The following is a 144179-nucleotide window of genomic DNA, read 5'->3' on the forward strand; positions in this document are numbered from 1 at the left end:
ATTTACCACCTGTGTCCATGAAAGAAATCAATCGCCGTTCTTCTGCGATCGTTGGAGTCATTACCGGCATCCACAGCGATAGTTTCAATAATATTACTTTACCAGTATCACCAGCAGGTCTCCACAAAGCATCGCTATCATCACCCTTTCTTGCAAAAACAACCGTGTGTCTAGCTCCAAAAATAACCTTTCTAACATTTCTACAAAAAACAAAATATGCGATAGTGGAATTATACATGAAAAACTTCTATTGGGTCCTAGCAACATATTTTTACGCGTTGCAAATCCCAAGTTGAAATTTATGTTAGCACCATGAACCACTGGCCACACATCAGCATCATTGCTATCGGCAAAATTTCTTGGTCGTCTTAGATTATACTGATCGCTTTCAAGGTGACCAGTGTTATCTTTCACAAACATCATCGTGGGACCTGCTGATCTTGTATAATCATCAGAATATCTTGCTAATCCTATTATTGTTGTAGCAACGTCGACATCTTTCTGAATCGATTCGATATTTTTTCCATCAATCATATAAGTGGCGCTATCAAACAGTGCCATAATACCATTGTTGACAAAACCAACTTTTATTGCATCTGCGTAATTAGCATTAGTTGTTCTTACAATTGTAACTTATACCTTAATAAAAGCCTCAGCGGGTAGAAACTATCTACTTGTGTCATGAACTTGTAGTTCAATTCTTCCACGTTGATCTGGCATTCGTTCGTCATAAGAATAAAACTGATAATCACGTACCGATTCATCTTTAATGACAGGTGCTTCCATATTAAATGCTTCGTCGGATACGCGCTTGAACATTTTATTGTAATTATTTTCGTCTAACACGTTGATTACCGCGTTCGGAAAGTTCCACTTCCTGATATCAAACTTGAGATATTATTTCCCGATTCACCGAGTCCCCGATCTGCTAATGCCGCTAGTTTTTGATTTGCAGCTTGATTAATTATTTTACTGACATATGCGGGCATAATTTCAGTACTTGGTAATTTTACTGGTTGTCGTTTTCGTCTTATTAATCGTGCTAGTCTATCTTTGATCGCCAAGAGCGCCTTACCAGCAACATTGACAATTGCACCAGGAGCTTTTTCACGAACAATATCAATAGCTTTCATCGATAATTGTTTTGCAATAGGCGCTGCTTTTGGGGCTAACCTTGTAAATAATCCCTGAATAACATCACCAAGTCCATCTCCGTAAATTGCTCTATATTTAGTAATCGTGAGTTTACCGCTCTGACCTGTACAGGTCTACGATGATTATTGTGTACGATCATGTTATCTTATTTATCCTTTATCTAACAACTAGTCACTGTAATCATCAACAAGTTCATCGATAAGTTCTCGGTAAACACCGATATCCATGATACCACCCTGAAATAATCGCCGACAAATATCAGCTGCTTCATTGGTTATTTCTGTTGAGTTATTTCCGACACGTTTTCCTCCTATAAGAACTTCTAACCGTGACACATCATTGAGGATATTATCAGGACATAAACCAGAACCTTTTTTAGGTTCATCTTGAGGTGTTTTAAATACTGGTGGTTGCATTACCGGAGAAAATGATTCATTGGTGACCGGGTGTGTGCCAGGTGAATCACTTCGAAATCCACGTGGTGAATCTGTCGGTGTAAATGTCATTACCGGCGCAGAGATTATTTTACGTTGTGAGGGTGAAGGAAGCTGATATGAAGGTTCCTGCTGAGAAAGTTGTTCTTGTTCTAGTTGTTCCAGTCTCTCTCTATAAAGTCTATTTACTTCTTTATCAAGAGTTTTGTATTCTGGACCTCTAGCTTGTTTTTTGTTTCTATATACGCGATATATCCATCTAATAAGATTATCATTACTTACTTTTTTATGACGGGATTTTAAAATATTAGATTTATTAAATATACCAAATAACATTATTTCGAGTAATTTTTCTCTTTTAATATTTCTAATATCTTCAACAAATCCTTCGTTAAATTTTGCAATTAATTCTAAGTTTTTTCAGCTGGTTTAGGTTCAGATGCAAGTTCTTTTCTCACGTCGGTGACTTCAGTACGAAGTTTTCCAATATCTTCACCAGCGGGTGGAGGTTGAGCTGCAGCTATATCAGTTGGAAGATCTCGTAAAATCTATTTTGTTTGTTTGGCTCTTCTTGCTATTTTTTCAGTCTGCGCTGCAGTTTGTTCTAATACTGAAAAAATACCCTTTTTCCTCTTCTCATCATCCTCAGTATCTCCCCATATAATTTTTTCAACAGCCGCTGTAGCTTTCTTAGTAGCTGCAGTGACGGGTTTAAATAACCTTTTAGTCTCTTCTTCGTACTCAGCTTGTGATTGTTGCTGCGCTTGTAGGTTTTCTCTAAATGAATCTCTAACAGGAAGAAAATTTTTGATTGTTTTTAATCGTTCTCGTGCTATCCTTGCAGTATGAGATTCCGGATGTACCATTTTATTATAACATAATGATTTAATTAATAGCAGCAGGGAGGGTGCGACCTCGCGAAGACGTAATTGCGTAAAGCGCGTACATAATAAACTAGAAAAAATCACCAACGACAATGGAGTAATATTAATTGGAAATTCCATAGAGATTTTCTCAGTGTATCAACGCTTTTTTTTAATCTGTCGACGCTTTTTTATATTTCGATCGTTCGTAGGAAGGCTTATTTTCAACATTTGGACGTTCCTACAAAGTGGTCTGTTCGCCCTCCCTGCTGCTGCTGCTGATGATTATTATTATTATTATTATTATTATTATTATTGGTCTCTAGGGGATATCATAAGCTTGGCTAATCAACATTTAACGAGCTGATTAACAATATTCATATAATTATTGTGCCGATCGTTAAAAAACTATTCAAAAAAACTCATCCATATCCGTCAGTTTAGGATGGCCTAAATCTTCCAGTACTTGCTGTAACTTGAGTATGATTATTGACAGTCTGTATTTAAATTGTGGAAAAATATGATGATTTAAAAGAAAGAAAAAAAAGTTTTAGATAATATGATAAACTTTTATCTTGACGATATAACGTTACTAGTGCGTGTTGCTTTGTTGTTGGCCGGACAATCTAGAACTGGCTGAGACAAAAGTCTGCATATTAGGCAGTGCCTTCATGTGTGGTAAACGTCATCATTGCCGTTTGACGTTTTCTTCATAGGCCACGAATCGATATCGTAAATTCTACATGATTGGTGTCTGCTAATAAGCATAGCAACAGTTCTAGGATTATTCGATATGAAAGTTTCATTGTGCCTATGATTTTAATTGCAAATTTATGTAATAAAAAGCATATATTTTACGTCAGACGAAATTACTGCGAGCGAATAGGTTCCGTGATTCTAGGCTGACAAGTTAGAATACTATAAAAAGAGCCAGAATGAAGAAATATGTTGCACTTTGGGGTGCTTTGTTTTTCTGTGTGGTGTTCGTAAGCCTGTATTTGATGATGGAAACTGTCAGCACAAGTCAGCGCCGGTTTCCAGACATCGATACGGTAAAACTTTTTTCTTCTGTATCTTGGAGTCGGTGTCACCGGTTTAACGCTCAGATGACAATTTTTATGCACAAATTTAATGCCGCATTCACCGCATTGTATAAGAAAAATAATTTTACAAATACACAAGTGAGATATTAAAAATTCCACATTTTTTGATAGCAATATTAAAACAAACCACAAGAATATTATTCACATGTCCAGAGAAGTCATCGGCAGTTTATAGCAAAAGAAGTTAATTTTTTGACACCATGGGATGATTACAGAACGAACGCAAGCTCGTTTTCTAGGTGATAATTCTGCAAATTATTGTGTACTAAACAAGTTGATGCAGTTGCCATCCAAACCGTTTTTGAGGTATTATTCTTGCCCTGAACCCACGTTTACTGCAATGAGGGGCCACCCACATGTTTACTGCTATGAAGGGTCACTCACATGTTTACTGTTATGAGGGGGCACCCACATGTTTACTGCTATGAAGGGTCACTCACATGTTTACTGTTATGAGGGGGCACCCACATGTTTACTGCTATGAGGGGGCATCCACATGTTTGCTGCTATGAGGGGGCACCCACATGTTTACTGCTATGAAGGGTCACTCACATGTTTACTGTTATGAGGGGGCACCCACATGTTTACTGCTATGAGGGGGCATCCACATGTTTGCTGCTATGAGGGGGCACCCACATGTTTACTGCTATGAGGGGGCACCCACATGTTTACTGCTATGAGGCGGAACCCACATGTATACTGCTAAAGTGCAAGCTCTTCTTACTAGCCGACAATTGATATGTCACCATCTCCATACAGCAGAGTAATTATGGAACATGTACATGCCTCACATCAGTTTCAAGAACAACACAAGCCTGAAACACCTAGTTCACAAATATATCCACATGTTTAATTATTAAACAATATTAGTTGAAAAAGTCACACTGTTGTCTTAAGTTAAGAAATTTGACAGGACCAGTTTGCAAAACTATCCCTCGCTGCCTTCAGTTTAGTGGGCAGTTTTTATTCATATATTTGATGACACATTACAATTTTGTTTCAAAAAAATAGTGTATAGTATATCCCATTGATGCCAAATGGTCCTTATTTCTGAATAGCATGTATATTCTTAAGCAAAACCGGAATATCATTCATATGATTTGACATTTGCCCCCAGATAGCTAAAGAAGGTTATGAACCCACATCACATGTGTATTTTTCATGTCTACATCATTTTTTACACAAACTGGTACATTGTTGCAATCCAAGGCATTTTTAGCTCTATACTGACTGAACTTCAAGTTTGGCCTGTTGTCCTATCATCTGATTTCTGTATGTTTATTAGCACAGTGCTTCCTAACTACTTGAAGAATAACCATCAAACTTGACATGTACATTTGTCCCCATGTCAAATTTGACCTTATGAAAATGATGCTACCTGGAAATCCAATATTTCTGTGTTGAAGATAATGTTATTGCTACTCCTAGTGGAATTGTTGATTTTGCCTCTCAGCATTTCTAAGTCCTAAAGTCTTTATCACTGTTACCTTTCATTTCTTCTTTTTTAAAGATTTGTTCCTTAAAAGAATGTCTCAATGTAATGATCATGTACAGGCACTTAGTATTAGAACTACATGTTGAAATTGCATCAAAATGAGTATACAATATAATTAATGATGCCAAGCACAAAAGCTGCCCTTTTTTTATATGCCCACCATTTTTGAAAAGTATATTATGCCATGACCCAATCAGTTCATCTAACTCTTTCTGCACAGTCCTACGGTAAACATTTTGGAAAGCTTTTTTAACTAAAAAAGAAACCTATCAATTTGGGGTGCAGAAATGGTTTCTTCATAATAACAATACATCAACATCAGATACCTGGATCAAACATTTTGTAGACCGCATGGACTTTGAAAGAAGAAAGAAGCATATTGATTTTGCTTCAGAAAGTTCAAAGGTGAAGACCAGTGACTAAAAAGATGAAATATGGTTCCTGCATAATAACACAAGTTATACATTGATCAGACTTTATGGACAGATTTCACTTCATGTAATGAAAAAAGCCTGTTCATTTTTTAAGTCAAAAGGTTGGTGTCATTGCCACTGAAATAAATAAGGGATCAACAGGAAAATGTTAGTTTCTGCACGTATATTTAACAAAATTTGTGGATGACATGCATATTGTATAAGAAAGAAGCCTGTTGATTTTCGGGGTCGACAGGTAAAAGGTCATTGGCTGAAGAAAAAAAGCTTTTGGCACAGTAACTTGAATTCTATATGACAAACCTGGATTGAGGATGGCTTTCACTTGGAGTAAGGACGAAACCTATTAATTTTGGAATCCAATAGTCAAGGTCATTGGCTGAAATAAGAAAAGTTGACTTTAAACGATAAGTTTTGCTGTAGATTATGTACCTTGACCAAACTTTGTGGAAGACTTGCACATTAGGTTTTTAAGAGGTTTATTTATTTTATGGTAAAGTGGTCAGATTTAAAATAATGGGTTTTGCTGTGCCTTTGTTTGATATTATAACACAGACTCACAAACCCTGTTTGAATTGAGACAAATATTGTACATATTGATGATCACATTACCCAGAGCTTCAGTGTAGGTCAAACTAATCTTGACCAGATGGCATTTGCATAATGGTAAACATAACCCAAAAGTATCCATTCAGAATTTGTAGCTGAATATTTTCAAAAGTCTTTAGTACATAATACAGATCTATAATTTAATAGGTCTTCCACAATAAGGCAGAGGTCACATAGACTTTCATATATGTTCCAGTGATTTGAAATATGTTACACTAGTTATCTACTATAATTACATTAATTTTCAGTGTGGAAACTTAAGATAACCAGGCTAAAAATGGACTGCATAGTCTATTAGAACATTTTAGTAATAATTGGAACCATCTAATTAATGTTTGTAGTCTCAGTTCCAGGAGCCGCATTGGCTCATTAGTTAACGTGCTTGACTCCCATCCAAAAGGGTTCAGGTTTGAATCTAACCATCCTTTGGAAAGAAGCTTTTTTTCCAATTACCTTGGTACTTAATAACCTACTTGTATTGCTGTGCCATCAAGCACCAAACCAAACAAATAAAGTTTCAGTTCCAAAAATCTGAATAAATACATGCTCCAGTTAAATATATTGCAGATGGAAACTGCTGGATTATAAATGGTTACAAATTCCAGAATGTTTCAATAAATTTAAGCTTTCATTGAATATGGTAGGAATGTGAATTATCTGGTCTTCAGCAGTTCCATACAGTTACAGACTGTTCTCTCATTTGTTAAATGTGTATGGAATGAGACATTCTTGAATGTAACAGTTCTATTCTAATTCAAAATAATTTGATTTAATACCTTTCGCTAAAAATTTATTTCTTCCAGAACATTATGGAACATAGAAAATCTGATTTTTTGAGGTATAAGCTTTGTGTACATGAAGAAAGAATTTTATTTACATTTAGCAAATTAGCAAGTAAATACATATACATTTGTTACAAATATTTATGGTGACACATTTAATACATAATGAGAAACAATCCTAGTGAAATAACAAACATTCAATAAATTCTAAAGATATATACTTATATATACATGATGTGCTTACACTGTGACTTACTCCATTCTGTTATCTAAAGTGAAGGAAACACAAGATATGTGACAGAGATAGCTCAAAGGTCTGGTGTTGCATAATGTGTCCAGTGCATGTATGTACATCAGTCAGCAAAAAAGTTGTTACATGCAATATCATTTCTAGATACAGTATGTACTCAGTGTCCTATAATTTTGTCTAAGACTAGATTCAGGATTCATTTTAGTTTTATAAAAATGGGAACTGTTTTACTATAAAACTTACTCTACGCATTTCAAAGCAGATCAGATAAATCACACTGTGGTAACCATATAATATACATGTGGTCCACACCTTGATGAGAGGCCACTATATCCCACACCAACATAGTGCAGTTTATAAAAAAAAAAAATTCTCTCCATTAAATAAGCTATCCCTTTGATAAGTCCATAGTTTCATTGAAGATGGGCCTGGGAGATTTTGAGGAATATTGGGAAGGAAGGTAACTGAACCCTCCTTTGCAGTCCAAAATCAATACATTTCAGTGGAAAAAAAGATAATAATGACTATTTTAAGTTAAAACAACCATTCCTTGTCAAAGACAAACCCCAGCAGAAAAAAGTCTTGGTCTGCTCTGGGGTTCACCTTATATTAGGAGAATGTGTACTGTCAGTGTACTGTTATTTGCAGCAATATTATCATCAGAAAACTTGTTCGTTATATTTGACTTTGCAATACTTTGAAGTTTCTACTGTACAGAATATAAGGAGCAGTACTATACCATACGTATTTGCTTCCATATTTTTCCAACTGGAAACTGCATAAACCCAGATCTACCATCACATAATGTACTTGCAGATCTGGGTCAATGCAGTTTGTTAGGAATAATTAATTGAAGAAACAATGGTGACTGATCTGCTGGCTGTTGGATAATGTGCTGACAGATTTTAGTCCATGCGTTTCATTAGGAGTAATCAGTAGGTCAAACAGCATAGACCCAGATCTGCCAGTGTATTAATAAATGGTAGATCAGGGTCTGTGTTGTTTGCAGTTGGATTTGGCTTATACATTAGTATATAAAGTTTCTGCTTCATAAATTAAATCACTTGTTCTATTAATATGTTTGTATAATAACATAATTATATGAAAAGAAATGAGTTGAATCAATTTTAGACAGAAACTGAAAAACATTCAATGTTTCTTTTATATATATATAAGGTTAGTTATTAAATGATGAATCTATTATTACTAAGTGTATGAAAGTTGACCTACTGTTACTTATTGCAAAAAAATATGCACAAGCCTACAAATTGCATTGTTCTTGATTCTAAATGTATTATCTGTATTGACTGTTATTTTTGTGCACTTTTATATTATGTTTAGGTGCACATATTATTTTGGGGCCCCAAGCGGTAGAGTGGTTTAAAGCGCTTACCATTGCAGATCACTGCCATCTCACCTCTGTCTCCATGGGTTCAAGTCTTGGGCTCGGCCAATGTGGATATGTGAGAAAGCTTGCTAGTAGCTTCTCGTGGGTTGGTGGTACTTTCCAGGGGTTTTCTGGGTTATTCCTCCACCATTTATACTGACCACATGTATAGACTATCTTGTGCTGAAAAATGGCGTTAAACCCAACAACAACAACAACAAATTATTGTAGGTAACAAGTTAAGAATACTTTTCTTAAGTACCATTGTTTTGCAGAATTGTACTAAGAATATAGTTCTCACTACTGAAGATTTGAGAACAAAGCTTAATTAAAAGTTTTATGGATTGAAAAGTGTGTGAAAATCTGTCTTCCAAAGCAAAATATTTAGGGGCAAATTCACCCACTTCAAAAGATTTTTAGAAAAAAGGAGAGATAGGCTTTGTGAATTTCAGTGCAGTTTCTGTGGATATGGTATATGCTTGAGCTTTCTGATTATGCAAATTTTACAAATTAGTGTCAGTCCCAGAATAACATGTCTTAGAATAGATGCTGGAGAGTTAATCCCAGAATCACATGTCTTGGAATACATCCTGGAAGGTAAACACCAAAATCACATGTCTTAGAATAGACCATGGAAAGTAAACACCAGAATCACGTGTCTTGGAATACTTCCTGGAAAGTAAACACCATAATCACGTCTTAGAATAGCCCATTGACAGTAAACACCAGAATCACATGTCTTAGAGTAGGTCCTCAAAGGTAAACACCAGAATCACATGTCTTAGAATAGACCAGGGAAAGTGAATGCCAGAATCACATGTCTTAGAATAGACCCTGTAAAGTACACAACAGAATCACATGTCTTAGAATAGACCCTGTAAGGTACACAACAGAATCACATGTCTTAGAATAGACCCTGTAAGGTACACAACAGAATCACATGTCTTAGAATAGACCCTGTAAGGTACACAACAGAATCACATGTCTTAGAATAACCCCTGGAATGTGAGTACCAGAATCGCACATCTTGTAATAGATCCTGGAAGGTAAACACCAGACTCGCATCTTTGAATAGACCCTCCCTGGAAAGTGAATGCGTGAATCATGTCTTAGAATAGACCATGCAAAATAAACACCAGAATCATGTGTCTTAGAATAGATCATGAAAAGTAAACACCAGAATCACATGTCTTAGAATAGACCATGGACAGTGAATGCCAGAATCATGTATTAGAATAGACCCTGGAAAGTGAATACCAAAACCACCTGTCTTAGAATAGACCCTGGAAAATTAATCCCAGAATTATGTGTCTTACAATAGACCCGGGAAAATGAACACCAGAATCACGTGTCTTACAATAGATCCTAGAAAGTGAATGCCAGAAATCACATGCCTTAGAATAGTCCCTGCCACTGATATAATGCTAAGTCCAGGAATGAGGATTATTTGGATAGAATGAAAAACAAACTAAACAAAAGTAAATAATATTGACTTTTTGGACCAAAGACATGTTTCTGAAGAACCAATTTTGAAAGTTCCAATGTAATTTCAGACATAGACCATTTAGTCCAGTGAGATTTTTTTTATTGCTCCACTTGTCATGGAACAAAAGATCTTTTGTGATGGTTCTTTGTCATCTGCCATCCATCCATTAGCACAAGTATGTTAAAGCTACTCCTCCAGAACCACTTGGAGGGTTGGCATGAAATTTACACAGCATTCATAAATAAATGTATTGCCACTCGGACATAAAATATTAAAAATGGTGCCAATCTTACCTCCAATATGGCCACCAGATTGGCCATCTTGAAAATCTTGTTATCACTGCTTCTGAATGAAGGAATGATCATATCAGCATGGGGTTTTAACTGATAGACTGCTTATGATGTATAGCTGGTCATGAATGAAAATGGTACCAATCTATACGCCAGTATGGCCATCACAATGGCCATCTTGAAAATCTTTTATCACTACTTCTGATCAATGGCTGGCCATTGTGCTTTCACCAGAAGATGTCCAGTATGGCCAGCGTGAAAGCCTTGTTAAACTTCTTCTTGTTTTTAGTCCTCCAAAATGAAGTCATATCAGCATGGGACTCTCACTAGAAGATTTTTTTTATAATGTTGGTCCTAAATTAAAATGATGCTGATATTACATTAGTGTGACCTTCATAGTGGCCATCTTGAAATTCTTATTATTGCTACTTCTCAGAAATGGAAAGCTATTTTGACACAGGATTTTCATTAGAAAAGTTCTTATGATGACTAGTTGGTCCTAAATAAAAATTATGCAAATTGACCATCAATATACCCACCATGGCAGCCATCTTGACGTTGTTATATCTGCTTCTTCCATATGGATGGTTGTATCAGCATGAGTTTTCACCAACTGACTTCTTATGATATCTAGACACTGCTCCGGTGGCCTAATGGGTAAAGTGTCTGCCTCAGATGTGGGAGGCTGTGGGTTTGAACCCCAGCCGAGTCGTATCAAAGACTTATAAAAATGATACAATACTAACAGCTGCCTCGCTAGGCACTCAGCTTTAAGAGGTTAGTGTTAGGACTGGTCGTTCTGGTGTTGGGATAATGTGACTGGGTGGGACATCATGTTATATGACTGTGGCGTAATGCCCCAGTGCTAGACATCACTTTAAACTGCCACACTGCAGACATCGTAGTAATATGACTGAAAGATTTCAAGCTACATTAAAAATCCAAAACACACACATATTTTGATGGTCATAAATGAAAATTATGCCAATCAAACATCCAGTATGGCTGCCATGATGGTTATCCTGAAAATCTTGTTGTCACAACTAATCCAGAAGGAATGATCACCTTCACACTGGCTTTTCACCAAAAGACTTATAATTCTGTCTACTCATTCCTAAATGAAAATGGTGCAGATGTGACATTCATTATGTCCACCAACAGCAGTTGATTTGGGGCTCTTGTTATTGCTGAATATGAAGATGGTTTAAAACTCTAAAGCTAAAAGGAAGAAGTGTCTTTATCTTGAATTACTATACATTCTTTTTGCCCATTTGAGCACCAGTCCCTTCAAGAGACTCGTTTAAAATAATTGCTATTACATTTAAGGTTGTCATTTACTCTACATCTACATTATGATAGTTATCAGTTAAACATGTATCATTAAATTGTTGATTCTTGCTTGATTTTGCAGAATTCTCTTGATGCCTTTGAACACAAGATAAATGAAATCCAGAAGGATATAATAAAAAACCATGATACAATTAAAAAAATTAAGGAAGCTGTAAGAAAACTTTCCAATGGAGATAAAGAAAGCCTTGAGAAGTTAAAGGTAAAAATATGGATATATTTCCTGGCCATTGCTATATTAATGTCTATTTTGGAAAAAGATCTTAAGATATGTATCCTTGGTAATGACATTAACTATAGGATGATATCATCTATCAACACTTTACAGGGCACAGCCATGAACTTTGCCAGAATTTATTTTAAATGTTTTATTCAGTTAGACCAATTTACAAGGAAAATTAGGTTTATACAGGTTATTCTGAGATACATTGAGATTTCTTAGTCCTGTCAGAAGTGTAATATAATATATGTACTGATGACTGCTCCAGTTGCCTAAGTGGACAGAGCATCTGCCTTGGATGCTGGAGACCACTGATTTGAATCACAACCAAGTCATACCAATGACTTTTAAAAATGGTACCAGCAGCTACCTTGCTTGGCGCTCAGCTTTAAGAGGTTAGTGTTAGGACTGGTCAGCCTGATGTCAGGATAATGTGCCTGGGTGGGACATGATGCTACATGTCTGCGGCATGAAGCCACAGTGCTAGACATCACTATAAACTGCCACACTGCAGACATCATAGTGATATGACTGAAAAATTGTTAAAGCTGCATTAAAATCCAAGTCACACACACACATATGTACTATGTTTTTTTTTCTCAGCCTGATATGGTTTAATTTGATTTACTAAAATAGCATGCAGTCTCCATTGACAAACATTATCCAGAGTGTCAACAGAAGTTGCACCATGTTTTTTTATCAAGCTGCTGACATTTTAATTGAGAATTCACATTGCTAACAAACATTCCATTTATTTGCATAAAAAATCCTGTTCAAATGTTTGTAATTTTTTAATTAATTTGTGTTATTAATATTTACTATCTACCATAAGCCAAAAAACTAATTTTGTGGACATCAGATTTTCAATACAGTATCTTGGTCAGTGTTAATTGCTTTGATAAGCATGAATAGATTAGTTCTGATCATTGAAAATTAAAATGTGTTTAAACCAGTTTCATTTGTATAGGACGTGACAGGGGTCCCCAAGTGGCCGAGTGATCTAAAGCACTCGCCATTACGGATCACTGCCATCTCACCTCTGTCAGCGTGAGTTCGAGTCTCAGCCTCGGCTGACGTTGGTACATGAGAAAGCCTGCCAGTAGCTTCTCGTGGGTCATTGGGTCTTCACAGGGTTTTCCAGGGTTCTTCCTCCACCAATTATACTGGCTGCCATGTATAGCCTATCTTGTGCTGAAAACAACAACAAGGACATGATAGTTTAGACATAGGATTAATATCCGAATAACAGTAATATGAACCATAATGAGAAACCATAATGAGATAAACTCAGATAAACATAAAATATGAATAGCTACTAGAAAGTTGATGAAGAATAGAAAACTGTCCAAAAAAAAAGAAATTGTTCAGTTATCTTGTAATTTGTTATGTTAAAGAAATTAAACAAGTGTCTAAATCATGAAGAAGACTGACAGTGAATTACAACTAGTGTATGTAATATGGACATTTATGTATATGATACAAGTTGTTAAATAATTTTGATTACAGAAATATCTGCTAGCCAAACAGATTTTAAAACCTGGTTTCCCAGGGACAACCATGGATTTTTCAAGATTTTTCTACCCCATCAAAGCAGTATCAAAAGTGTACAACTTGATATTGCCAAGAGTACATTTCAATACCAACATATGTGGGGCCACACAGGTTAAAACACGGGCTTTCTGTTTCAGTGGTTTGAGGTTATGTATGTCATGTATGTAGGTCAGAGGTCACTGATAGATTATTGCCGTTTTGCTGGTTCTTCAGCTACTCTGCATCATATAGCACCTGTGCAGTCAAATTTCTACTCGGGAAATGATATAAATTCTATTAAAATTAATATGAAATAAAATTCATTTTTTCTTATGAGAATTCAACATTTTTTGGTCATTCCAGAGAAACTCTAAGGAGTTGTCTTCTCTGTGTTACAAAACTTTTCTTTTGATGCCATCAATTTGCTGTTGTTCAAAGGGTACCAGTTTTCATAGATTTTATGGTTGTTATGAAGGCATGAATTTAGAAATCTAATGAAAAAAAATTATAATTTTATTTGTTGTGCTAAATAAACACTAATACTTTATGCATTTTGACTACAAATCAGTTCATGTTATATATGAAAGCAATTTACCAAGATGGTTTATCTCTGTTGATTGTACAGGCTTATATGAGTGACATGTTAAATTTTGAGTGCAGGAGGTAAGGGTTTTATAAATAATTGCTCTTAATTTTGTATTATTTGCAGGATCTTTTGAACATTGAGGAAAAAGAACTTAAATGGAAACCAGTAACAAAAGAAAAGCCAGTAAGAGTAGAGTTGGACAAGGACAGCAGGCAGTTTGTGGCCACACAAGTCAAGGATGTTGAAGTTTCCAAGGAAATGTGCAGCTGGTCTGACGCCCCAAAGGCCAGAACTGATGTGCAGGTATGAGGCAGTGGATGTTTTCATCCTCATGTTTGCAGACACTAAAACACATGAAAAGTAATAAGATTTTAAAGCCATATATACCCTTGGTTTTCCTTATTCCTGGAGAGCAAGGGTGGATGCAAATGAGGATATTATTCTCTCTCTGTCTCATGAACTGGCATCCAGAATCTTCTATAATTCCAGATTTTATAATTTCAATTTAAATATCTGTATTCTCAGCCATGTGAACTTCTTGCAGTGTTGCATACATTGTAATCAATCAGTTCTCCAAACATTTACCCTGTTTTGTGCTCGAAGGTCAGTGCATGGTATTTTAATGCCAGTGCTTGGTACTTTAAGGTTAATGTTTGGTACTTGAAGGCCAGTATGTTGTACTTGAAGATTTAAACATTTCAACTCTTAAGAGTAGTCTCTTTTTGTGTAATTTTTTTCTTATCACTCAGTACAAAAGGATAGGAATTGTAAAGCTTGTTTTATTTGCTGTTATTTGATAAATTTGCTTTTAGAGTTTCTTCAGGTTGTTAATTGATGATATCACATTTTGTAATTGAAATTGTATGAACATAATACTGCTGATGCAGTTATGTATGAAAAGCAAAAGTGAATTTTGTTATCTCCTGTCCATAACAGATGTTGGATGTCTTTGACATGCTGCCTTTTGACAACCCAGATGGAGGAGCCTGGAAGCAGGGATGGAATGTGATATATGATCATAATGAATGGAAAAACAAACAACTCAAAGTCTTTGTTGTGCCACATTCTCATAATGACCCAGGTACTACAGCAAGTGTATGACTGCATTAATCACTATTTTGTAACATGGATGTTATATGATATTCTAGTCATCATTAATATTCTGTATGCCCCAGATCAGGATTTTTGTGAAGTCACATACAAATCTTTTGTTACTTTTCCTTTATATATAGAAGCTCTGGGAATATGATTGATGATTTTATTTTCCAGGCAAAATACCCATTACAGTTTCTTTTACATTTTCTTACATCATAGGGATAAAGCTGAACATTTGAAGAAAATTGAACCAGAAGGTTATAAAGCAAGATTTATAAACCTTGCTTTACCTTTTATTTTAGTGTATACTCTCACCAACAATATGACATTGGATACTCTGCATTTAAATTTTTTAAATGACTTAATACTGCCTTGTCCAGTAAATTTAGGCTTGTTTTGTAGGTAGTTGTTAGTATTTAATCAATAAAATGTTACTAGTCTTTCTGAGATTCTACATTCCGATATTTTTAAATATAAAATAGACTTACTAAGCAGAGAGTATTGATTTTGATTGGAAAATATTTGATGTAATGCTTGTCTTTCAGTACTTAAATTCATGATCTCCACATTAAGTTCACTGTTGAGACTCTAACAATGTATCGCATCAAATAGACTCTGACAGTAATTTAATTAATCTTCGAGTTGGCATTTGGACAACTATACAGTTTTCACTTACAATGATCACATGTAGTGGTCACCCACTAAACCATCCATCCCTTCTGCAAGAAGGTTTTTGATAGAAAACTGCAGCCTCACTTAGAGAATAGAATGATAAAATTATGAAAATCATTTACAGAAGTACTCTATATAATTTTTTCAAGTCAAGTCAATCTGCAAACAACAAAGATCCTAATCTGCAATAACATAATTACCTGCAGACCAGTATATATGTTTGTTCAATTGATTACTCTGAAGAAATTACACAGACCCAGATCTGACACCATGTTATATGATGGCAGGTCTGGGTCTGTGCAATTTACAGTTGCACTCGACTTAGAGTATATAAAGTAGATTGGCTTTCATCCGGGTGGCCTGCCTTGAGAAGAGCGTCATAAGAAAGGGAGGCACACACCCCCCCCCCAACGAGCTTAGCTAACCTCAGAATTCTTTATTTATAATTTAGGTTGGGTGAAGACATTTATGGACTACTATAAGCAGCAGACAAGGAATATTTTCAACAGTATGCTCATCAAGTTGAAGGAGGACAGTCGTAGGAAGTTTATTTATGCTGAAATGTCTTTCTTTCATCTTTGGTGGAATGAGCTAAGTGCACATAATCGACAAGAAGTTAAAAAGTAAATATACTGTTTTATTTAATATCATTTTACAAAGAAGTCACGTAGGATTTGAGCAAACATTTAGTAACATTTCTGGCATAGTGTTTAGAGATAATCAAAATAATGTGAAATGCAGAGTCATGGACATCTGAAAATATTTTTTTGCATAAATTAATTGTGACCCATTGTGAAATGATGTAGAATTTATATTTTTTTTTTAACAATCACTCATTTGTACCTGATTTTCATGAATAGCTATGGTGAAGAGGAATGTATGCTTTTTATAGCATGACATTAATCATTACATCCAAGCTATTTTGTTGAATTTTAACCATGAGTTCTCAAGTTTAGTCATTATTTGCCATCTAGATTTTGCCATTTATCCTTTAAACATGTTCCCCAATCTCATTATGTTAGGAATATTTGCCTGTTACCTCATGAATCCAGCCCTAGTTAAAGATAAACATCTTATCCGATGTCAAATAGACAAAGGGCAGTAACTCTTGCACATTATCTCCCCTCGGCACCACCAGGTTTCACTGGCTTCTAGCTTCAGTGCTGTACATAGCACATGTCATACAGTTCATCATCCAACAATCAGCCGCTTTTGTGTTCTTATTGGCCCATCCAACATTTCTTTTGGATTTATTGTGCAGATTTATCAATCTGCTGCCGGTTGAGTGTTTTTGTATATTTTCAGGACTTCATCATTTACGACCCCAGTTCTATCTCGCTGTTATTGACCGTATACAAGAGTAACTTTGACTTTGACTTTGTCCGCTTACTTCATATGTTATGGAGCTCTTAATAGTAAAATTCTTAAGTGCTGCTTGATATTTATGCTGACCTGACCAATACAAATTTTCACATCCCTGTTCACCCATATCCAGCATATTTCTCTGCTGCACTTGCCACAACACCGAATATGAATTTCCTGTTCTTCCCTTTGGCCTCAACATTATCTTCTCGCCTTTTACCCAAATTATGGATTGCATCATCTCCCAGTTCCAAATGACATCATTTACAATGATGCCAGTGTACCTGGATGCAATCCTCCAGAAACACATTTAAGTTCTATCCTGCTCCAAGGCAGCAATGATTTCCTTTCACTTTTTAATAACTGCGATGAGTCAGACCTCTGTCCATCCCAGAACTTCGTCCATCTGAGTTCTTAACTAAACAGAATCTGTTGCAGCTTCCTTGTGTTCGCATAAGAACATTGTCGAACTTGTAGAGGCTGTTTCTAGGATGAGTTGTGCTTCAGCAGGAGAGTTCTCTTTACTTATTCAATGTGGCAGCAAGCCTGATCCTGCTCGGCTGTGTTTTATGTGCCCCTTACAGATGACATTGTTGGCACAGTAGCACCCATTTTCAAATCCCCTTGTTCAAGCAATCAAGTTTTTGCACAAGATTACATCATTACTGCACCATTGGAGCAACTTGAGCTGACTGACCATGGGAATCCCATTGGAGAATCCCCAAGTGGAAATTACGGCATACACTGATGCCAGTGTGTATGGTTGGGGTGCCCACCTGTTGCTTCACTTCACTACAATGACTAGCTTGTGGATGCCAGGGGAATGACCTCTGCACATCTACATCATCAACATGAAGGCTGTCATGAAAGCCTTTCACATCTGGGAAGATTTACTGTTGGGGGAAATGGTTTTCATTATGTCCCACAAATTGGTCATGGTGTCCTGTTGCATCAAGTGGGGGGCACCAAAATCACCAAACCTGTGAGTTCTGATTTGGCAGTTTCTACATTGGTACAACAGTCTCCATATCAATGTACAAATCAGGCACATTCCGAGCAGACTCATTGTCTTGGCTGACACTCTATCCAGAAGAGTCCAAGTCCTTCACACAGAATGGACTTTTAATCAGTCGTCACTCAGATCTGTGCACTCTGGTGACATCTGATGATCAGCCTTTTTTGCAACGAGGTGGAATTGCAGGTTACCCACGTTTGTCTCGCCTGTTCCAGACTCAGAAGCTTGGGCTGTGGGTGGGTTGTCAGTCAATTAAGAGAGGTGGGCCTTTGCCCACCCTCCCACAGTCCTGATACCGAAAATAATCCAGAAGTTGCAGGGTCAGAATTGCACGATGATTCTGATGGGAAGTCCTGGGTCACCGATTTACTAGATGTAATGATAGATCTGCACAGGAATATCCCAAGCAACCAAGATCACAAGTGTCCATCTCTGCTCATACCGTCTTCATCTGTATGCTTGGTTCTTATCATGACAGCCATGCGAGACAAACAGTTTGAACCTTATTTTGTGGGGAAAATCTCAAGAGCAAGAAGGCCCTCTGCACTGGAGGCTTACAAGGGAAAGTGGCACATTTTCATGGACCTTTGAGTGCCTCAATCCTTCATCTGGCTGACTTTTTTCTTTGCTCTTTGAAAAGAAACATTTGGCCCCCATCACCATCAAAGGCTACTGCTCTATGACATTGGACACTTTCCGTCAACCGATACTATCTTCAATTTAGATTAGATGGTTCAGTGGTCATATTTACACAACTTGGCTTTGTAACCATCTGTCAGTAGCCAAAGAGTTATCTTTTGATCTCTTTTTTCCACATACAGGTGGAAAGCAGCAGTTATGCAAGATCCTGTTCGTGCACTCGAGCACTACTTGAAACACAGAGACAAGTTGTGGCAAGTGCCTCTTCCTTCCAGCCTTTGCTTCGTGGCTGAAGTGGGTTATATACTTGGCGTAGTCTGAGGTCTCACAAGACCATGAAGATTACAGCTCATGAGATTCGAGCCATCTCTGTGAGCCTTGCATTTGATCCAAGATATAATGGAAGTTGTTGTCTGACATGTAGCAAATCATCTCGAGTTTCTATCTCAGAGATTTAGCATCACAGAGGCAAACCTTGGATCTGGTCGGGCTGGTGGCAGCAGCACAGATGACCACCAGACCCAACCAAATCAACACAGCCTGTTAGCTTTGCTGGATTTGCCAGTACACAGGTCAAGGGACTCCAGGCTGTGTTGCATATGTAATTAGGAAGACGGGTTATCATTTATGGAGAATTCAGTTATTCTTCCCCAGAAGAATACCCGGGGTAGAGGTCAGATACCCAGCATCCCCTACTCCTATTACTTATTCTTCTAATGTAATATGATTGGGAACATTTGAAGGAGAAGCAAATTTTAAGTAAAACTGTTTCAGTGAGATTACTTACTCAATCTCATTAATTAAAACCCCTCCCAACCACCTCACCATGCGAGCATCCTTGTTAGCATCCCACTCAGCTAAAAACTGGTGACACTTGGCAGTACCAAGGGGAGGTAATGTGCATGAGTTACTGCCCTATAACTATTTGAAATAGACAGGATAAGATGATTTTTGTCTTTTATTAGGACTGGATTTGCAAGGTAGCAGGCTAATATTCCTGACATAATGTGATTGGGTGAGCATTCTTGGAAAAACATTATTTGCTTTTTTTTAAATTTGCAATCAAGGAGTATGGTACTCCTATAGCATTGATATGCATTGTTGTGGATCAGGTATGGTGCTAAACTGTGAGCTACCGTAATCAGGGAACCTAAGTTAATGCCTCTTCTCAGCATAACAGGCAGAGTGCCAGTGGTAAAAATTGTCAGTTATCAAATCATTTGCAAGAAGGTGATTAAAAAACAAAGTACATTTAAATCTATTGGGTAGATAAATTTAAAAAATCACAGTACACTAAGATCTTTGCAAACTTCTCTATAAAGCTAGAATACATTGACTTAAGGTGGATACATGACCTTTGCTTAGCTAAGTGATGCACCTGATTCACCATGAAAATTAAATGATAGATGTTTTTGAAGTCTGTTATAATTCCTAGAATTTTGTTTAGACATGGTTCAATAAACCAATATATGGAATATATCATAACATGTGTGCTTATAGTCCATGATGTACAAGTCAAAGAAGCAAAGTCAGGTCTTGTTGATGTGATATATATTGTTGCCATTACAAACTTTCAACAGATCCATTTGTCAGATTAACAGGAATTAGAATGATCACAGAATTCAAGGTGATATTTTTAATGTAATTACTCCAGAAAATCAGCAGAATTGACACAAATTGTGGATTATTATTTGCCCCTTCCCAGACATATTTAGATGATCTTGTTGTTTAAATGCTGGGAGGAATCCTACCTAACCTCCATTTTCAGCTCCAGTATAGACTAGGACTGAAATTTTGAATGACTGGCAACAAATGGTTCCTACCAATGAATTGCTTAAAAACCATAATCAGATACAACAAATCCAGACCAGCTAGATTAGACTGGTATACAATTTCTGTACTCAATGTGTTGATTATCATAAATAAAACAATACTGTCAAAATGATATTCCTACATTTTTCAGGCTGATAGAGTCAGGCCAGTTGGAAATAGTGACAGGAGGTTGGGTGATGAATGATGAAGCCAACACTCACTACTTTGCCATGCTGGATCAAATGATAGAGGGACACCAGTGGCTGAATGGAACTTTAGGTAGTACTGAATGTGTGTGTGTGTGCGCGCACACGCTTTCTCACAGAGAGAGAGAGAAGGCTAGTCTAAATTATGATGGAAAAGCAAAAGGTCCAGTACAAGGAGTGAAATGTTCAGCTATTACTTAGTAAGTGTGGGACATATAAATGGTCTCCATCCATCTACCTTGTGAATATTTTAACATTCATATTTAAAATTAGACTTAAGTGAAGCTTTCTAGTGAAGCTTTCTTAACAGCACCTCAGATGTGTTTAAGGATGAGGACATTGTTATGACTCTGTGCTCTTCATGTAAGTAACAAAAACAATTGAAAACCAAGAAGTTTTGTAAAATTGAATAAATAGTTTATTTCCCTAAACTACTAAGTGAAAAATTGAAACTAACTTACAGTATGGTGAATAAAATCCTAAATAGTCCTGAAAGTTCTATCACAAGTAAAAAAGTATAGAGTATTCCAAATAAGTTCGATTGGCACTCTGAATGAAGTTGAATCTTATGTGCTGATGTGCCAATAGTCTTGATACATCACAATATTATCCAAAATGTCTTTAATTGAATTTACAGTAATTCCAAAACATTAAAATAATCCATAATTCATGTGCACCCTATAATTCTAATGAATAATTTAAATAAATCCATAAATAAATTCTTTAAACTGAACACAAGAAAATGACTAATTGTCTCAGGTAAATATTCCTTATATGAAAACCTAAGACATTTCTTCAGAACCAGAACAAGGATCAAATAATCATTTCTATAATATTCTATTTGTCAACAGGGTATGATCCTTTAGAAGCTAAACAATCAGAACTTGGGTCACCTGGTTTTTCAAGGGGGAATCCCATCAAATTTGTGATCAAGATTTCTTCCACAGATTCCAAAGACAAAGGCCAAAATAATATGTTTACCAAATATAAACTTCATCCACAAACCCACTATCTTATAGTACAAACTCACAATCATGAACAAAATTAGCTATTTAATGTGTTATTTACTAACTCTTACAGTCTATTATCATGAAAAGTAACAAACAATATAGAAAAACATAACATTCTGTGCATATTTCTTCATGTTATGGCCTCTCATTGTCTTAAAGTGGCGGTCATTATATCTGGTGAACAAAGAATCCAGAGGCAATTAATGAAGCTAGTGGCAAATTTTCTCACATAATCATGGTGGCTGAGTCCAGGTTCAAAGGTCATGGTTATAGGAACTCCACAAAGGAAAAGGCTTTACCCAGAATAATGCAAATAAGATAGAACAAAGTATGACCAAACTTTATGGATGTCTTGCATTTGAGACAAGAAGGGGCCTGTAGGTTGTTGTTGTTGTAGGGTTTAACACTATTTTTCAGCACAAGATAGGCTATACGTGGCGGCCAGTATAAAATGTGGAAGAAAAACCAGGGAAAACTCCGGAAAGAACCACCAACCCACAAGAAGCTACTGACAAGCTTTCTCATATACCCACATTGGCCAAGCCCGAGACTTGAACCCACACAGACAGAGGTGAGATGGCAGTGATCCGTAATTTTGAGCACTTTAGACCACTTTGGGTCTGTGTCTGTATGTCATATTTCAATTCCACCATGACTGTAAAAAGAATAAATGGTTTCTGCAAAATGACATGACATGGCTGGAGTATAATGTACTGTTTTGTTGCATTGTGGACATGACCATGTGACTGTTTTGCAGGGGCCCCGAGTGGTCTTAAGTGCTCACCGTTCCAGATCACTGTCATCTCACCTCTATCTGCTTGGGTTTAAGTCTCAGGTTCAGCCAATGTGGGTATGTGAGAAAGCTTGCCAGTAGCATCTCGTGGGTTGGTGGTTCTTTCCGGGGTTTTCCCAGGTTCTTCCTCCTCCATTGATACTGGCCACCATCTATAGCCTATCTTGTGCTGAAAAATTGCATTAAACCTTTCAGCAACAACTGTTTTGCATCTTGTATACATAATTTTATACCTGGAATCATGTTGGTATGCGGATACTTCTTGATACTTACTTCACCCTCATTATCCATATATCATTGCTTAAATTGTTTGCTTTATCTGTTCATGCTTTAATTAGTAAATTAGATGAGTGTATATATAGTTACTGGTACCAGTCTCATTCAAAAATGTCATTGTGACCTACGTTCACAGCTACAAGAGTTGCTTGCATGCTTTGTGTATTCTATCCTCCCAAGAAGCATTCAACTTTGCAAGGAATAAATCTTGATAAGGACTGCAACTTTACCGCAAAATCAAATCGTTAGGACCATTTTTTCATGCTTCATTGATTTTGTTGAAATTCTGTGTTTAAAGTTCATTTATTTGGTGCTTCTTATGTTTGAATGATGAAACATGACAGTGTGATGCGTCTCTTTCATTACTTCATGCTTGCAGCCAAAGAAGGCTACGGTGACCTACATTTTAACCTTTACTAACATAGTTTATTTTTTGTATTGCTGTTTAACTCATTGACCATATATATTTGTCCATGTTAGATAAAGCCTAGCCTACATAATAATAACTATACATTTAATATTGTCTTGGTTACCCTCAGCAGGTTAACAGATTTGTAAATGTGCACAAGCATAGAAATTATGAGTGGACATAATGGCTGTAATGGCTTATCAAGTTAATGCATGGACTGTGATTCTAACAGTGTTTATGCTGTCTGTCCATCCATGGTTACTTCAAGTCTGTGACTTTTGCCCAGTCAAAATATTACTTCTAGGTGTTGATATTGATGATTCTGAGACAGATTTTAAGAACAATGATTTTTGAGAGAGAAAAATATTTATCTTTGGTTTTATGATCTTATTAAAGTACCTCTACTTTGATATCAGGGAAAAGAATGAGGTTTGTTTTGTTTCACATCTTTTACATACATGGAGTCCACATTTTGATGTTATGAGTTTTTTGTTTGAATTTCTTTTCTGCATGATAATTAAAGTATATAGTCTAAACTTTCTTATCAGCCAGCTGTGTAATAGGTGATTACATTCTGGCTTAACTATTATTTGTATTACCATACATTGTGAATTTCCATGTTAATACATTTTTACCAAGTGACAGTCTTGGAAACAATCCACCTGACACTGTTTTTTTCTTCTTCTTATTTTGGCACTTGATTACACTGCTACCATTGTCATGATGTTTTACTGGATGGCTAATTTCTCAAAATTCACGTGGAAATTTACCCATATGTCTATATCTAATCAACTGTAATGATATTCAAATGCTTTTGTCTCATCTTGATCTTTTTTATGGTTTGGCGGGGGGGGTTTATTACCTATTCCCAGATGCAGTTCTAATTTGTTTATTTTTACCAGGGTTTTCTAAATCTTTAATGAAAGATTATGTTGTAGGATGATGACAAGAATAAAGATTGGGTGGTGTTTTGCATGACAACTAAATTGTGAAAATATTATTCATTCAAAGAGCAAAGTAGTAAAACTATGTATATTCCCAATGAGCAAATTACTAAATATTATTGCTATGTTACATATATACTTAATTCTTTCCACTAAAATATTATGACTAACATTGTTGATTATTTACATTAACAAGGTGTGAAGCCTACAGCTGGATGGGCCATAGACCCATATGGTCACTCACCCACAATGGCCTACTTGTTGCGCAGGATGGGTCTGAACAATATGCTGATTCAGCGAGTTCACTACTCAGTGAAGAAACATCTTGCCAGAGAAAAACAACTGGAGTTTATGTGGAGACAACAGTGGGGTACGTCCAGGTGCTTTTTTCATAGCGGTCTTTGAATAAGTAATATTATTTGATACCAAAGAAAGTGTATGTGAATTATTGGCATGAGTAGTAGCATCTTTATTCTCCACACTTTTTAAGAACAGAACTTCAGTTTTGTGTCTCATACTTTTGATGATTTAAATTAACTCTGGTTAAAATTTGAATAATGGGACTCAAAGATTTTTAAAACTTTTGTTTTTCTTATTCCTGACTGAATTTCAAAGACAAGTATGTACTCCAAGTTTTATATCTTATTTTGGGGGTTTTCACCTTCCATGCAAGCTCACTCATCAGTCTCTGATGGCTTTTCATGTTAAAATCTTTTTAAGTTTTACATTATATTTTAAAAAAGCAAAATGTTATAATTAATTAACCAAGCCCCAGTTATAGGTTGTTAGCATGCTTGAACTGTTGTAATATTTTAATCTTTTATTTTTTTTGTTTCCTGAACACACATTTCAGCTGAATGATACAGATAAGCAAACAGTGTGGTTCTATGGATGTTTTTATTATTTTATAAATAAATTGAGATTTGAAATTACAAGCTATCCATTGGAGGTGTGTAGTATTACAGGCATACCAGTTTGCCACAGTATTTTTCCAATAGTACATGCCATGGTACATTTCTACTGTACCGATATTTCAAAAGTTTCTGTCAGTAAGCAATATACAGAAATTCCTAAGTAATTTTGTTAAGAATGTACTTATATTAGCTGCATATTTTCTTTTTTCATGATAATATGATTCACAAAGTGAAATTTCTGTTTTTACAAAATACTTGCATTTGTCACAAATTAATTTTGAATATTACAAATAAAATTATATTTATGATCATTTATTGATATGTTTGACGTGCATCTCATTGTGACCAAATGGGAAATTGTGAAAGATATTCAGGCAAGTCCAAATTTTGGACAATTTTTTGGGATTGAAAAGGAATATCATTGTTTTAGTTATTTACTATCATATGTTAATGTGTTAACTAAACATATTCCTTTGTAACACTGCAAATCATCTAAGATTTTTAGGAGTTGTTTTCTGTTTGAATTTTGTAATCTCTTTAGTCAAAAAATTATTTTCTTGTTTGTTGAATAAATCTGTTTTGTTTTCTGGCCCATCTTATAACTATCTTGTCTAGTTTTTGGCATCCCACTAAAAGTTTCCCAGCGTATTACATTAATAGCACAGCTTGTAAATTGTAGCTGTCATGTAAACACTTCCCATTTTTATCAGCAAGCTCTCTGATGTCAGCACAATGACTTTTACAGGGTATCAGCTACAGTTTAAGCTTAATCATCCCACTTTATTTACTGTTTTTAGATTACAACTTGTAAAACAATCAGCATACACACAGCAAAGTCAACTATAATGTTGTGACCATTTAATTTTAGTGGAGTGTCTGTGGTTTTCTTTTGAACTGAGATATTTAATTTTCTTTTATATTAACATAATTTAGTTTTTTCTTCAAATAATATAGTCGATGTAATATGGTTTTATTTTGCCATCAATCCTAGCAAGACATTTTTCCAGCTATTGACAGATGGAAATTTAACTATAAAAGTCACAGGCCTTACTTCAGAACATGATGTTTGTTGGCCCCAAATATAATTGCAGTATACTATGGTATGTATTGCAGTATGTTCAGAAATATTGCATTATACCATAGTACCAACTCTTTTGTGGTACCCAGCTGTACTGTCCAGTAGGTGAATATATTAATCACAAAATGCACGTTGAAAAAGTGGACCACAAAATTGCTCAAATTTGACTTGATTTTTCTCTGTCAGATACATTCCCTGATTCCATTAACACTGGGAAATCATCTCAGATTTGTCCTGAATTTAGTACTCCCATAAAGAAAACAAAAATATATTCTCATCTTTAAAGATATAGATCAAGAGAGTAACCTTTACATGTTATCTGACCACTTTTTTTGGCCTAAGGGTTTAGAGCATCTGCCTCGGATGAAAGGGGCCGTGGATTCAAACTCCATTTTAATTATTCCACAGACTTTTAAAAATGATATAGCAGCTGCATCACTTGGTGCTCAGAATTAAGATGTTAAGTGTTAGAAATTGACAGTTTGGGGTCAGGGTAATGTGACTGGGTGGGACATGATGCCAAATGTCAAATGGTGCCAGAGTGCTAGATATATTGTAAACTGCCATACTGCAGACATCGTAGTTACATGACTAAAACTACTCCTTCTGAATGGAAAATCATATTGACATCGGGTTTCACCAGAAGATTTATGTGATGGTTGGTTCTAAGTGAAAATGGTGCTGCCCACACAGCCAGTTTGGCCACAGCAGTAGCCATCTTGAAAATCTTGAGTTGTAGTTCAGGATATGGACTCCCTGGTTTCTTTATTCCATAGTTTAGGGTGGTAAGTAAATGACGACAAAGCAGATCTTGGCTCCACTCAACACTTTGACATGCTAGATATAGAGTTTTTAACTCATTTAAGCCTATTCAGCTTTTGGGTAGAGTGTCCACCTCAGATGCAGGAGGTTGTGGGTTCGAACACAACTGCGTCAAACCATAAACTTATAAAAACAGTACTAACAGCTGCCTTGGTAGGCACTCAACATTAAAAGGTTAGTATTAGGACTGGTCTGCCTGGTGTCAGGATAATGTGACTTGGTAGGACATCATGCTACATGTCTGTGGCACGATGCCCCAGTGCTAGACACTATAAACTGCCACACCACAAACTTCGTAGCAATATGACTAAAAAATCATTAAAGCTACATTAAAAATCCAAATCACGCACACTTAGATTCTACTTCCCCAGCTGAGAGATTCAAGTCAGTGATTATCAGTACATAAATACAGGTGAGGGAATTCATTCAGCTCTGCAGACTACTCACTGCAGCAGCACACTTCATCCAGCTTGGCCATCTCTGCTATCACCCCTTGCAGATGGCCCTGGTGTCTCATTGGCATCCTTTTTCAGGCTTTTTAGCTCAACAGCAAAGGTTATTAACCAAGACTGGTTAGCACTAATACTTCTGGAAAGAACTCAGTTTTCGTTAGACTGGGAGTCCTGCTTGCTGACCACCTTCTCAACAGATACCTGTGAGTGGAGAACACAGGAAAAGGCTCTTCATATCAGTCCCATTGTAGTAAATGTCATTGGCTGTGTTTTCCATGCATGGAGAAAATGAAATCACAGGAACTTTGCATGACGGTGTACTCTATACCAGATCTTGATACAAGTCTAACACATGCATACAGGCTTAATGTACTGGTCGATACATTGTCATTGTCATCCTTCATACTGAGTGGTCACTCCATAATCAGTCTTTCATTGATTTTTGTATCCTGTGGGACAGACCAACAGTACAACATGGTGGAACTATAAAAGTAACAACCTTCATGTCACCATCCACAGACCCATGAGACTGGGCTGTCAGTATCTGTCAATATCCACTCAGAGAGAATGTGGGTGTATGCCTACACCTCATCCCCTTATGATAGGGTCCAGATTCACAGAGTAACTCTTCTCCACAGGACAGATCATGGGTCAACAATTTACTCAGCATTGCCAGGAAAATCATGGCAATCCCAAGTTACTCTAACAGCTGCAGCTGCTGTTATTTCATCTCCGTCTCTTCAAGCTCTGCTTCACCCCTGGCTTTTGTCAACAGAGAATGACATGTAATGCAGTTGGCTGATTAAATCATGGGGAGGATCTCGGCAGCTAGAAGGTCCAGCACTTTAAAGGTGTGCAATGGGAAGTGTCATGGTGAAATGATGAGTCATTAAAACAACCTTGACTCTGCTCAGGTGGTCAAGACTGCCACTAATCCATCCATGACCAACAAACTCTCCACCTTCACTCCTGGCTCCTTTTAGGGATGTCCTGATTGAAAAAGATTTTGGAGCTTTTTATCCTGGAGAGGATCACAACAGATGACTGTTTTGTTGTGTCAGTGATGTCACACCACTCTCAGCACCCTTTTCCCATCAGCAAACTTCTTTCTCTTTCTATTTGCAGATAAGAAGTACACCCAATAACAATCAAAGAATACTGTTCCATGGTCTCAGATGCATTCAGACATCATGGAAGAGATGATTCTGGCTGCAACAAGGAAATCTCAGATTTGTGGTCCAAATCTGACATATCCATGCACACATTCAAACATATCCATGCACACATTCTGACATCCATGCATACTCAGTAAAGCAGCTATCATACATAATACTGCTAACTTCAATATGCAGAGTGAGTTAGGTGCAGATGATATCTGTAGATCCAAACTAATTGCAGTTTTACTCTGATAGTTCAGTAATTCTTGTGATACAACTTGGTTTCTTCCTAAAAAACAGTTTGCTGTCACTAGTCAGCTAACAGTAACTATTTGTTCTCTCTCCTTGATTCATCTGTCAAGAGAAGCAAAAATGCAGGACTTTGTACATACCCGTAGATGTTACTTGAGATGCACAGACAATATCCATGACAACTTTGCAAGATTTCTCCTACCTCTGAAGACAGGAATGTGCGACATAACCCCACATGCATTGGCCAATTGGCTTAAAGGTATTGTTAAATCAGTGTATTCTAAACTCTCACACAATCATGTACACACTGAAGATTTAAGTTAATGAAATATGATCAGCTTCTGTGAGCATTGCCTTGAATGTAGTTCAGGACATAGTGAAGACAGCTGACTGGCATGCCCAGTCTGCATTTTATATTTTCTATTTGCATGGTTTGGCCTTGCTAAGGAGAGGACTGAATCTAGTTGGGTTGGTGGTAGCTGCATATACAGTGACCACTTCCAAACCTTGAAAGCATAACCTTTGACCCAGACATGGATTGCCACATTCAATAGAATCGCATGGTAAACTTTAGATGGTTTGACAATAATCAAGTATGGAATCTCACATGGATCTCCCATGCACATGTATAAACAAATTGTCTCTTGTTGTGATACATTGAAATTAGGAGAAGTTCATCCTTTTAGCAGAGTAACTTTTATGTACTGGGTGACACAGGTAGAGGTAGGATGCTCAGCTCTTTCTTCTCTTCTTACATCTTTTTGTCAAATGTGATCAGGTAATGATGGAGAAAGCAAATATTTTAGTATGTTATAATTCTCCAATAATACCTACCTGATCACATTACAAATAATTCCTTCCATGCTTCTCTGTAATGTGAACATCCTATGGTATCGCTCAAGTAAAAAAAAACCTGGTTTAAATGTGATACAACGGTCAATACCTAGCAGATAGAAAGGGAAGTTAACCTGTAAGAATTGCTTCCCTTTGTCTCTATAATGGATAAAGACAGACTTTTTTCCATCTGTCCAGAGTACCCATTTTGCTCCTGTATGGTGACATTACTAGAGGTCAGATGCTCTTGTGTTCCTTCTTCCTATTTTCTTATCCTAATGTAAGTGTGATGAAAAACTGTTGGAGAAAGGAAATTATTTATTAAGTAATGTTTTCCTGGGAATACTTACCTGATCACATTACTATCAGTCCCTCCCATCTTTCTCCACAATGTGAGTATCCTGTTTTGGGGTTTTGCTCAAGCTTAATCTTGTATACATCTTGGGCATGGTTGGGGCATCTGGAAACAAGAAGAGGTAACCTTTTTGATTTATTTCCCTTCCAATATATAATATACAGACAGAAAGCCAATTTCTTGCATCTTTTTCGGAAGAGCTTAACTTGGGGGTTAGCAGAACTTATCCTACGGTAAATGTAATTGGGTAAGTATTCTTGGAGAAGTATAATCTTGCTGAAATATTTCATTTTTTTGTGGTCTTTATGGTAACTGATCTTTAAGATGCAAGCTGTTTAGACTATATATTTACCATGAAAAAAGTGGGAACTTCTGAAAAATGATTTTACTTCCTGTTACTCAGACAGTGAAGCAACAACAGATATTCTGTGTCATATGATGCCCTTCTACTCTTATGATATTCCACACACCTGCGGTCCTGATCCCAAGATCTGCTGTCAGTTTGACTTCCGTCGGCTCCCTGGCAGCAGGTACAACTGCCCATGGAATGTGCCGCCAGTCCGTATATCTCCAGAGAATGTGGCAGAGAGGTAATACGAAGTGTTCACAGAGATAATAGTGATAACTTTTAATTTTATATTTATTTTAATAATTTTTGTGATCTGCTGCATGTTTTTGCTAGCCTCTTCAATGTTGTGGAGAGTTATTATAATACATTCATGGCTAAATATTGGTATTTAGCTCAGGGGATTTTAACACCTTGACAATTTCTACAACATCATCGTAAAAGTTAGTTCCCGTGATACCTATTGTATGTTTAAGTGACTAGTTAAATTTTGTAATTTAAATTTTTTTCTTGAGTTGTGTTCATGATTGTACTGTTCCCTTACGAAAAGAAGGTCACAATGACCAAAATTTCACATTTTACAGACTTTTTAAATTTGGTTCATAACCACATAGATCTTTTTTAATCCTTATACATACTGTTTTATCGGAAATCATGAAACTCATTTTAGTACTTTGAGATCATAAAAAGGCATTTTCCTTTTAATGTTGTATATCCTTTATGTCTTCACTGTGGCCAATATTCATTATCAATGGTACTTTAGTTTGAATTTATTTTTTGCATGATAAGAAATGTTTGTAATGGCTACTTGATGCTACTAATAGTGACATCAAGGCAAGATTTATAATTGTTGATTACATTCTGGTTCCCACCAAAGGCTTAGTTTTGTTCTTCTTGCACTTAATGTAAAAGTACAATGAAGATTTTCATGATTTTAGGAAATTGCACCTTTTTCCTAGGCAAGGGTCACATTCCGTTTGCAGTTTATTTGCTTTTACATGTTATGTTGTCCATATCGATTTGAGGTTTTGGTGGTGATTTGTATATGTCCATCAAATGGCAGAATGTATTACGTTATGATGTTTTCCATCGAATCCATCTGTTACCAGTTTGTTTCAACTTGAAACTTGACTTCAACAATAACTTGAGTTCTCTTGCATCTACAGACAGCAGTCTTTTAGTCTTTTGTATATGGCTTGCATATGAGGCAAAGAAAAAAATTATGTAGTTTAGGGTCAAAAGGTCAAGATCATAGTGACTGATGTAGATTGGTTTAAATTGATTGGGTGCTTTATGGCACAGCAACACAAGTAGATTATTTGTGGCCAAGGCAGTAGTAGGACCAGCCCATAAGTTACACCTTGAGTAATTTGGATATAAATAAACCTAATATAAAAACCTAATAAACAATTTGAGATCCAGGATAAGGGTCATCTTATTGGAAATTTCTATTAAACTGTAAACAAAATTGTTTCTTGAAACCTCTAAGATCAGAATCAAGGCTTTATCTAAAACTCAAACCTAGTAAACATGTTTACCCTTCTTGATATTAGACATGTGAAGTCCCAACTCCTAACCTCATTTGTAAGTAAAGGTCAGTGACATAATACAAATTAAGTATATATAACATATAATCATGGACAAAAGCCAACACACAATAAACATTAAATATATGTAAAACCATTAATATCAGTCATTTGTCTTGCCTGCTCAGGTGTTACTTTTACATGATTTTCACTTCGTTAACACGGGTAAGAATTTGTATTAGAGTCTGATTTATTCAGTTGCAGGTACCCATGTGACAAAACAGATTTTAGTCACTTTTTCATCTTTTTGCAGGGATGGTTCTTTCCGATATCTCAAAAGCAGTACTGTAACTGTGAATTAATTTAATTATCCTGCATAACTGTTGTTTCAGGATCTTAGAAACTGGATGACAATAAATGTAATACATCCAATCATTTCAAAAGCCTGCACTGGACATGCCCCATGATATTTGTAAGCGTTTCTGTGAGTCCTAACACCCCACCCCCCAAGGCTGGGCAAAAATTTCTTAAGTGATTTGAATATTTGCAAATCTTTTATAATTCTAGTTCTTCCAGCCGCATCTTAAATGATTTAGAAGTTATGCATCATTACTCATGACTGAACACATTATTTGGAGTTAATTTACAGATAAGAAAGATCATATAATCTTTGCATATAAAAAAGGTAAGAGTGATAAATACTTTAAACTGGCTTACAACTCTGTGCACACTTCTGTTAGAACAATTTTTAATTGTAAATGAATTTGTTTGCATAGGGCATTCATGCTGCTGGACCAGTACAGGAAGAAAGCTCAGTTGTACCGCAGTAATGTGCTGTTTGCACCACTTGGAGATGATTTTCGTTATGACACACTGGAAGAATGGGATGCACAGTTCAGTAATTACCAGCAGTTGTTTGATTACATGAACTCTCATCCTGAACTAGGAGTTCATGTGAGTATCTAATACCCTATATTTAAAACCCTGCTGCAGCTATAGAGGGCATGCTTACATAGAAATTTGTGTGTCCATCTGTCCTTCCATCAATACAAAGTCTTTTCAATGCATCTGGTCTTGCATGTTTTTTTTTTATTAATTGCCATGAAGCTTGCTAAATATAATGGTGATCACCAGAAGAAGCTTTTATCGACAAAACACACTGCTGCCATAATTTTGTTTAGTTATTGGCTTTCTTATCTTGCAGCTAAATGCAGTGCATGACAGAATTTTGTGAATGCAACTAGGCTCACAGTTTTTGTTGTATTACCAAAACACCTGGACCATACTGGGGTTTGGGGACACTGCTTGAAAGAGGCGGCAGTACATGGCTAAGTTGTTTGCTTTTTAAATTCAACAATGTAAAGAAATTTAACATACAGCTATGTCTTTCACATACTTGGGTTGACAGTTACTTTTTTTATTACTGTTAGGACAACTTATGGAAAGGACTGCTCATTTATGCTCATGAAATGAACCTGAGATGGTACAAATTACAATTACATTCACTTGGGCCTCCTGTTAGAATATATTTAAAAAAATTTTAGTGCAAGCCTAATCATTGTGTAAAATCATAAGTTACAAAAAAAACTTGAACAGATTATTGGCTAATTTCATTATAATTTCTAGTCATCACATGTAAACTTGGAATGTTGCTTCATTCAGAATTGCTCAAGAACCATTCAACATATTGTGGTGGAATTTGGTAAAAAGATCATCTCTCTGGCTTAGGTGTGCCTTTTATGGATTTTGACTCATCTGGAAAAGTTATATCCCCTGATTTCTCAATTCCTGACTTTTGTTTAACTTTACTGAGAAATGTTGGATTTCAGCTGACTTTATATTGTATTATTACAATGTTGGCACCTTAAATGAATTGGAATCTCAGCATTTCACATCATCATTCAGAGGTGTTATGGCCCCTGAATACCCATTCTCTTCATTTTGGTTTACCAAAGGCAGATCCTCTGTTTCAGGCCAAATTAGTTCAATGGTGGTAAGCTGTGTCCTTTGTGGTACATCCTTTGCTAATAGCTCAAGTCTAGTTTGCATGGATTTACTCCTGACAGATGCATGCCTATATATATCATGTTCATCAACTTCCCTGATGAAATTTCTCTTCTACAGATATGGATTAATGTTAATAAACCTCTTCCTTTTAGTTTCTGTTATATTTATATATGAAGCAGTAACAAATTGTTACTTAATAAATGCTAGTTTTTGTCATTTTTGAATGTTGTAAAAAAAATTTAAAAAGATTTCTTGTTAAACCGTAAACCAGTATTAATTGTCTTAAGTGCATATGGCTAACGGTGCTTGTAAACATGCATCATGCTGCCACCTTGCCAGTCAGCAAAATCAAAGTTTTATCAATTTTATTGTTGAAAATTATGTTTGATCAAAAGTTTTAATTTGTAATCCTAAGTTTTCATATGCTGGATATTAGAAACATCTTCATCAGTTAAAACACCAATTTAATAGTGATTGATTTATTATTTACTTTCAAGAATAATTTTATCTGTGTTCAGTGCTAATTCCATATACTTATGCCTACTAATTCTGTATTAGAGTAACTGTACATGTAACTTGTTAAGGTAGTGTTTCATTACAATGGCATGCAGACTTGAGTTTCAATATTCTTGCTTTTCAGGCCCAGTTTGGCACATTATCAGACTATTTCACTGCTCTATATAAGGAGTATAACGTGAAAGCGGGTCAGAAGCCTGGGGACTATCCTGTCCTGACCGGAGACTTCTTCACCTACTCTGACCGTGATGACCACTACTGGAGTGGCTACTTCACCTCCAGGCCATTCTACAAAAGCCTGGACAGGGTATTAGAGTACCACCTCAGGTATGTCACTAGAGGCAACCCTCTGAAAGAGATTTCATATCTATATGCCACTGAGGCAAGAAAAGGGTATTGATTACAATTTTATTTTAGTTACTGATCAGATATTTATCTGCAAGATGAAAACCACTTGTAACTTATTCAAATTTTAAATTCAAGAATAATATTCTCGGTCTATCAGTTTTAGTAGAGAAATTGTCAATAATATTATTCTGTGACATTGTGCCATGAAGTGTTATGACTGTGTGACTTGAAAGTTTTAATTGAGTAGGGGCCTTGGGTGTCCAAGTGGTCAAAAGCACTTGCCTTTACAGATCACTTGCATATCACCTCTGTCTACATACAGTTGAATCTTGGCTCAGCCAGCATAGATATGTGAAAATGCTTACCAGTAGCTTCCCGTGGGTCGGTAGTTCTTCTTGGACTATGCTTTTTTCCTCCACCAGATATACTGGCTGCCATGTATAGCCTATCTTGTGCTGAAAAGTGGTTTTAAACCCACAAAACTAATCAGATAGATTAATTTACACCAAATCCTGAAATTCATATAGCTCTTCCTAGAAACATTTTTCCAGAAAATGAATGGTGTAACACATATTTATAAATTTAACATAAAAAAAAATTAAAAGGAGATCAAACAAATTATGAAAAAAATATTTAAAAATTGATGTTCCTAATTATTAAATGTGTCAGATTTAATGCTGTGTTAGTATTATCCTTCCATGATTCACTAATCATTTATGAAAAAAATCATTTTTTTCTCTCAAAACATTTTACTGCAGAATTGTAATAAAAGCTGCATTTTATTCAGCTATGCTGTTCCTAAAAATTACTTAATTGAGCACACAGAATTACTACCTTAAAAATACCCAACATGTAATAGATGGGCATTTCTGGTAAAGTCATATGGTCAAGTTTTATTGATCAGGTCCCCAAATAACTCTTGAAAGTTAGTTGTGGTTGCTATTCCTTTTTTTTTCAGGAGGAAAGCTTTCACATCTGTTTTGTTTTGTGCATTGTGGCTGTAGATTGTTTAAACATTTGGGAAATCATTATGACCAAGCAAACATAATTGGTGACATCTCTTTTGTTTGACAAAGAAACTGTAAGCTAGACCCAGTCACCTTTGAATTAAGCATAGTGGTCGATATTGTTATTAATTCTCCAAGAAAGAAACAACCTGTAAACTAGATGTAGTCACCTTTTAATGTTACTTTGTGTGTTTATTTGACATGTCAGTGGATGAACAAATTTAAGACAGTTTGATGTAATGATATTTGAGATATCATTTGAAAACACATTGATTCAGGGCCTCTGAAATATATACCACTGATGTACTATATTTGTGACCATGTAACGAGCATGCAGCTGCAAACAGTATCGATTCGGCCGCTTTGAATGTGGGAGGTCGTGGGTTTGATCCCCAGCCGAGTCATACCAAACACTTATAAAAATGGTACTGACAGCTGCCTCGCTTGGTACTCAGCATTAAGAAGTTAGTGTTAGGACTGGTCGGCCTGGTGTCAGGATAATGTGACTGGGTGGGATATGATGCTACATGTCTGCGGCATGATGCCCCAGTGCTAGACATCACTATAAACTGTCACACTGCAGACATCGTAGCGATATGACTGAAAAATTGTTAAAGCTACGTTAAAAATCCAAATCACACACAACACACACTCGCAAACAGTATCAGCTCTCGCACGTGGCAAGAACAGATCAGTGCCTATTTCAAGATGAACTGGATAAACCCTGATCCATCCATGGCAGACTGTTAAGTCTTACAAGTCTGTGCTCTTAACAGGGTCTGTAGGGGACCTTGAAAAGCCTTGAAAAATGATTTATTCCTTTGTGCCCTTGAAAACACCTTGAAAATTCAAAATATTGTCTGGGTACCTTGAAAAGCCTTGATTTTCTTGAAACCAAAAGAATTTAATAGATAGTTTTCATTTTACAGAATTAAATAAAAATAAAAGGGAAAAATAATCAATCTCTCGCTAAGTTTGTGCTGGAACGGAATTTTTCCACAACTAGCCTCTGTACAGTTGTCCATTTTGAATTTCCTGTTGTACAAAGCCCGGATGTAGCAGTGATTTAAATTTGAATCATTCACTTAGACATGGCTGGCTGCCAATTCCAACTTCGGTGGCTAGATGAAGACAAATATAAAGCTTGGATTATGAGATCTTTCTAAGAGGGCTTTGCAAAATGCAGATTATGCCAGAAGGATATTGATTTGCATGCAGTGGGAGAGAGTGCTCCACGGTCACATCACAGGTGCTTGACGTGAGCTTGATGTTGAGAAAAGAAAACAATAATCTGAAGGGAAAAAATCATACATAATGACAAAAATACCTTAGATTACCCCCATGACCTGTTTTGACATAGGACCCTCTCTATCATACTGTATAAGATAATTATATAATTATATGGGGATGAGTGAAGAAGAATGGAAGGTACTGAAAAATACATTGAGACAATGACAGCTGCTGCTGCTGACTATGCATTGAAAGTAAAAATCCATAGGAAAATTTCTTTTATCATGACATCAAAATAATTTGAGGAAAAATGAAATGAACAAAATCACTGTACTTGGAGCTCTTGAAAAACAGCTTGATGACAAGCTACAAGAACTGAAAAATTCACTCGAAAATATTTTGCACTTTGTAAATAGTGTAGTGTAGACAGATTTAATTGAAAATTTGTTCAATGACTACATTATTCTAATGCCCAGATGTAGGATGTTTAATGTTGTAATGTTGTAATGGGGTTTAACGCCATTTTTCAGCACACGATAGGCTATACATGGTGGCCAGTATTAATGGTGGAGGAAGAACCCGGGAAAACCCCGGAAAGAACCACGGACCCACGAGAAGCTACTGGCAAGCTTTCTCACATACCCACATTGGCTGAATCCGAGACTCGAACCCACACAGACAGAGGTGAGATGGCAGTGATCCGTAACGGAGAGCGCTTTAGACCACTCAGCCACACGGGGCCCCAGGATGTTTAATATTAATGGGAAAGATACCAGTGATCATACTATTGACCTGTTATTTTTAGGGTTTTTTTATACATTTGCAAGAAATGTTTGTCATATGTAATAATAGTAAGTATTAACTTGTGTTTACATACAGTTTCATTTATGTATCCTTATAATTAATGTAAAAATGCACCTTGGAAAAAACCTTGAAAATTTTGAATGAAATATGCTACTAACCCTGTCTTAAAATAAGTAACAGAAAAGAGTGAAGAGCAACAAGCTTTGTAAAATTCAACAAATAATTTATTTCCTAGAATAAAAAAGTGAAAATGAAAAAGAACTTACATTATTGTGAATTAAATCCCAAAATAATCCTAGAATTACAGACACAAGTCCTAATAATTTAAAGTCCTGAAAAAATTCAGTAGAAATCCCAATTGAATCCAAAACTGAAGTTGATGATGTGTCTGTGGTAGCTCTTAGAGTGTTGATGTGCCAGTAGTCTTTTGTTGAATCACAATAATATAATTCCAGGTTTGAATTCACTATAAATTCCAGTGAGTGTCTCTATCCAAGAATTTTATCAGAACACTTTTGTATTTCCAGAGAAAATAATCACTTGAATTCAGTAATTTGAAGAAATAAATTTCAGCCCAACTGGACATGACATATAATACAACTTGAAAGAACTAGATCTTAAAGCATGACTGAAAAATCCTCTCTGTTACAAAACTATATAGTCCTCTACTTGACCTCATGTCACAATTAACATTTTCTATAAAATAAAAAAAATATTACCTAACTGAAAATAACCTACTAAAATGATCTTGATTTTTACAGAATAAAAATATGAATTACTATTAGAAACAAGAACATGGACTATGTCAAATACACTAAGGAAATTCAAATACCTAGACCTAGACCCAAATAAATATATTTACTTCTGTTAATAATAATTCTGTTTTAAAACCCATACACATAGTGAATAATTAACTATGTATTAACTGTTTACATAAAAAAGGTCAATTCAGGTCAAGCAGAAATGAACTCCATTTTGACAAGGTCAGGTCCAACATACAATATTACATTTCAGTTGCATGTAATGAAATGAATTTTTTTTTAAAACAAACAAACAAACAATGCAAATTAAATATATATAACACAGAGTCTATTCTGTTTGCAATAGGGTGTTATACAAATGTCAGTGTGGTAAATATAGGTGTCAATTTATCAGCCTATACAGACATATACATATGGTGAATTCATCATCTTTGGCAGGATACCCATTTTCAAGGATTTCATGAAGGCTATAAAAAGAATACAGAAACTAAAGAAAAGACAACTATTATTTGGTCCCCCATCCATGAATTTAAGTAGACAAAACGTCTTCTTTCCAGAAACCCTGAAAATTGATAATAACAAAAGTGAATGAATTCACAATATGAAACTAGACCTATATGAAGATAAGTTTTGATTAGACAAGGAGCAATGTGGAGAAATTTTAATGGCTTGAATGCCTCACTTACCAAACCTGAAAATGAGCATGATGTGCTTTTATGTCTTGTTTGACATCATGGTATACAATATTATTAGACTTGGTTCCTACTTGTTCCTTCTTTCAAAGAGCTGCAGAGATGATATTCTCTGTTGCTGTGGTAACTGCCCGTCGGGAGAAGCTAGAGAGTTTTCCAATAAAGAATTTGTTTGAGGTGCTGATTAATGCAAGACGTAATCTGGGACTGTTCCAGCATCATGATGGGATCACTGGTACTGCTAAAGATTTTGTTGTTGTCGATTATGGAAACAGGTGTGTAAAAAAGTGTTTTTAATATTTTGCTAGAAATAGACTTTTTATATCATCTTTATATAAAGTGAAACATTTATGTGGTAAAAGATTGTGCCTTAAAAACAGTGGAATTCATCGTAAAAAGAATAGTGTTTTCACATTTCAGTAGAATTCATCGTAAAAAGAATAGTGTTTTCACATTTCAGTATGATAATTAACTCATTCATATGGTTTACTACATAAACCATGTAGAAATCTTTTTATACCAAGATAGAGATGTATTGAAGAATCATTATTTAATGGAAGACAAGGTAATCATGCGTCTTTATGTTCTAATTACTAACTAAAGTGAAATTGCAATTTAAGTAGCAACAGTTTATTGTAAAAATTAGCTGCAAGATTGTATATCTTGTTCTACATTTTACAGCACTGTATACTATGGTAGATGTTGCAGGTCTTTAAGAACTTTTCATGAGTACTTGGAAAATGAAAATAAAATTACTGATCAGAAGCTCAACCTCAGATAAAGTACTAAACAGTTTAAGATAATTAAAGTACATAACTCATTTAAAAACAAGTATGATTGATGAAAAGAACAAATTGGACAAGAGAATGCTGATGAAAAACGGCATTAAAGATCATTTCTTCTTCAGACTGTTTGAAAGCTTGAATGATCTGAAACAGGTCATCAAGGAATCGGCCACATTTTTATCCATGAGAAAGAGAGGGCATTACACATTTTCAAAGGAGAATCCAGTTTTCGATGTGGTAGGTATTTTTGCTCTATCCTAGCTAAATATTTTATCTGTTGATATGCATAATGCATCCACAATATCCACGCAAAGTGTGTATGTTTGTCTTTGGTTTAACGTCTCTTGCACCATTTTTTAAAGCAGTTTCTGGATCATACTATTTTTTGAAGTGGTGAATGGGATTTTACCACCCTTCTAACTTTCAAATTTCCCTCAGCAGTTGCCGTAGGAAATACACAAATTGGAATGATGATGAAATCCTGTACACTCTGTCAGAAAAACAGTGTAATGAATGTATTACTCCTTAGAGTATTTTTTTCCTTCCCCATCATAGCAGTAAAAAATAACAAATGTCATTTAAATTGAACAGTAAAATTGAAGAGATACATAATTGTCAAACTTTGAATGCTCTGATTGTCAGTCTATCTTTGTTGCAAAAATGTTTGGAAGTGATTTGCTCTTGCATCTGTTAAACTTCAGATAATTTCTTCTTAACTGAACAGAGTTTTCATAATTTGTTACATGAGGTTTTTGGTACTTTGTTTCATGGGATACATTTCTCACACTATCCATTTCTTCAGATTCAGAGCACAGCTGATCAGTTTCAAATGCACCTGTATACAAACTGAAATCTTAAAAGCAGTTTCCTCCGATTGAAAAAGGATGAAACTCATAGCAGAAACCTCATTTGCAATAGAAATTGAGATAGTGAGTGTTTTTGTACAGATTTTCACAGCAAATAAATGAGAGGTTTTCCCAAGTCAGTGGTGCACTTTTAAGGGCAGAGGCACTTATAAGACAAAATATGGAATATATAAATTGATGCAATCTTTACAAGACATCTCTTCTGATTTCAGGACGAAACACGACCTAGCCAAGACTCGTTGCCAGAAAAAACAGTTTTATCCGTGACAGATTCAAGTCGGTTGGTAACCCTAGTATTATAGAAAAATATTCTTGTATTCCATTCATCTAAGGGATATTGTTAAAGATTGGCCCACCCACTTCACAGTGTAATAAATGTTGTTAGAAAGAAGTCCACTTTATACCTGGCCAGTTGATTTTTTGCAAAAATCAAAATAAAGTATTTATCAGTAATAAAGGGACCGCTCCAGTGGCCTAGTGGTTAGAGTGTCTGCCTTGGAAGTGGAGTTCTTGGGTTCGAACCTCAGCCAAGTCATACCAAATACTTACAAAAATGGTACTAACAGCTGCCTCGCTAGGCGCTCAGCATTAAGAGGTTAGTGTTAGGACTGGTTGGTCTGGTGTCAGAATAACGTGACTGGGTGGGACAGCAAGCTACATGTCTGTGGCATGATGCCCCAGTGCTAGACATCACTATAAACTGTCACACACTGCAGACATCGTTTTGATATGACTGAACAATTGTTGAAGCTACGTTAAAAATCCTAATCACACACACACACAGTACACACACACACACACACACACAGTAATAATGGACCAGTCAAACAGAGAATTTACATAAATTAGATACCACTCCCTTCACAATATTTTTTTAGTATGTACATCTAATGTGTTTCTGGGATTCATTGAGACATCTTATATTTTTTAGTAGTTAATTGATAGTAGGCTCTAAGTTCTGGATTTATCAGAAGTCAGTAATAAGTTACTTGGTTACTTAATGCAGTGTAAATTTGAAAAATCAAACTTGCCTATTGTAATTGTAAAGCACTTAGCTTGCCTATCATAATCTTAAAGGACTAAATATAATTTGCCTAGTGTAATTGTAAATGGCTAAACATATGAAGGAGCACAAGAATAATTAATGTCTCAATATATGCATTTCAGTTTAACATAATTATTATCAACATGAAATTGTGTGTAAAGGTATTAATTTACACAGAAATAGGTTTATCAGTTTAACATAATTATTATCAACATGAAATTGTGTGTAAAGGTATTAATTTACACAGAAATAGGTTTATCAGGGCTATTTTTGCCTTTCCGTCAAGGGTACTGCTTCTTTACATACCTGTACATTATCATCTGAAGGTAAAACTTGATTAAAAATTATCCCCTAAAATAAATCATTGCACTTTCCATATGGTTGATTGAGCTTTTGGTATGGCCTTACATTCCTCAGTGCATCAAGTATCATGTATCATCCTTCATACTTTATCTGTCAGGCTGTGCTTGTTACCACTCTGGAGGCCATATTTTTTATCTGATTTGGATCAGACTTGGAAAATAGCCTTATATCATAAAGATTTCTAACATGTTTGATGAGCCAGATCCATGCTTACTAAAGAGGTGATTTTGCAGTTGCTATGTTGAGGTCATTGGCACTAAGGAGGCCATATTTCTGAACTGACTTTGATCCATCTTGAAATGTAGGCATATGTAATCAAAATCTTGAACAAATTTAACAATGAGCCAGATCCGTACATATTGAGCTTATTGCTCCTCTGGAAGCGATATTTCTGGTCCAATTTTGAAATTTAAACTCGGATCATCAAAACTTTGGGTCATTAACAAGTTTGATAGATATTTTTACGATGAATGGCTGCTAAGCGGACTAAAATGCTTTACAGACCATTGACATTTTGTGTCCGTCCACATCGGTTTGAGTCATGGGCTGTTCCAACTTGTATGTAAGAAACCTTGCTTGTAGTTTCCCTTGGATCCGTGGTTCTGCCTTAGGTTTTCCTGGATTCTTCCTTGGCCAAATGTTCTGGCCGCCATGTATAGCCTATCTTGCACTAAAAAATGGCTTTTAAACCCTTAACAATAACAACATATTAATGACATGTTTGCATCTAATTGGCACAGCTGGTTACTCACTTGGGCCATATTTCCAGTTGGGTTTTAATAAAAGCTGAAAATGGGTCTATATCATTATGATCTCAGATGAGTTTCCCACTGATCAAGATTCACACATATTAATGAGGTGATCTTGCATCAGATTGGTTGAGCCTGTATGTTTGGTTTGATTTTGATGTAACTTGGTAAATGGGCTTATTATCATTAAGACCTTGGATGTTTACAGTTGATGTGTTCATGAGGTGATTTTGGATCTCATCGCCTGAGCTAGTCAACAGTCTGTTGACTCTTTTCTGACGAGATTTTGGACAGATTCGTTAAATAGTCTTACCATATTTATCTGATGGTAAGCACATCTCTCATTTTTCAATATGTTCACAGATATCTTCTAAATATATGTCTGATAACAAAACCCACTCTTTACTTTTAAAAATGGAGATATTACTGTATCTAGTGTTGAGTAAATATTTTTCTTCGTCCACTTGTCCCAAACATATGATTGGGAAAAAGTACTTTTTCTGCAGATTTGTTTCACTTTTTCTTGTCTTTAAGGAACATAAAGTACAAATAGTTGTTTTTGCTTGATGAGTAACTATACTTACATTTAATTTCAAATGCTTTAATTTTACAGAAGAAATTAAATGAATTTACAAAAATATTCTATTCCTTTTTTGTACAGCTTTAATAACTGAAGATGAAGTTTGAAAATTAGTTAAGAGTTATTATCTGTATGTCAGACACATCTCATGCAATTTGACAAGAACTACATCTAACCTTGTCTTAGCAATGTATGAACTGATTGACTGTTACTAGTAATGGAGGTGTTGTATTTTGTATTGCCACACAAGTTGTACAATTAATGTATCCATTTTATCCATACAGAAATAATTCTTTAATAAATCTCATAATTACCCAAGGCCTTCTAATTTGCTGTTATAATAATATATCCTTTGATGTTAAGCTGTTTTAAGAACAAACTTAAAGACCTAATAATGTTTCCTACCTTAAATATTCTCAGCTTGTTTTTTCTATGTTTTCTAATTTCATGGTGTTTGTTTTTTGTAATCATATCATTATATATGTTTTGTATCTTATAAGTGTTGTCTTACGTTGTAAAGCGCTTAGAGCTTCTAAAGATTAGACGCTATACAAAGTCCTCATTATTATTATTATTATTATTATTATTAAATATCCTTTAATGTTAAGCTGTTATAATAATATATCCCTTAATGTTAAGCTGTGATAATAATATATCCCTTAATGTTAAGCTGTTATTAAAATATATCTCTTAATATTGAGCTGTTAAAATAATATATCCCTTAATGTTAAGCTGTTATAATAATATATCCCTTAATGTCAAGCTGTTATTATAATAATATCCCTTAATGTTAAGCTGTTATGATAACATATCCCTTAATGTTAAGCTGTTATGATAACATATCCCTTAATGTTAAGCTGTTATGATAACATATCCCTTAATGTTAAGCTGTTATTATAATATATCCCTTGATGTTAAGCTGTTATAAAAATATATCCTTTAATGTTAAGCTAGTTTCAGCACAGTAATCAAAGGACTACTTGATTGGTATATTTAGCATCTTTTTAGGTTTTACATCTCAATGCAGTTTTCTTGTGCATTTTTTATCAGGTACAGCAGTCTTATATCACATATATCAGTTTGGGATTTATTCTTTGTTAGAATAAATTATGTACTTTAACTTGGTTATATAAGGTTATAACAAATAAAATGTTTTAACTTACTTGTATATAGTTATAATGAATAAAATTTGTGCTTTAACATGGTTATAAAAGGTTATATTGAATACAAAAATTGTTTTAACTTGGTTATATAAGGTTATACTGAATAATGTGTGCTTTAACTTGACTATATAAGGTTGGAAACCATTATCTGAAATGTACTAGTGACACTGTAAAACCATTGAATACAGCTAGTGTGTTATGCAATAATTGTGAATTCAAGGAATCAGCATGTATTATTCTTTTAGCCAGTGACTGTCTGGTTTCTGCAACTGAAATTGTCACTGTACTTAAACGTTTGCAGAAACAAGTCAGATTCTTTACAATTCACCAGGTACTTTAGTCACAGCCCTATTTAAGCTGTATGGAAAATAAGGAAACCAGAAGTAAAAAACTTACCCTGCAATTATGTGGTTTCTACCCGTTATGACGTAGTATAGCAACCATGGTAAACCTGAAATATACATTGCAGAGTGTCATTAATTTGCAATGCTGTGGATAGGAACTTTGTAGCATAGGTTGCCAAGTGTTCTTTTGAGTAGCAGTAAATATCTTGGGGCTGCTTATCTTTCCATTGAATGCACTGGCATTTACTAATATTATTCAGTTCTGATAGCAACTCATTTTAATCTGAGGCAGATTATTCTTCATACTGGCAGTAAATCAGTTAGAAATTTGCAGTTCTCTGACTTTTCACATTCACAAAAACTAACGTGCTCTAGAACAATCCCTTACAGAATTTCACTAGCCAGATAAAGAATTAAACTTGCCCAAGACATCAGGTCATAGGATTCGCTTATCCCTGGTATGATCGTGGTGTTGGATGAATTTGACTAAGAGCAAGATCTAAAATATATATATGAGGTATTCTTTATCTGATTGGCCATGCTTGTTTTCACTTTGGAGACAAAAGTTTGATTTAGTTTTGCTTAGACTTGGTAAATAAACTTAAATCATTATAGTTTTAGAAAGGTTACAAATTAAGTGAGATCTGCTGTGTTAATAATTTGCATTTTTATCTGATTGTCTGAGTTGTTGTTGTGGGGTTTAACGCCATTTTTCAGCACACGATAGGCTATGCATGGCGGCCAGTATTAATGGTGGAGGAAGAACCCGGGAAATCCTCGGAAATAACCACTGACCCACAAGAAGCTACTGGCAAGCTTTCTCACATACCTATGTTTACCATATCCAAGACTCAAACCCACGCAGACAGAGGCCTCGATTGTCTGAGTTTGTTACTGCATTAGGGATTATACTTCTTATAGGATTTTGATAAAACTTGGCAAATAATTGTATATCATCAAGATCTTTGACAAATTCTAATATGAGCAAGATCTACGTAATTTAATTAATCCTTCATCTTTGGGAAGAATAATCAGACATTCGTAAAATGGATAATGTTTGGTGATAGTTGACTCAGGGTTGTGTTCTTACAATGCTGCATAAGCCAGCTCTGTGAAGCTGTTCACTGTTAAGTTTTGTTGACAATGTGAACATTATCAGGCCCACAAGGCCTTCTTCAATTTTTCTTGTCTTTGTTTGTTCAAATGTTTAAATCGGACTGTAACCTTAGTTGTAAACTGTTTTTGTTTTATTTCAGTCCAGTAATGTTCTATAACTCCTTAGGACAGAGGAGACAACATGTAGTGAGAATATACACTGACACAGCCCATGTTGAGGTTCGAGATCCAGAAAACAACATAATACCATCCCAGGTGGACCCCTTTTGGAAGAACCATGTCACTATTTCAGATTCGATATTCAAGGTGAAACCTTGATTTATTCTTGCCTTGGTTGAAACTTAGTTATTGCTTTTTCCTGTACCCTCCCAAATATATTAAATTGCCCCTCAATGAGCAAGCATGTTAAAATTATGCACAGTTGATGTGTCATGTGTATAACAAAACCAGTCAGATTCACAGTACTCATTACTGTTATATAACAAAACCTGTCAGATTCATAGTACTCATTACTATTATGTAAACACTTGACTTTTATATCAACTACCATAATCGAGTGCTTACGAAGTGACTTTTGCAATCAAGCAGAGAGACACTGTCATTGATTATCTAGAACATTTTACTATAGGTCTTTGCAAGATTGTATATTGATAGATAAGCAGCTTTCGGTAATGTGTCTGCTGTTGCATGCAATTTGAATTCATAGGACTTATTGCCAAAACACACAATTTTGTCTTTATTCATTAAAGGTTATATATCACAGCTTATTTGAAATATGTTATAAGGGTTCTTTTCATAGATACTATTGTCAGAGACACCCCCTCCCCAACTTGAATTGAAAATCTTCACATATAAAAGTGCCCTTTGGTGTGAAAATCCTGGAGAAATCACTGTTGTTACAAACTTTCACATTTTTTTCAAACATGATGCACATACAAGGAGCCTATCTTCAGTCAGATATGTTTGGATGCATATGAATTTACAACATGTGCCAAAAGTTGTCATGGTACTTACATATTTTATGCCATGAGTCTAAAAATGGTCAGTACAGATGTCTGCTAAACACATGACTTGTAAATTTCTAAAATGTTTTGCATAAAAACCAACATTTTGAAAGAAAACACAACTATGACTCTTTAATTTTCACCATACAAAATTTTAAACATTTCTTTGTAAAGTAAAAGCAGTTGCTTAGATGTATGAAAATTTATGGGCTTTAACTCCATTTATGATGAGTCATCAATACGTGAATAAAGCAGGTAAAGGGCTTTTAACAAAACAGCAGCTGCAGTTAGACTTCTTATGATCAGCCCAGAAGACATCATAGAACTCACATGATGGATTCAGGAGATATCCATGTGTGCAGCAGTGAGGAATAAATAAAAATAATTCAAAAAGTATAAAGTTTAGCATATTTAATATCATAATTTCAAATTAGAATGCTTAAGCAGCAATTGCCTGCATTAGAGAATTGAAAAATTACTGGTTTTTTAACAGAAATAAGCTAAGATTGAAGTTGCAAATTTCATACAGTATCTGTTGTGATAATGTCAGCTGTTTACCACTCCAGTGAATTAAATATTTAAAAAATTTATATTGAAAAATCCAGGAATTAATTGACTGACAACATAAATAGCTTCACTCATGTTTTGTCCTGAGTTGCAGGAAAGAATGTCATGTGCTTGTGTGTGCAAAGGTAGGCAATATTTGTGTCATGTCAGTAGCCTAACTTGTATGCTGACACCTGTTTTGGTCAAAGCTAGAGCAATGTTGTAAAGGGTTACAGTAATGCCAAGTTTGGGATTTGATAACAAATTATCACATCTCAATTTATGGTTAGTGATATTTATATTCATTGAAAAGAGGTATACAAATCATTCATGTCTTTGATAATGCATACAAATTGTAGGAATTTAGTTTCATAGCTCACAAACAGATGTATATGCTGATTTTCTTTAGTGTGCATATTTACTCTATTGCAAACCTTGGCTAGTATTTTTCTATGTCAGATGGGAATGGTGGGAAATAGAAAGTGTAAGAATAATATTTTGAATTTTTGTATTTCTTAATATTGCTTGATAAGGTAGTTTTTGAGCAACATTGCAAAGTCTTGAATTTATATACTGGTAAGAAATGCAACAGCTCATGAAAGCTGTTTGGTTAAATATGTCTGTGTAGACAAATATTTGTTGCTTAAAATATTTTCTTTTTCTGTGCAGTTAAAGGATCTAAAGACATAGTGGTCCCATTTGTTGGCCATCAGTAGGCATTATGATAGGTTATATCTCTCATTTGAATCTGTAATTGTTCTCATTCTGGCACATAGGGTCATCAGGGGGTACAAAGATTAAAAGGTTAAAGGTTAAGATTGAAATGTGGGGTTAAAGAAATAGCAAAGTAGGGATTAGAAATTTTGGATCACCTTCCTTCAGTAATATCTTTGAGTCACCTTACAGTCTTGCACTAATTAATTACATGTAAAATTAGTAACTGAAATCAATCAGAGTACAACATATTTGTATCAGAATACTGATGTATTCTTTCAGTTTCTTTTTCTGACACACATATTTTCAGTTATCACACTTTTGATATTAATCCGACAGTTCTACTAATCTGTATGCAACTACAAACAACATAGTGCATACAACACTGGCAAATGAAGACCTATGTTGTTTGTTCAACTGATTACTTCTAATAAACTGTGTTGATCTAGATCTGCTGATGAACTATGTGATGGCAGATCTGGGTCTATGTAGTTACAGTTGGACTAGACTTTTAAGCAAGTACATATGGTATTCAGTATTGTTGTTTTAAAAGCATTATCATTTGTCTATGTATTCTTTATGTTCCAGCTTATAAATGAGAGCCTTCATTTTATCTGTAGATCTCATTCGTCGTGGAAGTCCCAGCTTTGGGTTTCAGTATATACACTGTCAAGAAAGATCCTTCGAGTAATGTGAGGAACATTCCAGCTTCAGTCACTGTATTCAATGCTGCTGAATCTCAAGCCTACACATCGTGAGTTGTACTATATTTGGGTTTTGTCATTTTTGTTGGTCAGAGGATATAATAAATCTTACAGTGTTCCGTCACTATTACACCATTCATGAGAGCTGTAAAATACATTGCCTTATGGATAAGATATCCTTATTTTAAGGTATTTTATACATAGTTCTACTGTTAATGAAACTGAACCTGTTACCACACCTGCCTTGTACAAGGACTTTCTTATATGGATTTTCTTTAGAGTGAGGTAGCACTGAACCATACACCTGTTCCATAATTAATATAACACAGTACACAGCTAAATTGAATATACATGTTACCACAGTCAACGTAATATTGCTAAACCTAATAGATGTGTTGGCTTAAGTTTTATTGAGTTTGTGTACCTTTTACCAGACACAAGTCACTGGGTGCATTTTATACTACATTTATACAAACTAAATGCAACAATGAATTGGATGTCATATGTTTACAACAGCTAATCTCTGGGAAAATAAAATCTACTGAAACATGTCCAGGAATTTTTTGACAATCTTGTTTCAGCTGCCAAGTTGGATAGCAGACAACAAAGTAGGTGTGGGACAACTTGCAAAATTAATATGGATTAAGATGCAATACTGTTTTAAGTTTCTGTCTTTTAAATAATGGATTTATTTGTATGATTCTAAAAAGATAAATAGGTTTTGATGAACAGGAGCTATATAGTTTCTGTGTCACAAGTTCAATAAGGTCATTGGGATCCTTTTGTTTTACACTTTATGAATAGTATTTACCTAACTTAAAGGACAATTATTCTTGATGAATAGTACTTACCTAACTTAAAGGACAATCATTCTTTATGAATAGTATTTACCTAACTTAAAGGACAATCATTCTTAATGAATAGTACTTATCTAACTTAAAGGACAATCATTCTTAATGAATAGTACTTACCTAACTTAAAGGACAATCATTCTTAATGAATAGCACTTACCTAACTTAAAGGACAATCATTCTTAATGAATAGTACTTACCTAACTTAAAGGACAATCGTTCTTTATGAATAGTACTTACCTAACTTAAAGGACAATCATTCTTAATGAATAGTACTTACCTAACTTAAAGGACAATCATTCTTTATGAATAGTACTTACCTAACTTAAAGGACAATCAATCTTTCATGATACAAGTTAGATATTCGACCCAAAACATCACGTGATCCAATGTTTAACAAATTATCATTGTACAGAATAGTACAATGCACAGAATAGGCTGACACGGTGGTACATTATATATATATATATATATATATATATATATATATATATATATATATATATATATATATATATATATGCATTTCATCAATCTAACCTGCAATTATGAGACTATTGTGCATACCATATGTACTTGCATGTCAGTCAGTTCTAGCTGCATGAAAGCATAGACCCAGATTTTCCATTAAGGCAAATCTGGATTTGTGCAGCTTATTTAGACTAATCAGTAGAAGTAACATAGACTCTGACATGTCAGTATGCAGCAGCAGATCAGTTTATGGTGTTTTAAATTGATTCTAACTTGTACACAAGCATATATCATAAAACCCTGCTATAACATGCTATAACATGCTTCAGGATAACACAAATTTGGATATAGTACAATTGTGGCATCGGTTCAAAGATTCTACAGCAATTTCACTGATTTCATGAAGTATTACAAAGCTTTCGTACCAAAAAAAACAAGTTTGATTTAATAATTTTGCGAGATGTGTTGCTTTCTTGAAGAAAAACAGTATCATTACTTATCTTTCAAAGATGTTAGCTCCTTAAATGTCAAACTGATTATTATTGAACTACTGACTAGTACCTATGCATGGAGAGGAGTAGGGGGTGAAGTTTGTGTATGTATGCCTATCGGGAGAGGTGGGGGTGGAGAGTAAAACCAAGTAGTATGTATGCATGCACATTATCACACAAATTGTATTATAGTTATTATGTGTAAAACCTATGTGTCAACAATAAACACCTTACCGTTTGTTTGTTCCCCTCTTCTGATATAAAAATGACAAGTATCAACAGTATAAAAAAATACGTAGAACTTAGTTACTGCATTCATCAATTTATATTTTCTAATCTGATTGTTGCCAGGGGGACCCTGACTCTGTCAGTGTATTGAAAATGAAACAGAAGGTTAATACCCATGACCTTCTGTATGCATTTCAGTTCATGTGTTTTTCAAGCTGTAATAAAAACCTTCTTTTTAGAAACTCTCAATTTCTGATATACGCATTTTATTATCAGTTATAAATCAGACCCATTGGGCATGTCCAGTAAATAAGAATGCTTTGGAAAATAAAGTTGCTATTGGATTATATTTATTTTCTTATACATTTTTTTTTATATTTACCAATGAATGGTTCTCAGCTAAAAACAGAACTATTAAATATGTAACATTTAACAGTTTTAAGTATGTCTTATTGGAAACTGGATCACTGAAGTCTAGTTTTTGGCTTATCCTTCCCCCAACTCTTTTTAATTAGCTAAACGGATATGAATGCAGTTTTTTCTTCATTTAGCTGACTTGGTCAGATATTGCATGATATGGTCCATAATGTAAAGGCACATTGTTGAACCTGACCTGCCCATTGTGTTATGGGGAGGGGGGCATCACTTTATAGAATATGACAACATGTGAGATCAGCTTTGATGCTTGGGTTACCTTTTATATATTTACCCAACTGCTGGTAGCATAAACCCAGATCAGTTGTTGCTACATTTTGTACAGGTAGTTTAGTACTGTTTGCTTTATATCATAGCCATACTTTGTACCTGTCAGGTAGACCTGTACTGTTTGGTTTATATCATAGCCAGATTTTGTACAGGTAGATCTGTACTGTTTGGTTTTTATATCAGAGCTAGATTTTGTACAGGTAGATCTGTACTGTTTGATTTATATCATAGCTAGATTTTGTACAGGTAGACTTATGCTGTTTGGTTTATATCATAGCTAGATTTTGTACAGGTAGACCTATACTGTTTGGTTTATATCATAGCTAAATTTTGTACAGGTAGACCTGTACTGTTTGGTTTTTATATCATAGCTAGATGAAACTGCATAGACCCTGATCTACCAGCACACTATGCAGATCTGTGTCTATGCTGTTAAAATCTGTGTGCATGCTGCATGCAAGAAAATAGAAAATAGAATTGGACTGTTGTTATTTGAGTTGCATAACACATGATTATTGATGATGGTATTCATTGGAGAAACATTACAGTGATCATCTTTGATGGTAGTCATTTGAGTTACAAATGATCTTCCATTATGGTATTCATTTGTGTCACATTGCAGTGATCACTCTTGATGGTATTTACTTGAGTAACATTGCAATGATCATCTTTAGTGGTAGTCATTTGAGTTACATTACAAATGATCATCCATTATGGTATTAATTTGTGTCACATTGCAGTGATCACCCTTGATGGTAGTCATTTGAGTTACATTACAAATGATCATCCATTATGGTATTAATTTGTGTCACATTGCAATAATCACCCTTGATGGTAGTCATTTGAATTACATTACAAATGATCATCCATTATGGTATTAATTTGTGTCACATTGCAATGATCACCCTTGATGGTAGTCATTTGTGTCACATTACAAATGGTCATCCGTAATGGTATTCACTTGAGTAACATTACAATGATCATCCTTTATGATAGTCATTTGAATAACGTTACAAATGATCATTCTTGATTGTACTCAAATAAGTCACATTAAATTGAACCCAACTACATATTTTCAGGTCCATATTTTCCATTAAGAAGATGAAGCCAAGCAATTTTGCCCTCGAAAATGCACAACTGAAGGCAGAATTCTCAGAATTCACAGGTTTATTGCAGGTACATACTTTTAAATCATCTAGTTTGCACACGCTCTAGCTTTCACATTTATTATTAGAATTTGTCATGAATCTTCATCTCAGTGATAGCTCAGATGAGTCCGATAATAAGCACATTCTGCACATATTTATTTAAGTTGTGACCGTTGGTGATCTTAGTATGGGCATCACAAATGCATAACCTAATTAGCAATCTAGCTACAGCATAAACTGTACATAATTCTTAGAATTATGCTCATAAATGTGATTGGTGTAGGCATTGTTAATGAACAGTCTTGTACACACACTGACTTCAACTTTTATCATAAGATTAGATTCATTAGATTCTAACCATATTTGCTGGAAAGCTTTATCTCAACAAGAACTTGGACACGTTCAGTGATGACTACATACTGGAAATATTTCTTTGAGTTATGGCCTTTGTTAATCTTAGCTAATTTCCAATGTTGTGAACATTCTTACAGTATATTTTTTATACACAAGTCATGTGGCAAAGTCTGTTCTGTTATGGTGTTGTCTGCTATTTATCCTTCCATTAGTTACCAACCTTTTCTGCACAATAACTTGAGTTATTCACCATCTACAGTTACCAAAATCTGTGCATGTCTGCACTTGCCACATAGAAAAATCTTATCAATTTTGGGTTGAAAAGGTTAAAGGTTGTACTCCCCATGACTGATTGAAGAGAAATGGTTTTGACACAGTCACATTTGTTCTGCATTACATTGTTCTACATCACAGATATTGTGAATATCTTGTACTTTTGGAAAGGAAGAACCTTTTCAATTTTGAGGTAAATGGTCAGTGTCATGGTCACAGTGATGACAAAATTATGTCTACACAATAACTTGAGTTCTTCATCTTCTACATTTACCAGACATTCTGGATATCTTGCACTTGAAGTTAAGAAGAAGTCTGTTTATTTGGGAGTCAAAGGTGAAAGTAACTGACTGAAAGAAGAAAATTGTTTCTATTTAAAAAACATAAGTTCTTCATCACAAACCTGGACCAGTTCTTATGGATAGGTTGCACTTATGATAAGGAAGAAAGTTTTTGATTCTGGGGTTAGACAGTCATGGTCACTGTGCCTGAAAGAAGAATAACAGTTTGCACACAGAAATGTAAGTTTCTACTTAAAGACTTATAATGAATCCATCTGGCATAATGTCATTATTACAACTTCATACTGTGGATTTTGATGGCTTGCCCTGAAATCTGATAAATATTATGGTCATCATATGTACATGTACATAGCAACAAACCACTTTGCTTCCATAATATTTGAGTTATTGTCATTATGTCTTGTAACATGATGCAGTCTCATTAGTATAAAGGTTGTGTCTGAATAATAATGAATTAGATCTGTGAATATTAATGAGGTGATCTTGCATCCTTGTTAGCTTATTTCTGATCCAGATTTGATCATATTTAGAACATATGCTTATATCATTATGATATTGATGTGTTCTAGGGGTGGGGTGGGGATCAGGAGAGATTTGAGCATTTCAGTGGTAGAATTTCTGCCCAAAAGGACCTGTGGGTCCAACAAGTCATCGTAAAAGTCCATAACATTATTTCTTTGACCCACCACTGTTATAGGGGGTTTCCATTGCAAAAGATGCCCTTAAAGTCCTATACAAGGCAGATGCCCCTATAAACCTATACAAGGCAGATGTCCCAAAAGACATACACAAGGCAGATTTCCCAAAAGATGTATACAAGGCAGATGACCCTAAAGACCTATACAAGGCAGATGTCCCTAAAGACCTATACAAGGCAGATGTCCCTAAAGACATATACAAGGCAGATGTCCCTATAGACCTATACAAGGCAGATGTCCCAAAAGACATATACAAGGCAGATTTCCCAAAAGACGTATACAAGGCAGATGTCCCTAAAGACCTATACAAGACAGATGTCCCTAAAGACCTATACAAGGCAGATGTCCCTAAAGATCTATACAAGGCAGATGTCCCTGAAGACCTACACAAGACAGATGTCCCTAAAGATCTATACAAGGCAGATGTCCCTGAAGACCTATACAAGACAGATGTCCCTAAAGACCTATACAAGACAGATGTCCCTAAAGATCTCGACAAGATAGTTGTCCATAAAGACCAGAAGCCGAAGATGGATTTTAACAAGAACATGGCAGTAGGAATCATTCACAACACAAATTCACTGGAATGATTTTATTTTATACATTTTTAGTCTCCATAGCAAATGAAAAGCTCTACCTGGTCATTGACTCTGACTTGATTCTCCATGATATCCAAGGGAGAAACTTGACAGTCATTTTAAACTGCCAAGATGCTTACCTTGTTCTCATTCACAAGTCTTCGCAAATATCCTAAGGTTCACTTACAGGGACATTGTGCATAACTTCAGGTCATAGCCCTTCAGTCTGAATCTCTATCTCTGGGTATTCACCAAACTTAATGACCATGATTGTGTCACACTTCAGATCCACCTCCATATCTCTGACATCAAATTATTTCGAGCAGCAAAAACTACTAGATGAGCATCTTTGTTCAGAGATTTAAAAAAGAAATCTTATTTCTGTCTTGCTTTGTCTTGGATATCTTGTGAACTAGCTCAAATAAATTTGATGTCATCTTGTCCCAGCATTTTGCTCATCGGGGTGTAAAGTTAAAGACTTCTCTAAATCAAGTTTGCCTTGCTCAGGAACATGTAATGAAAATTCTCCCCATAGTTTCTTCTGTCTTCTCAAAGAGTCCAATATTTGGCTGGAAATTGATCTTCTCAGTGTCCACAGATTTTCTCATTCTTGGTCACTTATTCATGAGGTACCTGCACATAATTCTTGTTTCTACTTTGGTAACATATTTTACTAGGAAAAATTGGTTTTTCATTGGCGGAAATAACTTTGACAACTAGAACCGATGATCAGCATTTTGATTTTTATTAATCTCATTTAAGAAAGTGGGAGGACCCCAATAGCTTATGGCTGCCAGTCTGCTTCCTGCATTCATCTTATTTTGATGATAGTTTATAGGATAATTGCTCTTGAATGCATTGGCAGATCACTGGTTTTAGAACACTGTACGTTTCCAATTTTGCGGGTCAGATTTCAGGTACATTAATTTTTGTACTTTTGCATTTGATGATGACCAGATGTTTACTTTGAGAGAGCTGTGACCGTTGACAAGATCTCAGATGAGTTTGGTGATCAGCCGATTTATACCATATTTTACAAAATGATGGTTGTTGTTTGGTTCACAATATTTGATTGCTTGTGAAAACTTGCCTTGGTATTGTTTGTTTGCAGTTATATCAGTTCCACAGCATCATGTTTAACAAAAACTTGATATCAATTTCATAAAAGGGTTCGGCCATATTCCCCAAGTTAGTGCCAATTATTAACTTGCTACTGCATCCAGTTCCCCTCCAACCTTTTAATTGGAGGTGGTAGGAGATAATTGCTTATTCTTTCTTCTGTGTATTCCAGTGATCAAAATTGTATTTGCTCTTTGACACTTTTGTATATGCTCATTGAGTCACGTTTTATGAGCAACAGACAAGTCATTGTAAAGATGGATGTGAAATATGTCCAGTAGCATGGTCCTGAGCAGTGTACATATAAAATGAAAATCTGTTAATCTGGACACTTTTGCTCCACCTCCTTTGGTCAGATAATGACAAATCAAGATGAGCAAATAATTTCATTGGATAATAAAAGAAAATCTGTTCCCAAAAATCATTTGGTTACTGAGATATTTGGATAAAGTGTGCAATGAATGAGGAGACCTAATTGTAGTTTAAACATTTCATGTCTAGGAACAAAACTTAAATCAAACTCAGTTTTGATTGGATTTTCTGTTTAGTATAGTAGTGTGTTGATTATATACAATGACTGATTATGATTATGTAAATGCAATCTTTGTTTACATGGTTTACAAGGGCCAGACACTTTCAGAACACATAGAAAGGAATTTAGACCCCCAGTTATATGACACAATTCAGACAGTGAGATTAATAGCAACAAGAAGATATCACATTTAGCAAATTTAGTGTGTGATACAGTTTTGACAGCAAAGATAATAGCAACAGGAATCTAACACATATAGTATATGATATACAATTTAGACTAAGCTGAAAGCTATCATATATAATTCAGATTTGTCTAAGTTTTAGCAGCCACACTTGAATCAACTTTTTATGCCCTTAGTTGGTAATGGATTAATTCCTTCCTTTATAACACATCTTTTGTTCCCATGTATCTTCTTTGAAAAAAACAACGTTCTTTCAAAGCAAGTGTTTAAATCGGAGATTGTTGATTATAATTATTGTTTGATTATTCTGTTGAGATGACTATATAATTCAGTAAAAATTGCCATTTCAAAGTTTTAGCTTGCTTTGTGGTTCTACTCTTTGAAGTATCTTTATAGTAACATTAATGTTAGGTTATTGTCATAACTAGCATTTGAATGGAAATATGTTACTTCTACTCTTAGACTGTGACAACAAAGTTTGATGGTGTGAAACATGATGCACAGATTGGATTTTTCACCTATGGTGCAAAACTCAGCAAGGAGAGAAGTGGAGCCTACCTCTTTCTTCCAGATGGAGAGGCTAAGGTAATTTACATGTATGGGCATAAGCTTGATAATAAATCATCATTTTTAGATGAGCATTTTTCTCTCCTGTGTGCATTTAACTTTGCTGATCAATTAGTATTGCTTGTCTCAGTCCACAAAGTATTTTTGACATTTGTAGGCAAGAGTAGACCAGTGAGTGGGTTGATGTTCATCATTATATGATGTAAAATATGAATGTGTATTCCTTGTTTGTTTTCCACACTTCCATTGAAAATAATATCCAGCTACATGTATAATATTAAACTTTATAGTAGAGCACATCTAATTTAAGTTTGTTGACTTGTATGATCATCTAATGTCAATGTTAAATCAACCAGCAAATAATTGAAAACCTCCCATGTTTTAAATGAGTAATTAATGCTTGATTTGTCTTTTAGCCCATTCCCATTGCTGCCCCTTTGATCCGCATTATCCAGGGTCCTGTGTTATCAGAAGTGCATGTAATGGTTGACATGGTGGAACATGTTACCCGACTCTACAACTCCTCAGGTAAGCATCTTGCATTAAAGCATTAAGTGGTTCTTTTTTTTTAACTCAACTGACCATAAGGTCATGTGTGTTTATGGTATGACACTAAAACCATCCTCCATCATGCATCATGTGTCTCTTAACAACTGACTTTTTAAAACATCTCAACAAAAATCACTGAAACCATTTTGCCCATGTTTGGCACAGCGTTCTGGTAAAACGGGCTTTCTGAGTTGTACATTTAACACTTTTCCCATCAAACATGGCCACCCTTACTGAAAGTGTTAAAACTCTTTAAACAACTTCTCAAAAACTGCCAAATAGAATTTGGCATAGAGGGTTCACAATTTGATATAATTTTATGTACAAAATATTGCTGAAGTGACTTTGACTTACTGTGACAAAAGAAATTCCAAGAATAGAGGTTCTTCTAAAATTGGACAAATGATACCAACATAAGATCACATATGAATAAAGATAAAAGAACATTAGAAACCTCATAGGAGTTGTTGTCATAACATGCAGTCAATAGCATTGAAAACAATTTTCAACAAAAAGCATTGTAATATCACAGATTTGTTGTCCAAATGTTCTTACATTTGGCTATTAGGCAGATGCAGTAGGTGAGTGATCTCAAGTCCACTTGGGCCTCTTTTTTTTGTTTCATTCTTATATGAATGGAACCAAACATTCTGACATAATATAGTTACCAACACAGTCCAAAGTCAGTTTCTTACACAAAGAAGTATAGCTAGATTTGGAATCTTGCTCTTGGTTATTAAAAATGTAATTATGAAAACATTTTCTTGCTTCATGATAATTAGTAAGTTATTTTAACTAAATGGATAATTAAACATTCAATATTGTGGGATGTTCATCATGTCAAGATAATGATACACTGGTAATTAAATGTGAAGGAATAGAACAGTATCCTCTTTCCTATTTTCTTTAAAAGGGATGTTGCTTATTTTAAGAAAATTTAAAACCAAGGATGAAATGCTCTCATAATCCAAAATATGGGGTTGTAGCTAAACAGTGGAATCTTAGTAAGAACATTTTCTTGGTTTGCTTTGAGAGACAAAATGGGGGATTAGCATTTTTCAACACAAACAACATCAGAAACATAGATGGCATGTTTAAAATTACTAGTTATCGTAAACCTACACATACTGACCAGTACCTTGATTTTGACTCTTACCATCCATTATATAAGAAACTTCTTGTCGTCAAAACATTACATGATTTAGCCAGAGTCATTCCATTTGACCCCACATTTCAAACAAGACCTCAATCATGACAATGCAGCCCTCAAAAAGTGTCATTATCCAGATTGGGTGATTAAGGTTTCTAACATGCTGAACACTAGTCAAAATTATATTACCAGGAAGAGTAACTGTCAAATTAGACTTAACACTAGTCAAAATTACATTACCAGGAAGAGTAACTGTCAAATTAGACTTAACAAGTAGCATCATCCTACTTCATGTGAATGGGATTGCCCAATGCCTGAAGCACGTTTTTCATCAACACAATATTAATGTCTGTTTTAACCATACTAGACCCTAAGATAATTATTACTTCAGCCAAGGGATGAGACTGCTGCGAAAGATATTTGTGGACCTAGCTATCACATTAAGTGTGAAGGAGAGGTGAAAGTTAGTGCCATCACGGTTATAATGGGGAAACAGAAATGACATTGAAAGCAAGATTTAATCAATGTAGAAGACTGCATTCAAGCTCATCTGAGGTATCACAGCACATCCACAATGTTTGCCCTGGCCATACTCTATCTTAGGACTCAGTAAAAATCTTTGATCATTAACAATGCTGGCTGGGGGGTGGGGGTAGAAAACTGACACTGAACAGAGCTGTTATAACCAGCTGCATATCTGGGACAATCTGTTAACATAGTTAACTGTTCCCTTGGGTGATGTTAAGAGTCAGTTGAGAATAGATCAGTCTGCAGATGAAGCCCTTAGTACGAGGATAAAAGCTTCAGGTTAGCATTCTGTATTTATTGTGTATGTGATTTAAAAGTTAAAACATCAGATATCAGTTAGTGTACCTGTTAAAATGAGAAATTGATATCAATAGGAAGTTTCATTATAAACAAAGTCTTCATGAAGTAAAAACACAACATTCATTCAAAGAAAAGATAAATTGATGTAATAAGTATAAATTTAATTCCTCATAACATATAATTTTATGTTGAAAATCATTGAATCCATCCTAATTTTAAGTTATGTAACAGTGCGTTATAGATGTTTATTCCATCATAAGGCACTTTCAGGGTTCCCACGCTACCGTGAAAAAGTCAGGAGAAGTCATAATTTTTTCCCGACTGTGAAAAGTCTTTGAATTTCGCAAATATTGATGAAAGTCTGGAAAAACCAGGGAATTTTCCACTACCACTTGATGTCCAAAACAATCATATAATTGAGTCATAACTAAACTGAAAGTGAGTTACATTTGTCGAGTTCCAAGCAGAATATTTGGAGGGTGCAGTATAGACCATTTGGTTGCTTGCAATAAACATATATGCTGAGTCAATCCAAATGCCCAGTTAATTAGATTCATCTAGTAGACTTTTATTTTCAAAGTCAGCTCAATCAGTATCATTGTCTTTCTTTACATGGCAAACTTTAAACATTGTTAGATCGAGTGATACATGCATGAATTCGATATGAAAATTACTTATTTCTCAGAAATTGTGAGTATTAAAATCATTATGTCTTTAATGTGCTAAAAGACAAGATAAAACTACGTCATTGATGAAATGTGACCTGGTACTCGCAATTTACATTGCTAGTCACATGAGTACATAAATCTAACAACCCACATTTTCAAATGTTGTAGAGAAGAAGAAAAAAAGAAAAAAATATAAGTCGTATACTGGTGCAGTAAAAAAAACTTTAAACAAAGAACACAAAATTCTCCATATTTATATTTTCTGATAACTTCTGGAGTTTTGTTGTATCACATGACTACCACGTAGACATGTGCTCTCTGCTTGGTAAATCAGACCAGTCAGACTGCTGGTGTTTACAAAAAGTATCTGACTTTCATTTAATATAATTGAATTTCTGTACAACAACATTATGAAGGATTTTGTTGTTGATATCATGTGACTATTAGACTTCCAATGTCGTCATTTGAGAGTTGTGTAGTCATGTGACTAGTAATGCACATGGCGAGTACTGGATCAGATTTCATCTACGCCGTAGTTTCATCTTGTCTGTCAGCGGCTTAACGGCATAACGATTATAATACTTGCCATTTCTGAGAAAATAAATCATTTTCCTATCGATTTCTTGCAGGTATGAGTCGATATAACATAAGTTTATATTTTCTATGCCCACTGGTAGGCATCTACCATATGACGCTGCCACGTGGTGGCGGCAAATTCCAAATTTTCTATATGCAGTTGCAATGACCCCACACCCCAACCTAAATTTCCAAATATGAAAAATGAAGTGGGAATATTCGGAGGAAACTCAGATTAGAAAAGGGACTGCTATTCATTTTAAGCAAAATTTGTATTCCAAATTGTTGAATCTCAGCTGGAATGAGAAATTGTCGTCCATTATTATATATATTTATAAAAAATATGAGCCCCTATATCAGTACAGGTTTGGGGACTGGTTTAATGAATTACAAGAATACAAGTTGATTTTACAGAAAATTCCGTCCTTGCTTATAATATTTTGAAGGTTTTTTGTCAAAATTTAAATCAACCCTTTTGAAAATGTTTTTAAAATGATGGATTTTGACCAGATTGTCTTAAGGAGATTAGGTTGTTTGAAAAGTCTTTTTTGGGATTTTATTGGCACGGATAAATTCAGGGTTAAACTCTTCTCTTTACAAGACAAGATTCCAATTATTTGCATTTATTGTTGTTTTTTATATACAGGAATAGGAAATGTTACTTTCTATGAGGTGCATATATATATTGCTATAGGATTCTTTAGAATTAAAGGTTTGAAAGGAAACAAAACATAATTTATGTTCATTATGTTGTTCCAACTTAGCAACATAATGCATCAAAATAAAGTTAGAATTTTTATTCTGTACATTGATTTGATTTTACATGCCAATTTATAGGAATATAACCAAACTTGTTTCGTGTGATACATTTTGTGGTTTTGTACATGATCATCTTTTCTGACTTGGATGTTTTCAGAGAGCCTTGAAAGAGAAACATCTTTAAATTCAGAAAATGCATGTTTTATAATCTAAAATGTTCTTTAATTCCATTCAGTAATGGTCATATGTGAATGTTGAAAAAAGTTATTTCATCCTGGAAAAATCCTGCAAAATTTATATTTAGAAAAGCATGGGAACCATGTATTTTTGCTTTTGTTGCCCAACTTAAATGGTAAAATAGATCATATACTTTACCCTTTTGTTAAATAGATACTGTGAATCAGTCAACAACAAACAAACTGATACAGTAGACGACTAAATTTACTGAACATTTTCCTTTGCATATATCCGACTGAATTTTAAAAATGCCATTCTAAATAGTTATTGTATTATTTGGCATAGTAAATGACTTTAGTCTTACGTATTTGTTCTTTAACAATAACTCTATCATGAAGAGAGAGAGAATATTACTCAGACATGATTAATGTTCATCCAACCAGCTGAATACCAATCAACCCAATCAGATGTCTGCTGAATGTTGAATTATGATGATAGTAAATAATGCTTGCCCCACACCAACCCCAATCCAAAGTTGTCAAAAGTTTTCTTGGGAATCATTTTCATTGTCCTTAAATTTATTCTTCAAATACATTACCTAATCATATTACCTTAGGAGAACTACCACTACCATGCAAATCCAGCCCTCCCAGATACTACTTTGAGCTCAAGGGAGCTAAATGTTGTCTGCCAATCCATTGGCGGTCGGGCAGAGTGATATCCCCTTACATATAAAACTTGGTGGCAAGACATAAGTATATGTTAGTTATTACTTCTGCTTGTGCCAAGAAGCATGCTCTCATTATGAGAGACCTTGCAAAGCCAAAGCTAAATTAGTCACACTTTGTCATCGTCACGCATTTTGAATGATATCCACAAGGGAGACTTTGCCTTCACTCTGGGTTTAAATGGCACATACCTTCATGTCTTTTCATAGGCTCCCAGGACGTTCCTGAGAATTGCATACAACCCTTCTCTGATGAATCGAGTAATCCTACAGCATCAGTGAGCTCCGACCAGTCATGATGACCCATGTTACTAATCTGGACTGATGATTAACAAGGAAAAATCCAACCTTGTATCTTCTCAACAATTCATTCATTTACGTATGGACTTCAGAACACAGGCCCCATACTTTATCTCCCATGGTAGCACCTGTCTTTTGAGGAATTCTACCCGCATCGGATTGCTCAATGTGGCAGGGGACATCATGGACCTCGGCTGCCTTCTGCTGCTTTGCTTCTGTTTTTGTCTGCATGAATGGAGTCTTCAAGTTGGCCCATTTGACCATCCTTTCAACATCTGTACCCATTCATGGCACCATCAGCAGAATTTAGAGCAGCCTAACTTGGCTCATGGTGGGTATGCATCTGTGCGTTCACTCACTTGAGATTAAGGCCTGCCAATGCAAGTACGAAAGGCAGGGGAGCCCACCCACTACCATCATTTTGGGACACCAGTGGTGCATGATCACCCCAGGAATGACATATCAGTAGTTCAGGAGAGGACAGCCAATGTGACAGCTTTTCTTTAGGGGCAAGAATACCTAAAAGGCCAAGATGTTCTCATTCTGTCTGACTTATCTACAGTGGTGACTTTTCTCAACAACAAGGATTATCTCAAGACTACAATGTTGGTTTATCTCCAGCACCAAGGAGGATCCCAGTCCCTATACTGTTGTGTCATGGTGTGGGATTTCTTCAAACAACAAGGAGGAACTCAATCCTGATATGGTGATTATCCTCAATAACAAGGATTCCAGTCGCCAGACCTTTGCATCATGGTATGCAACTTAAGGAAGTGATCAACAAGAATTTCAAGTTCACCATATCCCATGACTCCTTAATGCACTGATCATCCCTTCGTCACAAAACAATCGACTAGTACAGAACAAATGCTCTCTCCATCCCTCGGCTCTCACATAGATCTGTATCTGATGGGATCGACCATTGGTAGACCTGTTTGCAACAATAGGGAATGCCAAACCCATTCTTTGTTTCTCCCATCCCAGACCCAACAGCTTTGGCAGTGGACACCATCATTGGATTGGACCAACCTTAACTTGTACACCAACCACCAATACCTCTGATTCCATGTGATACAGCAAACAAGGGAATCAGCCTGTGACTTCATTTAATCACTCTCTGATGAGAGAAGTCGTGGATCGACGACCTCATCAATCTGGCATTGGAAGATTTGGGTCTTCCCTCATCTACTCAAACAACCAACATGGCTGTTGTTCATCCCTGCCCGGAGCTCCTGGACCTGCATGCCTAGGAATGGCACTTTACACCCACTGGTGCACAACGAACATATTTTACCTCTCCAGGCATCGATATTGCAGATAGCTAATTTCATCCTCTGGCTCTTCGAAGAGAGCAAATTAGCTCCAAGTACAATCAAAGGCTATTGCTCAATGATAACAGACAAATTTTGTCATCATGGGTGCAAAGATATTGGACAAAACAAGGACGTATCTGAGCTCCTTGCAACTTTGAGTATACATGGCCTAACATTAACTCTCTGCCTCAAGGGGAACCTACCCACGGTATTAACCAGGCTGAACATGGGCATCTCTGGTGCACCTTTCCTTCAAGCCCTGCTTCGTCATGGCCTTAGCAATGGCAGGCAGAATTAATGAATTACATGCTCTGTCCTCTGACCCCAATTACCTGCAATTTTGACAAGATCGTTCAGTCTTTCTTATGACAGCATCCTCTTTTAGCACCAAGAATCATCGCCCTTCTACGGGTAACCAGTCTTTTCTCATCTGGACACTTAAACTGAAGGCCACTAACAAGACCATGTCAGATCTTTGAAGTGGTAACTTAATTGAACGGAGTCAGTGCATAGAGGGATATCACACCTATTTCTATCTCTTAAATCAGGTCAAGATGATATATCAGCTCTGAATATCACTTCCTGGATCAAGTCGGTTATTTGCTCAGCATACAGGGAAATAACCCTGGTTCAGTGTACTTTTTTACGCATTTCGGCTCATGAGGTTTGGGCAGTTGCCACCAGCCTAACATTTGAACGGAACTGTTCTCTAACCTTCATCATTCAGGATTTGGGATGGAGATCAGAGTCCACATTTTTATGTCTTTATCTTCGAGATTTGTCATCCCATAGGGCACAATCTGATCTCCTTGGACTTGTATATGCAGCTCAACAGGTCACATTTCCAGGTTGAAAGACAGCTTTTTAAGACATGGCTTCACAACTTAAGCTGGATTTGCATGGGGAATTTTTTTTCCCTTTTGATGCCATGCCCCTACAGATGGAGTTGGTCTACTTAGAAGCTGTCTGTCATACCTTAGGGGATCGGAGATTTTATCTCCGTGGTAAGAGGATATACCTCCCTCAACCTCTTAGTTATTCTCCAAAGGTGTTATGATTGGGTAATGTATTCGAAGAAGAAACAAATTTTTTTATAGTAAAATGTTTCTTCAAAAATACTTACCCAATCATGAGACACATTCACCTCCCAGCCTCCCCACAGTTACATCCATAGCAGCCATGCCTTCTGCTCCAGTATTAACTAACTTATCATTACGCCTTGCTGCCAAGCCTTATATTTAAGGGGATATCACTCTGCCAAATTGCCACTGGGTTGGCAGACAACTTTTAGTTCCCTTGAGGTAAATGTAGTATCTGGGAGGGCTGGATTTATGAATTAGTGGTAGTTTTTCTCCTAAGGTATTATGATTGGGTAATTATTTTTGAAGAAACATATTTTACTATAACAAATTGGTTTCTACACATCAACATAGTTTAAAAATAATTTGGCATCTAAAAGCATTTGGTAAAGATTGTACTCATAGCCATTTTCCATATTGTACAAAAGTGTTGTTTTGCATGTAAATAAAATTTCTGACAATTCAGTACTTGCACCAGTTTTGTGATTTACAGTGTGATGATACTGTAATTACTAAAATTAAGTTTGTATATGTTCATGGTTTGCTTTTGTAGGCATCATGAAAGTATTTTTTGTAGAGTTGTTATAGGGTTTAACACCATTTTTCAGCACAAGATAGGCTATACATAGCAGCCAGTGTAAATGGTGAAGGAAGAAACTGGGAAAACCCTGGAAAGAACCACTACTGGCAAGCTTTCTCACATAACTACCTTGGTCAAACCAGAGACTCGAACTCACACAGTCAGAGGTGAGATGGTAATGATCCGTGATGGTGAGTGCTTTAGACCACTCATTCACTCAGGGTCAATTTTTTGCAGAGTATTTGTTGGTCAGGTCAGATGTAGCATGTACTGGTCATTGTAGTATTATCATTATATCTTTATCAGGTTCAGAGGGGTCATCTGTAGAGGTTTACAACATTGTTGATATCAAAGGCAAGAGCAACATAGAAGTGGCGATACAAATTTCGACTAATGTCAAGAACCCAGATGGTGTCTTTTACACAGACCTGAATGGATTTCAGGTAAGTTGTCTGCCCATAGAAAAGCTGATAAAGTGGCCTCCCCTCTTATAAAGCCAACCCCTCTACATCAGAGAGGAGTGACCTTTCATGAGACGATGATACAAATGTGAGTAATAGATATATTTGAAGTAAGAAAGGCACAAATAATTTTTGAATTATTTAATACTTTCATTTAAAAATGAAGTACATGTTATGGATCAACATGATAAAATTTTGGTTAATGTCATTTAAAATAATTATGAATAATAAATCATGGTGCACAAACATTCAAAAACCATGTCAATAAAATTAGTGTACAAACATCAGGCAACACTGTCATGCTCCATTTATTCAATTTCCCCACTTCTGATTTTAATTCTTTTTTTGTTGGCTTCCTGTATTTTCAAGTCTAGTACATATGGTTGGTTCATAGATGAATATTGGCAATGCTTGATAATTGCATTGAGCAAAAGGCAACTGTGGAATGATGACATTGTCCGAAGCAGTGTATCCCCCAGGGTGTAAAATTGAGGGTAATAAAGAACCCTTGGTGTCAGAAATGTACTGACAAATTTTCATCTCACCCATGCTTTTTCAGCTTGAAATATGATATTGCAGCTTGCACAACATACACTCTCTCCTCTCTCTCACAATTAACAAACAAATGCATTGGCCATTCAAAGAAGAATTATATTCGTTCATTTTTCTTTTAGTATAATCAGTTTCATTGTACTTCGACTAAGAACACATTATCCAAAACTCAAAAAGCTAATGGTTAATCTTCTTTCTAATAAGTTAAACTTTTTAAGATCTTTATTTTATTGCAGCAAAGTTAAACAAACAACAAAATCTGCATTGACCTCCTGACTTTGTAGTCCAAATAACACATATGCCTTGGCAAGTTTACTGATTTCTTAGTTGTGAAAAATTGTCTTGGGTGATAATTTGTTCTCCAGAACAAGGGCAGACTTTTTAAAATTCTTAAATCCTGTCATGAAAGGATTATTCACTATTGCAATCTTTGCACTCACACGACCAGTCAAGGGAATTATTTTCTCCATTTTTCATTAAAGTTAGATCCACAGTTATTCTTTTGTGTTCTGCTTCTTTCATTTTCTTCACTAATGATTCTTAGTCCATGCCATTTTAATCTGGTGATCACTTTTTGATGCAGCAAGCATTGATGTTAAACATCTGGATGACATCTTGATGAGCTCGATGGAAATCACATGAGAGCTTGCAAGATATAGGGAAGGTACTCATCATAACATTGCCTATGCTAGTCTGGCTCCTTGTTTCATATGCTCCCTGCATTGCACTTCACTATATGAATAGCAGAGTGCAACGTAAGGAGCATATGAAGCAGATAACCAGACTAAGTATACATGATGTCATCCCTCATCCAAAGCATTAGATATTAAATAAATCCTGATTGCATTATGTGAATCCTTTGCATCAAAAAATGCATGGCAACAAAACATATGCATCAATTTTCTCCAGCTTGCATCACTGACACACAAATGTGCATAAAGGGAAACACTGGAATCCAAAGCACTGGAATCTAAATTGAATGTTACCACTCTACTTTTTATGAATAGATGGTCATATCTACATGGAGTTTTCACTAAAAGACCTCATATAATGTTTAGTTGGTCATAAATAAAAATAGTACCAGTCTGATGTCCAATATGGCCACCATTGCTGCCATCTTGAAAATCATGTAATTACTACATCTTCTGAACAAATAATCATTTGGACATGGGGTTTTAACTAGCAAACTTCTTGCGATATTTATTTGATACTAAATGAAAATGCTGCCAATCTGATGTCCAATATGGCCAAAGTTGCAGGAATATTGAAAACCTTGTTATCACTTCTTCTGAATGGAAAGTCATTTTGACATGGGGTTTTAGTAAAAGATATTATGATGTCTAGTTGGACCTAAGTACAATGATAACAATCTGATATCCAGTATAACCGCCACAGCAACCAGCTTGAAAAATTTGTTATCGCTACTCCTGAATGGAAAGTGATGTTGACATGAGGTTTTCACCAAAAGACTTCTTATGTCTACTTGGTCCCTAATGAAAATAGTATTAATATAGCTGCCACAGTGACCATCTTAAATGTTTTATACTTCCAGATGGTCGTACTGACATGTGATTTTCTCCAAAAGACTTCTTGTGATATCTAGTTGGACTTAAAATGGTACTGATGTGACATCAGTATATTCACCATGGTAGCCATCTTGAAAGTTCTCTTGTTGCTATTCCTCCATATTGGTATGAGAATATTTCTTATAATATTTAGTTGAATAAATAACATGGTACCGATCTGATCTCCAATTTGGTCATCATGGTGGCCATTTTGAAAATCTAGTTATTACTGGATAGTTACATCACTGTGGAGTTTTCACCAAAATACTTCTCCTGATGTTTATTGGTCCCAAATGAAAATGGTGTTATCTATCGTCCAGAATGGCCACCACTACAGCCATTTTGAAAATTTTGTTATCGCTATTGCTTCTTATTTGACGGTGTTATTTACATAGGGTTGTCACCAAATGACATCAAATTATGTCTAGTTTGTCCTGAATGAAATTGTTTCGGTCTTACATAGTCTGATAGCCAAGGTGGTTCAGTTGCTAGCTTGCCAGACTAATGACCAAAAGTGTGCAGATTCAAATCCTACTATCAGACCAGCCTGGGTCAGCTGCCATGGTGTGTCCTTGGGCAAGGCATTTTACTCCATTTGCCTTTACACTAAATAACCTACTTGTGTTGCAGTGAGATATAGCACCAAGCCAAACAAACAAACAAGCTACATCCAATCTGGCTGCCATAGCAGCAACTTCGAAACTTATTCTTGATCAGAAATATCCTAAATGGTTTTAACACTCACAACTTAAATGAAGAAACGGTCTTATCTTAAATTTCTTGAAATTGTTTTCACCTAGTATAGTGTCAGTCCCATCAAGAGAGTCCTGTCTTATATAAATGCATTATCATGATCATCTCTGTGTGCTAAATGCTAGACAAAATATGGGTTTCATCACAATCAGTGGCTGACCATATCACAAAACTTGGTATCAACACTATAGAGCATTATTAATCCTATGCAGTCATGATCATTGAAGATGGTCTGCTGGCAAAGAGAATGAGGTAATTTTCTTGACTAGTAATTAGTACCTTCATTGTGCTTATGAGTTAATTCTATAGCCCGGGTAAATTTTGACATTGCTATGCACAAAATTAACACCAAAAATATACACACAATCTTTGAGACAAAAAGTGAATAATTTAATTTCTGTGCCCAATAAGACATCAGTAGATGTATCCTGCTATTATTAAATTGGGTCATTTTGTACAATATTTCATCAATAAATATATCAAAAGATGATTTCTACTATGGAAACGATTGTGGATTTTCTACTATAACCTATTTTTGAGGATGCTTTTTATACAAAAACTATATTATAAAAGGAAAATAAGAGAAGTTTTATATTTTAAAAAAAATTTAAAAAAGAATATGATGAACATATTGAAAATAGGAAGAAATTATTGTAGAAAGTTATAAAAGAAATAATGTTAAAAATAGTGATGTACATGCACTGTACATCACTATTTTTAAAAAAATTTTTTTAACTTTCTACAATAATTTCTTCCTATTTCAATATGTTCATCATATTCTTACATGGAAAGAAATAATTTCACCCAAATATTAGAGTCCAGAACAGACCTGTATAAAGTTCAGTGAAGCTACCATAAACTCAACACTGTTGGGATATTAAAAAAATTGGTCAGTTTAACAAAATATGAGTGTTGAAATGGCAGGAGACAGAGGTTTAATTTGTAGTAAAGCAGCCTTATTTAGCCACAATATGTGATCATTGTGCAGAAGGCTGTTTAGGTCCCACACTGACCCATGTTTGGGTCACATGGGTCAGTGTGGAGAAGGTGTTTTGGTTACAGAGGGGTCAGTCTGGGAAAGGTGTTCACGTTACATAAGGATCAGTCTGCAGAAGATATTCAAGTTACACAGGGGTCAGTATGTAGGTGCTCATGTTACAAAGGGGTCAGTCTGCAGAAGGTGCTCGGGTTACAGAGGAGCCAGTCAGCAGAGAGTGCTTAGATTACAGATTGGTCATTTAACAGAAAGTGTTCATGCTACACAGGGTTCTGTCCACAGGTGTTTGGGTTACAAAGTTTGCAGAAGGTGGTCTGGTTATAGATGAGTCATTCTGCAAATGGTGATCAGGTTACAGAGGGACCAGTTAGCAGGTGTTCATCTTCAGGTAACAGAGACAGCATTCAGTGAATATATTGGGTTACAGAGGGGCGAATCAGCAGTTGCTTGGATTACAGTGGGGTCAGTTTGCAGAATGTGCTTTTATTACAGCAGGGCCAGTCTTTAGAAGGGATTCAAGTTACAGAGGGGTCAGTTTTGTGAAGCTTCATTATAATTTGAATGCAAACCATGAACAAATATAACATTTATGTTAACCATCTAACCCCTTTTCACAATGATTACTGTTGAAGTTTAATTTTCATGACTTTTAATGACTGTTTTTCTGACTATCTTGTAGATTCAGAAACGTAAGACCTACAGCAAACTGCCGTCACAAGCTAACTTTTACCCAATGCCCACTATGGCCTTTTTGGAGGATGATCACTACAGATTTAGTGTACTGACTGCCCAGTCCTTGGGGACAGCCAGTCAGAAACAAGGTCAGCACATACTTTTCTAAGTTATACCTTTCTGAAAAATATCACTTTCATCTACTTTTCAATGGGGGGGGGGATAAATTATCTGTATTTATCTTGTATTTGTATGTATTTTTGATCTAACATCATCAAAATGGGGTAACTACAATGCTGTGAATCTTTGGCGTGCAAGTTTGTATTTTGCTCAAATCAGCCAGTTTCAGCTGCCTCAGTCATTGTCTGTCTGCAAGGTACTTTTTCTCCTGTTGCCTCAGCACCAAAGAGATTTTTATATGTTGATGTGCTGTTAAACATCAAGTAGTTGTCATCTTCAAACCAGGAAGACATTTGTGAAAGCCATCAGCTTAATTAAATCTTAAGGATTATATATCTGTGTATTTTGTCTTAGGACTGTTCCACAGAAATGCAGCTCTCTTTTTTTTCTTCAAACTATATGCCAGAGAACTTTGATTATTATGAAAATGATAGAGAATTATTTATTGCACCAGTAAGTGACTACTAAACATTGAAAATGCATTCGTAGAGTTCGAGGTATGTTTTTTCTGGAACAGCCTCTAGAACAGAATTCTTTTTTAACAAACAAAATTTGAATTTATTATATGCAGATGTTATATATATTTAATTTGTATTGTGAGCAGTCTTTTAAGACTATTTGGGATTCAATTCACAATACTGTAAGTTCATTCTTAATTCTTAATTTTCTTAATTTTTACTCTGTTTTCTTGGAGGGAAAAAATATTTGTTGAATCTTACTAAGTTTCATGGGTTTCACTCTTTATCGTTACTTAGTTTAAGACCATATAGTCATAACACAGATGCCACTATGTGTAGTATTTACTTTTTGTACTGAAGTAAATTGGTTCTGGGATAGTTGGAAGACAGTACAGTAATTAGTCCCCATAATGTGCTGGCAGATCTTGGTCAATACAGTTTCTTAAGAGTAGCCAGTCAAACAAACAACATAGGCCCTAATCTGTCATATCAGGGTGTTACTTTACTCAAAAGTACACCAGGGGAACAGTCTAGGATTTAAAATGGTACTCCCCCAGGCTCAACTTTTAAGTGAGTATATAAAAATTATTATCAGCAACTCATTTTTCCTTCTCTTAAGAATGATGAATATAATCATATTGAAAATTGATTTGTGAAGACTTTAAACATTACCACCAAGGTTGTCATCACAACCTATATTAAATGATTGGTCATGTTGATGCAGGTTTGTGATTGAAACTCCATTTACTTTAGTTAGCTTGTGGTAACTGAAAAAAAAGATCCCAAAATCCTCATTAAATTTGGCAAATCAAAAACTATTAGAAAATCCCTTGTCTGTGAGACTATTAGCTAATTAAAAAATGAACAGTAACTGTTAAATTGAATTAATAAAGAGAGGTGGAAGTTTCATTCTCGAAACAAGATCATATTTCTGATTATATATATATATATATATATATATATATATATATATATATATATATATATATATATATATTAGCTTATTATCAATGTTAGTAAAGGTTACAAATTCAGAGGTTGTAATTATCAGCTTCTGATTCATTTTTGATTCATACCCCAACTTCAATCTATTGAAGGATTTACCTGGCATAAGTACAATATGTTTGAGCATTATTCAGTCTTTTCATAACTTAAAAATTTCAAACCATACCTTGCTCTGTCCATGCAAACTTTAGTAATTTCTAAAAATTTAGTCTGGGGGAGTACCATTTTAAATCCTAGACTGTTCCCCTGTTGTACTTTTAAGTAAAGTAACACTCTGGTTGCTAATTGGTTGGGAAACAGACTATGTTAAATCTTTGCTATATTTAGCTCCACTGGTCATAGACAAAGATAGCATATAGGATATAATGTTGTCCATCTGTCAGTTAGCACAAGTTTGTTATCACTACTCCTGAAATACTCAGATGATTGCCAAGAAACTTTACAAGCACGTCCATCCTAATGTCCTAAATGAAAATGGTACTGCTGAGACATCAGATATTGCTGCCACAGTAGCCATATTAAAAATCTTGTTATTACTGGATCAGTGTGGTGTTTTCATTAAAAGATATTTTATGAAGATGTTGGTACTAATCTGACATCATAGCCATCACAGCAGTCATCTTCAGAATCTTATTGTTACTACTCCTCCTTAATGAAGAGTCATATCTGCATATGGAAGATATTTTATGATGTCTAGTAGATCTGAAAATTATGTTGGTCCGATTTTCCATCATGCTGTTATTAGTGCCATCTTGAAAACTGGTGTTATTCCTTCTAAATGGGAAGTCATATTAACATTGAGGTTTTACCACAAGACTTCTTATAATATCTAGTTGTTACTAATGGAAAATGGTGCTGATCTAACATGCAGTATGGCAACCATGGCAATAATCTTGAAAATCTTGATTGCTACAGTGTACTTCTAAATGGAAAGTCATAACAAATGCATTGTCCATTCAAAGAATAATTTTATTCATTTTTCTTTTAGTTTAAAGCTGTACTTTTAACAGTCTCCTTATAATCTTTTTGTAGCAGTATTATAGACCAACACATTTTACAACCAGTACAAAAAGCCAAATAAATATTTTTAACCAAATCACAGTTAATTTACCACCAATCATAAAATGTGTACTATAATCGGTTTCATTGTACTTCATCCTAGAACACATTTATCCAAAAATCAAAAATGCTAATGATTAATCTTCTTAAGATCTTTCTTTTATTGCAGCAAGTTAAAAACCAACCAAATCTGCATTGACCACCTGACTCCAAATTGAATCCAAATAACGCATTTGTCCAAGCAAGTTTACTGATTTCCTTGTTGTGAAAGAATGTCTTGGGTGATAATGTGTTCTCCAGATATCTTGTGACAAGGGCAGATTTTTTAAAATTCTTAAACCCTGTCCTGAAAGGAGTATGCACTTTTTCAGTCTTTGCAATTACGCAAGGGAATTATTTTCTCCATTTTTCATTAAAGTTAGATCCACAGTTACCGTATTTACCGCATATGTTGGGACACGATAAAATAATTATTTTTTTTCCTGTCCCAGAACTTACGGTGATCTTTTTTTAAACATACATCATGTGTCCCAAGACTTAGGAAATGAAAAAGTGTGCAATTTGCCCCCCACCCCCCAACCCCGCCGCCTCAACCGGCCACACCGCATGTTACAATAAAATAGATAAATAAAATGCTTATTTGATAATAAAATGAAAGAAACTAACCTTGTACTGTTATCATTTATTCACTTTTTGGTCGGCATTAGCATTTTATTAAAAGCAAAATATATCCACGAACTCCGTATATGTGGCGCATGCATCCATAGTGTTATTGCTTTCGTCAGACAACACAACACATTGGTCATTGACATGAATACTGAGAAACGAATCATCTTTGGTTGTCCTTGAAGGTTTGAATGTTATGAGAATGAAAACTGGATCCTGCAAAATCACATACGAATGAGAGAGAGAGAAAGAGTGAGAATTATCAATCCCATTGCACAAAAGCACATGCCATTCATGCGTGACATGGTGTAAGGTACAAAATAACCAAGAGTGTATTATATCCACGGTAACAATATGACAATATCTCGCAAACTAAAATCGTTATTATAGAGTACAAATGACAATCTTTTTGATTCCATGGGTTACAAAAAGTATTATTAAAGCAAGTTAATGCTGTGTATACTATTTACACCGAATAACTCGAAACCAGTTCGTGTCAATTATGACTACAGACGGCATATAAATGAAACCCCAGGTGTTGAATAAACACACCTTGTAACAGCCATAAACTCATTGTTTGAACTTACAGGTAGGATATCAAATACAAAGGTTAAAATTTATTGCAAAGCAAGCCAATCCCAGAAGCAGACTTTGCATTCCTTTTAGCATGATTGTTTTTAATTATACATATATATATACAAAGTCGGCCGACATAGGGAAGCCGACTTTGATTTCTTTCTACCGGTTTTCACTGGGATTTTGAAAATAAATAGAAACAATGGAACACTTTGAAACGATAACTTCTCACACATTTACACAAAAAGTGATTCCTCGCAGTCATTATTATCGCGTACATAGCATATATAAAGGGGAATAAAAATAAAACAAAATAAACCACATTATAGATCTCCGCTATTATGGATAAGTTTGTAGTGCCATACTCAAGTAGTGAAGAGACCTTGCCTCATGCATGGAAAGAAAATGCGTAGGAACTGGGCAACAGGTTTTTTAAAGCGACACAACCTCGTGCTTCGTTCATGTGCAACGATGGCCCAGCGTCTCCCAGAAGATTTGGAGGAGAAAATACATTTATTCCATGAATTCTTAAAGGCCAGAAGAGAAGAAGACGATTTCGAAGACAAGATGATAATTAACATGGATGAAACTCCTATGTACTTTGATCTAATTCCTGGACGAACTGTCGAAAAGAAAGGTGTTAAAAGTGTGAGAATTCGCACGACTGGTGCTGAAAAAAGCATCTAACCTTAGTACTTGCAGTTTCCGCAGCAGGAGATGTGTTGCCACCAATGATAATATTTCGTGGTGTGAGGCAGCTAAAAGATATTCAGGCACCAAAAGGATGGATCGTACATGTGCAGGAGAAGGGTTGGGTTGATGAGGAGGTGATGCTGCAGTGGATTAAAGAGATATATCTCAAGTATACCGGAAATGAACGGTCTCTTTTAGTGATGGATTCATTCCGGGCGCATATTACAGATGCTGTAAAACGGGCTTTGAGAAGGGGTAACATGGTGCCTGCAGTTATTCCGGGAGGAAGCACCTACAAGCTACAGCCACTCGACGTCAGTGTAAATAAACTGGTCAAGTCCAACATGAGGAAAAGCTGGACAAATTTTATTCGTAAAGCAGCAGAGGGCCTTTCCAAGGAAAGTGACAACACGTCTCGTATTAAGAGTGCAGATAAACAACAGTTGTGGACTGGATTGTGAAAGCAGTCGAATCGCTTCGGGACAAGCCAGATCTGATCTGAAAATCATTTAAAGTTTGTGGTATTAACAATAACTTGAATGGATGTGAGGACAATATCATAAGAAATACTGAATGTGATGGCAGCAACAGTGAGGAAGACGAATTTGATGGATTTGAGCCTGAGGAGGTTGAGTGGGCAATCAAAAATGTGGACAGATTGAAGGATTTAAATTAAATATATTAGCGGCATTCAAATTTGTTCAGCAGTACTTGGATTATGTCAGCTATCACTGCTGTGTAAATAAAATATGTTCGGTTTCAGAATTAGTATGTTTATCAATCACTCTGTACCGTCACTATCTACCGGTATCTCTCTCTCTCTCTCTTTCTTTCGCTCTCTCTCTCGCTCTCTCTCTCTCTCTGAATATATTTTTACGTAATTACAGTGAATAGTTTATACTGTGCTCATGCCAAAATAGGTCGTGTAACAAGCATGAATGGCAAATAAAACTTGGCATTTAATTAATTAAAAAAACTTTGTTGAAGCATAAATTAGAACAGAAAAAGTTGAACTCGTTCTCATATACACAAATGGTTCATTCTTACCTGAGCTCTTGTTCTTAGCAAATTTGCATCTAGGAAGAAAAGTGTAAACAAACAACACTCACAGCGTTTTCTTTTTTAAAGTTTTCTTTAATAAAATTTTCGTTTGAGTGCATTTTCCAACATGTAATTTTTGAATGATTTAAAAGGAGTCCCACAACTTACGACTTGAAAAAAACGATGTGTCCCAGAACATACAGTGCACAAAAAAATTACTTTTAAAATAAATTTATGGTGTCCCAACAAATACGGTGTCCCAACATGTACGGTAAATACGGTACTCTTGTGTTCTGCTTCTTTCACTTTCTTCGCTAATGATTCTTAGTCCACACCATTTTAATCTGGTGATCACTTTCTAGTGCAATAAGCATTGACGTTAAACATCTGGGTGACATCTTGATGAGCTCAATGGAAATCGCATGGGAGCTCGCAAGATATGGGGAAGGTACTCCATCATAACATTGCCTATGCTAGTCTGGTTCCCTGTTTAATATGCTCCATGCGTTGCACTCCACTATGCAAATAGTGGAGTGCAACACATGGACCATACACAGCAAGGAACCAGACTATGCCTATACTCAAAGTATACACGATGCCATCCCTCATCCAAAGCATTGGATATTAAACAAATCCTGATCGCATTATGCAAATTCTTTGCATCAAAAAATGCCCAGCAACAAAACGTGCATCAGTTTTCTCCAGCATGCGTCCCTGATGCACAAATGTGTGTAAAGGGAAACGAGTAGTTGTTTATTTTTAAATCAGATTAAATTTAAATATCAGCCAATTTTTTAAAAAAATTCTAGTTTTACATATATTTGTCACATCCTGTTAGAAAACAAATAACACATATATAAAAACAAATGGTAGTACTTACTTGAGCTATATTCCATTGTCAACAATTATGTGTCATTAAACAATTCACTATGATATTGTCACCAGTAGCATGTGGCTGTAGTTGTTTACATGCTACAGGTAAACATACTGAAACTTGCCGACCACTCCAGTGGCCTAGTGGTTAGAGCATCCCCACGGGGTTGTGAGTTCGATCCCCGATCGAGTCATACCAAAGACTTATAAAAATGGTACTAACATTTGCCTTGCTTGGTGCTCAGCATTAAGAGGTTAGTGTTAGGACTGTTCGGCCTTGTGTCAGGATAATGTAACTGGGTGGGACATCATGCTACATGTCTGCAGCATGATGCCCCAGTGCTTGACGTCACTATAAACTGCCACACTGCAGACATCATAGTGATATGACCAAAATTCTTTTAAAGCTACATTAAAAATTCATATCACACACACACATGCACTTAAACTTGCTAGATTTTGGTCAGCTGGAGACAGTTATCATCTTGCTGAGGCTACCCAGGGGATGAGACTCTTCATAAGGAAATTAAAACATGTGAACAGATTAAAAAGTAACTTGATGGCTAGATATATTTGGTTTCAAAAGATTGGAAATTTAATTTGCATTTATGCTGCCATTGGTAGCAGTCATAAGCATAAACATTTTTCCTGCGAAAAGGAAACTTTCACATGAGAGTAAACATCTTCAGTCACTTTGGAAAATGTAAGAGACCTTCAGATTCTATGGCATTTATTTAAGTATTTTGCTGACTTCCTTTGATGAACAGTACTTTATTTGTATTGGCTTGATTTGATGAAAGGTGCATGTGTTATTGAAGTCACAGCTAGAATAACTTTGGAGGGACAAACAATGCCTGTTTGTTATTCTGACAGCAACATCAAATAATTTTAGAACATTGAGTCAGAATTTACATTTCATTTGCTAAGTATTCATAAAGAATAATTGGTGCTTCAAATGTATTCAGTTTCAGCAAAATTATTTTTTCTGGGTTCATTAAGATAAACTAGCCATCGTTTGGTTGATTTTTGTCGTTCCTGTTCCTACCTTCAAAGATTGGTCCCTTGTAGCTAGCCCCGTAGCGTGACTGTTCGAGTATTATCACAGCATAAGGTACTTAGGCCAGATGTCAGCATAAGCAGATTATGATATAACAATGCACTGTTAAGATGTTTTGTCAATATTTGCACAAAGGATTTTTTTTCTGTAACAATACATTTTATATCCCATTTTGATTCCAAGGTGCATTTGAATTTCTCCACTCCAAACCTAAGACTGTATGCACAAGTTTAAACAGCCAACAATGCTGTCACAAAAAAACAATGACCATTTGGTATATTTTGTCACCTTGGAAACTGGTCGTTTTGTACAAACCTGTTATGAGAGACCACCTGTCTTGAGAGACTGTTTTCTGTTGGCAGAAGGGGCTGTCTCTCATAAGAGGTTTTACTGCAAAATATATGTACTGAGTTTTATATACCAGCTCAAGGACCTGCATCATGCCCCTGTAACTTATTATGTACATTAGGCAGCTCCAGTGATTGTTTTTTTTTTTATTTACAAAATGTTTTGCCTACACTTCATAATATGGTTTGAAATTTGCAAGTTATCATGGGATTAAATAATTCTCAGCTATATTATAGTTGTGGCGGGCAAATCCTTTTGGAGAATGTTGGGTGTGATTCATAACAGACACTGATTATGGTGGAAAGAATTTGAGAAAAATTGGTTATGAATGTTTGCAGTTTTAAAGGGAATTTTGATATTTCTTACAGGAACGATAGAGGTGATGATGGATCGTACATTGTCCCAGGATGATGACCGCGGTTTGGGCCAGGGAGTGCAAGACAACAAAAGAACACCCAACAAATTTTGGCTTCTCTTTGAGAAGAGGAAAACTCCAATACCTGTACGTTGATGCTTTAACAACAAAACTAGTTTCCTTTAAAGTGTGTCTTTCAAATCATACATTTTTGAGTCCATGCAGAAAAGACAAAGGTCATTCAAACTTACTCAACTTATTCTTTTTCAGGTTGAAACAGTTTTGGTTATAAATTTATTAATTGGACATATTTAGTTCCATTTTTATATTTGTGTATAATTTTTCACTCTTTTATTTTCTTATCCTTTCAACCCCCTGTCATACTTGATGGAAGCATTCTTTGATGTGATAATAATCATAGAAATCAATGTAGTGTTTAATTCTGTTATAAACGTTTTTGCATCTGAATTTCAGCAGAGGAGTTTTTCATCGCTAGTCTTGATTTAATAGCACAGAGTTGGCATTTTTTTTAATGGAATATTTTATGTTTTCTTTAGAGTGAGTTAAATGCAATATTAAAACTGTCTCTTTCTAACTACTTATATACCATAGTAATTATCCCTTAAGGTACATAATGCAGGTTTGATAAAAAGTAATATAAAGGAAAGATAGAAAGAAAGAAAAGCTTCAGATTGTTTCAGCCAATCTTATAGTATATTTCTGCAATGATAGAAGTGACATTACAAAAGGATGGCATTAATGGATGGATTCAAGTCATGCGAATTCAGCAGGTGTGAGGTTTCTTAGTAATGCAATATACACATATATGGTGGAGAGGTTTACTGTAAAATGTATTTCTTCCCAGTTTGTCTCAGTATCTGTAATATATACATGCATTTTGGAAATGAGATTAATAAATGAATAATTGATTGGGTTTGGGTTTTGTTTTCCTTTTCAGGAGAAGTCAAGACATGCTGCCTTCCCTTCATTACTGGGACAAGTTTCTTCTCTCCATTTAATTCATCCCGTATTTGTTATGCCTTACCACACACAAGAGGTGTTTCCACTCTACCATACATTCTCAGCCATCAGAACTGATTTACCCTGTGATATTCATTTCCTAAATCTGAGAACTATGCAAAACAAGGATGATGATTTAACAGTAAGAACAGTGCCCAAAGATACATCAGCATTAATTTTGCACAGATTAGGAGTGGATTGCAATTTCTTCTCTAGAGGGCTGACATGCCAGACTGCAGATGGCAAAGTAAGTCCACAGATCTGCTTTAGTCTAAAACAAGCATTGTAATTGATATACAAAAATATTGATGTGAAAAATTATTGATATGAAAATGATTGATGTGAAAAAAGATGTTACATTATAACAGAGAAATAGCTGTTGGCAGAAATGTTAACAACGATCCGAGTATCAAGTGTCAGAACAATGGTATTGATTATTACTACAGTTGCCTCTTGTTAGAAAATTACTGTCTTTTGTTCCTTTAATGTGGGGAGCTATTTGCATCCACTATACAACACTAACAACAGACATTTGCAAAGTGTATATGTAAAAAGTTGAGCATTTCCCTTTGCATTGTTATATGCAGTAGCAGTGCTCTCAGTATCCTTGGTTATTTGTTATTTAAATCTTTTTTGTCATGTCAGTATTTTTTCTTCAAAAAAATAGTATGCCTATTTTAAATAATGTACTTGATTTATTGATGTTTTCTTCTGATTTTTCTTTTTATATGAGAATATTTATACTGATCTCCAGACATTAATATATTTGTTAGAAAAACCTTTACTTGATCTATATTTTGATTTTAATCTTTTTCTGTGACATCAGATATTATTGTGCCAAAATGAATTGTTCAAACCTTTTGTTACCAGATCTCATCTTTTATGGTACGGTTAGCTATGAAATTTATCAACAAGTATTTATCTCTGTTGTAAAATGAAATAGTTCATTCTGATTTTAGTTACCTTTTAATGCGTATTATCAAAAGTATTGTATTATACACTGTAACTTAATTTAAAACTAAACATTGAACATCATAAAGGTGTCAATTTTATTAAGGGCTGTTCAAGGATAACATACTTGGGACCCAGGAAGGCACTTTTCAGTGTGAAGTTGTCACCCATAGATGCAATGTAGAATGTTGTATCATTTTCGTATGAGCTCATTGATAAATCAGAGTACCCAGACATGTATTTTTGGTATAAGAAAACTCATTTATTTGAAAAATTGTTAAAATTGTTACATATGTACCAGTATATAAGAATTTATGTGATGATATTATTGCTTTTTCAACAGGTTACACTTTCCAGTGTCTTTAAAGAGGTAGAGGTGATATCGGCCACAGCCATGAGTTTGTCCCTATTATATGAGGAAGAGGAGGTTGAGACTACAGCGGATTTAAATTTACAACCAATGGAAATTGTCACATATAGAGTGCGATTATTATGAGGAGAGCTGGATTTTATTATCAACTTACTTTCCCTTGCAGCCGTTGGAATAGTTACAGCATTAAAAAAAATAATCAGACATACTTTACCAATTTGTGAATGCATTGTAATATGTATGTGGGCAATATTCAGTCGTTCTTAAGATTTCTACCCATACATCTGTTCTGGTCTACATCGATATTCAATCATTCTTCTAATTTCTATACAGACTTTTGTGTGGCTCACATCTACAGATATGTATATATTTACAGATGAAATCCAATTGCATCCAAAAGACATCATGGGTTTTCGTTGAATTTGTATAGTCTTGAGTTAACCTTCATGCAAATCTTGTTTATTAATTCCATTTTTCCCTTTAAAAGTCGTGCATCCCTATTATGAAAGCAAGTGAAATTAACATTTTACAGACACCAGCTCTATGGATTTCTTGTGATTATTACATGTTTGGAGGTCTTGGACAGAATTATTTTTAATGTAGATAGTTTTTTACCAAATCACAAAGCAATTCTGATTTATGAATTGATGATGCCTGTCCAAAAGTCCATCCAAACATTTGTCCACTTTGTTTTCAGCATTGAGGTTTTGGGGTTGCGTTTACTCGACCATTTTCTTAGACACAGATGCCAGTAGAGTCACATGCCATCATATGTATATTTTCTGAAAACTATTTTAGGACATCCATGAAAAGTAAGTCATAATGACAATAATTTAGCAATAAAATAATTTAAAAACCTTTTTGAGATACGTTCATGTTAATTTGGAGGCCTTTATATTGTGACGGAACTAGACATTGTGTCCTGAAAAAAACGGAGACCATTTCATCAACATTTTTGATAGTTATCCCCAGTTTTATTTACAATTTTGTCTGTCTGTCCATCCTGCTATCACAGCCTTGTCCAGTTAATGTCTCGTGAACTACACAAGAGACTAGGCATGCATTTGCATTAATGAGTTTGTGTATGCTACAAGTTCATCTGTGTCAGTTTAGTCCATATTAAGTTATTTCCCCAATTAAAAAAAATTATTTTTAAAAAAATCTATTTACACTGCATTTTTTATGGGGAGAGCTTTTTCTGTAAAGACCCGCCCATAGGCAGATCTAGTTGGTTCCTAGACAATCCTTAAAAAATATAACAGGTCTTTCAAATTTATGGGCCTTTGATGGCCAAGTAGCCTAAAGCACTCACCTTTACAGGTCACTGACATCTCATTTAGCATGGGTTTGAGTCTCAGCTTGGTCTTTGCAGTTCTGGTTCATCCCAGGATTCTTGCATTTATCATGTGTATTAAGAGTTGGCAGCAACACCGTGCATTCTTTCCTAGAACAGTTTCTTTTGTAGTATATGGTATGGAGTAAAGGCATGTCCATGTGGTTAATGTATTCTCCTTTAAATTGATCTAACCATACTCTGATGCTGATAATGTTACTGTCAGGTAGGTAATTACTATTTTCTCCATTGGTATCACGTGACGAGGACAATGACAAAGCATGTACAGACAATGCTCTGATAACAAAATTAGGACAAAATTACAGCCAATAGTCCGCTATAGATCCGGCATTATGAAATAAGACTCAAATAATTTTAAAGCAATTTCACTCTTTCACGTTTAGTTTCTTATCTTCCTTTCTTCTTTTCTTTCTTCTGCATTTACCCTGATTTGAAGTTTAGTTCTGTCCCCGCAGTAACTTTAAAAGGAGTCTTTTTTAGATCTAAGCCAATGCTGAAAATCGTATGGAACAACATTTTACTGGATAAATGTATAGATCAACAGTCTCTTGTGGTCTCTACCTTCGTGCATTAGAGAAGAGTTATAAAAAATTAAAATTCACTAATTAAATTGTGACCTTGGAATTTCCATATTAAAAGAGCAGGAGGTGCTGAATTATGAGAAGACTCATTACTTTTATTTAAAAAAGGAAATAAGTATTATTTTACATATGTATGAGGTCATTCTCATTTGAGTAGCAACATTGATGTGATTATTGTTGTAAATGTTTCACAAGATTTGTTATCGCTTCAGAATCGCAAACTCTAGATATATTATTTGCAGTCATATACCCCACCGGTGGCCTAAGTGGTTAGAGCGTCCACCTCCAATGTGGCGGGTTCGAACCCTGGGTGAGTCATACCAAAGACTTACGAAAATGGTGCTAGCAGCTGCCTCGCTTGGCACTCAGCATTAAGAGGTTAGTGTTAGGACTGGCCAACCTTGTGTCAGGATAATGTGACTGTGTGGGACATGATTCTACATGTTTGCGGCATGATGCCCCAGTGCTAGACATCACCATAAACTGCCACATGGAAGACATCGTAGCGAGATGACTGAAAAATCGTTAAAGCTACGTTGAAATCCAAATCACACACACACACGTGTCATCTACTGAAGAGATTCATCTAAGCAGAGCATGCTTCCTTTGACAACCATGTGCCAAAATGACAGGGCATGTACCACAATAATTTTAGTGTAATTTAATAAAGTGACCAAAACATTCGCACTGTCATCTTGAAGAGTCGATGATTTCGAAGGCTCCACCACTAAAAAGGTAAAAAGAAACAAGAAAAAAAAGTAGATTGGATCTTCATAGGATCCGTCGAAGTAAATGGTAAAAAAATATCCAACTTGCCAACTTTCAGTAAACGACAGTGTTTAATTTCAAAAGACAATGTTTAATTTGCATGTTTTAAATACAGTGTATTATATCCACTATGATTGCAAACGCGCGTCTAAATTCTCACATTCCTATACTTTTGACTCCGTGGTGATAATCACAAATCCGTCTCATTCCGTTTATATTTTCTCCATGCTTCAATTTATACATACGCATCTGTTTAAAATTTAAATGTCAATTAGAAATGACATCAGCTCGATCTTCTGACACTTCCCTCTGGTTCTCAGAATTCGAGACTAAATATGTTTTCCCTCGGCAGACTTGTTAAGACTAGAAAAACGGATCCATTTTTAAGCAAAACCATCCATTTTTGACTCAAACTCCACAAGAAACAAAAAACAACAAACAAACAAAATACAACCAAAACAACAAAATCAGAGGTCCACCAAGTCTAACATAGTTACAAAATTAAACATTGTATGTGTTAGTCCACTAGATGCATTATAACAAGAAGTTATGGACAATCTAACTCACAGTAACCCCGGTGTTTTCTTAGGGAAAACATGATGTAAATGTGCTTTAACTGCATGTTACAGCACGTTTTGTTCCCAAAAGAAGAAAAACAAGTCCAGTTTTGTTAATAAGTCCTTAATGGATGCTGTTGGACCCAGTCTGATTGCAATCCGTCAAACTTCTCCTCTAGGAACGTCGGATGGTATGAGATACATGGTCCTGTTGATATTTTTCTTCTTGTAAACTTGTAGCTTCTTATCTCTGTAAATCGTATGAAGTTTCGCTCTTCCTGTCTCTTGAAAATACCGATATCCTCAGCTCGTGTGGTAGTGTGATATATATATATATATATATATATATATATATATATATATATATATATATATATATATATATATATATATATATATATAGGATGACTGGCAATGGATGCCATTGTATGGGGGTGCTGTCAGCTCTTCCTTGACAGGAGATGCTCCCAACAAAGCGGCCATCCAATTTATAAACTCTTCAGGTGTGTCAGCCTCAGGCTTGACCTTTAAAGTCTTAATAGCTCCTACTATCTTTTGAATTTCTTTTTCTGTGAACTTCATTTCTGATTGTAAATTGCACGAGCAAAGTCACGAAATTTGTGCAATATAGTGTGTGTGTGTGTGTGTGTGTGAGAGAGAGAGAGAGAGATTTTTAACGTAGCTTTTTATAAAACAAATTCAGTCATATCCCTACAATATCTGCAGTGTGGCAGTTTATAGCGATGTCTAGCACCAGGGCACCAGGTTATCATGCCACAGACATGTAGCATCAAGTCCCGCCCAGCCACTTACACTACCAGAGCGCAATGTAGTATGGGTAAAACAGATATATTGGGTAATAATTGTAATTTGAGTACATTTACCACAAAGTTCAGGATTTCAAGAAATGTTGGGGAAATAAAAAAAAAAGAAAAAGGCCCCATTAGCAATAATTTGGCAAAAAAGGCTCATTTGTAAGAACCATTTATTTTTTCAATAGTGAATATTGAACTATTGGAAAAATGCAATCTATGGGAAAATAATTCTAGTAGAATCAAGTTAACCAGCAAAAACTGGATTCTTCCCTTGGGATAATGCAGATTTTAAGATGCAAAAGGATCACAACTTTCAACGTGACAAACGTACTAAAAGTATACTAAGAGAGAAAAAACGAATGGCAACAAAATTAAGCAAGTCAACAAAATTAATGTTCAGGAAGAATATTCCATTAATATGGGTATTTGTTACGATGGGTCACTATATAATAAACGTCAGATATAAATGCATAAAAACATATAGCAAGCTCAATTATGCATAGTTGTATCTGTGACAAGTACAAATTAAATCAGCTTGCACTTTTCTTAAACAATCTTACCTACTTCATGAAAGTATAATTTAGTCCAAGTTATAGGCACCAATTATAAAGTTTCTTATGGAGTCAATAGGGGCCCCAAGTGGCCGAATGGTCTAAAGCGCTCACTGTTCCAGATCACTGCCATCTCACCTCTGTGTACGCGTGTTCGAGTCCAAGGCTTGGCTAGCGTGGGTACGTGGGAAAGCCTGCCAGTAGCTTCTTGTGGGTCGGTGGTTCTTCCCTGGGTTTTTCAGGGTTCTTCCTCCACCAGTTATACTGGCCGCCATGTATAGCCTATCTTGTGCTGAAAAATGGTGTTAAACCCTACAACAACAACAACGGAGTCAATACACATCAATATTAGTTTATATAAACACCAGATGAATAGCACTGTCAGTCACAAGGTTCAGATGATCTGCAGTGTATCTTTCAAATGCTCAGACACGTGCACGTCCACTGGCAAGTGTGACACTGAAGGGAATTAAATCTTGCACTTGATCCAGTCTTACTTCCATCCTGCATCTATATACGACCTCGGCTTCTGCACAATAAGTCCCTCGGTGAGCGCCATATGTTACAGTAATTGCTTTCTTGGTACACCTTTAGCCAATTAGGCAACCTTAAACCAGGATTACCTGTTCAAGTTTCGATCACTTTGAGCAAAGAGACTACCCTGATAACTGTTAATGCTAATTTGTTCTATTACAGGACAAGTAACTTTCCGATTGGTCAGATTACAACTTGTCTTTATAAACTTTATAGCATGATCAGCATAATGGTGATAAACAGTGAGTCCAGTAGAGTGTTTGTGAAGTGTGCTTTTGATAGGATTGCAGAAGGAAATGTGCCTGATGACTTAGTTTCATAGAAAAAATGTGACCTTGACATTTGCCCCATATGATAAAGGTATAATAAAGCAGAAGGAATACAACATTTGTCATTAGTTACCAAACTCTTGCTCAATGAATTCATTTTTTTTCGACAAAACTAAACAAATAAATATAAGAGGTAGCATGTCACTCGTATGAAATGTACTGGGAGATGAATCAATATGTACGTTCAGAACAGTAATGTGTTAATGACGTTCTTGTTATGTATATTTGTATTATGTGTATTTATATTGTATGTATTTTATTGTATTTGCAGGGAAAATAAAATCGGAGAAGTAAAACATTTGGTATTAATTACCAACGTCATATAGATAGACCCAATATTTTCACAACAAAACTGAACTTGTTTTTCTGTTCTGGTAACAGAAGGCATGTGCTGTAGAGTAGATATAAAATAGCGGTGTGAGATCTGTCGGCCAATCACGGTTTCTAATCCCTAAATCCTTTTTATATCCCCAATCACTTTTCCCCATTTGGGATATTTCACAAACGCTTGCATCTGCGATTGCAACCCGTGTGAGCCCCCAAACGAAGTTTCCACGAGGCACCCATGTTAGATCAATACAATGCTGCAGGTATTTACTTATGGTAAATCGCTTGCCTGTTTTGGGTCGCTAGCACCACGTAGCCGTATCTGTTATGGTAGTCGTCAGTGATTCTCTATTTCATGCATCACAATTTCACACTCAGCCATACTAATTGTGACTGTCGAGTACATCTGCACTGATACTGACAAGAGCATCTTTGATGAATATCAATCTTTTCCTGGCATAGTCAATGTTGGTAATATAATATAATTATCGTCGCAGTGGATTTGTTGGTGAATTCCACTCTCTCGTTGTAGAAAACATCCCTGGATGGTTTCGCAGCTGGTGGTGTAGTCTGCGACTGGGGCTTTCGCGTGCTATTGCCATGATTCTAAGTTGATTTCAAGCTGATACACAGTTCCAATGATCAATTTATATCGATTTCTACGATATTGATGTTGTATACTTTTTAATTCATGTCACCCATTACACGCATGATATCCCTTTATGGTCCTCTATCAAACACGCTCTGCATTTGTTCATACAAATCCTCATTGGCTTCCTGGTCTGCTTAGTTCATTTGTGCACGGCACTGCAGAATGGTTATCTTTGAGAATTTTTGACCGAAAGCAGCGTGTCAAAATTCCCTCACTGATTGGTTTACATTCCATCAATCCAACTTCACTTCTGCGGTTGTCATTCTCCTAAAGCGGTCATGAGTAAAGGAGAAGTTGTCCCGATGCCAAAATGGTCTGGCCCGATGTTGCCCATCAAAACTCGCCCATTCCTAAAGTCTCAAACCTATATATACCCGTGGCTTTAACAACTTCTGCTGTTTTCCCTGGGTTTTTTTTACAGTATAGAGAAGGTTTGTTGGCTGCCTCTGTGGTTTGGCTGGTCCGTTTCATAAATTCTCCAATAAACTCTCTGCTGTTTTAGTTTGTAGTGCAAGCCCCATGTACAAATCACCTTCTTTCCCACACGGGCTTGGGATTCCTACTCTCTGGTTCTCGGCAATTTCTGCCAGGCTTTTCGAAATGGCGAATTCTGGTTTAAAATAACGTTGCTAATGTCCAGGTTGGACTTCTTAAGTTTATAGATTTGTTCACACGTGTCTAGGTGAACAATAACCTGGCTGATAAATTCAGTTCAGTCAGATTTAGTGGTAAGCCTGATCAAATACACGTGTCCGCCGCATCGGATCGCTGAGATCTCGCGTCTGTAAATGTCAACAGATGTTTCATATACGATTAAGTGCATTGCTTCAACAACATCTCCACGTATTGAACCATCCATCCGAATTGGTAACGGCAGAGGTGATTAAATCTATGGCAAAATTACGATGTAATATAATCAACTCTTCATTTGAAGGTGCAAGCCGGTATGAGTCAATAAATGAAAGATGACTAGATGTTATCAGGTATGCGACCCAAAAGGTCCCATGTCCTGTTGTTCAATCTAGGCTGACGATGCCGGTTTTCTAATTGCGGCTATTCCACGCAAATTTATTCGCACGAAGACACCTAGAAAATGTTTGAATGACTTTGTCATCGCGAGTAAATCAAAACTGGCCACTGGACGTGCTTTAATGCTGTCAACTGCGAGGCTACAACTGCATACCTTTGCGAGTCATCTCTGGTAATCGTAGACCTTTGCTTGAGGGTATTGTGCGAGCCTTTCATGGCATTCGAAGACCTTTTTCTACTTTATTCGTCTACGAGATGCTATATATCCACCAACCGCCTTTTTCAGAGTCATTCTGAATGTAGTTCTTACGCTCCTTAACGTAGATGCTTTTGCAACCACAGGAACTTTAGCCGCCAAAAACACGGCAATTGATGCAATGAATAGAAATATGCCACTGTTCTTTTATATTTGTATACTTTAATAACTTTTATATCTCGTTAGTGTGTTTTCGTTGGGCCCCATAAGGTGATCAAGGTATGTTTGGTTTAGCCACACGGGGGCATCGCCAAATAATGTTGTTGGAGAAAGTCTCGTTGTGATCGGTCGGCAGCACACCAGGTCAATGAATGCTTTTAAGACCACGCGTGTCAATCTTTACGAAATATCATCGGCATGTTACGCTTGTCGAGGATCACTTTGGCATATGGTTTTGTCACATAGATGAAGTCTGCACTTTTGTGCCGTTCTTGTGAAAATAATCTCTTGTGGTTGTCTTACCGATCAGGAATCACATCATAGTGCACGCCAAGATTATTGTGGTCCGGGTCAAGGTCTTCAATCGCAGGCGTTTCTTTGATCCCAGAAAACAACTCAATGGCGGACGATAAATATTTCTTCAACAACGCAAGCACTTCCGTGAAATTCGTGCTTATCCTTCCGATCGTCTATGGATTGGGCAAACCTGTACAACCGATCTTATAATTAACCATCACATGTTTAGATTCTGCAACACATGTCTCCTTTTAATATGGCCGGGCCAGTGATCAACGCGCGAACCGAGTCGTTAAACATATAACGGTACTTTGGTGTCCGGTGTTGTTACTACGCACAGAAGTCAATGACGGTGATGTTTTTACATGTCATTTCTGGTATATGAACCATCATGCCCTTATATTATGTGACAATATAGCGACTTAAAATAAAATACAAAATATAAATATTAAAATATAAAATGGCAACAGAGCAAATCATTTCGAAACAAATGAGTGACCCTGAAAAGGGCTTTTGGTTTTTTTAAAAATATCATTCCGTTAATATAGAGGGCATCGCATATGTCTTCTTCTCTTCCTCAAACATTCACATTACTTTTGGACCGTGGATAAGGACTCTTCAGACAACCTTGTCTCTCCACGTACATCCTTATTTTCCAAACGCTCGTATCGGTGATCCGGATGATTGGCTGTGATGATTTGATATAAATGGGTTAGTCCGTGCGGAACAGCATCGACGATATGAGAGTAGACGATTAAACGTTAGTCCGCATCTTGTGACGAGAACATGTGAAGGGAATGAAGTTTATAGTGGAAGCGCAGATCGAAACGGATTGAGTTTTTTCACCAATCCTAATACCGGTTACAGAATTCAGTCACAGTGCGGAGTCTGTCTTCCAATCCGAAGAGAGCTGCCTGTGACGTCACATTCCCTATATAGATGCGCTAGCGTCTGTGCGCAGTGAATCAAAATGTGACAGAGTTTTCAAACTTGACGAAAACTAAGAAGACGATGAATTGGGATGCACCGGCGTTAGTGACAAGAAGCGATGGCATACCAGCTACTACAAAAGTCAACACAGTCCTACTTCGAGAAGAGACCGATTTTAATTGGGATTTAGTGGAATTTCTTCTTCGCAAGATTTTGTTCCGGTAACAGCACATTTGCCACCTTCTCCTTTCTTATCAAACGCCGAGGATTTTAAACAGAGACAGAAAGAAGAATCGGAGAGTTTTGTACCGCACCAGAAAGAAGCAGAACAAGCTTTTCTCCCACAACAGCGACATCAAGAAGAGGAAAAGGGCAAGAACAAGGAAACGACAGGAAGAAGAAGAAGCAGTAGAGAAGAAACAAGGTTTATGAGAGAAGAAGGGCAGTGAAAGTCAGTGAGGGTACTCTTCGACATTTTGGCAGAATTAAGGAGTCTGAAATAAATGTATCAGACTTCTTCATTACGACCCATGAGAAAAAGACCTTCACGAACCACACAGCCCACCTCTATTACTACACCTGAGATACCAGCCTTAGTAATTTCTACCAAATTATCGACAGGAACAAGTCCAGAAGTAGGCCTTTCTCCGTTGCAAAGGTTTATGGCTGTTAAAGCTGAATGCGTCCCGTTCCTGAGTTAAGGACCATCCACTTTTCTCGCAAAGAGATAGTATTTAGTTTGCCAATATCAATTAAAACTTAAAATCCCTTTTAGGAGTTACTGGTGGACGACCTTCGCAGCATCAACCCTCAAGACCAGATATGTTAAAAACGTGCCATTGTGGTGGGGCGAACCTATGTGACAAGAACAACACGGTAGAATGGAAAAGAGCCTGGAAAACTATTCAACAATCGGACCAAGCCAAACAGTGAAGAGAAGCATAACTCCTGTTACAGGAAGCGGGGCTATCCAAAGACACACCCTATGGCATTTTTAAAATGCAAAATTGGAAGACGTCTTGGCTCCACGCTACACCTTGAAAGTACACTCTCAAGAAGTACGTGGACTTCTATTGTTTCGAGCCAAAAACTTCAAATTTGGAAATACATTCACGTCTATTATCACGATGAACATTTCGATACCATTACCAAAATCACCGTATTCCTGGGATACAGTTATTACTGCGAGAAATGTGACTATAGCTATAACAATCGAGAGCATCACAAGCATCGTGGATCGAAATGTGAGGGATGTTTGGATTCTCAAGCTTGTCTTGACGAAAGACAAGATTGAGAGCATTGCCCAACTTGTCAGCGCACTTTTGTCAGCCCTACTTGTTACCAACAACATCTGAAGACGCAAAGTTCTCAGCGGAAAAGTGCTTGCCAACTCCTGAGATTGTGTCCTACTTCTGGACATGACATACGTACCATCAATGCCAAGGCACATGTATGTTCAGGAAATAAACGATGTCACATTTGTCACCAACACGAATGCTACATTCGAAAAGTACCATTCCATACATCATGAGAAAGGTGACCAGAAAAAAGGCAATTTCATCTGTTTCTATTTCGAATGCATGCAAGAGACCAGCATTCACATTCCTAATTTCTTCGTGGCTTGTCCAGCGTGCAAGAAGTGCTTCCAAGAGCCTATCTTTGGTCATTGTCCTCACTTCAGCAAGATTCCAGGAGGAAGTGAAAACATATTTCGGGGGCCGAACACACTAACCGATTTCGCCCAATGGATCTTAGACCTCATCGACGAGACGTGGAGTCAAGGGTACATCGAACATTACGGATATTGTCATCGCCATAGCACGGTGGTTTCTCACAATTTCTCGGACTACATTAGACAATTTCTTCTCATATACTATATGAAACAAGGCACCGAACGTCCTAAAGTCACTTTGAACGGAGCTAAACTCATCCCCATGCAAGTGGGACAAGTACGATTTATAGATTAGATGTGTTACTTGACCATGCTTATGAGTCTAATGCCTAAAACGTTTGGAATGACAGAAATGACCAAAGGCTATTTTCTGCACTTTTTCAATACCGAAACTAATCAACACGTTGTTCTACCACATTCGCCCGAGGCTCACTACTACGCCCCGATAACATGCGCACCGAACAACAAGAAGCTTTCTACGCTTGGTACCAGACTCACGCATCAGACCCCTTTGACGTTCAGGAAGAAATGTTAAAGTATTGTCGTTCTGACGTGGACGTTTTACCGCGTTACTGTCAAAAGTTTGAGAAATGTTCATTGAGCAGGGAGGGATCTATCCTTTGAAAGAAGCATGCACCATTTCCAAAGCGTGTTCCTTAGTGTACATCCAGCGAATCATGCCCGAAAACACCCTGGCTGTCATATGCCCTCAAACGACGAACTTTCTCAAACGTCAATATTCGGTCAAAGCCCTACGCTGAATACATTACTTGTGCGACAAGAAAGACAAATGGATCCTGCTTGCCCGAAACGGAGAATGCGAAAAGACCATCGGAAGGTATTCTGTGGATGGTTGAGACTTAGAAAACCCCAAGATCGGGTACGAGTTTAATGGTTGATTATTTAACGGATGTCCCATCTGCTACCCTCAACATGGCACTAAAAATGAGTTTTTACAACGTACCATGGAAGTCTTGTACGAAGCCACTTGTCAGCGACGCTTGACATTAGAACAGACAGCAAGGATACCATGTGGTGGAAATGTGAGAACACGAGTACGACCATCGTTTGAAAGCCTATCCCGAGTTTAAACGCATCATGGAAAGTTACATTTTGGTGGACCATCTGAACCCACAGGATAGCTTGTATGAAGGACGGACGAATCCTACCTGCTTACTGTACCACGCCGAGGAGGAGAAAGGAGAACAAAATCAAATATTTGGACGCGTGTTCTCTGTATCCTTACGTGTGCAACTATTGTCACTTTCCCGTTGGGCACCTCAGTTGCTGACGGAACACATCGATCTGGACAACATTCGACAAAACGAAGGACTGATCAAGTGCAAAGTCTTCCTCCCACGGACTTGTACCATCCCGTTTTACCTCACCGTTGCCAAGGAAAACTGATGTTTCCCTTGTGCAGTACTTGTCCCGAAACGTGTAGCCAGGAGCGACTTTGTCAGCACACCCAGGAAGAAAGCTCCCTGACGGGAACGTGGGTCAGCGTGGAATCGTTTATGGCTCTGAATCTGGAATACCAACTGTCAGAAGTGTACGAAATTTACCACTTTCCCAAGACAGAAAAATACCACGTGGATGCTTTTATGAAACTGAAACAAGAAACCAGTGGCTATTTTTCCTGGTGTCACCTTCCCGAAGACCAAAAGCAATTCATAGAGATATACTTGGAACAGGAATGCATCCCTTTTGACCACGTGGAGAAAAACAAAGGAAAGCGATCGTTTGCCAAAGTGATGTTACATTGCTTGCAAGGCGAAATGACACAACGACCGTGTTTACCCAAGACGGAGTATTTGACCGAACCTTCCCGTTACTTTCAGATGATTCACGACAAAAACAAATGAATGAAACACGTTTACGTCATTCGTGAGGACTTGTAATTAGTCAATTACGAAGAAGAACTGGGCTTTGTAGAAGCTGATGAATTTTGGAAATGTCATTATTGCGGCTTACGTGACAGCCCATGCTCGCTTAAAATTGTACGAAGTTTTAGAACTGTTAGGAGATCGTGTGTTATATTTTGACACACATTTATCGCCTGAGTCACTGTTACTCTAACATCAAAGGAGACCGTTTAGGAGCCTGGACGGACGAGCACCACGACGACAAGATTCTAAGTTTTGCTAGTGGTGGTCCTTAACATTACGCTGCGAATACCGGGACAAACAAGAAGTGCATACCGAGTGTCAAGTGAAAGGACTGACTCAGTTATCGCACCAGTCAAGTGGTAAACTTTGGCGTACTGAAAGAAGCCTTGCATTCTGGAAAGGAACAAGATTTTTAAGTGACCACCTACGAACCTCACAAGACTGTAAGTTTAGTCACACACCAAATCGTCAATCGGCCTTTGGAAAAACGTGTTTCAAATCGTGTACCAGAAGCGAGTGCGGCTTCCCAATCATTTCACTTTACCGTACGGACACCCCGATATTGGCTAGCATATAAAGGGAAAAACTACCAAGACCGATACTTCATTGTGAGTACAAACACCAAGCGAGACAGATGAATACTTTCACACAGCAAGTATCAAGCGAAACAAAACTCGAGTACGATGCTGTACCTTGCGATTGCAGAGATTCCATACGCTGTGACCGCAGCGATTCACTACCACATCATGGGAACTTTGCTATGGCTACTTCTGCAGGACATCAAGGGAATACTACTATGACTACTACTACAATTACACCTACCATGCAAAGTGATAATGTGCGTGTCAATCCTGACGAATGAGAAAGCAATGCCACTCGTTATCATAGACTTATTATGGTTTTCATTTTGGATGTCAACCTCCACGTGAAACCATTCAGCTACCACCCTACAGATGTCGTCCAACCCCAAGTAAACTCCTGTCACAGTATCGTTATCGAAGTGAACCTGTTAGAGACGAATATTTGTTCCCTTTATGTTTACATGAATAATGTGACATTGAAAGTTGATTCCAAACGATCCGAGGAAAATGGCCTAAATATATGGGAGGACCTACCCCTGAAGAATTCGACAGAGCTGGATTTATCTATTTGGGCGAAGGGGATAAAGCCAGGTGTTTCAGTTGTGGTGTGTCAATTCAGTGGGAGCAGAAAGATTCGGCTTACCTTGAACATGATCGATGGTCTACGGATTTTCATTACCTAACTTTAGTGGGACGACCTTAGTAATCTCTGGATGGATACTTTACAAGAGAACATTTGTGGTTTGCTGTGGAGTTGAGAGAACGCATTTACCGAGAGTTGGTCAGCATGCAAGTGAAAGGCAAGAAACAATTGCATCCGTTATATCACCAATGTTGGAACCACTGGTACCTGAATGCTATAAGCGGACTGATTCATTTGAAAATAATTCATTGGTCAGACACTGTTCAACTGTATGAGGACCAGAAGACAGTGATGGTTACTCATCCTACTACTTACGTGGTGACCATACAGCAACCAGTTACAGAGTAAGAGGTGGAAGATTACCAAAATGTTTTACTTTTACGCTATGAGATTTTGTGTGTAGAGGAAAATTCTTTGCGATGTGATTTGAACTAGTCACTAAAACATTTCGATTCGCTACTGAAGTACGATCAGTTCTGTGCAAAAGTACACTTATTACCTGAATCAAAAGAATGACATTGCCGTAAAAGTCTAGTTTATAAAAGGACATCTAGAATCTGGAACTGGGAGAACGCATTTACCGAGAGTTGGTAAAGATACAAGTCCAGCTCAAAGAACAATTGCATTCGTAACTTCACCGATGTTGGAATTAATGGTACCTGAATGGTAGAAGAGGACTAATTCATTTGAAAAAGTTCCATCGGTCATACATTGTTGAACTGGACGAGGACCAGAAGACGTTGTTGGCTACTCATCCTACTACATACAAGGTAGTGATACTGCATCGAATTACAACGGAAGAGTTAAAGGATTACAAAATCTTGAAGCTATCAAATTTTATCTGTAGCAGAATATTCTGTGCGGTGTTTGACCTGTAGATAGTGCTAAACGATTTGGGTAAGACGACGGAGTACGATCAGTTTTGTGCAAAACGTACACTTATTACCTCCGACAAAAAGAGGTATAAAAACGGAATACCGTGCGACGACCGTTATCACTCGTGATGCAACGATTGTCGTGGAATGAAATCAATGACAGTATTCAGAAAGTGGAGGATTACCAACACTTGCGAGCATTGTATCCCATGAATTTAGGTCGTCGTGTAGCATGTGTCTTAGTGATTTTGTTTCTAGGATTTCTTTTACCAGCCGATTCCTTGTGGGCTCTGTACGATCTGTACAGTGAGGTCCCACCAAAAAACATGAAAGTGCTACCTTCAGATGTCCACGAGAGACTCATTCTGTTAAAAGCCTTGCGCTTTCATCTGGATACTTCTCGACATCGACGTTAATAAAAAGATTTGTCAACTTTTAGGTACCGAAGATGTGTGCGATGATGTGTGTATAGCTTGTGACGTACACCCTCACTGGATCGATGTACGTGATTGGAAAAGTTGGGGTTTCTATTCTTGGACCAAATAAGTGGCCAATTATGCCCAAGAACTGTGATCCTGCATTCAGACGTCCAGTGCAAAATGTAACTTTAAAACCTGTGTTATAGACAGTGTCAGAAGATGAACCCGTCACCGAGGAAAACCACTCCCTTCAGGACAGAACTCTCATGGACATTCCCGAAAGGACATTCCGGGAGGACACCTGTGTGACTCTACCCAATTAAAGACTGTAAGAACATTATACACTGTACCTGGGATACCTTGGTTACCAAAAACATGTTGTACAGAGACATGTTTATAATCCACTTTGATCGTTTTGATGTGTATTTTATCGCTGTACTTAACCATTTGGCTTTTATGTATTTTTGTCTTTCGTGTTCTTCCACTTTAAAAAAATCAATAAACTTGTCCTGAAAAAGTATAAAAGCTCTTGTATTGTCGTCTTAGTGTCAAAGTGACATTCCTTACACTATGGTGACCTCGGTTCCCTCTTCCTCCACTTTCAAAGTCAACGACGAACACTTAGATGGTGCTAGTTGGGAGGCCTTATATCTTCGCTATCCCTTTAACATATTAATTGCCGAAACTAGCGGTTCAGGTAAAACCGAATTTATCAAACGTTTGATCGTACAAAAACAACATTTGATCGATCGTCCACCTCAGTGGATCGTGTGGTGTTACACATTTCCTGGCGAAGGCGACGCGATCGTGTCTGACCCCAGTCAAACCCATCTAGTCATCTTCGACGAGATGTTAAGGAGAAGACGAAGAAGAAATTAAACTGTGGTTTACTCCAAAGAGCATTATCGTAATGACAGTGTCATATACATCACTCACAATTTGTTTCAACAAAGTAAAGCCCATAACACCATCAGTCTCAATGCTCATTATATGGCCTTGTTTAAAAGCCCCAGAGATAAATCGCAAGTGTAAGTCTTAGCCAAACAGTTAGAAACGCCTAAGCTGACTCACGCGTACGACGACGACACTCAAATCCCACACGCCTCATGGATTTAACACCCACCACCTATAATTATTTGCGATTTCGTACCAATTTGTTTCGACACTGGTGTTAAGACGGAGGGCCTGTCGTGTACTCGTCCCCGTCGACTTCACCAAAATCGTTGGACACTTTGGGTCTGTCGCACACAGCGTCAACATGACGTACCTTCAGTCTCATCTTCCCGTCAAATTGGTTCGTACCTTGTATGGCATCAGTCGCGAAAAAAATCCACAAATACACTTGGTCGTGTCTTAGAAGCCTCTCAGAGAAGTATTACGATGGTTTACGGTGACAGCATGTCAATTAATGCAAGGCATCCTTCACATTCCATATGAAACCAAACGCTTTTTTGACAGAAATAAAGTAGCCTTGACGCAACTGGCCATTCCTCGCATTGACACGCAAACCAAAAAGCATATCATTTTGAAACCAGGAGGTAACGGTTCTCTAGGAGGTGTCAACATTCGCTCCCTCTTAAAATGTGACCCCAATGCCCACAAAGTCCTAAACAAGAAAACAACCACTCCCCGACGTACCCAGAAAAAGAAGAAAAAGATAAACGGTGTCAAGACCAGGTCACAGCCTCAGAAAAAGAAAAGTCCACAGAAAAGAACCCAGAAAACAGCTTCTACCCACAAGAGAGGCACTTCGGCTAGAACGCAACCTTACATTAGCAAACCACGACATGCAGCCACGGTGACCGCGTCTCCAGTAGCCTCAAGTTCTTCCACTTAATTATCCGTTCCTGGTGGTGCCAGCCAAACCCAATTTGGCATACGTACTTCCTAATTTGATGAAATAATAGAAACCCAAGAACATCACCTCCAGCGCTATTTTAGAGCATTTGTTTCCTGTTTCCAATTCGTGGTGATACAAGTGTGTGTGTGTGTGTGTGTGTGTGTGTGCGTGGGGGGGGGGGGAATCCACAAATACACTTGCCACCGGAGCGATGCTACAAGAGTTTTGATTTAGGCATTCATATTATTGATCTAAGAAAGGTAATTCTTTATTTTTCGGTATGGTTGTCTGTGTGTATTTCGGCGACCGTGCACAGTGATTAATGAGACGCTTATTATGATCTGGCAGTGAAATATGTTACCACGTGCACTCTATAGCCCAGCCTCTCAACAAAAAAAAAACCAAAAAAAAAAAAACGGATGACCTGTGAGAAGAACATCACCATGAGACCATCTTTGAAGGTAATTAAAAATTTTATATTATTTATTATCATTTGGACACAAAGGAAAGTTCAATACTAAGAAACAAATGTAGATAATATAAAGTAAAATTAATTTTGATCCTCATCCAATCACCAAACACATCGAATAGATGTGTATTCCTTCAACAACTTTCGAGGTTGTTTGACGATCTGACGGAAATGGCAGATCGATGTTCCGATCGAGAGTTACCATATTTGGAGCACCCTAGTCTCATTTCGACTGTTTAGCAGTAATGAATGACGATGGAAATAAGATCAGTTAAACACTGCTCAATTTCTGAATGATACGCGGTACTTGATGATGATGATGATCATCATCATCATCATCATCATCATCATTATTATTATTATTGGTCTCTAGGGGATATCATAAGCTGGGCTAATCAACATTTTAACGAGCTGATTAACAATATTCTTACAATTATTGTGCCGATCGTTCAAAAACTATTTAAAAACCTCATCCACATCCGTCAGTTTAGGATGGCCTAAATCTTCCAGTACTTGCTGCAACTTGAGTATGATTATTGACAGTCTATATTTAAATTGTGGAAAAATCTGATGATTTAAAAAAAAAAAGTTTTAGATAATATGACAAACTTTCATCTTGACGATATAACGTTACTAGTGCCTGTTGCTGTGTTGTTGGCCGGACAATCTAGAACTGTCTGAGACAAAAGTCTGCATATTAGGCAGTGCCTTCATGTGTGGTAAACGTCATCATTGCCGTTTGACGTTTTCTTCATAGGCCACGAATCGATATCGTAAATTCTACATGATTGGTGTCTGCTAATAAGCATAGCAACAGTTGTAGGATTATTCGATATGAAAGCTTCATTGTGCCTATGATTTTAATTGCAAATTAATTGCAAATTTATGTAATAAAAAGCATATATTTTACGTCAGACGAAATTACTGCGAGCGAATAGGTTCCGTGATTCTAGGCTGACAAGTTAGAATACTATAAAAAGAGCCAGAATGAAGAAATATGTTGCACTTTGGGGTGCTTTGTTTTTCTGTGTGGTGTTCGTAAGCCTGTATTTGATGATGGAAACTGTCAGCACAAGTCAGCGCCGGTTTCCAGACATCGATACGGTAAAACTTTTTTCTTCTGTATCTTGGAGTCGGTGTCACCGGTTTAACGCTCAGATGACAATTTTTATGCACAAATTTAATGCCGCATTCACCGCCTTGTATAAGAAAAATAATTTTACAAATACACAAGTGAGATATTAAAAAGTCCACATTTTTTGGATAGCAATATTAAAACAAACCAGAAGAATATTATTCACATGTCCAGAGAAGTCATCGGCAGTTTATAGCAAAAGAAGTTAATTTTTTGACACCATGGGATGATTACAGAACAAACGCAAGCTCTTTTTCTAGGTGATAATTTTGCAAAATGTTGTGTACTAAACAGGTTGATGCAGTTGCCATCCAAACCGTTTTGGAGGTATTATTCTTGCCCTGAACCCACGTTTACTGCAATGAGGGGGCACCCACATGTTTACTGCTATGAAGGGGCGCTCACATGTTTACTGTTATGAGGGGGCACCCACATGTTTACTGCTATGAGGGGACACCCACACGTTTACTGCTATGAGGCGGCACCCACATGTTTACTGCTATGAGGGGGTGCCCACATGTTTACTGCTATGAGGGGGCATCCACATGTTTAATGCTATGAGGGGCCACCCACATGTTTACTGCTATGAGGGGGCACCCACATGTGTACTGCTATGAGGCAGCACCCACATGTTTACTGCTATGAGGGGGCATCCACATGTTTAATGCTATGAGGAGCCACCCACATGTTTACTGCTATGAGGGGGCACCCACATGTTTACTGCTAAAGTGTCAGCTCTTCTTCCTAGCCGACAATTGATATGTCACCATCTCCATACAGCAGAGTAATTAGGGAACATGTACATGCCTCACATCAGTTTCGAGAACAACACAAGCCTGAAACACCTAGTTCACAAATGTATCCACATGTTTAATTAGTAAACAATATTAGTTGAAAAAGTCACACCGTTGTCTTAAGTTAAGAAATTTGACAGGACCAGTTTGCGAAACTATCCCTCGCCGCCTTCAGATTAGTGGGCAGTTTTTATTCACATATTTGATAACACGTTAAAATTTTGTTTAAAAAAAATATTGTACAGTATATTCCATTGATGCCAAAAGGTCCTTATTTCTGAATAGCTAGTATATTCTTAAGCAAAACCGGAATATCATTCATATGATTTGACATTTGCCCCAAATGCAAGGTCATAGCTAAAGAAGGTTATGAACCCCACATCACATGTGTATTTTTCATGTCTAAGTCATTTTTAACACAAACTGGTACTTTGTTGCAATCCAAGGCATTTTTAGCTCTGTACTGACTGAACTTCAAGAATGGCCTGTTGTCCTATCATCTGATTTCTGTATGTTTATTAGCACAGTGCTTCCTAACTACTTGCAGAATAACCATCAAACTTGACATGTACATTTGTCCCCATGTCAAATTTGACCTTATGAAAATGATGCTGCCTGGAAATCCAATATTTCCGTGTTGAAGATAATGTTATTGCTACTCCTAGTGGAATTGTTGATTTTGCCTCTCAGCATTTCTAAGTCCTAAAGTCTTTATCACTGTTACCTTTCATTTCTTCTTTTTTAAAGATTTGTTCCTTAAAAGAATGTTTCAATGTAATGATCATGTACAGGCACTTAGTATTTGAACTACATGTTGAAATTGCATCAAAATGAGTATACAATATAATTAATGATGCCAAGCACAAAAGCTGCCCTTTTTTTATATGCCCACCATTTTTGAAAAGTATATTATGCCATGACCCAATCAGTTCATCTAACTCTTTCAGCACAGTCCTACGGTAAACATTTTGGAAAACTTTTTTAACTAAAAACGAAATCTATCAATTTGGGGTGCAGAAATGATTTCTTCATAATAACAATACATCAACATCAGATACCTGGATCAAACATTTTGTAGACTGCATGGACTTTGAAATAAGAAAGAAGCATATTGATTTTGCTTCAAAAAATTCAAAGGTGAAGACCAATTACTAAAAAGGTGAAATATGGTTCCTGCACAATAACACAAGTTATACATTGATCAGACTTTATGGACAGATTTCACTTCATGTAATGAAAAAAAGCCTGTTCATTTTTTAAGTCAAAAGGTTGGTGTCATTGTCACTGAAATAAATAAGGGATCAACAGGAAAATGTTAGTTTCTGCACGTATATTTAACAAAATTTGTGGATGACATGCATATTGTATAAGAAAGAAGCCTGTTGATTTTAGGGGTCAACAGGTAAAGGGTCATTGGCTGAAGAAAAATGTTTTTGGCACAGTAACTTGAATTCTATATGACAAACCTGGATTGAGGATGGCTTTCATTTGAAGTAAGGAGGAAACCTATTAATTTTGGAATCCAATAGTCAAGATCATTGACTGAAATAAGAAAAGTTGACTTTAAATGATAAGTTTTTCTGTAGATTATGTACCTTGACCAAACTTTGTGGAAGACTTGCACATTAGGTTTTTAAGAGGTTTATTTATTTTATGGTAAAGTGGTCAGATTTAAAATAATGGGTTTTGCTGTACCTTTGTTTGATATTATAACACAGACTCACAAACCCTGTTTGAATTGAGATTAAATATATTGCAGATGGAAACTTGCTGGATTATAAATGGTTACAAATTCCAGAATGTTTGAATAAATTTAAGCTTTCATTGAATGTGGTAGGAATGTGAATTATCTGGTCTTCAGCAGTTCCATACAGTTACAGACTATTCTCTCATTTGTTAAATGTGTATGGAATGAATGTAACAGTTCTATTCTAATTCAAAATAATTTGATTTAATACCTTTCGCTAAAAATTTATTTATTCCAGAACGTTATGGAACATAGAAAATCTGATTTTTTGAGGTATAAGCTTTGTGTACATGAAGAAAGAATTTTATTTACATTTAGCAAATTAGCAAGTAAATACATATACATTTGTTACAAGTATTTATGGTGACACATTTAATACATAATGAGAAACAAACCTAGTGAAATAACAAACATTCAATAAATTCTGAAGATATATACTTATATATACATGATGTGCTTACACTGTGACTTACTCCATTCTGTTGTCTAAAGTGAAGGAAACACAAGATATGGTGACAGAGATAAGGGTCTGGTGTTGCATAATGTGCCCAGTGCATGTATGTACATCAGTCAGCAAAAAAGTTGTTATATGCGATATCATTTCTAGATACAGTATGTACTCAGTGTCCTATAATTTTGTCTAAGACTAGATTCAGGATTCATTTTAGTTTTATAAAAATGGGAACTGTTTTACTGTAAAATTTACTCGACACATTTCAAAGCAGATCAAATATATCACATTATGGTAACCATATAATATACATGTGCATAGACCCAGATCTTCCATCACATAATGTACTTGCAGATCTGGGTCTGTGCAGTTTGTTAGGAATAATTAATTGAAGAAACAATGGTGACTGATCTGCTGGCTGTTGGATAATGTGCTGACAGATTTTAGTCCATGCATTTCATTAGGAGCAATCAATAGGTCAAACAGCATAGACCCAGATCTGCCAGTGTATTAATAAATGGCAGATCAGGGTCTGTGTTGTTTGCAGTTGGATTTGGCTTATACATTAGTATATAAAGTTTCTGCTTCATAAACTTAATCACTTGTTCTATAATTTAATCACTTGTTCTATTAATCTGTTTGTATAATAACTTAATTATATGAAAAGAAAGGAGTTGAATCAATTTTAGACAGAAACTGAAAAACATTCAATGTTTCTTTTATACAGTTAGTTATTAAATGATGAATCTATTATTACTAAGTGCATGAAAGTTAACCTACTGTTACTTATTGCAAAAAAATATGCACAAGCCTACAAATAGCATTGTTCTTGATTTTAAATGTATTATCTATATTGACTGTTATTTTTGTGCACTTTTATATTATGTTTAGGTGTACAAATTATTTTGGGGCCCCAAGGGGTAGAGTGGTTTAAAGTGCTTACCATTGCAGATCACTGCCATCTCACCTCTGTCTCCATGGGTTCAAGTCTTGGGCTCAGCCAATGTGGATATGTGTGAAAGCTTGCTAGTAGCTTCTCGTTGGTTGGTGGTACTTTCTAAGGGTTTTCTGGGTTATTCCTCCACCATTTATACTGACCACATGTATAGACTATCTTGTGCTGAAAAATGGCATTAAACCCAACAACAACAACAACAAATTATTGTAGGTAACAAGTTAAGAATACTTTTCTTAAGTACCATTGTTTTGCAGAATTGTACTAAGAATATAGTTCTCACTACTGAAGATTTGAGAACAAAGCTTAATTAAAAGTTTTATGGATTGAAAGTGTGTGAAAATCTGTCTTCCAAAGCAGAATATTTAGGGGCAAATTCACCAACTTCAAAAGATTTTTAGAAAAAAGGAGAGATAGGCTTTGTGAATTTCAATGCAGTTTCTCTGGATATGGTATATGCTTGAGCTTTTTGATTATGCAAATTTTACAAATTAGTGTCAGTCCCAGAATAACGTCTTAGAATAGATGCTGGAGAGTTAATCCCAGAATCAGATGTCTTGGAATACATCCTGGAAGGTAAACACCAGAAAACACCAGAATCACATGTCTTAGAATAGACCATTGACAGTAAACACCAGAATCACATGTCTTAGAGTAGATCCTGAAAGGTAAACACCAGAATCACATGTCTTAGAATAGACCCTGTAAGGTACACAACAGAATCACATGTCTTAGAATAGACCCTGTATGGTACACAACAGAGTCACATGTCTTAGAATAGACCCTGGAAGGTAAACACCAGAATCACTTGTCTTAGAATAGACCTTGGAAAGTAAACACCAAACTCACATCTTTGAATAGACCCTCTCTGGAAAGTGAATGCCAGAATCATGTCTTAGAATAGACCATGCAAATAAACACCAGAATCATGTGTCTTAGAATAGATCATGGAAAGTAAACATCGGAACCACATGTCTTAGAATAGACCATGGAAAGTGAATGCCAGAATCATGTATTAGAATAGACCCTGAAAAGTGAATACCAAAACCACCTGTCTTAGAATGACCCTGGAAAATTAATCCCAGAATCATGTGTCTTACAATAGACCCAGGAAAATGAACACCAGAATCAGGTGTCTTACAATAGAGCCTAGAAAGTGAATGCCAGAAATCACATGCCTTAGAATAGTCCCTGCCACTGATATAATGCTAAGTCCAGGAATGAGGATCATTTGGATAGAATGAAAAACAAACTAAGCAAAAGTAAATGATATTGACTTTTTGGACAAAAGACATGTTTCTGAAGAACCAATTTTGAAAGTTCCAATGTAATTTCAGACATACACCATTTAGTCCAGTGAGATTTTTTTATTGCTCCACTTGTCATGGAACAAAAGATATTTTGTGATGGTTCTTTGTCATCTGCCATCCATCCATTAGCACAAGTATGTTAAAGTTACTCCTCCAGAACCACTTGGAGGGTTGCCATGAACCTTTACACAGCATTCATAAATAAATGTATTGCCACTCGGACATAAAATATTAAAAATGGTACCAATCTTACCTCCAATATGGCCACCAGATTGGCCATCTTGAAAATCTTGCTATCACTGCTTCTGAATGAAGGAATGATCGTATCATCATGGGGTTTTAACTGATAGACTTCTTATGATGTATAGCTAGCTGGTCATGAATGAAAATGGTACCAATCTATATGCCAGTATGGCCATCACAATGGCATTTTCTTTATCACTACTTTTGATCAATGGCTGGCCATTGTGCTTTCACCAGAAGATGTCCAGTATGGCCAGAGTGAAAGCCTTGTTAAACTTCTTGTTGTTTTTAGTCCTCCAAAAAGAACTCATATCAGCATGGGACTCTCACTAGAAGACTTTTTTTTATATAATGTTGGTCCTAAATTAAAATGATGCTGATATTACATTAGTGTGGCCTTCATAGTGGCCATCTTGAAATTCTTATTATTGCTACTTCTCAGAAATGGAAAGCCATTTTGACACAGGATTTTCATTAGAAAAGTTCTTATGATGACTAGTTGGTCCTAAATAAAACTTATGGAAATTGACCGTCAGTATACCCACCATGGCAGTCATCTTGACGTTGTTATATCTGCTTCTTCCATATGGATGGTTGTATCAGCATGCATTTTCACCAACTGACTTCTTATGATATCTAGACACTGCTCTGGTGGCCTAATGGGTAAAGTGTCTGCCTCAGATATGGGAGACTGTGGGTTTGAACCCCAGCTGAGTCATATCAAAGACTTTTAAAAATGGTACAATACTAACAGCTGCCTCGCTAGACACTCAGCTTCAAGAGGTTAGTGTTAGGACTGGTCGGTCTGGTGTCAGGATAATGTGACTGGGTGGGACATCATGTTATATGTCTGTGGTATATTGCCCCAGTGCTAGACATCGCTATAAACTGCCACACTGCAGACATCGTAGTAATATGACTGAAAGATTTCAAGCTACATTAAAATTCCAAAACACATACATATCCTGATGGTCATAAATAAAAATTGTGCCAATCAAACATCCAGTATTGCTGCCATGATGGCTATTTTGAAAATCTTGTTGTCACAACTTATCCAGAAGGAATGATCACCTTCACACTGGCTTTTCACCAAAAGACCTATAATTCTGCTTACTCATTCCTAAATGAAAATGGTGCAGATGTGACATTCATTATGTCCACCATCAGCAGTTGATTTGGGACCCTTGTTATTTCTGAATATGAAGATGGTTTAAAACTCAAGTTAAAAGGAAGAAGTGGCTTTATCTTGAATTACTATACATTCTTTTTGCCCAGTTGAGCACCAGTCTCTTCAAGAGACTCTTGTTTAAAATAATTGCTATTACATTTAAGGTTGTCATTTACTCTACACCTACATTATGATAGTTATCAGTTAAACATGTATCATTAAATTGTTGATTTTTGCTTGATTTTGCAGAATTCTCTTGATGCCTTTGAACAGAAGATAAATGAAATCCAGAAGGATATAATAAAAAACCATGATACAATTAAAAAAATTAAGGAAGCTGTAAGAAAACTTTCCAACGGAGATAAAGAAAGCCTTGAAAAGTTAAAGGTAAAAATATGGTTATATTTCTTGGCCATTGCTATATTAATTTCTATTTTGGAAACAGATCTTAAGATATGTATCCTTGGTAATGACAGTAGTTATATGATGATATCATCTATCAACACTTTACAGGGCACAGTCATGAACCTTGGTAATGACAGTAGCTATAGGATGATATCATCTATCAACACTTTACAGGGCACAGCCATGAACTTTGGTAATGACAGTAGCTATAGGATGATATCATCTATCAACACTTTACAGGACACACGGTACTAATTATATGGAAGAGCTGTGAACCAGTCTAGAAATGGGTGAAGAAATAATAGAGTATTTACGGGTTTGGTGGTCCATAATTGGTTAATAATGAAAATTAAAATTTTAGTAAAAACATCTTTTGAGAGCTTATCCTATATGTAATTTTAAAAAAATATAGACATATTTCTACTGATGCATTTTAGCATTCTTACAGGCTTGACTCAGGACTACTCAATAATGAAAGTAGCACCTGATTCATTTGGTGCAGAATCAATAACATGTGTTTCATGCACATGTATGTAAACAAAACGCCGTGGCTCATATGGTGTTCTCCACACATAAGCTTGCACCAAGGTTAGATGTGCATGGAGAATTATAGGTCTCATCATCAGCACCCAGAAATTTTAAGTTATTGAATTTTGAATATGATGGTGTTTCCATATGTTTACTATTGGAGTTGAATTAGTACCGTGTGTCTTATAGGGCACTGTCATGTTCCTTGGTAATGACATTAACTATAGGATGATATCATCTATCAACACTTTACGGGTCACAGCCATGAACTTTGCCAGAATTTATTTTAAATGTTTTATTCAGTTAGACCAATCTACAAGGAAAATTAAGTTTATACAGGTTAGTCTGAGGTACATTGAGATTTCTTAGTCCTGTCAGAAGTGTAATATGATATATGTACTGATGACTGCTCCAGTTGCCTAAGTGGACAGAGCATCTGCCTTGGATGCTGGAGACCGCTGATTTGAATCACAACCAAGTCATACCAATGACTTATAAAAATGGTACCACCAGCTACCTTGCTTGGCGCTCAGCTTTAAGAGGTTAGTGTTAGGACTGGTCAGCCTGATGTCAGGATAATGTGCCTGGGTTGGACATGATGCTAACGTGTCTGTGGCATGATGCCCCAGTGCTAGACATCACTATAAACTGCCACACTGCAGACATCATAACGATATGACTGAAAATTTGTTAAAGCTGCATTAAAATCCAAGTCACACACACACATATGTACTGATGTTGTTTTTTTTCCAGCCTGATATGGTTTAATCTGATTTACTAAAAATAGCATGCAGTCTCCATTGACAAACATTATCCAGAATGTCAACATAAGTTACACCATATTTTGTATCAAACTGCTGACATTTGAATTGAGAATTCACATTGCTAACAAACATTCCATTTATTTGCATAAAAAATCCTGTTCTCATTTTTTTAATTTTTGAAATATTTTGTGTAATTAATATTTATTATCCACCATAAGCCAAAAAACTAATTTTGTGGACATCAGATTTTCAATGTAGTATCTTGGTCAGTGTTAATTGCTTTGAAAATTAAAATGTGTTTAAACCTGTTTCATTTTTATAGGGCACGACAGTTTAAACACAGGAATAATATCCGAATAACATTAATATGAACCACAATGAGAAACCATAATGAGATAAACTCAGATAAACATAAAATATGAACAGCTACTAGAAAGTTGATGAAGAATAGAAAACTGTCATAAAAGGAAATTGTTCAGTTATCTTGTAATTTGTTATGTTAAAGAGATTAAACAAGTGTCTAAACCATGAAGAAGACTGACAGTGAATTACAACTAGTGTATGTAATATGAACATTTATGTGTATGATACAAGTTGTTAAATAATTTTGATTACAGCAGATTTGGGTTAAAATTGCAGTAATTTACTGGGCAACCAGAAATATCTGCTAGCCAAACAGATTTTAAAACCTGGTTTCCAAGGGACAACCATGGATATTTCAAGATTTTTCTACTCCATCAAAGCAGTATCAAAAGTGTACAACTTGATATTGCCAAGAGTACATTTCAATACCAACATATGTGGGGCCACACAGGTTAAAACACTGGCTTTCTGTTTCAGTGGTTTGAGGTTATGTATGTCATGTATGTAGGTCAGAGGTCACTGATAGATTATTGCCGTTTTGCTGGTTCTTCAGCTACTCTGCATCATATAGCACCTGTGCGGTCAAATTTCTACTCAGGAAATGATATAAATTCTATTAAAATTAATATGAAATAAAATTCATTTTTTCTCATGAGAATTCAACATTTGTTGGTCATTCCAGAGAAACATAAGGAGTTCTTTTGTGTGTGTTACAAAACCATTCTTCTGATGCCATCAATTTGCTGTTATTCACAGGGTACCAGTTTTCATAGATTTTATGGTTGCTATATGAAGGCATGAATTTAGAAATCTAATGAAAAATTATAATTTTTGTTGTTGTGCTAAATAAACACTAATACTTTATGCATTTTGAAAACAAATCAGTTCATGTTATATGAAAGCAATTTACCAAGATGGTTTATCTCTGTTGATTGTACAGGCTTATATGAGTGACATATGTTAAATTTTGAATGCAGGAGGTAAGGGTTTTATAAATAATTGCTCTTGATTTTGTATTATTTGCAGGATCTTTTGAACATTGAGGAAAAAGAAATAAAATGGAAACCAGTAACAAAAGAAAAACCAGTAAGAGTAGAGTTGAACAAGGACAGCAGGCAGTTTGTGGCCACACAAGTCAAGGATGTTGAAGTTTCCAAGGAAATGTGCAGCTGGTCTGACGCCCCAAAGGCCAGAACTGATGTGCAGGTATGAGGCAATGGATGTTTTCATCCTCATGTTTGCAGACACTAAAACACATGAAAAGTAATAAGATTTTAAAGCCATATATACCCTTGGTTTTCCTTATTCCTGGAGAGCAAGGGTAGATGCAAATGAGGATATTATTCTCTCTTTGTCTCATGAACTGGCTTCCAGAATTTCTATAATTTTAGATTTTATAATTTCAATTTAAATATCTGTGTTCACAGCCATGTGAACTTCTTGCAGTGTTGCATACATTGTAATCAATCAGTTCTCCAAACAGTTACCCTGTTTTGTGCTCGAAAGGTCAAAAGTGCATGGTATTTTAATGCCAGTGCTTGGTACTTTAAGGTTAATGATTGTTGCATGAAGGCCAGTATGTTGTACTTAAAGATTTAAACATTTCGACTCTTAAGAGTAGTCTTGTTTTGTGTAATTTTTATTCTTATCACTGAGTACAAAAGGATAGGAAATGTAAAGCTTGTTTTATTTGCTGTTATTTGATAAATTTGCTTTTAGAGTTTCTTCAGATTGTTAATTGATGATATCACATTTTGTAATTGAAATTGTATGAACTTAATACTGCTGATGCAGTTATGTATGAAAAACAAAAGTGAATTTATTATATCCTGTCCATAACAGATGTTGGATCTCTTTGACATGATGCCTTTTGACAACCCAGATGGAGGGGCCTGGAAGCAGGGATGGAATGTGACATATAATCATAATGAATGGAAAAACAAACAGCTCAAAGTCTTTGTTGTGCCACATTCTCATAATGACCCAGGTACTACAGCAAGTGTATGGCTGCATTAATCACTATTTTGTAACATGGATGTTATATGATATTCTAGTCATCATTAATATTCTGTATGCCCCAGATCAGGATTTTTATGAAGTCACATACAAATCTTTTGTTACTTTTCCTTTATATATAAAAGCTCTGGGAATATGATTGATGATTTTATTTTCCAGGTAAAATATCCATTACAGTTTCTTTTACATTTTCTTAGGGGTCCCGAGTGGCCGAGTGGTCTAAAGCGCTCTCCGTTACGGATCACTGCCATCTCACCTCTGTCTGCATGGGTTCGAGTCTAGGATTCGGCTAATGTGGGTACGTGAGAAAGCTTGCCAGTAGCTTCTTGTGGGTCGGTGGTTCTTCCCGGGGTTTTCCTGGGTTCTTCCTCCACCATTAATACTGGCCGCCATGCATAGCCTATCGTGTGCTGAAAAATGGCATTAAACCCCACAACAACAACAACAACATTTTCTTATATCATAGGGATAAAGCTGAACATTTGAAGAAAATTGAACCAAAAGGTTATAAAGCAAGATTTTAAACCTTGCTTTACCTTTTATTTGGGTGTTTGCTGTCACCAACAACATGACATCGGATACTCTGCATAGAATTGTTTTTAAATGACTTAATACTGCCTTGTCCAGTAAATTTAGGCTTGTTTTGTAGGTAGTTGTTAGTACCTAATAAATTAAATGTTACTAGTCTTTCTGAGATTCTACATTCCGATATTTTTAAATATAAAATAGACTGACTAAGCAGAGAGTATTGATTTTTATTGGAAAATAAATATTTGATGTAATGCTTGTCTTTCAGTACTTAAATTCATGATCTCCACATTAAGTTCACTGTTGAGACTGTAACAATGTATCACATCAAATAGACTCTGACAGTAATTTAATTAATCTTTCGAGTTGGCATTTGTACAACTATACAATTTTCACTTACAATGATTACATGTAGTGGTCACCCACTAAACCATCCATCCCTTCTGCAAGGTTTTTGATAGAAAACTGCAACCTCACTAAGAGGATAGAATGATAAAATTATGAAAATCATTTACAGAAGTACTCTATATAATTTTTTCAAGTCAAGTCAATCTGCAAACAGCAAAGATCCTAATCTGCAATAACATAATTACCTGCAGACCAGTATATATGTTTGTTCAATTGATTACTCTGAAGAAATTACACAGACCCAGATCTGACACCATGTTATATGATGGCAGGTCTGGGTCTGTGCAATTTACAGTTGCACTCGACTTAGAGTATATAAAGTAGATTGGCTTTCATCTGGGTGGCCTGTCTTGAGAAGAGCGTCATAAGAAAGGGAGGCATCCTCCTGTCCCATGAGCTTAGCTAACCTCAGAATTCTTTATTTATAATTTAGGTTGGGTGAAGACATTTATGGACTACTATAAGCAGCAGACAAGGAATATTTTCAACAGTATGCTCATCAAGTTGAAGGAGGACAGTCGTAGGAAGTTTATTTATGCTGAAATGTCCTTCTTTCATCTGTGGTGGAATGAGTTAAGTGCAGATAATCGACAAGAAGTTAAAAAGTAAATATACTGTTTTATTTAATATCATTTTACAAAGAAGTCACGTAGGATTTGAGCAAACATTTAGTAACATTTCTGGCATAGTGTTTAGAGATAACAATTTTCATGTGAAATGCAGAGTCATGGACATAAGAAAATATTTTTTGCATAAATTGATTGTGACCCATTGTGAAATGATGTAGAATTTATATTTTCTTTTAACAAGTCACTCATTTGTACCTGATTTTCATGAATAGCTATGGTGAAGAGGAATGTGTGCTTATTATAGCATGACATTAATCGTTATATCCAAGCTGTTTTGTTGAATTTTAAACATGAGTTCTCACGTTTAGTCATTATTTGCCATCTAGATTTTGCCATTTATCCTTTGAACATGTTCCCCAATTTCATTATATTATGAATATTTGCCTGTTACCTTGTGAATCCAGCCCTAGTAAAAGATAAACATCTTATCCGATGTCAAATAGAGAAAGGGCAGTAACTCTTGCCCATTATCTCCCCTTGGCACCACCAGGTTTCACTAGCTTCTAGCTTCATTGCTGTACAGAGCACATGCCATACAGTTCATTGTCCAACAATCCAACCGCTTTTGTGTTCTTATAGGTCCATCCAACATTTCTTTTGGATTTATTGTGCAGATTTATCAATCTGCAGGTTGAGTGTTTTTGTATATATTCAGGACTTCATCTTTTAAGACCCCAGTTCTACCTCGCTATCATTAACAAGATCGTTATGAATAAGCGTGACTTTGACTTTGTTCGCTTACTTCATATGTTATGGAGCTCTTAATAGTAAAATTCTAAAGTGCTGCTTGATATTTATGCTTAGATTTTTAGTATTTCATATCGTTTTGATAGAATTGTGATTTAATTATTAACTGAACATTGCATATAAGTTCATAATGGGGCCATAGGTTTCTGATACAATACTTTCACATCTCTGTTAGTTGCAGTAGTGTTTTTAGCAACTTGGTAATTTCAATACATTACTCGTGTATGCATTATTTTATTTTTTTTTTGTTTTCTTTAATTATTAACTAAGCATTGTGTAAGTTCATAACAGGGCCACAGGCTTCTGATACAATACTTGCACATCTCTGTTTTTGCAACTTAGTAATTTCCATTTAGTTTTTGTTTTTGTGTTGTTTCGGCAGAATGTCATTTAAATGCTATATATTCAACTTTTGAGCTTGGAAGTCTACCATGGCTCTTGTGTTGTATATACTGTGTATGCAACATCTGTAATACGTGGTCAGAGGAAGTCTCAGCTACCGTTTCTCTTTTTGTGTCATTTCAGGAGAAATGTTTGCTAAATGCATGAAATGCACTTTCAAAGCATAGTCTGTTCAGCATTAAAGGGAAGGAAAAATGGAATAAATCAAGGAAGACAACCTACAATTCATTTGTATTCCCCAAGTTTAGGCAGCCAAGTGGGTGCAAGTCCCCCCACATTTCCAAGCATGGCCTTCGGGCCTGTAAGTCAGGGAGCATCTTAAAACTACCATACCAGAGATTTTAGTGAGAAATCTGTCTGTTCAGTCAGCCTTCTGAGTGGCCAGTACCAGTGATTGCTAGACTGTCTTGTATACCACCAGCACCTGGGCCAACCCACACATCGTTCACACCAGCTTTCAGTGCCTGCTATATCAGACTTTTGATTACTCATTGCCTACCCTCAAGGTAGATCTAGTGATATTGCAATAAATCAGTGCCACCTATCAAGACTTATGCAGAGCTACAGACCAACCCAAATGAGGACCAGGTGCACAGTGAATGCATTGAGACACCAGCAAACTCATCTTATTCAGATTCACTATGGAGTGGACTGAGTTCAGCTTTCAAGTCACTGTCAAAGATCTATCAGGTGATGGCAGTTTGGGAATTTTCTCCACTACCTACCACTACCCAGGATTACAAAGTCCAGGCATTGGTTGATTTTGGGGTGGCAGAAGAGAAGCTGTCTTTCTAAGTCCTTTACAAATTGGCAAAAATTAAAGAGATTAATTGCTAGCTTTCTGGCCAGATTGGTGACCCAGACACCTAAGGCATTCTCAGTAAGCCAGGTTCCTTCGACTTCCTCCTCTTATTAGTATCTGATTCACTCCAATGTCTTCAATACAGACCTTGCGGCACTCAACAAGAACTTGGCAGCCATCTACATGTCTGCTCCCTTGTACTATAAAGTGGATAAGAACATGTTTCACACCACATTTAAGCTAGTTCGGAACATCATGATTACATCCTGTATGTTAGATTTGGCAACATGCGGGCTTCGGTAACAAACTAAAAATAACCTCTCCTTTGATGTGATGGCCAGGATTGTTCTGGTCCTTGACCATGCAGCTCATCATACTGTCACTATTGCTTTGACAGCATTGGCCAATTTAGACCAAATCCAGCAGGACAATTGCCTGAGGTCAACATCACATAGAGTGCACAAAGCTCTTGTTTTACAGACGATCACATTTGGGTCTCCATTGCTTTTGGAGGATGAATTGAAAAGGTCTGGAGGCAGACAGCTCAGAAACTGCCCCTCCAACTCACTGCTCACCCTGCATATGCATTTGAACCCTCTCAGCTCCACCAGTGACACTCAGAAGCCCCAAAACAGGGTATTTCCTCATACAGCTATACACTAATACTGATCCCATCCCAATGCATGGAGACAACAGACTAACAAACATTGGAGGTGATTGTACAGAGTCCGGAAGAAACAGACTTTATCCACCATCAATCCTCCAAACCATAAGCACTGACATACCCTCACCACTGCCTGCAGGCAGCCTAACCATGGGCTTCCGTCTCCTGCGTTTTCGGATTCACAGGATCTCTCTCCTCTCTCAAAGTGGTTGGGTGATCCAGGTTGTTTTGAAGGGACATCCAACTCCCTCATCTCCCCTCATCACGGTAGTCCTGGCAGATGAGGAGAAGGTTGCCATCTTTAAAAAGAGACTTGGTTGCTCATCTTAAAGCGACAGTGGAGATTGTACAAAAACCACAATCCGTGTGTTTTATTCACTGCTGTTACAAATTCAGAAAGTGAGTGGCAAGCTGATGCCCATCATCAACCTGAGTTGCCACCACTGATTCACTGCACCTCCAAAGTTCAAGATTGGGACAGTGAGATCAACCCACCTTCCCATCAGGAAGGGTGACTATGCTGACCTGACCAATACAAATTTTCACATCCCTGTTCACCCCATATCCCGCATATTTCTCTGCTTCACTTGCCACAACACCGAATATCAATTTCCTGTTCTTCCCTTTGGCCTCAACATTATCCTCTCGCCTTTCACCCAAATTATGGATTGCATCATCTCCCAGTTCCAATTGACATAATTTACAATGATGCCATTGTACCTGGACGACATCCTCCAGAAACACATTTAAGTTATATCCTGCTCCAAGACAGCAATGATTTCCTTTCTCTTTTTATATTATGTCTGCTTTTTAATAACTGTGATGAGTCAGACCTCCATCCATCCCAGAACTTCGTCCATCTGAGTTCTTAACTAAACAGAATCTGTTGCAGCTTCCTTATGTTTGCATAACCAAGATTGTCGAACTTGTAGAGGCTGTTTCTAAGATGACTTGTATTTAGCAAGAGAGTTCTCTTTACTTATTCAATGCGGCAGCAAGCCTGATCCTGCTTGGCTGTCTTTTATGTGCCCCTTACAGAGGACATTGTTGGCACAGTGGCACCCATTTTCAAATCCCCTTGTTCAAGCCATCAAGTTCTTGCACAAGATTACATCATTCCTGCATCATTGGAGCAACTTGGGCTGACTGACCATGGGAATCCCACTGGAGAATCCCCAAGTGGAAATTATGGCATACATTGATGCCAGTGTGTTTGGTTGGGGTGCCCACCTGTTGCTTCACTTTACTACGATAAGTAGCTTGTGGATGCCAGGGGAATGACCTCTGCACATCTACATCCTCAACATGAAGGCTGTCATGAAAGCCTTTCACTTCTGGGAAGATTTACTGTTGGGGAAAATGGTTTTCATGGTGTCCTGTCGCATTAAGTGGGGGGGAGCACCAAAATCACTAGACCTGTGAGTTCTGATTTAGCAGTTTCTACATTGGTACAACAGTCTCCATATCAGTGTACAGATCAGGCACATTCCGAGCAGACTCAATGTCTTGGCTGACACTCTTTCCAGAAGAGTTCAAGTCCTTCACACAGAATGCACTTTTAATCAGTCGTCACTCAGATCTGTACACTCTGGTGACGTCTGATGATCGGCCGTTTTGCAACGAGGTGGAATTGCAGGTTACCCACATTTGTCTCTCCTGTTCTAGACCCAGAAGCTTGGGCTGTGGATGGATTGTCAATCAATTAGGAGAGGTTGTGGGCCTTTGCCCACCCTCCCACAGTCCTGATACAGAAAATAATCCAGAAGTTACAGAGTCAGAATTGCACGATGATTCTGATGGGAAGTCCTGGGTCGCTGATTTACTAGATGTAATGATAGATCTGCAGAGGAATATCCCAAGCAACCAAGATCACAAGTGTCCATCCCTGTTCATACCGTCTTCATCTGTATGCTTGGTTCTTATCATGACAGCCTTGCGAGACAAACAGTTTGAACCTTCTTTTGTGGGGAAAATCTTAAGAGCAAGAAGGCCCTCTGCACTGGAGGCTTACAAGGGAAAGTGGCACAACTAGCTGACTTTATTCTTTTCTCTTTAAAGAGAAACATTTGGCCCCCATCACCATCAAAGGATACTGCTCTATGACATTGGACACTTTCCATCAACCTATACTATCTTCAGTTTAGATCAGATGGTTCAGTGGTCATATTGACACAACTAGGCTTTGTAACCATCTGTCAGTAGCCAAAGAGTTATCTTTTGATCTCTTTTTTCCATAGACAGGTGGAAAGCAGCAGTTATGGAAGATCCTGTTCACGCACTTAAGCACTACTTGAAACACAGAGACAAGTTGCGGCAAGTACCTCTTCCTTCCAGCCTTTGCTTCGGGGCTGAAGTGGGTTATATGCTTGGTGTAGTCTGAGGTCTCACAAGACCATGAAGATTACAACTCATGACATTTGAGCCATCTCTGTGAGCCTTGTATTCGATCCAAGATATAATGGAAGGGACTCTAGGCTGTGTTGCATATGTAATTAGGAGGACGGGTTATCATTTATGGAGAATTCAGCTATTCTTCCCCAGAAGAATACCTGGGGTAGAGGTCAGATATACAGCATCCCCTACTCCTATTACTTACTCTCCTAACGTAAGATGATTGGGAACATTTGAAAGAAAAAGCAAATTTTAAGTAAAACTGTGTCGCCAAGATTACTTACTCAATCTCATTAATTAAAAACCCTCCCAACAACCTCACCATGCAAGCATCCTTGTTAGCATCCCACTCAGCTAAAAACTAGTGACACTTGGCAGTACCAAGGGGAGGTAATGTGCATGAGTTACTGCCCTATAACTATTTGAAATAGACAGGATAAGATGATTTTTGTCTTTTATTAGGACTGGATTTGCAAGGTAGCAGGCTAATATTCCTGACATAATGTTCTTGGGTGAGCATTCTTGGAAAAACATAATTTACTTTTTTTCAAATTTGCAATCAAGGAGTCTGGTACTCCTATAGCATTGATATGCAGTGTTGTGGATCAGGTATGGTACTAAACTGTGAGCTACCATAATCAGGGAACCTAAGTTAATGCCTCTTGTCAGCATAACAGGCAGAGTGCCAATGGTAAATATTGTCAGTTATCAAATCATTTGCAAGAAGGTGATTAAAAAACAAAGTACATTTTAAATCTTTTGTGTAGATAAATTTACAAAATGACAGTACCATTAAGATTTTGCAAACTTCTGTATAAAGCTAGAATACATTGACTTAAGGTGGATACATAACCTTTGCTTAGCTAAGTGATGCACCTGATTCACCATAAAAATTAATTGATAGATGTTTTTAAAGTCTGTTATAATTCCTAGAATTTTGTTTAGACATGGTTCAATAAACCAATATATGGAACACAAGTGGGATTGCAGACAGAAATATATCATAATATGTGTGATTATAGTCCATAATGTACAAGTCAAAGAAGCGATGTCAGGTCTTGTTGATGTGATATATATTGTTGCCATTACAAACTTTCAACAGATCCATTTGTCAGATAAACAGGAAATAGAATGATCACAGAAAATCAGCAGAATTGACACAAATTGTGAAATATTATTTACCCCTTCCCAGACGTATTTAGATAATCTTGTTGTTTAAATGTTGAGAGGAATCCTACCTAACCTCAGTTTTCAGCTCCAGTATAGACTAGGACTAAAATTTTCAATGACTGGCAACAAATGGTTCCTACCATTGAATTGCTTAAATACCATAATCAGATACAACAAATCCAGACCAGCTAGATTAGACTGGTACACAATTTCTGTACTCGATATGTTGATTATCATAAATTAAACAATACTGCCAAAATGATCTTCCTACATTTTTCAGGCTGATAGAGTCAGGCCAGTTGGAAATAGTGACAGGAGGTTGGGTGATGAATGATGAAGCCAACACTCACTACTTTGCCATGCTGGATCAAATGATAGAGGGACACCAGTGGCTGAATGGAACTTTAGGTAGTACTGAATGTGTGTGTGCATGCACACACGCTTTCTCACAGAGAGAGAGAGGGAGAGAGAGAGAGAAGGCTAGTCTAAATTAAGATGGAAAAGCAAAAGGTCTAGTACAAGGAGTGAAATGTTCAGCTATTACTTAGTAAGTGTGGGACATATAAATGGTCTCCATCCATCCACCTTGTGAATATTTTAATGTTCATATTTAAAATTAGACTTAAGCAAAGCTTTCTAGTGAAGCTTTCTTAACAGCACCTCAGATGTCTTCAAGGATGAGGACATTGTTATGACTCTGTGCTCTTCATGTAAGTAACAAAAACAATTGAAAACCAAGAAGTTTTGTAAAATTGAATAAATAGTTTATTTCCCTAAACTACAAAGTGAAAAATTGAAACTAACTTACAGTATGGTGAATAAAATCCTAAATAGTCCTGAAAGTTCTATCACAAGTAAAAAAAAAAAGTATAGAGTATTCCAAATAAGTTCCATTGGCACTCGGAATGAAGTTGAATCTATTGTGCTGATGTGCCTTTAATTGAATTTACAGTAATTCCAGAACATTAAAATAATCCATAATTCATGAGCACCCAATAATTCTAATGAATAATTGAAATAAATCCATAGATAAATTCTTTAAACTGAACACATGTAAATGACTCCACGAAGACTGATGTTTAAGCTACGAATAACTAATTTTCTCAGGTAAACATGTCTTATATGAAAACCTAAGACACTTTTTGTCAGAACCAGAACAAGGATCGAATAGTCATTTCTATGATATTCTATTTGTCAACAGGGTAAGGTTCTTTAGCAGCTAAACAATCAGAACTTGGGTCACCTGGTTTTTCAAGGAGGAATCCCATCAAATTTGTGATCAACATTTCTTCCACAGATTCCAAAGTCAGAGCTCAAAATAACATGTTTACCAAATGCTTTACCCAGAATAATGCAAATAAGATGCAACAAAATATGACCGAACTTTATGGATGTCTTGCATTTGAGACAAGAAGGGGTCTGTAGATTGTTTTTTTTGTAGGGTTTAACACGATTTTTCAGCACAAGATAGGCTATACATGGTGGCCAGTATAAATGGTAGAGGAAGAACCAGGGAAAACTCCAGAAAGAACCACCAACCCACAAGATGCTACTGACAAGCTTTCTCGTATACCCACATTGGCCAAGCCCGAGGCATGAACCCACACACAGGTGAGACAGCAGTGATCCATAATGGTGAGCACTTTAGACCACTTGGGGCCCCAGGTCTGTAGGTCAGATTTCATTTCTACCATTACTGTAAAAAGAATAAATGGTTTCTGCAAAATGACATGACATGGCTGGAGTATAATGTACTGTTTTGTTACATTGAGGACATGACCATGTGACTATTTTGCAGGGGCCCCGAGTGGTCTTAAGCGCTCACCGTTCCAGATCACTGTTATGTCACCTCTATCTGCTTGGGTTTGAGTCTTGGTTTTGGCCAATGTGGGTATGTGAGAAAGCTTGCCAGTAGCTTCTCATGGGTCAGTGGTTCTTTCCCGGATTTTCCCATGTTCTTCCTCCTCCATTGATACTGGCCACCATGTATAGCCTATCATGTGCTGAAAAATGGCATTAAACCCTTCAACAACAACTGTTTTGCATCTTGTATACATAATTTTATTCCTGGAACCATGTTTGTATGTGGATACTTCTTGATACTTACTTCACCCTCATTATCCATATATCATTGCTTAAATTGTTTGCTTTATCTGTTCATGCTTTAATTAGTAAATTAGATGAGTGTATATATAGTTACTGGTACCAGTCTCATTCAGAAATGTCATTGTGACCTACGTTCACAGCTACAAGAGTTGCTTGCATGCTTTGTGTATACTATCCTTCCAAGAAGCATTCAACTTTGCAAGGAATAAATCTTGAAAAGGACTGCAACTTTACCGCAAAATCAGATGGTTATGACCATTATTTCATGCTTCATTGATTTTGTTGAAATTCTGTGTTTAAAGTTCATTTATTGGGGGCTTCTTATGTTTGAATGATGAAACTTGACAATGTGATGCATCTCTTTCATTACTTCATGCTTACAGCCAAAGAAGGCTACTGTGACCTACATTTTAACCTTTACTAACATAAAGATTTTTTGTTCATTGCTTTTTCACTCATTGACCATATATATTTGTCATGTTATATAAAGCCTAGCCTACATAATAATAACTATACATTTAATGTTGTCTAGGTTACCCTCAGCAGGTTAACGGATTTCTAAATGTGCACAAGCATAGAAATTATATGAGTGGACATAATGGCTGTAATGGCTTATCAAGTTAATGCATGGACTGAGATTCTGACAGTGTTTATGCTGACTGTCCATCCATGGTTACTTGAAGACTGTGACTTTTGCCCAGTCAAAATATGACTTCTAGGTGTTGATATTGATGCTTCTGAGACAGATTTTAAGAACAATGATTTTTGAGAGAGAAAAATATTTATATCTGGTTTTATGAGGTTATTAAAGTACCTCTACTTTGATATAAGTGAAAAGAATGAGGTTTGTTTTGTTTCACATCTTTTACATCCATGGAGTCCACATTTTGATGTTATGAGTTTTTTTGTTTGAATTTCTTTTCTGCATGATAATTAAAGTATGTAGTCTAAAATTTCTTATCAGCCAGCTGTGTAATAGGTGATTACATTCTGGTTTAACAATTATTTTTATTACATATTGTGAATTTCCATGTTAATACATTTTTACCAAGTGAAAATCTTGGAAACACCTGACACTGTTTTATTTTTTCTAATTTTAGCACTTGATTATACAGCTACCATTGTTGTGATGTTTTACTTGATGGCAAAATTCTCAAAATCCACATGGAAATTTACCCATATGTCTATTTGTAATCACCTGTAATGATATTCAAATGCTTTTGTCTCATCTTGATCTTTTTGGGGGTTGGGGGGGTGTTACCTACTCCCTGATGCAGTTCTAATTTATTTATCTTTACCAGGGTTTTCTAAATCCTTAATGAAAAATTATGTTATAGAATGATGACAAGAATAAAGATTGGTGTGTGTTTTGTATGACAACTAAATTGTGAAAATATTATTCATTCAGAGAGCAGTAAAACTGTATGTTTATTCCCAATGAGCAAATTACTAAATATTATTGCTATGTTACATATATACTTAATTCTTTCCACTAAAATATTATGACTAACATTGTTGATTATTTACATTAACAAGGTGTGAAACCTACAGCTGGATGGGCCATAGACCCATTTGGTCACTCACCCACAATGGCCTACTTGTTGCGCAGGATGGGTCTGAACAATATGCTGATTCAGCGAGTTCACTACTCAGTGAAGAAACATCTTGCCAGAGAAAAACAACTGGAGTTTATGTGGAGACAACAGTGGGGTACGTCCAGGTGCTTTTTTCGTAGCGGTCTTTGAATAAGTAGTATTATCCGATACCAAAGAAAGTGTATGTGAATTATTGGCATGAGTAGTAGCATCTTTATTCTCCACACTTTTTTAAGAACAGAACTTCAGTTTTGTGTCTCATACCTTTGATGATTTAAATTAACTCTGGTTAAAATTTGAATAATGGGACTCAAAGATTTTTAAAACTTTTGTTTTTCTTATTCCTGACTGAATTTCAAAGACATGTATGTACTCCAAGTTTTATATCTTATTTTGGAGGTTTTCACCTTCAATATTACATTAATAGCACAGCTTGTAAATTGTAGCTGTCATGTAAACACTTCCCATTTTTATCAGCAAGTTCTCTGATGTCAGCACAATGACTTTTACAGGGTATCAGCTACAGTTTAAGCTTAATCATCCCACTTTAGTTACTGTTTTTAGATTACAACTTGTAAAACAATCAGCATACACATAGCAAAGTCAACTATAAGGTTGTGACCATTTAAGTTTAGTGGAGTGTCTGTGGTTTTCTTTCGAACTGAGATATTTAATTTTCTTTTATATTAACATAATTTAGTTTTTTCTTCAAATAATATAGTCGATGTAATATGGTTTTATTTTGCCATCAATCCTAGCAAGACATTTTTCCAGCTATTGACAGATGGAAATTTAACTATAAAAGTCACAGGCCTTGCTTCAGAACATGATATATGTTGGCCCCAAATGTAATTGCAGTATACTGTGGTATGTATTGCAGTATGTTCAGAAATATTGGAATATACCACAGTACCAACTCGTTTGTGGTACCCAGCTGTACTGTCCAGTAGGTGAATATATTAATCACAAAATGCACGTTGAAAAAGTGGACCACAAAATTGCTAAATTTTGACTTGATTTTTCTCTGTCAGATACATTCCCTGATTCCATTAACACTGGGAAATCATCTCAGATTTGTCCTGAATCCAGTACTCCCATTAAGAAAACAAAAATATATTCTCATCTTTAAGGATATAGATCAAGAGAGTAACCTTTACATGTTATCTGACCACTTTTTTTGGCCTAAGGGTTTAGAGCATCTGCCTCGGATGAAAGGGGCCGTGGATTTAAACTCCATTTGAATTATTCCACAGACTTATAAAAATGGTATAGCAGCTGCTTCACTTGGTGCTCAGAATTAAGATGTTAAGTGTTAGGAATGGACAGTTTGGGGTCAGGGTAATGTGACTGGGTGGGACATGATGCCAAATGTCAAATGGTGCCAGAGTGCTAGATATATTGTAAACTGCCATATTGCAGACATCGTAGTTACATGACTAAAACTACTCCTTCTGAATGGAAAATCATATTGACATCGGGTTTCACCAGAAGATTTATATGATGGTTGCTTCTAAATGAAAATGGTGCTGCCCACACAGCCAGTTTGGCCACAGCAGTAGCCATCTTGAAATTCTTGAGTTATAGTTCAGGATATGGACTCCCTAGATTCTTTATTCCACAGTTTAGGGTGGTAAGTAAATTAAGACAAAGCAGATCTTGGCTCCACTCAACACTTTGACATGCTAGATATAGAGTTTTTAACTCATTTAAGCCTATTCAGCTTTTGGGTAGAGTGTCCACCTCAGATGCAGGAGGTTGTGGGTTCGAACACCAGCTGCGTCAAACCATAAACTTATAAAAACAGTACTAACAGCTGCCTTGGTAGGCACTCAACATTAAGAGGTTAGTATTAGGACTGGTCTGCCTGGTGTCAGGATAATGTGACTTGGTAGGACATCATGCTACATGTCTGTGGCACGATGCCCCAGTGCTAGACATCACTATAAACTGCCACACCACAAACTTCATAGCAATATGACTAAAAAATCATTAAAGCTACATTAAAAATCCAAATCATACACACTTAAATTCTACTTCCCCAGCTGAGAGATTCAAGTCAGTGATTATCAGTACATAAATACAGGTGAGGGAATTAATTCAGCACCGCAGACTACTCAGTGCAGCAGCACACTTCATCCAGCTTGGCCATCTCTGCTTTTACCCCTTGCAGATGGCCCTGGTGTCTCATTCGCATCCTATTTCAGTATTTTTAGCTCAACAGCAAAGGTTATTAACCAAGACTGGTTAGCACTAATACTTCTGGAAAGAACTCAGTTTTTGTCAGACTGGGAGTCCCGCTTGCTGACCACCTTCTCAACAGATACCTGTGAGTGGAGAATACAGGAAAAGGCTCTTCATATCAGTCCCATTGTAATAAATGTCATTGGCTGTGTTTTCCATGCATGGAGAAAATGAAATCACAGGAACTTTGCATGATGGTGTACTCTGTACCAGATCTTGATACAAGTCTAACACATGCATACAGGCTTAATGTACTGGTCGATTCATTGTCATTGTCATCCTTCATACTGAGTGGTCACTCCATAATCAGTCTTTCATTGATTTATATCCTGTGGGACAGACCAACAGTACAACATGGTGGAACTATACAAGTAAAAACCTTCATGTCACCATCCTCAGACCTATGAAACTGGGCTGTCAGTATCTGTCAGTATCCACTCAGAGAGAATGTGGGTGTATGCCTACACCTCATCCCCTTATGATAGGGTCCAGATTCACAGAGCAACTCTTCTCCACAGGACAGATCATGGGTCAACAATTTACTCAGCATTGCCAGGAAAATCATGGCAATCCCAAGTTACTCTAACAGCTGCAGCTGCTGTTATTTCATCTCCATCTCTTCAAGCTCTGCTTCACCCCTGGCTTTTGTCAAAAGAGAATGAATGTAATGCAGTTTGCTGATTAAGTCATGGGGAGGATCGCAGCAGCTAGAAGGTCCAGCACTTTAAAGGTGTGCAATGGGAAGTGTCATGGTGAAATGATGAGTCATTAAAACAACCTTGATTCTGCTCAGGTAGTCAAGACTGCCACTAATCCATCCATGACCAACAAACTCCACCTTCACTTCTGGCTCCTTTTAGGGATGTCCTGATTGAAAAAGATTTTGGAGCTTTTTATCCTGGAGAGGATCACAACAGATGAATGTTTTGTTGTGTCAGTGAAGTCACACCACTCTCAGCACCCTTTTCCCATCAGCAAACTTCTTTCTCTTTCTATTTGCAGATAAGAAGTACACCCAATAACAATCAAAGAATACTGTTCCATGGTCTCAGATGCATTCAGACATCATGGAAGAGATGATTCTGGCTGCAACAAGGAAATCTCAGACTTGTGGTCCAAATCTGACATATCCATGCACACATTCAAACATATCCATGCACACATTCTGACATCCATGCGTACTCAATAAAGCAGCTATCATGCATAATACTGCTAACTTCAATATGCAGAGTGAGTTAGGTGCATATGATATCTGTAGATCCAAACTGATTGCAGTTTTACTCTGATGGTTCAGTAATTCTTATGACACAACTTGGTTTCTTCCTAAAAAAACAGTTTGCTGTCACTAGTCAGCTAACAGTAACTATTTGTTCTCTCTCCTTGATTCATCTGTCAAGAGAAGCAAAAATGCAGGACTTTGTACATACCCGTAGATGTTACTTGAGATGCACAGACAATATCCACGACAACTTTGCAAGATTTCTCCTACCTCTGAAGACAGGAATGTGCGACATAACCCCACATGCATTGGCCAATTGGCTACAAGGTATTGTTAAATCAGTGTATTCTAAACTCTCACACAATCATGTACACACTGAAGATTTAAGTTAATGAAATATGATCAGCTTCTGTGAGCATTGCCTTGAATGTAGTTCAGGACATAGTGAAGACAGCTGACTGGCATGCCCAGTCTGCATTTTATATTTTCTATTTGCATGGTTTGGCCTTGCTAAGGAGAGGACTGAATCTAGTTGGGTTGGTGGTAGCTGCATATACAGTGACCACTTCCAAACCTTGAAAGCATAACCTTTGACCCAGACCTGGATTGCCACATTCAATAGAATCGTATGGTAAACTTTAGATGGTTTGACAATAATCAAGTATGGAATCTCACAGGGATCTCCCATGCACATGTATAAACAAATTGTTTCTTGTTGTGATACATTGAAATTAGGAGAAGTTCATCCTTTTAGCAGAGTAATTTTTATATACTGGGTGACACAGGTAGAGGTAGGATGCTCAGCTCTTCCTTCTCTTCTTACATCTTTTAGTAAAATATGATCAGGTAATGATGGAGAAAGCAAATATTTTAGTATATTATAATTCTCCAATAATACCTACCTGATCACATTACAAATAATTCCTTCCATGCTTCTCTGTAATGTGAACATCCTATGTTATCGCTCAAGTAAAAAAAAAACCTAGTTTAAACGTGATACAATGGTCAATACCTAGCAGATAGAAAGGGAAGATAACCTGTAAGAATTGCTTCCCTTTATCTCTATAATGGATAAAGACAGACTTTTTTCCATCTGTCCAGAGTACCCATTTTGCTCCTGTATGGTGACATTACTAGAGGTCAGATGCTCTTGTGTTCCTTCTTCCTATTTTCTTATCCTAATGTAAGGATGATGAAAAACTGTTGGAGAAAGGAAATTATTTATTAAGTAATGTTTTCCTGGGAATACTTACCTGATCACATTACTATCAGACCCTCCCATCTTTCTCCACAATGTGAGTATCCTGTTTTGGGGTTTTGCTCAACCTTAATCTTATATACATTTTGGGCATGGTTGGGTCATCTGGAAACAAGAAGAGATAACCTTTTTGATTTATTTCCCTTCCAATATATGATATACGGACAGAAAGCCAATTTCTTGCATCTTTTTCGGAAGAGCTTGACTTGGGGGTTAGCAGAACTTATCCTATGGTAAATTTAATTGGGTAAGTATTCTTGGAGAAATATAATCTTACTGAAATATTTCATTTTTTTTGTGGCCTTTATGGTAACTGATCTTGAAGATGCAAGCTGTTTAGACTATATATTTACCATGAAAAAAGTGGGAACTTCTGAAAAATTATTTTACTCCTTGTTACTCAGACAGTGAAGCAACAACAGATATTCTGTGTCATATGATGCCCTTCTACTCTTATGATATTCCACATACCTGCGGTCCTGATCCCAAGATCTGCTGTCAGTTTGACTTCCGTCGGCTCCCTGGCAGCAGGTACAACTGCCCATGGAATGTGCCACCAGTCCGTATATCTCCAGAGAATGTGGCAGAGAGGTAATACAAAGTGTTCACAGAGATAATAGTGATAACTGTTAATTTTATATTTATTTTAATAATTTTTGTGATCTGCTGCATGTTTTTGATAGCCTCTTCAATGTTGTGGAGAGTTATTATACTACATTCATGGCTAAATATTGGTATTTAGCTCAGGGGATTTTAACACCTTGACAATTTCTACAACATCATCATAAAAGTTAGTGCCCGTGATGCCTATTGTATGTTTAAGTGACTAGTTAAATTTTTAAATTTTTTTTTTTTCTTGAGTTGTGTTCATGATTGTACTGTTCCCTTACAAAAAGACGGTCAGAATGGCCAAAATTTCACATTTTACTGACTTTTTTAATTTGGTTCATAACCACATAGATCTTTTTTAATCCTTATACATACTATTATATCGGAAATCATGAAACTCATTTTAGTACTTCTACTTTGAGATCATAAAAAAGCATTTTCCTTTTATTGTTGTATATCCTTTATGTCTTCACTGTGGCCAATATTCATTGTCAGTGGTACTTTAGTTTGAATTTATTTTTTGCATGATAAGAAATGTTTGTAATGGCTACTTGATGCTACTAATAGTGACATCAAGGCAAGATTTATAATTGTTGATTACATTCTGGTTCCCATCAAAGGCTTAGTTTTGTTCTTCTTGCACTTATGTAAAAGTACAATGAAGATTTTCATGATTTTAAGAAATCGTACCTTTTTCCTAGGCAAGGGTCACATTCCGTTTGCAGTTTATTTGCTTTTACATGTTATGTTGTCCATATCGATTTGAGGTCATGGTGGTGATTTGTATATGTCCATCAAATGGCCTAATGTATTACGTTATGATGTTTTCCATCGAATCCATCTGTTACCAGTTTGTTTCAACTTGAAACTTGACTTCAACAATAACTTGAGTTCTCTAGCATCTACAGACAGCAGTCTTTTAGTCTTTTGGATATGGCTTGCATATGAGGTAAAGAAAAAAAGGATGTAGTTTAGGGTCAAAAGGTCAAGATCATAGTGACTGATGTAGAGTGGTTTAAATTGATTGGGTGCTTTATGGCACAGCAACACAAGTAGATTATTTGTGGCCAAGGCAGTAGTAGGACCAGCCCATAAGTTACACCTTGAGTAATTTGGATATAAATAAACCTAATATAAAAACCTAATACACAATTTGAGATCCAGGATAAGGGTCATCTTATTGGAAATTTCTATTAAACTGTAAACAAAAAAATTGTTTCTTGAAACCTCTAAGATCAGAATCAACACTTTATCTAAAACTCAAACCTAGTAAACATGTTTACCCTTCTTGATATTAGACATGTGTAGTCCCAACTCCTAACCTCATTTGTAAGTAAAGGTCAGTGACATAATACAAATTAAGTATATATAACATATAATCATGGACAAAAGCCAACACTCAATAAACATTAAATATACATAAAACCATTAACATTAGTCATTTGTCTTGCCTGCTCAGGTGTTACTTTTATCATGATTTTCACTTCGTTAACACAGGCAAGAATTTGCATTAGAGTCTGAGTTATTAAGTTGCAGGTACCCATGTGAAAAAACAGATTTTAGTCACTTTAATTAGAAATTGCTGATGTTCATCTTTTTGCAGGGATGGGTCTTTCTGATATCTCAAATGCAGTACTGTAACTGTGAATTAATTTCATTATCCTGCATAACTGTTGTTTCAGGATCTTAGAAACTGGATGACAATAAATGCAATACATCCAGTCATTTCAGAAGCCTGCACTGGACATGCCCTGTGATATTTGTAAGCTTTTCTGTGAGTCCTAACACCCCCACCCCAAGGCTGGGCAAAAATGTCTTAAGTGATTTGAATATTTGCAAATCTTTTATAATTCTAGTACTTCCATCTCCTTCTTAAATGATTTAGAAGTTATGTAGCATTACTCATGACTGAACACATTATTTGGAGTTAATTTACAGATAAGAAAGATCATATAATCTTTGCATATAAAAAAGGTATGAGTGATAAATACTTTAAACTGGCTTACAACTCTGTGCACACTTCTATTAGAACAATTTTTAATTGTAAATGAATTTGTTTGCGTAGGGCATTCATGCTGCTGGACCAGTACAGGAAGAAAGCTCAGTTGTACCGCAGTAATGTGCTGTTTGCACCACTTGGAGATGATTTTCGTTATGACACACTGGAAGAATGGGATGCACAGTTCAGTAATTACCAACAGTTGTTTGATTACATGAACTCTCATCCTGAACTAGGAGTTCATGTGAGTATTTAATACCCTATATTTAAAACTCTGCTGCTATAGAGGGCATGCTTATATAGGAATTTGTGTGTCCATCTGTCCTTCCATCAATACAAAGTCTTTTCAGTGCATCTGGTCTTGCATGGTTTTTTTAATTAATTGCCATGAAACTTGCTAAATATGATGGTGATCACCAGAAGAAGCTTTTATCGACAAAACACACTGCTGCCATAATTTTATTTAGTTATTGGCTTTCTTATCTTGCAGCTAAATGCAGTGCATGACAAACTTTTTGTGAATGCAACTAGCTTCACAGTTTTCATTGTGTTACCAAGACATCTGGTCCATACTGGGGTTTGGGGACACTGCTTGAAAGAGATGGCAGTACATGGCAAAATTGTTTGCTTTTTAACTTCAACATTGTAAAGAAATTTAACATACAGCTATGTCTTTCACATACTTGGGTTGACTGTTAATTTTTTATTACTGTTAGGACAACTTATGGAAAGGACTGCTCATTTATGCTCATGAAATGAACCCTGAGATGGTACAAATTACAATTACATTCACTTGGGCCTCTTGTTAGAATTTTAAAAAAAAACAATTTTTAGTGCAGGCCTATTCATTTTGTAAAGTACACTTATAAAATCATAAGTTACAAAAAAATTGAACAAATTATTGGCTAATTTCATTATAATTTCTAGTCATCACATGGAAACTTGGAATGTTGCTTCATTCAGAATTGCTCAAGAACCATTCAACATACTGTGGTGGAATTTGGTAAAAACATCATCTCTCAGACTTAGGTGTGCCTTTTATGGATTTTGACTCATCTGGAAAAGTTATATCCCCTGATTGCTCAATTCCTGACTATGGTTTAACTTTACTGAGAAATGTTGGATTTCAGCTCACTTTATATTGTATTATTACAATGTTGGCACCTTAAATAAATTGGAATCTCAGCATTTCACATCATCATTTAGAGGAGTTATGGCCCCTGAATACCCATTCTCTTCATTTGGGTTTCCCAAAGGCAGATCCTCTGTTTCAGGCCAAATTAGTTCAATGGTGGTAAGCTGGGTCCTTTGTGGTACATCCTTTGCTAATAGCTCAAGGCTAGTTTGCATGGATTTACTCCTGACAGATGCATGCCTATATATATCATGTTCATCAACTTCCCGGAGGAAATTTCTCTTCTACAGATATGGATTAATGTTAATAAACCTCTTCCTGTTAGTTTCTGTTATATTTATGTATGAAGCAGTAACAAATTGTTACTTAATAAATGCTAGTTTTTGTCATTTGAATGTTGTAAAAAAAATTGAAAATGATTTCTTGTTAAACCGTAAACCAGTATTAATTGTCCTAAGTGCATATGGCTAACGGTGCTTGTAAACATGCATCATGCTGCCACCTTGCCAGTCAGCAAAATCAAAGTTTTATCAATTTTATTGTTGAAAATTATGTTTGATCAAAAGTTTTAATTTGTAATCCTAAGTTTTCATATGCTGGATATTAGAAACATCTTCATCAGTTAAAACACCAATTTAATAGTGATTGATTTATTATTTACTTTCAAGAATAATTTTATCTGTGTTCAGTGCTAATTCCATATACTTATGCCTACTAATTCTGTATTAGAGTAACTGTACATGTAACTTGTTAAGGTAGTGTTTCATTACAATGGCATGCAGACTTGAGTTTCAATATTCTTGCTTTTCAGGCTCAGTTTGGCACATTATCAGACTATTTCACTGCTATATATAAGGAGTATAATGTGAAAGCGGGTCAGAAGCCTGGGGACTATCCTGTCCTGACCGGAGACTTCTTCACCTACTCTGACCGTGATGACCACTACTGGAGTGGCTACTTCACCTCCAGGCCATTCTACAAAAGCCTGGACAGGGTATTAGAGTACCACCTCAGGTATGTCACTAGAGGCAACCCTCTGAAAGAGATTTCATATCTGTATGCCACTGAGGCAAGAAAAGGGTATTGATTACAATTTTATTTTAGTTACTGATCAGATATTTATCTGCAAGATGAAAACCACTTGTAACTTATTCAAATTTTAAATTCAAGAATAATATTCTCAGTCTAACAGTTTTAGTAGAGAAATTGTCAATAATATTATTCTGTGACATTGTGCCATGCAGTGTTATGACTGTGTGACTTGAAAGTTTTAATTGAGTAGGGGCCTTGGGTGTCCAAGTGGTCAAAAGCACTTGCCTTTACAGATCACTTGCATATCACCTCTGTCTACATACAGTTGAATCTTGGCTCAGCCAGCATAGATGTGTGAAAATGCTTACCAGTAGCTTCCTGTGGGTCGGTAGTTCTTCTTGGACTATGCTTTGTTCCTCCACCAGATATACTGGCTGCTATGTATAGCCTATCTTGTGCTGAAAAGTGGTTTTAAACCCACAAAACTAATCAGATAGATTAATTTACACCAAATCCTGAAATTCATATAGACCTTGCTAGAAAAATTTTTCCAGAAAATGAATGTGGTAGCACATATTTATAAATTTAACATAAAACATTCAAAGAAGATCAAACAAATTATGAAAAAAATATTTAAAAATTGGTGTTCCTAATTATTAAATGTGTCAGATTTAATGCTGTGTTAGTATTATCCTTCCATGATTCACTAATCATTTATGAAAAAAATCATTTTTTTCTCTCAAAACATTATACTGTAGAATTTTAATAAAAGCTGTATTTTATTCAGCTATGCTGTTCCTAAAAATTACTTATTAATTGACAGCACGCAGAATTACTACCTTAAAAATACCCAACATGTAATAGATGGGCATTTCTGGTAAAGTCTTATGGTCAAGTTTTATTGATCAGGTCCCCAAATAACTCTTGAAAGTTAGTTGTGGTTGCTAGTACTTTTTTTTTTCAGGAGGAAAGCTTTCACATCTGTTTTGTTTTGTGCATTGTGGCTGTAGATTGTTTAAACATTTGGGAAATCATTATGACCAAGCAAACATAATTGGTGACATATCTTTTGATTGACAAAGAAACTGTAAGCTAGACCCAGTCACCTTTGAATTAAGCATAGTGGTCGATATTGTTATTAATTCTCCAAGAAAGAAACAACCTGTAAACTAGGTCTAGTCACCTTTTAATGTTACTTTGTGTGTTTATTTGACATGTCAGAGGATGAACAAATTTAAGACAGTTTGATGTAATGATATTTGAGATATCATTAGAAAACACATTGATTCAGGGCCTCTGAAATATATACCACTAATGTACTATATTTGTGACCATGTAACGAGCATGCAGCTGCAAACAGTATCGATTCGTCCACTTTGGATGCGGGAGGTTGTGGGTTTGATCCCCAGCCAAGTCATACCAAAGACTTACAAAAATGGTACTGACAGCTGCCTCGCTTGGCACTCGGCATTAAGAAGTTAGTGTTAGGACTGGTCGGCCTGGTGTCAGGATAATGTGACTGGGTGGGATATGATGCTACATGTCTGCGGCATGATGCCCCAGTGCTAGACATCACTATAAACTGTCACACTGCGGACATCGTAGCAATATGACTGAAAAATTGTTAAAGCTACGTTAAAAATCCAAATCACACACGACACACACTCGCAAACAGTATCAGCTCTTGCACACGGCAAAAACAGATCAGTGCCTATTTCAAGATGTACTGGATAGACCCTGATCCATCCATGGCAGACTGTTAGGTCTTACAAGTCTGTGCTCTTAACAGGGTCTGTAGGGGACCTTGAAAAGCCTTGGAAAATGATTTATTCCTTTGTGCCCTTGAAAACACCTTGAAAATTCAAAATATTGTCTGGGTACCTTGAAAAGCCTTGATTTTCTTGAAACCAAAAGAATTTAATAAATAGTTTTCATTTTACAGAATTAAATAAAAATAGAAGGGAAAAATAATCAATCTCTCGCTAAGTTTGTGCTGGAACGGAATTTTTCCACAACTAGCCCCTATTCAGTTGTCCATTTTGGACTTCCTGTTGTACAAAGCCCGGATGTAGCAGTGATTTAAATTTGAATCATTCGCTTAGACATGGCTGGCTGCCAATTCCAACTTCGGTGGCTAGATGAAGAAAAATATAAAGTTTGGATTATGAGATCTTTCTAAGAGAACTTTGCAAAATGCAGATTATGCCAGAAGGATATTGATTTGCGTGCAGTGGGAGAGAGTGCTCCACAGTCACATCACAGGTGCTTGACGTGAGCTTGATGTTGAGAAAAAAAAACAATAATCTGAAGGAAACAAATGATACATAGTGACAAAAATACCTTAGATTACCCCCATGACCTGTTTTGACACAGGACCCTCTCTATCATACTATACAAGATAGTTATATAATTATATGGGGATGAGTGAAGAAGAATGGAAGGTACTGAAAAATACATTGAGACAATTACAGCTGCTGCTGCTGACTATGCATTGAAAGCAAAAATCCATAGGAAAATTTCCTTTATCATGACATCAAAATAATTTGAGGAAAAATGAAATGGACAAAATCACTGTACTTGGAGCTCTTGAAAAACAGCTTGATGACAAGCTACAAGAACTGAAAAATTCACTCAAAAATATTTTGGACTTTGTAAATAGTGTAGTGTAGACGGATTTAAATGAAAATTTGTTCAATGACTACATTATTCTAATGCCCAGATGTAGGATGTTTAACATTAATGGGAAAGATATCAGTGATCATACTATTGACCTCCTGTTATTTTTAGGTTTTTTTTATACATTTGCAAGAAATGTTCGTCATATGTAGTAAAAGTAAGTATTAACTTGTGTTTACATACAGTTTCATTTATGTATCCTTTAAAATTAATGTAATAATGCACCTGGAAAAAACCTTGAAAATTTTGAATGAAATATGCTACTAACCCTGTCTTAAAATAAGTAACAGAAAAGAGTGAAAAGCAATAAGCTTTGTAAAATTCAACAAATAATTTATTTCCCTAGAATAAAAAAGTGAAAATGAAAAAGAACTTACATTATTGTGAATTAAATCCCAAAATAATCCTAGAATTACAGACACAAGTCCTAATAATTTAAAGTCCAGAAAAAATTCAGTAGAAGTCCCAATTTAATCCAAAACTAAAGGTAATGATGTGTCTGTGGTAGCTCTTAGAGTGTTGATGTGCCAACAGTCTTTTGTTGAATCACAATAATATAATTCCAGGTTCGAATTCATTATAAATTCCAATGAGTGGCTCTATCCAAGAATTTTATCAGAACACTTTTGTATTTCCAGAGAAAATAATAACTTGAATTCAGTAATTTGAAGAAATAAATTTCAGCCCAACTGGACATGACATATAATACAACTTGAAAGAACTAGATCTTAAAGCATGACTGAAAAATCCTCTCTGTTACAAAACTATATAGTCCTCTACTTGACCTCACGTCACAATTAACATTTTCTATCAAATAAAAAATATATTACCTAACTGAAAATAACCTACTAAAATGATCCTGACGTTTACAAAATAAAAATATGAATTACTATTAGAAACCAGAACATGGACTATGTCAAATACACTAAGGAAATTCAAATACCTAGACCTGAACCCAAATAAACATATTTACTTCTGTTAATAATAATTCTGATTTAAAACCCATACACATAGTGAATAATTAGCTATGTATTAACTGTTTACATAAAAAAAGGTAAATTCAGGTCAAGCAGAAATGAACTCCGTTTTGACAAGGTCAAGTCCAACATACAATATTACATTTCAGTTGCATGTAATGAAATGAAATTTTTTTTAAAACAAACAAACAAACAATGCAAATTAAATATACATAACACAGAGTCTATTCTGTTTGCAATAGGGTGTTATACAGATGTCATTGTGGTAAATATAGGTGTCAATTTATCAGCCTATACAGACATATACATATGGTGAATTCATCATCTTTGGCAGGATACCCATTTTCAAGGATTTCATGAAGGCTATAAAAAGAATACAGAAACTAAAGAAAAGAGCAACTATTCTTTGGTCCCCCATCCATGAATTTAAGTACTGACAAAACGTCTTCTTTCCAGAAACCCTGAAAATTGATAATAACAAGTGAATGAATTCACAATATGAAACTAGACCTATATGAAGATAAGTTTTGATTAGACAACGAACAATGTGGAGAAATTTTAATGGCTTGAATGCCTCACTTACCAAACCTGAAAATGGGCATGGCATGCTTTTATGTCTTGTTTGACATCGTGGTATACAATATTATTAGACTTGGTTCCTACTTGTTCCTTCTTTCAAAGAGCTGCAGAGATGATATTCTCCGTTGCTGTGGTAACTGCCCGCCGGGAGAAGCTAGAGAGTTTTCCAATAAAGAATTTTTTTGAGGTGCTGATTAATGCAAGACGTAATCTGGGACTGTTCCAGCATCATGATGGGATCACTGGTACTGCTAAAGATTTTGTTGTTGTCGATTATGGAAACAGGTGTGTAAAAAAGTGTTTTTGATATTTGCTAGAAATAGACTTTCTATATCATCTTTATATAAAGTGAAACATTTATGTGGAAAAAGATTGTGCCTTAAAAACTGTGGAATTTGTCGTAAAAAGAATAGTGTTTTCACATTTCAGTAGAATTCATCATAAAAAGAATAGTGTTTTCACATTTCAGTATGATAATTAACTCATTCATATGGTTTACTACATAAACCATGTAGAAATCTTTTTATACCAAGATAGAGATGTATTGAAGAATCATTATTTAATGGAAGACAAGGTAATCATGCATCTTTGTGTTCTTTAGGTCAACAGTTATAATTACTAACTAGAGTGAAATTGCAATTTAAGTTGCAACAGTTTATTGTACAAATAAGCTGCAAGATTGTATATCTTGTTCTACATGTTTCAGCACTATGGTAGATGTTGCAGGCCTTTAAGAACTTTTCAAGAGTACTTGGAAAATGAAAATAAAATTACTGATCAGAAGTTCAACCTCAGATAAAGTACTAAACAGTTTAAGATAATTAAAATACATAACTCATTTAAAAACAAGTATGATTGATGAAAAGAACAAATTGGAGAAGAGAATGCTGATGAAAAACGGTATCGAAGATCATTTCTTCTTCAGACTGTTTGAAAGCTTGAATGATCTGAAACAGGTCATCAAGGAATCAGCCACATTTTTGTCCATGAGAAAGAGAGGGCATTACACATTTTCAAAGGAGAATCCAGTTTTCGATGTGGTAGGTATTTCGGCTCTATCCTAGCTAAATATTTTATCTGTAGATATGCATAATGCATCCACAATATCCACGCAAAGTGTGTATGTTTGTCTTTGGTTTAACGTCTCTTGCACCATATTTTTAAAGCAGTTTCTGGATCATACTATTTTTTGAAGTGGTGAATGGGATTTTACCACCCTTCTAACTTTCAAATTTCCCTCAGCAGTTGCCGCAGGAAATACACAAATTGGAATGATGATGAAATCCTGTACACTCTGTCAGAAAAACAGTGTAATGAATGTATTACTCCTTAGAGTATTTTTTTCCTTCCCCATCATAGCAGTAAAAAATAACAAATGTCATTTAAATTGAACAGTAAAATTGAAGAGATACATAATTGTCAAAATTTGAATGCTCTGATTGTCAGTCTATCTTTGTTGCAAAAATGTTTGGTAGTGATTTGCTCTTGCATCTGTTAAACTTCAGATAATTTCTTCTTAACTGAACAGAGTTTTCATAATTTGTTACATGAGGTTTTTGGTACTTTGTTTCATGGGATACATTTCTCACACTATCCATTTCTTCAGATTCAGAGCACAGCTGATCAGTTTCAAATGCACCTGTATACAAACTGAAATCTTAAAAGCAGTTTCCTCCGATTGAAAAAGGATGAAACTCATAGCAGAAACCTCATTTGCAATAGAAATTGAGATAGTGAGTGTTTTTGTACAGATTTTCACAGCATATAAATGAGAGGTTTTCCCAAGTCAGTGGTGCACTTTTAAGGGCAGAGGCACTTATAAAACAAAATATGGAATATATAAATCGATGCAATCTTTACAAGACATCTCTTCTGATTTCAGGACGAAACACGACCTAGCCAAGACTCGTTGCCAGAAAAAACAGTTTTATCCGTGACAGATTCAAGTCGGTTGGTAACCCTAGTATTATAGAAAAATATTCTTGTATTCCATTCATCTAAGGGATATTGTTAAAGATTGGCCCACCCACTTCACAGTGTAATAAATGTTGTTAGAAAGAAGTCCACTTTATACCTGGCCAGTTGATTTTTTGCAAAAATCAACATAAAGTATTTATCAGTAATAAAGGGACCGCTCCAGTGGCCTAGTGGTTAGAGTGTCTGCCTTGGAAGTGGAGTTCGTGGGTTTGAACCTCAGCCAAGTCATACCAAATACTTACAAAAATGGTACTATTTGCTAGGTGCTCAGCATTAAGAGGTTAGTGTTAGGACTGGTTGGTCTGGTGTCAGAATAACGTGACTGGGTGGGACAGCAAGCTACATGTCTGTGGCATGATGCCCCAGTGCTAGACATCACTTTAAACTGTCACACACTGCAGACATCGTTTTGATATGACTGAACAATTGTTGAAGCTACGTTAAAAATCCTAATCACGCACACACACACAGTAATAACGGACCAGTCAAACAGAGAATTTACATAAATTAGATACCACTCCCTTCACAGTATGTTTTTTAGTATGTACATCTAATGTGTTTCTGGGACTCATTGAGACATCTTATATTTTTTAGTAGTTAATTGATAGTAGGCTCTAAGTTCTGGATTTATCAGAAGTCAGTAATAAGTTACTTGGTTACTTAATGCAGTGTAAATTTGAAAAATCAAACTTGCCTATTGTAATTGTAAAGCACTTAGCTTGCCTATCATAATCTTAAAGGACTAAAATATAATTTGCCTAGTGTAATTGTAAATGGCTAAACATATGAAGGAGCACAAGAATAATTAATGTCTCAATATATGCATTTCAGTTTAACATAATTATTATCAACATGAAATTGTGTGTAAAGGTATTAATTTACACAGAAATAGGTTTATCAGTTTAACATAATTATTATCAACATGAAATTGTGTGTAAAGGTATTAATTTACACAGAAATAGGTTTATCAGGGCTATTTTTGCCTTTCCATCAAGGGTACTGCTTCTTTACATACCTGTACATTATCATCTGAAGGTAAAACTTGATTAAAAATTATCCCCTAAAATAAATCATTGCACTTTCCATATGGTTGATTGAGCTTTTGGTATGGCCTTACATTCCTCAGTGCATCAAGTATCATGTATCATCCTTCATACTTTATCTGTCAGGCTGTGCTTGTTACCACTCTGGAGGCCATATTTTTTATCTGATTTGGATCAGACTTGGAAAATAGCCTTATATCATAAAGATTTCTAACATGTTTGATGAGCCAGATCCATGCTTACTAAAGAGGTGATTTTGCAGTTGCTATGTTGAGGTCATTGGCACTAAGGAGGCCATATTTCTGAACTGACTTTGATCCATCTTGAAATGTAGGCATATGTAATCAAAATTTTGAACAAATTTAACAATGAGCCAGATCCGTACATATTGAGCTTATTGCTCCTCTGGAAGCGATATTTCTGGTCCAATTTTGAAATTTAAACTCGGATCATCAAAACTTTGGGTCATTAACAAGTTTGATAGATATTTTTACGATGAATGGCTGCTGAGTGGACTAAAATGCTTTACAGACCATTGACATTTTGTGTCCATCCACATCGGTTTGAGTCATGGGCTGTTCCAACTTGTATGTAAGAAACCTTGCTTGTAGTCTCCCTTGGATCCATGGTTCTGCCTTAGGTTTTCCTGGATTCTTCCTTGGCCAAATGTTCTGGCCGCCATGTATAGCCTATCTTGCGCTAAAAAATGGCTTTTAAACCCCTAACAATAACAACATATTAATGACATGTTTGCATCTAATTGGCACAGCTGGTTACTCACTTGGGCCATATTTCCAGTTGGGTTTTAATAAAAGCTGAAAATGGGTCTATATCATTATGATCTCAGATGAGTTTCCCACTGATCAAGATTCACACATATTAATGAGGTGATCTCGCATCAGATTGGTTGAGCCTGTATGTTTGGTTTGATTTTGATGTAACTTGGTAAATGGGCTTATTATCATTAAGACTTTGGATGTTTACAGTTGATGTGTGAGATCCACACATGTTCATGAGGTGATTTTGGATCTCATCGCCTGAGCTAGTCAACAGTCTGTTGACTCTTTTTCTGACGAGATTTTGGACAGATTCGTTAAATAGTCTTACCATATTTATCTGATGGTAAGCACATCTCTCATTTTTCAATATGTTCACAGATATCTTCTAAATATATGCCTGATAACAAAACCCACCCTTTACTTTTAAAAATGGAGATATTACTGTATCTAGTGTTGAGTAAATATTTTCTTTGTCCACTTGTCCCAAACATGTGATTGGGTAAAAGTACTTTTTCTGCAGATTTGTTTCACTTTTTCTTGTCTTTAAGGAACATAAAGTACAGATAGTTGTTTTTGCTTGATGAGTAACTATACTTACATTTAATTTCAAATGCTTTAATTTTACAGAAGAAACTAAATGAATTTACAAAAATATTCTATTCCTTTTTTTTACAGCTTTAATAACTGAAGATGAAGTTTGAAAATTAGTTAAGAGTTATTATCTGTATGTCAGACACATCTCATGCAATTTGACAACAACTACATCTAACCTTGTCTTAGCAATGTATGAACTGATTGACCGTTACTAGTAATGGAGGTGTTGTATTTTGTATTGCCACACAAGTTGTACAATTAATGTATCCATTTTATCCATACAGAAATAATTCTTTATTAAATCTCATAATTACCCAAGGCCTTCTAATTTGCTGTTATAATAATATATCCTTTGATGTTAAGCTCTTTTAAGAACAAACTTAAAGACCTAATAATGTTTCCTACCTTAAATATTCTCAGCTTGTTTTTTCTATGTTTTCTAATTTCATGGTGTTTGTTTTTTGTAATCATATCATTATATATGTTTTGTATCTTATAAGTGTTGTCTTATGTTGTAAAGCGCTTAGAGCTTCTAAAGATTAGACGCTATACAAAGTCCTCATTATTATTATTATTATTAAATATCCTTTAATGTTAAGCTGTTATAATAATATATCCCTTAATGTTAAGCTGTGATAATAATATATCCCTTAATGTTAAGCTGTTATTAAAATATATCCCTTAATATTGAGCTGTTAAAATAATATATCCCTTAATGTTAAGCTGTTATAATAATATATCCCTTAATGTCAAGCTGTTATTATAATAATATCCCTTAATGTTAAGCTGTTTTGATAACATATCCCTAAATATTAAGCTGTTATGATAACATATCCCTTAATGTTAAGCTGTTATAATAATATATCCTTTAATGTTAAGCTGTTATAATAATATATCCTTTAATGTTAAGCTGTTATTATAATATATCCTTTAATGTTAAGCTGTTATGATAACATATCCCTTAATGTTAAGCTGTTATTATAATATATCCTTTGATGTTAAGCTGTTATAAAAATATATCCTTTAATGTTAAGCTAGTTTCAGCACAGTAATCAAAGGACTACTTGATTGGTATATTTAGCATATTTTTAGGTTTTACATCTCAGTGCAGTTTTCTTGTGCATTTTTTATCAGGTACAGCAGTCTTATGTCACATATATCAGTTTGGGATTTATTCTTCGTTAGAATAAATTATGTACTTTAACTTGGTTATATAAGGTTATAACAAATAAAATGTTTTTACTTTCTTGTATATAGTTGTAATGAATAAAATTTGTGCTTTAACATGGTTATAAAAGGTTATATTGAATACAAAAATTGTTTTAACTTGGTTATATAAGGTTATACTGAATAAGTGTGCTTTAACTTGAATATATAAGGTTGGAAACCATTATCTGAAATGTACTAGTGACACTGTAAAACCATTGAATACAGCTAGTGTATTATGCAATAATTGTGAATTCAAGGAATCAGCATGTATTATTCTTTTAGCCAGTGACTGTCTGGTTTCCGCAACTGAAATTGTCACTGTAGTTAAACGTTTGCAGAAACAAGTCAGATTCTTTACAGTTCACCAGGTACTTTAGTCACAGCCCTATTTAAGCTGTATCGAAAATAAGGAAACCAGAAGTAAAAAACTTACCCTGCAATTATGTGGTTTCTATCCGTTATGACGTAGTATAGCAACCATGGTAAACCTGAAATATACATTGCAGAGTGTCATTAATTTGCAATGCTGTGGATAGGAACTTTGTAGCATAGGTTGCCAAGTGTTCTTTTGAGTAGCAGTAAATATCTTGGGGCTGCTTATTTTTCCATTGAATGCACTGGCATTTACTAATATTATTCAGTTCTGATAGCAACTCATTTTAATCTGAGGCAGATTATTCTTCATACTGGCAGTAAATCAGTTAGAAATTTGCAGTTCTCTGACTTTTCACATTCACAAAAACTGACATGCTCTAGAACAATCCCTTACAGAATTTCACTAGCCAGATAAAGAATTAAACTTGCCCAAGACATCAGGTCATAGGATTCACTTATCCCTGGTACGATCGTGGTGTTGGATGAATTTGACTAAGAGCATGATCTAAAATATATATATGAGGTATTCTTTATCTGATTGGCCATGCTTGTTTTCACTTTGGAGACAAAAGTTTGATTTAGTTTTGCTTAGACTTGGTAAATAAACTTAAATCATTATAGTTTTAGAAAGGTTACAAATTAAGTGAGATCTGCTGTTTTAATAATTTGTATTTTTATCTGATTGTCTGAGTTGTTGTTGTGGGGTTTAACGCCATTTTTCAGCACATGATAGGCTATGCATGGCGGCCAGTATTAATGGTGGAGGAAGAACCCAGGAAATCCCCAGAAATAACCACCGACCCACAAGAAGCTACTGGCAAGTTTTCTCACATACCCATGTTTGCCATATCCAAGACTCAAACCCACGCAGACAGGGGCCTCAATTGTCTGAGTTTGTTACTGCATTAGGGATTATACTTCGTATAGGATTTTGATAAAACTTGGCAAATAATTGTATATCATCAAGATCTTTGACAAATTCTAATATGAGCAAGATCTACATAATTTAATCAATCCTTCATCTTTGGGAAGAATAATCAGACATTCGTAAAATGGATAATGTTTGATGATAGTTGACTCAGGGTTGTGTTCTTACAATGCTGCATAAGCCAGCTCTGTGAAGCTGTTCACTGTTAAGTTTTGTTGGCAATGTGAACATTATCAGGCCCACATGGCCTTCTTCAATTTTTCTTGTCTTTGTTTGTTCAAATGTTTAAATCGGACTGTAACCTTAGTTGTAAACTGTTTTTGTTTTATTTCAGTCCAGTAATGTTCTATAACTCCTTAGGACAGAGGAGACAACATGTAGTGAGAATATACACTGACACAGCCCATGTTGAAGTTCGAGATCCAGAAAACAACATAATACCATCCCAGGTGGACCCCTTTTGGAAGAACCATGTCACTATTTCAGATTCGATATTCAAGGTGAAACCTTGTATTCTTGCCTTGGTTGAAACTTAGTTATTGCTTTTTCCTGTACCCTCCT

At 36.1% G+C, this 144179-nt stretch overlaps 2 protein-coding genes across 4 annotated transcripts in view; both read left to right on the forward strand.

The window, feature by feature from the left end:
- The first annotated feature begins 3133 nt into the window (after nt 1-3133).
- LOC149793685 (alpha-mannosidase 2x-like) lies at nt 3134-83000 on the forward strand. Of its 2 annotated transcripts, XM_089967659.1 has the most exons (23): nt 3134-3504; nt 11697-11834; nt 14092-14271; nt 14905-15049; nt 16187-16358; nt 20715-20842; nt 24398-24571; nt 30469-30655; nt 32714-32891; nt 34585-34787; nt 39395-39577; nt 40210-40324; nt 41166-41233; nt 46454-46619; nt 49198-49331; nt 53107-53203; nt 57678-57800; nt 58199-58310; nt 66795-66931; nt 71496-71637; nt 79813-79946; nt 80758-81066; nt 82114-83000. In XM_089967659.1, the coding sequence occupies exons 1-23, from the start codon at nt 3388-3390 to the stop codon at nt 82264-82266; spliced, it is 3495 nt and encodes a 1164-aa protein (XP_089823785.1). In that variant the 5' UTR covers nt 3134-3387; the 3' UTR covers nt 82267-83000. The 2 variants fall into 2 exon arrangements, with proteins under 2 accessions (XP_089823785.1, XP_089823786.1); XM_089967660.1 differs by lacking the exon at nt 11697-11834.
- Nucleotides 83001-100391: 17391 nt separating this feature from the next.
- Nucleotides 100392-144179, forward strand: part of LOC149793686 (alpha-mannosidase 2-like) — an 84602-nt gene continuing 40814 nt past the window's right edge. For both annotated transcript variants that reach the window (XR_016422871.1, XM_089967662.1), the window contains exons 1-14: nt 100392-100771; nt 107720-107857; nt 110557-110736; nt 111373-111517; nt 112916-113087; nt 119568-119695; nt 122930-123103; nt 128111-128297; nt 130381-130558; nt 132261-132463; nt 136816-136998; nt 137639-137753; nt 138596-138663; nt 143953-144118. Coding sequence is in view for 1 of the 2 variants with exons in the window: in XM_089967662.1 (XP_089823788.1) it covers nt 100655-100771; nt 107720-107857; nt 110557-110736; nt 111373-111517; nt 112916-113087; nt 119568-119695; nt 122930-123103; nt 128111-128297; nt 130381-130558; nt 132261-132463; nt 136816-136998; nt 137639-137753; nt 138596-138663; nt 143953-144118 (2154 nt within the window). In the remaining variant the exon portion in view is untranslated. The remainder of the gene's footprint in view (nt 100772-107719; nt 107858-110556; nt 110737-111372; nt 111518-112915; nt 113088-119567; nt 119696-122929; nt 123104-128110; nt 128298-130380; nt 130559-132260; nt 132464-136815; nt 136999-137638; nt 137754-138595; nt 138664-143952; nt 144119-144179) is intronic.

Source organism: Sinohyriopsis cumingii, chromosome 8 (genome assembly GCF_028554795.1).
Source record: "Sinohyriopsis cumingii isolate HCF-2022 chromosome 8, ASM2855479v2, whole genome shotgun sequence".
Taxonomy (NCBI): Eukaryota; Metazoa; Mollusca; class Bivalvia; order Unionida; family Unionidae; genus Sinohyriopsis; species Sinohyriopsis cumingii.

What these genes read in the sequence shown, in the direction of transcription:
- LOC149793685 (XM_089967659.1), top strand. Translation starts at nt 3,388, where the DNA reads ATGAAGAAATATGTTGCACTTTGGGGTGCTTTGTTTTTCTGTGTGGTG. An exon ending in ATCCTGAACTAGGAGTTCAT is followed by an intron (nt 32,892 to 34,584) that starts GTGAGTATCTAA and finishes CTTGCTTTTCAG; the next exon opens with GCCCAGTTTGGCACATTATC. An exon ending in TCCGTGACAGATTCAAGTCG is followed by an intron (nt 41,234 to 46,453) that starts GTTGGTAACCCT and finishes GTTTTATTTCAG; the next exon opens with TCCAGTAATGTTCTATAACT.